A 137,100-nucleotide genomic window follows, 5' to 3' on the forward strand; every position below is an offset into this window, starting at 1 on the left:
TGAAACAAACATCAGTCATTTGAAGATCCATGTTCAGAACCTCCTGCACAGAGAAGATAGTCAAAGATGTAGGTGTGGATAAGATGGCCTGGTAGAAAGTATGTAAGACAAGAAGGATGATGACAGAGACTTGAGAAATGATTTATTTTGAGGATGTCAGAATATTAGAAAAACTAGTGAGTGACAGAGAAGAATCACTAGCATCATGCCTCTAACGGAGCCAAGGAAGAACACGATTCTTTTTAAAAAGGGACAGGCCAACAGTATCAATATAGTAAAAGAGTTAAGAAAAATAAGGACTGAAGAGGTTACTTCCTTCTCTGCCATCAGAAATGCAACCCCAAGCACTGTAGCCCACCAGTCTCCTCTGTCCATGGAATTTTCCAGGCAAGAATAGTGGAGAGGATTGCCATTTCCTACTCCAGGGGATCCGCCCAACCCAGGGATTGAATCCAAGTCTCTTGCATTTGGTGCATTAGCAGTTGAATTCTTTACCAACTGCAACACCTGAGAATGCCTTGGGAAAAGGTAATTTGAATATTAGATGAGCCTGAAGGGTACTTGACACAAGTCCCATCACATTTTAAAGGTGGAAGGAAAAGTCATGTCAGGAAGAGAATGTGAAGATACAACTGAGATAGACTCAGAATAAAAATAGAAAAAGGTCTGGAATGAAATGAAAAGAGGGCCGTGGCTGCATGAAAATCTGATTACCCAGAGAGGGGACATTTTTCCATAACCCATGTCCCAGAAGGCCTTGTTAAGTAGGATACATTGAAAACACATGTGTACTTAGTCGTTCAGTCGTGTCAGACTCTTTGGGACCACATGGACTGCAGCCTGCCAGGCTCCTCTGTCCATAGGGTTTTTCAGGGAAGAATATTGGAGTGGGTTGCCATTTACTCCTCTAGGAGATCTTCCCGACCCAGGGATTGAACCCATGTCTCCTGCATTGCAGGAAGATTCTTTACCTGCTGAGCCACTGGGGATGCCCCAAATTGAAAACACTCAATGCCTCAAACTGTGAGTCACATAAACCAAATACTCTGCAGTGGAATGCTGGGTGAAGGGCAGATTTCCTTTAAAAAAAAAAAAAATACAGATTACATCCTTCTTCTGCTCAACCACTTTCGATAGCTCTTTGCTGCCCATACAATACTTTCTAAACGTATCCTGGCAGTAAAGAGCCTTGATGAACTGGGTCCCTCTCAATATTGTTTTTCATTGTTTCTCAAAATAATTCCAGGCTGGTCTACTCACTGTCTCCCCAAAGTTCTTATCATTCTCACATCTGCACCTTTGCTGGCACTATTTCTCTTGCCTAGAATCTTCCTCCTCTCTCTTTCTTCAAGAGAAGAGGCTTAAGTCAAAGAACCTCTTCTCTAAAGTTTTTTTTTTTTTTTTTTTTACAATTCAATTCCTAAAAGATTTGTTTGGGGACTATTCACTTAGCACTTGGGCTTCCCTGGTGGTTCAGACAGTAAAGAATCTGCCCACAACGCAGGAGACCCAGGTTCAATCCCTGGGCCAGGAAGATCCCCTAGAGAAAGGAATGGCTACCCACTCCAGTATTCATGCCTGGAGAATCCCATGGACAGAGGAGTCTGGTGGGTTACAGTCCATGGGTTCTCAAAGAGTCAGACATGACTGAACAACTAACAATTTCACCCTTTCACTTAGCACTTAGAGGTTATCTGCTGTTGTTTGCTATTATACTTTCTTTAGATTATAGGCTTCTTGAAGGCAAAAAAACAATTATGCAAAAAGTACCTAGCAGAATATCATGTTTCAATTTGAGGTATTTTAAAATTGTGGTATCTAAGAGTATAGTTTGATAAGTACTGAAAAAGAGTATATACCTCTGTAAGTACCCACCCTACCAAGACAGACAGTATTTCTAACAAAGTAAGTGCTCAGTAGGCATCAGGCTCAGCTCAAGGAGGAGGAGGCAGGAACAGGAGGGTGAATCTTAGATTTGAGGCCTATCTAAAGGGATTGGATTATTCGATGTCAGATAAAGCAAAAATGACAAATACTAAAAGCAAGATGATGCAGACAAGGGGATAGAATTTTGTAAATCGGAGCAGGCTTGGGATTGTGCAATCCGACAGACAGTGGTGGAGGCAGAGACACTGGGGTGGTGATGCCAAAATCAGCTTTAGTTCTCTAGAGGGAAGAATCTGCCCTCTTAGAAATCCTAGAGAGCTGAGGGTTATAGTACATGGTGCTCTGACCTGAGTTTGAGGTGATGAGATTTCTGGGAGTTTCTTTTTAAAAATATTGACTCAAGGACTGACACACTGCTGATCTTGGCTGACTTGCATGTTCGGTTGCACTATCAGTAAAATATCCCACTCGATTTCCCAAATGCAAATTGCACTGGACTAAGAATATGTGAATAGGCCAAGAGATGGACCCTAGCAGGATACTTTTCTAACATTCTACTACATTATTATTTCTACTTTATATTGATTGTTTATTTATTTTTTTAATATTTTGGCATATATTCTTCCAAATATGTGTTGGTGGTGATATATAGATGTATGTTTATTTTCTTTTTAACAAAAAGTCATTCCGAGATCTTTGCACTTGCTGTCCTCCTTTATAGGAATGCTCTTTTGTTCCAGATCTCTCACACTAAAGCATCCTTACTTCATTCAGCTCTATCAGCCTCTTAAAATCTGCCCACATTATTCTATCTTTCTCCTCCCCATTTTATTTTTCTTCATAGTTCTTAGAGCTATCTGTGACAATATAATACATGATAACTTACGTGTTTACTTGTTTACAGTCTGTTTCCATCTCTGCAACGTCAGCTTTTATAATCTGTCATCATGTCCCTGTGACTAAAACAGCAACTGAACATCACAGAAACTCAATAAATATTTGCTGAATGAATGGGTGGATATTCATATCTTCTCATACTCTCCAGTCATTCACCTACTCCTCCAAATTAAACACCACAGAGATCATCTAGCTCGACACTCTCATTTGATAGGGGAAGAAATCTGTCAGCCAAGGAGAAGGTTATCTTGGGACTGCCTCTTGCTTTTGTTCCAGAACTCTTCAGCAAACCACGCAGCCAAATCACCTTCTTCCGTTCACACTCCACCGCACCTTGGTGGTACTGACAAGGCACAATAACTTGAGTACAGGTAACTAAAGGGTATTATGCAAAGAGCCTTCTCCTCTACCTTCTATCTCTCTGAGATCTCTCAGTTTCCTCTCTCCATCTTCTCCCTCTGCCTTTCCTTCAGCTAATCCTCAAAGTTCCACACTTCTCCACTGGTCTCTAACTATTAATAGGGTCAAGCCCATTGTCATAACATCAACTGTCATCTACTTGCATGAATCTATATTTCCAGCCCAGATTCTTCTCATCTCCAACTCACACTTCTAACTGCTTACTGGACCACTCTGTCTAGATGTCCCTGGGCATCACACACTCAATATTTACAAAGCAGATTTTATTCTCCATCAAAGGAGCTCTTCCTTCAGTGCTCCCTGTCCAATGAATGAGGTCATCTAACCTGGCAAACTCCTCACTCTCTGTTCCCCTCAAACAGTATTAGGGACATGTTGATTCTACTTCCCAAATAATTATTGCATCTATTTCACTCATTGTCACTGCTACCACTTTCATTAAACCTATCATTAGTTCTTACATAAATGAATATAACAATCTCCTATGTATCAAGGTGTAGTTCATGATGAGGCATCAGATCAATTTACTGGGTCATAACAAGCAGCTTCTTGGAAAATCTCAGTATTATTTCTGTCTATAAGCCAGAAATTAGCAGGATCAAAATTAGTAACAACACAGGGATGTTTACTGGCAGCCTTTCCTTTTTGTAAAGGTCAAAGTACTCGAAATATTTTGAATGAGCACAAAGACACGGCTAAGAGAGAAAGCCAATCCCCTGCCCCCGTACACTTAAGCCAAGTGGAGAAATGCTTTCTATGAATAGCACTTAATGGATAGCACTATCAACAGTGGCAATTCAGTTTTAATGTGATGTACCTATGCGTCATGATTGAGAAAGATATTTTGTTTCTTTGGAATATTATTCCCCACATCCATATTCATCATGCTTCCTGCCCTCAAAGGGATGAGCTCCTTAGAATAAATCCTTCATTCCTTTCTAAACATTAGCTCTAACAGCTCTCTGGGATTTGAAAATAGCAGTCAGGTACGCTTGCTTCAGGTTGGGCAGTACAATTTAGTTTCTAGTTCCAAGGTCTGGTCAGGAGCTGTATTTTTCCCACTTACTGTGAAATTTTCCCCATTGTTCACAAGTCCAGTAATCACATCTCCCTCAAATTTTCCCCTTTCCTGAAGCAACCTCTGAATTCGTATAGGAGCTGTTTTAAGCCTCTCCATACCTGCCTTGTGGCCTTGGAGGAAACACTCTTCCACTAGTCTCGGTTTCTCCCTGTCCTGTGTAAAGCCCCGCAAGCAAGCATCCCTGGGAAAGGTACTGACACCTCGCAACAGGGGGCCATCCCATAGTCTCCAGATCTACCTAGCCTGCCAGTCACGACAACAGGGCCAGTCCAGGCCTGCGGGCATGTGGGGGACAGTGCTCAGAACTCCACGGCCCAGCAAGACCACTAGGGCGAGGTCCATGACCAGATGACGCACTGAGGCCATGGAGAGAAAGGAGAGTGCCTTCCCTTTTGCAGTAGGAGGGGTCCTTGCTGTCAGGTGGCTTGTGCTTGAGATCTCATGTCAAGAACACCCCCATGACACCTCCCCAGCAAGCTGCTCAGCTCACTATAACAAGAATATTTTTAAAACATGAAATAGAGTAGAAAGTATTTGAGTGCAGCACATGCAGCACAGTTCAACTGCTGGGTATGTGGCTAGGGCGCTTTAGTCATGTCTGACTTTTGCGACGACACGGACTGTAGCCTGCCAGGCTCCTCTGTCCATGGGATTCTCCAGGCAAGAATACTGGAGTGGGTTGCCATGCCCTCCACCATGGGATCTTCCTGCCCCAGGGATCGAACTGTGTTTCTCATGTTTCCTGCATTGGCAGTCAGGTTCTTTACACTAGCGGCTCCTGGGAAGCCCAACTCTTGTGCATGGTTGTGTGTCTTCAGGGTTTACAATGCAATACTGAGGGTAATGGTCAAAACACTTGAAAGATTATATTCTAGTTTGTTACCCTGCCTTCATTTTAAACCATCTCATATTTATTTAAGTGCAACAGCAATATAGGGAATCTCTAAGTACTGCACACAAAGTCAAACGAAGCTGGGTTTGAAACCAGACCCTAATGGTGGTGTGATGGTTAGAGAGTTACTTCAACACTGACCCCTCAATCTTCTCATGTTTGAAGCAGGAATAATAACATCATGAACTCAGGGCTGTGCAGGAAGCCCCAGGCAAGACATATTAAATCATTTACCTCTAATCTTGGCAAGAATCCCAACTAACTTATTATTATCTTCCTTTTGTTAAAGAAACTGAAGCTCAGAAAAGTCAGGCTCACTCAAGGTGATGTTATTAATATGTTCCTGAGCAAGGAGTTCATTTCAGGGTTCCCCTTACTCTTTCCACTGAGTATGAATTTCTACCCATATGATACCTGAGATTCGTCATCTCGTGGCAACTTATGTCAACTCCTCAGTCAATGTAGTACTTAAGAAACATTAAGTGCATAGCACTGGGTTGAGAACTATAGGCAACGGTAGAGTAAAATGTGGTTTGTTCTCCAGGAATGTACACTTAACTTGGAAAGAGACACAGAGCAACAGCAAACTTATTGGTTTCATGAGTACCTAAAGCACGTTAAATATTTAAAAATCGTAAGAGGTGTTATCCTACAATAAATTTAAAAGACAGCTAATGAAAGAAATTCATTATTTTACACAAGCAAATGGATCTAATTTACAGATAAGGGATCTGCTTAGGTATGAATGAGTTTAAGTTGCTTATTTCAAATTTAGCAGAAGATGCCTATTTCAGAGACCTATGATTAGTAGAGTAATGTAATTTCATTGCATTTTAAAAATAAATCACATATATTTGTGATTTACCTAATTATCAGCCTTTTGTTCTAACAAATTGGCATGCTTTCCACTTGGGAGCTAATAGGAAAGAATGGCTTTTAAAATCATTCCTTAAAGCACTCTTGGGAAGCTGTTCCTCTTCAGTTCAGTTCAGTTCAGTCGCTCAGTCGTGTCCGACTCTTCGTGACCCCGTGAATCGCAGCATGCCAGGCCTCCCTGTCCATCACCAACTCTCGGTGTTCACTCAGACTCACGTCCATCGAGTCAGTGATGCCATCCAGCCATCTCATCCTCTGTCATCCCCTTCTCCTCCTGCCCCCCATCCCTCCCAGCATCAGAGTCTTTTCCAATGAGTCAACACTTCGCATGAGGTGGCCAAAGTACTGGAGTTTCAGCTTCAGCATCATTCCTTCCAAAGAAATCCCAGGGCTAATCACCTTCAGAATGAACTGGTTGGATCTCCTTGCAGTCCAAGGGACTCTCAAGAGTCTTCTCCAACACCACAGTTCAAAAGCATCAATTCTTCGGTGCTCAGCCTTCTTCATAGTCCAACTCTCACATCCATACATGACCACAGGAAAAACCATAGCCTTGACTAGCCAGACCTTTGTTGGCAAAGTAATGTCTCTGCTTTTGAATATGCTATCTAGGTTGGTCATAACTTTCCTTCCAAGCATCTTTTAATTTCATGGCTGCAGTCACCATCTGCAGTGATTTTGGAGCCCCAAAAAATAAAGTCTGACACTGTTTCCCCATCTATTTCCCATGAAGTGATGGGACCGGATGCCATGATCTTCGTTTTCTGAATGTTGAGCTTTAAGCCAACTTTTTCACTCTCCACTTTCACTTTCATCAAGAGGCTTTTGAGTTCCTCTTCACTTTCTGCCATAAGGGTGGTGTCATCTGCATATCTGAGGTTATTGATATTTCTCCTGGCAATCTTGATCCAGCTTGTGCTTCTTCCAGTCCAGCGTGTCTCATGATGTACTCTGCATATAAGTTAAATAAGCAGGGTGACAATATACAGCCTTGACGTACTCCTTTTCCTATTTGGAACCAGTCTGTTGTTCCATGTCCAGTTCTAACTGTTGCTTCCTGACCTGCATACAGATTTCTCAAGAGGCAGATCAGGTGGTCTGGTATTCCTATCTCTTTCAGGATTTTCCACAGTTTATTGTGATCCACACAGTCAAAGGCTTTGGCATAGTCAATAAAGCAGAAATAGATGTTTTTCTGGAACTCTCTTGCTTTTTCCATGATCCAGAAGATGTTGGCAATTTGATCTCTGGTTCCTCTGACTTTTCTAAAACTAGCTTGAACATCAGGAAGTTCACGATTCACGTATTGCTGAAGCCTGGCTTGGAGAATTTTGAGCATTACTTTACTAACATGTGAGATGAGTGCAACTGTGCGGTAGTTTGAACATTCTTTGGCATTCCCTTTCTTTGGGATTGAAATGAAAACTGACCTTTTCTAGTCCTGTGGCCACTGCTGAGTTTTCCAAATTTGCTGATGTATTGAGTGCAGCACTTTCACAGCATCATCTTTCAGGATTTGAAAGAGCTCAACTGGAATTCCATCACCTCCACTAGCTTTGTTCGTAGTGATGCTTTCTAAGGCCCACTTGACTTCACATTCCAGGATGTCTGGCTCTAGGTGAGTGATCACACCATCGTGATTATCTGGGTCATGAAAATCTATTTTGTACAGTTCTTCTGTGTATTCTTGCCACCTCTTCTTAATATCTTCTGCTTCTGTTAGGTCCATACCATTTCTGTCCTTTATCGAGCTCATCTTTGCATGAAATGTTCCCTTGGTATCTCTAATTTTCTTGAAGTGATCTCTAGTCTTTCCCATTCTGTTGTTTTCCTCTATTTCTTTGCATTGATTGCTGAAGAAGGCTTTCTTATCTCTTCTTGCTATTCTTTAGAACTCTGCATTCTCTTAATGAAGGTGAAAGAGGAGAGTGAAAAAGTTGGCTTGAACTCAACATTTAAAAACCCTAAGATCATGGAATCAGGTCCTATCACTTCACGGCAAAGAGAAGAGGAAAAAATGGAAGCAGTGACAGATTTTCTTTTCTTTTATGGAGCTCCAAAATCACTGTAGATCGTGACTACAGCCATGAAATTAAAAGACCCTTGCTCCTTGGAAGGAAAGCTATGACAAACCTAGGCTGTGTATTAAAAAGCAGAGACATCACTTTGCTACCAAAAGTTTTTAATAGTCAAAGTTATGGTTTTTCCAGTAGTCATGTATGATTGTGTGACCTGGACCATAAAGAAGGCTGAGCACCGAAGAATTGATGCTTTTGAACTGTGGTGTTGGAGAAGACTCTCGAGAGAACCTTGGACTGCAAGGAGATCCAACCAGCCAATCCCTAAAGGAAGTCAATCCTGAATATTCATTGGAAGGACTGTTGCTGAAACTCCAATTCTTTGGCCACCTAATGTGAAGAGCTGACTCACTGGAAAAGACCCTGAAGTGGGGAGATTGAAGGCACAAGGAGAAGGGGGCAGCAGAGGATGAGATCGTTAGAAAGCATCACTCAGTGAACATGAATCTAAGCAAACTCCAGGAGAAAGTGGAGGATAGAGGAACCAGCATACTGCAGTCCATGAGGTCGCAGAGTTGGACAGGACTTAGCGACTGAACAGCAACAACAGGAAGCTGCATACTTAGTCACTCATCAGAACAAGCCGCACCCTTCCACGCTTTGTTTACCTTTTCTGTTTTCCCTATTTATTGTTTTAAATTGATTTTCCATTTCTCTAGTGAGCACCATGTTCCAAGCAAAGCTGGGGAATTCAGTTTATATACACACTACTGACATCAGTTTTTCTATCAGGAGTTATTGAATATGAATAGGATGTACAGCAGGAAGGAAAAGAATTCAGTAGAAGTGAAGAGGCATGTGGACTTGGAGGGGATAACCCTGAACCATGCTGTTGCTCTTCTGCAGCCCATTCCAGCTGCATAGAGGAAGTGAAAGGAGCCATCAACATGCCCTGGAACCTCTGCCGTGGTTGACATAAAAGAAAGAGTCACGTAGGACCTCCTTTGAAGTACTGAAAGAAAAAACAGAAACAAACACCTGACATGAGCTATATCATTACCTTGGTTTAACTGATACTTAAAAACTGTCCGTTATCATTTTTTGAAACTAAGCTCTATCATATCTTAGCTACAACCTATGAGAAAACTCTAAGAGGAAATCCCAGGAAGAAGTGACTTTTCAATCTTCTGTCTTTCAATTTCTTTGCTTGCAAATAAAATTAGTATTAGAGGCCTTAGAACAAAATCAGTACTACTCATATCCTGTTTAGGTAAGCCAGATGACATACTCGTTTATTCAAAAACCAAAAGTTCCTTTCACTTTTATTATTTTCCACCCTAGAGTTTCAAAGAATCCTTGAACATTTCTCAAATAAATGGGAATTTTCCATGGAAGTGCATACACCCAGAGGTTGATGACAAATGGGGTTCTCTGGTTTATAAACTAAAGAGTTAAAGCTTTTAAAATGAAAAACTATAAGATCCAAGATAAAATATACAGAAGAGATCTTTAAAAACATTGTCACAGTATGAAAACTAGACAAAATATTGACAAGAAAAAGACAACTCATGCTGTAACATGTACAAAATTCCCAGCTGCCACAAATATTCCCAGACTGTCCAAGATAATAGGATTCCATTCTTGTGATGTGAGGCAGTTAACACATACAAAAGGAAACAATGACTTATGCTTAATGGAGGAACAATGGCAACATGTACACATATCATACTTGACAGGAAGATAATATGGATCAGGTTTAATCCACTGGTACTTATTATAAGGTATATGGTACTAGGCTGTATGGAACTATGAAATAAAAATCATCCTCCCCTAGGGTATGATAGTTAAACATACAAAATAATAAGCCAGGAACTAAGACATGGAAAATAGTCACCCATCCTTTCTCCAAAATAATTAAAAAGATGTAGGCTATGTGGATGGGGGCTTCCCAGGTGGCATGGTGATAAGGAATATGCCTGCCATTGCAGGAGATGCAAGGGAAGCAGATTCAATCCTTGGGCTGGGAAGATCCCCTAGAGTAGGAAATGGCAACATACTCTAGTATTCTTGCCTGGAGAATTCCATGGACAGAGGAGCCTGGCAGGCTACAGTCCATGAGGTGGCAAAGAGTCGGACACAGCTGAGTGACTGAGCACACATGTGGAACCAAAGAAAATGATTGCAATATAAAGGCACACACATTAAAAAGATCAGCATATTAATAAACTTTACAGAAATGACAATCAGATTAAACATATGTTACCTTGAAGGAAATGAAAACATTGGCTTTTCAGGTGTGCCAAAATGAGGTGACTTGACACCAGGGAAGATGCAGTCACAGAGCAGAATCCTTTGTGGTTCAGTTGAAAAATATACACTGAGTGCTTCCTATGTATATGGGTTGGTGCTGCATGTGAAAAAGTCTTTTTTAAAAAATTAAAAGATGTGATTTTGTGATATTCTTGGGTTTGTGTTTTTATATGCACAAATAGTTCTGAGGTTGGGATATAATGATATTTTTAAATGATTTTTAGTTTTAATCCCTTTTAGATGTACATAGAAGACTAAATGGTAATATGGAGCAATTGCTGAACTACTCTGGGCTAAAGGGCTTCCCTGGTGGCTCAAATGGTAAAGAATCTGCCCACAATGCAGAAGACCTGGGTTCAATCCCTGCATCGGGAATACCCTGGAGAAGGGAATGGCTACCCACTCCAGTATTCTTGCCTGGAGAATCCCATGGACAGAGAAGAATCCAATGGACAGTGGGCTGTTACGGGGTCACCACAAAGAATCAGACATGACTGAGAGACTAACACTTTCACTTTCTTTTCTAGACTAAAAGCAATTTGTGGAAGAAAAAAGTGTGGTGCTGTTTGTGTATGCATGTATAAATGAGTGTGTGTGTACACAGGGGCTTGTGTATTGAGGGGGGTAGTCTCCAGTCTAACCAAGCCTATTAGAGGAATTCAGCATATGCCCCATCTGTCTTTTTGTTCAGCACCTCATAGCAACTACTCTTCAGCTTTGTTTTCCAGATTATTTAGCCACCTAATTTGGTGAGAGGAGAGTCTTCTACCAAATGTCTTCTTTATATTCCCATAATACAGACTTGCTGGTCAACTTCACAGATCAGGTGCTTTTTGTTTATAACTTCAAAGTACAATGGCTTTGGTTAGAAGCAAAGTTTTAGTCTAAGGCACAATGAACAGTTATACTTAAAAAGTTGAACATTACTTTCACTGTCAATATTTACAATCCATATGTTATCATGTAATTTAAATACAAAGTTTTTTTATATCTAACAAGTTTGATCACATATAAAATATTATTTAATTGAACATTTTACATCTAGTTTTCCAAATAATTATGCTGAGTGAAAGAAGTCAGACAAAAGGAGCGCATGCCATATGATTGTGTTTGTATACAATTCTAGGCAATGTAATCTGTATGACAGAAAGTGGGTCAGTGTTACAGCCTGAAGAAGAGAGTGGAGAAAGGAGGAGAGGAAGGGATTACTAAGGGACACAAAGAAAGTTTTGAGGTACTAGAAATATCTGCTACTTTGACTGCAATGATGCCTTCACAAATGCATACATAGGTTAAATTAAGACTTACCAAAATTGTATACTTTAAATCTATGCAGCTACCTGAATAAAGCTTTTTTTTAAAAAATCCAATCTTGAGTGTCATGATATTCCTTTTTGCATGAACTGATAATATAGCTACTATATATTAAACATATCTGGGGATTGAGGTGAAAATTCAGAATTAGAAAGCAGGATGCAGACATATAATTGGCAGGAGGACAGGTCTTTCTGCAATGCTGTATCTGGAGGTCATGTATCTGGTGACTTATTACTTTAAGCTTTTCCAGAAACACTGAACAGTTTGCTTTCATGGCCACAGAACAAATAACTATCCAAGTCCTCACATAACACTATTTCCTACAGTCTTTTCAGTTCAGTTCAGTCACTCAGTCATGTCTCTTTGTAACCCCATGGACTGCAGCATGCCAGGCTTCCCTGTCCATCACCAACTCCCGAAGCTTGTTCAAACTCATGTCCTTTGAGTCAGTGATGCCATCCAACCATCTCATCCTGTGTCGTCCCCTTCTCCTCCTGCCTTCAGTCTTTCCCAGCATCAGGGTCTTTTCCAATGAGTTGGTTCTTCACATCAGGTAGCCAAAGTATTGGAGTTTGAGCTTCAGTATCAATACTTCCAGTGAAAATTCAGGACTGATTTCGTTTAGGATGGACTGGTTGTATCCCCTTGCAGTCTAAGAGACTCTCAAGAGTCTTCTCCAACACCACAGTTCAAAAGCAACAATTCTTCAGCTCTCAGCTTTATTTATAGTCCTACTCTCACATCCATACACGACTACTAGAAAAACCATAGCTTTGACTAGACAGACCTTTGTTGGCAAAGTAATAACTCTGCTTTTTAATATGCCATCTAGGTTGGTCATAGCTTTTCTTCCAAGGATCAAGCATCTTTCAATTTCATGGCTGCAGTCACCATCTGCAGTGATTTTGGAGCCCCCCAAAATAAAGTTTTTTCTGTTTCCATTGTTTCCCCATCTATTTGCCATGAAGTGATGGGATTGGATGCCATGATCTTAGTTTTCTGAATGTTGAGTTTTAAGCCAACTTTTTCACTTTCTTCTTTCACTTTCATCAAGAGGCTCTTTAGTTCTTCACTTTCTGCCAAAAGGGTGGTGTTATCTTCATATCTGAGGTTATTGATATTTCTCCCAGCAATCTTGATTCCAACTTGTGCTTCATTCATCTAGCCTGGCATTTCACATGATATACTCTGCATTTAAGTTAAATAAGCAGAGTGACAATATATAGCCTTGACATACTCCTTTCCTGGTTTGGAACCAGTTTGTTGTTCCATGTCCAGTTCTAACTGTTAATTCTTAACCTGCATACAGATTTCTCAGGAGGCAGGTCAGGTGGTCTGGTATTCCCATCTCTTTCAGAATTTTCCAGAGTTTGTTGTGATGAACACAAAGACTTTGGCATAGTCAATAAAGCAGAAGTAAATGCTTTTCTGAACTCTCTTGCTTTTTCGATGATCCAGTGGATGTTGTTAATTTGATCTCTGGTTCCTCTGCCTTTTCTAAAACCAGCTTGAACATCTGGAAGTTCACGGTTCACGTACTGTTTAAGTCTGGCTTGGAGAATTTTGAGCATTACTTTGCTAGCATGTGAGATGAGTGCAATTGTGCGGTAGTTTGAGCATTCTTTGGCATTGCCTTTCTTTGGGATTGGACTGAAAACTGACGTTTTCCAGTCCTGTGGCCACTGCTGACTTTTCCAAATTTGCTGATGTATTGAGTGCAGCACTTTCACAGCATCATCTTTCAGGATTTGAAATAGCTCAACTGGAATTCCATCACCTCCACTAGCTTTTTTCATAGTGATGCTTCCTAAGGCTCACTTGACTTCACATTCTAGCATGTGTGGCTCTAGGTGAGTGATTACCACATTCATCTGATTGTGGTTACCTGGATCATGAAGATCTTTTTTGTATAGTTCTTCTGTGTATTCTTGCCACCTCTGCTTAGTATCTTCTGCTTCTGTTAGGTTCATATCACTTCTGTTCTTTATTGAGCCCATCTTTGCATGAAATATTCCCTTGGTATCTCTAGCTTTCTTGAAGGGATCTCTAATCTTTCCCATTCTATTATTTTCTTCTATTTCTTTACATTGATCAATGAGGAAGTCTTTCAAGAAGTTAATATTATGTAATATTTCATAGGATTATAACTGCATGAACCATGGAGCAGATTTAGTAGTTTTTATTGATAAGGGGAGTGGAATGAAAAGCAATGATTCAAGGATAGGAAAAACAATTTGGTACCTTTATTTTACCATTACTATCTGAAAGAAGGAAGAAGTTGGGTTGTTTTTTTTTTGAAAGATATGAATTTGATATTCAAAGCACCCTTGTCATGCATTGCAAATTTCAAAACTACAAATTTACTGATGTCATTCCTGCTTAATATCCTGCTATGGCTTCCTATTGGCTGCTGCCTTTAGGAAAACTCCTTAGCATGCTTTATCAGGAGCTCAGAATCTGACCCCTGTCTACCTTTTTGACCACAGCTCATCTCTGTCTCTCAAACTACAGTCATTCTGAATGCCTTGATTTGGCAAAGCTTTTTATGTTGTCATTCAGTTTGGGCTCTCCAGGAAGTAGACTCAGGCAGGGTTTAGTGTTCAGGATGTTTATTAGGGAGTGTTCTTGAGATCAACACCCATGGAAGGGAGGGGGTGGGAGCAGGATTGAGAAATCAAGCTGTGATGCAAGCCTGACAGCCTCAGCCAACTGTGCAGGTAGCTATGAAACAGAAATGGCCCAGCAGAGTTGGTCTGCATGTGCAGGGAAAACGTGACCTTGGGCAAGGGTCACATTCTCCCTGCAACTGAAGCAATGCCTGAAGAGGTTGTCAGCACTGCCGAAGGCTGGAGAATCAAGTCCTTCCTTACAGGAGGACATTGGTATGTCCACCTCACCCTGGTATTCACCTTGTGTGAAACTCTCCTCTCTTCCAGTTTACCTAGGTAATTTTTTTCTGTTCTTCCATGCACCAGATCTCAGTGTAATTCTCATTTCTTCAGAGAGCAGTTCTCAAATTCCCAAATATGATAGGCTTCTGCCAAACGCACCACATTACTGTAGTTCCTTCTTGCAATTCTTATTATACTTGATTATGATCAGTCACTCGTTTCCATTTTCTTCTTTACAGTGGTAACTCCATGAAGACAGAGATAACTTCTGTAGTATTCACTTCTGATCCTCAATGCCTACCACAGTGTTGGCACACAATAGGTACTCAATAAATATTGACTGAATAAATGAATGAGTCCAAGGTTTAAAGAGCACTGCAAGGAGCAAGGGCCCTTACCAACACATCTGTCTTGACATATGCAAAAGATTTTCTGCCTCATGATGTCAAGACAAAGACTTTGTTTGAGCTCTATAGTCAGACTGCCCAGTCCTGCAGTCCTAGCTTAATCACATCCTAGCCATGTGATAAGTTAATTAAATTCTCTAAGTCTCAATTTATCAATAATAATAATAAGAGCAATAATAGTATATTCCCCAAATGGTTGTTGTGAGGATTCAGTGAAATAGTCTACATAGAGGATTTATCAAATCTCCTAGAATACAGTACAGCATCAGTAAAAGTTAACTATAATTATGATAATTATTATTTGGCTTTTAGCTATAAGTTCTTAACATACATTAAAAAAGAGAAAAATAAAAGGAAAAGACTTTTTTTTTATATATTTGCTTTTAAACATATACCAAAATAGCAATCTTGGAAAAATTAGAAATTGTATATAACGGGCTTCCCTCGTAGCTTAGTCTGTAAAGAATCTGCCTGCAATGCAGGAGACCCAGATTCGATTCCTGGATTGGGAAGATCCCCTGGAGAAGGAAATGACAACCCACTGCAGAATTCTTGCCTGGAGAATCAGAGGAGCCTGACAGAGGAGTCCATAGGGTCACAAGAGCTGGATACGACTTAGCAACTAAACCACCACCATATATATAATGGAGAAGAGCATTATCATCTCATTAGTTAGAGTATCCTAGGTCTATATAAATATAGTCCTAAATAAATCCTATTCCTGTCTTCTCACACAACCTAGGAATTTATGACTCAGCAGTCCTTGTAGTTCAGAAGTACTAGTGGGGGAAGGGGCAGTGGCAGAGAGAAACATGTTTTTGCCTACCTCTAAAATGCCTTTTCCTAGCTCAGGAGATTTCCACTTGAGTATGAATTGACTTTAATCAGCTCCAGAAACACGTCCTGAACAAATCCTCACATCACTTCTTCCATGCTGCTCTTACATTTTTACCCGAAAACCATCTACCTACCTGGACATTTGTTCTAATTCCTCCTCCCGCAATGTTGCTTCTACTCATAAGAGGTGAGCTTCTTGAGGCTGATCTTCATCTTTTCTATATGGCACATTCAGACACTCAATAAATGTTTGTTGAATTGGTTTGAATTAGAAGAAAAACACCAAATCTCTTCAGGCAGATATAAATGAAGAAGCAGGTTAGGTAATCTAATGTGCTTCAAAAGCATAGAACTTAATAAGCTAGAAGTCAAAAATTTTCTTTTTTATTTAAATATAACCAGCATCCATCTTTACAGAGTATTTTCTTTCATACCAGAAACCTCATCTGACCCTTTAGAGGTTAAATTTTTTCCTTGAGAAAACAATTGTTCTACCTGCTTTATTTATGGATTTCCATGGCAATTGACTGCCAGTCCCTACCTCCATCCTTCCACTGGCATCCTCCAATTCTCTCATCTTCTAAAATACACACATTTACTACTCTACTTCTGTGCCTTTATGACATTGATTTCTAGGCCTCCACTTCCTCCTTTCCTCCTTTTACTGTGTGTTATCTGTCCCTATATTCTTCTTAATGGAAACTCCTCTCCTGGGTACTATGAAATCATCTGATCTCTCTCTTCTTCTAACTCCTCCATCACATGCTTTAAAAACTCTCCATCAGAAATAGAAGTTCTGATGAATGCTAAAAGATCCAAATATGAATTCTTTATTTAATTCTGACTATAAAGATTAAAAGAACATGATATATTAAGATGGGTCAGTAACATAGTAGAAAAGATGACAAATTTAGAGAAAGTGATATACTTTTCTGGGTGCCAGACAAAAGAAGATAAGAAACTGAAACCACTGGCAGCCTCAAAAGGGTTAATAGTAAGAATTATGCTCAGGATACATATGGCGTGGTGAAATAAACAACACCATACAGGGAGTTCTAAAAGGTAGAGTTTTGACTGAAAATGCTATTTGTTAGTCAGTCTAAAAGGAAGAAAATTAATAATGAAAACAATGAATGGCTTTTCTGGAAATGTCTCATTTCTTTATGTGTCACTATACTTTAGCTTTTTTATTTTTGTTATTCTTCTTAACGGTTCTTTCCAGTTCTTGACAATCATGTAATTTAAAGAATTGATATTTGCGATTACAAGACCTTGCACGCAAGGACTCAAAGTGCTTATCTTAAAATCTTAATGAGATGCCTCTAATTATATTTTGAACTTTAAAAAAAATTGTACTGGCATTGTTTGAGCTATTATACATAACGGATAAAAAACTGATCTGAGAAATTTAGTGCTGAGAATACATGGTGACTACAATTAGTAAGAATACATTCTGAGACCTGAAAATGCTCACATAATTTAAAATTGGTTCAGTAAAGTGTCCAAAATAAATTATTCTTCCCACTTGGAAAATAGATAAAAGATGATGCTGTTACAAAAATCCTACCTAGAATATAAATCTTTATACTGTGTCTATTCATACAAGTATCTGTCTCACTGATAGATTTTGGAAAACCTCAAGGAAGGAAATATATGTTATTCATCCTCAGCACCTAGAACGGTGCTTAAAATATGGAAGATGTCTCAGGCTTCCTAAACGAAACATCTTAATTGTCAGTTTCTCTTTCTCTCACTGGGCTACTTCCAAGAGCCACAAAATGTTTACCTTGGAAGAGAAAGATCTTTAAAATCTCACCTTTCTTCACCACTCCCAATTCTGTGCTAAAGGCTGTACCGTGGAGGTCAGTGGCATTGCCCCCTCACGAGTCCCAGTACTCCTATTCTATTACAGTATCCTCCTTCACTGCCCTCAGAGATTCCTTTCTGCATAAAAAAGGGAGAAGAACCTTCAAAACAATTATACACCAAACACAATGTCAAGCATCTAAATATATTATCTCTAATACAACATGCAGCAGCAATGTATTACCTTAGTATTTCTAAGTGAGGAAATTAAGGGAGATTAAGTGAGGAAATTAAGGGAGATTAAATAATTGATCTTAGGAAACATGGCTATTACAGTACTGGAGCTGACATTTTTCTGATCCTGGTGTCTCAGAAGGTAAAGAATCTGCCTGTAGTGCAGAAGACCAGGGTTTGGTCTCTGAACTGGGACGATCCCCTGGAGAAAGGAAGGGCCACCCACTCCAGTATTCTTACCTAGAGAATTCCATGGACAGAGGAGCCTGGTGGGCTACAGTCCATGGGGTTGCCAAGATTCAGACACAACTGAGTGACTATTACTACTACTACCTTCTGACTCTAACTATCTTACTTCCTGGTCATGTCATCTTTTTGTTAAAAAATCACTACTGGAAAAATTTTTACTCCAGCTCTCACAGAGTAATACATAAACTCTTTGACTTGCTGCTGCTGCTAAGTTGCTTCAGTTGTGTTCGACTCTGTGCGACCCCATGGACTGCAGCCTACCAGGCTCCCCCGTCCATGGGATTCTCCAGGCAAGAACACTGGAGTGGGTTGCCATTTCCTTCTCCAATGCAGGAAAGTGAAAAGTGAAAGTGAAGCCACTCAGTCGTGTCTGACTTTTATAGACCCCATGGACTGCAGCCTACCAGGCTCCTCCATCCATGGGATTTTCCAGGCAAGAGTACTGGAGTGGGGTGCCATTGCCTTCTCCGTCTTTGACTTGATATACAAGGAAAAAGAAATCCTCCCTAATATATCTCCACTATCTTAAGCTTTCTTTACATATGGTGTGTTTTAAGCTTCAGATGGCCTGGACTTCTCACAGTTCCTCAGACTTCCAGGCCATCCCATGACTCTATGCCTTTGCACGTGCTTACTTTTCTGTGGAGTGATTTTTCTATTTTTCTTGTCTAGTAAGTTTTATTCAACTTTCAAGACTCAACTCATGCAAAAATCAGTTGCTCAGAGGTTTCTTTGGCTTTTCCAGGCTCGCATCACTTGGGCATATGTCCTCTCTTCTTATGAAATCACTAATCACATTCATGTGGCCTCCACCCTCATATCCTAAGGGATTGTGCTATGCTGTGCTTAGCTGCTCAGTTGTGTCTGACTCTTTGCAACCCCATGACTGTAGCCCTCCAGGCTCCTCTGTCTATGGAGATTCTTCAGGCACGAATACTGGAGTGGGTTATCCTACCCTCCTCCAGCCTAGGGGATTACGCTTCAATGTATAACAGAATACAAACATGTAGTCCATAGAGTTTTATTGAAGAAAGATGAAAGGATTAAATGCTGGTACTGAAAAACAAAATTTTCCTCCTCTCCCACCACCTCCCACCCACACTTCCTCGCAGGCTTCTTTTTTATCTCCAGAAATCAGTTTAGAAACAAGCTTATTGATGAAAGCTACCTACTTATGTGATTTTCAAAATGTGACTGCTTCAGTAGGCATTTAGTAAAACCATTAAGAAGATCTAAACAGACATTTCTCCAAAGAAGACATACAGATGGCTAACAAACACATGAAAAGATGCTCAATATTGCTCATTATTAGAGAAATGGAAATCAAAACTACAATGAGATATCACCTCACACCAGTCAGAATGGCTATCATTAAAAAGTCTACAAACAATAAATGCTGGAGAGGGTGTGGAGAAAAGGGAACTCTTGCATTGCTGGTGCGAATGTAAATTGATACAGCCACTATGGAAGATGGTATGGAAATTCCTTAAAAATATAGGAATAAAACCACCATATGACCCAGCAATCTCACTACCAGGCATATACTCAGAAGAAACCAAAACTGAAAGACACATGTACCCCAATGTTCATTGCAGCACTATTTACAATAGCTAGAACATGGAAGCAACCTAGATGTCTATCAACAGATGAATGGGTAAAGAAGCTGTGGTACATACATATATACAGTGGAATATTACTAAGCCATAAAAGGAAGCATTTAACTCAGTTCTAATGAGGTGAACAAACCTAGAGCCTATTATACAGAGTGAAGTAAGTCAGAAGGAGAAAGATAAATATCATATACTAACATATATATGGAATCTAGAAAGATGGCACTGATTAATTTATTTGCAGGGCAGCAAAGGAGAAATAGACACAGAGAACAGACTTATGGACTCGGCAGGAGGGAAAGAGGGAGAGGATGAGATGGATGGAGGAGAGATGGATGGAAACTTACAATACCATATGTAAAATAGATAGTCAATGGGAATTTGCTGTATGATTCATGGAACTATAGGGATCTGATGGGGAGGGAGATGGGAGGGAGGTTCAAGAGGGAGGGGACATATGTATACCTATGGCTGATTCTGTTGATGCTTGACAGAAAACAACAAAATTATGTAAAACAATTATCTTTCAATTAAAAATAAATAAATTAGTTTTGTTTTTTTTTTTTAAAGAAGATACAATTAGCAAAGAATGAAAACTATTAAGGGTGTCCCAGCTGGTGATAGGAGAAGGCAATGGCACCCCACTCCAGTACTCTTGCCTGGAAAATCCCATGGATGGAGGAGCCTGGTAGGCTGTAGTCCATGGGGTCGCTAAGAGTAGGACACGACTGAGCGACTTCCCTTTCACTTTTCACTTTCATGCATTGGAGAAGGAAATGGCAACCCACTCCAGTGTTCTTGCCTGGAGAATCCCAGGGACAGGGGAGCCTGGTGGGCTGCCGTCTATGGGGTCACAGAGTCAGACACGACTGAAGTGACTTAGCAGCAGCAGCAGCAGTAGCAGCAGCAGCTGGTGATAGTGGTAAAGAACCCACTGGCCAGTGCAGTAGACATGAGAGACACTGGTTTGATCCCTGGGTTGGGAAGATCCCCTGGAAGAGGGCATGGCAACCCATTTCCATATTCTTGTCTGGAGTATCCCATGGACAGAGGAGCCTGGCAGGCTACTGTCCATAGGGTCGCTAAGAATCGGACAGGACTGAAACAACTTAGCACACATGAAAGCTATTAAATCTAAATAAACAATACCAACAGCTAACATTTATTGCATAATTACCATGTTCTAAATGGAGAAGGCAATGGCAACCCACTCCAGTACTCTTGCCTGGAAAATCCCATGGGCGGAGGAGCCTAGTGGGCTTCAGTCCATGGGATCGCGAAGAGTCAGACACGACTGAGCGACTTCACTTTCACTTTTCACTTTCCTGCATTGGAGAAGGAAATGGCAACCCACTCCAGTGTTCTTGCCTGGAGAATCCCAGGGATGGGGGAGCCTCGTGGGCTGACGTCTATGGGGTCACACAGAGTCGGACATGACTGAAGTGACTTAGCAGCAGCAACCATATTCTAAAATTTGTTCTATTGCTTTCCTGAGCAAGTTCATTTAATTCCCACAACACAAATATTGTGTGTGTGTGTGCACGCACTTGCTTAGTCGCTCAGTCGTGTTCGACTCTTTGCAACTCCATGGACTGTAGCCTGTCAGGCTTCTCTGTCCTCGGGGATTCTCCAGTCAAGAATACTGGAGTGGGTTGTTGTGCCCTCCTCCATGGGATCGTCCCAACCCAGAAATAGAAACTAAATCTCCCACATTGAAGGCGAATCCTTTAAATCTGAGCCACAACGGAAGTCCAACAACCCTATTAATCGGTTATTACTATTGTGAGCCCCTTTTGAAATTGAGGAAACTGAGACACAGAAAGTTTTCCCCAAGAATATACAGTTAGTAAGTGATACAACTAGGATTTGAACCCAAGCAGTCTGGTTGCAGAGTCAGAACCTCCACACTGTATGAATAAAGAGACAGGAAAAAAGGGATGACAGAGAGATCTTTCCAGAAAGACTAAATGATCTCATTTCTGTTTTAGTTATTAGGGGAAAGATTCAAATTAGAAAGACCGTACTGCACTCAATATGCCAGCAAATTTGGAAAACTCAGCAGTGGCCACAGGACTGGAAAAGGTCAGTTTTCATTCCAATCCCAAAGAAAGGCAATGCCAAAGAATGCTCAAACTACCACACAATTGCACTCATCTCACACACTAATAAAGTAATGCTCAAAATTCTCCAGGCCAGGCTTCAGCAATACGTGAACCACGAACTTCCTGATGTTCAAGCTGGTTTTAGAAAAGGCAGAGGAACCAGAGATCAAATTGCCAACATCCGCTGGATCATGGAAAAAGCAAGAGAGTTCCAGAAAAACATCTATTTCTGCTTTATTGACTATGCCAAAGCCTTTGACTGTGTGGATCACAATGAACTGTGGAAAATTCTTCAAGAGATGGGAATACCAGACCACCTGATCTGCCTCTTGAGAAATCTGTATGCAGGTCAGGAAGCAACAGTTAGAACTGGACATGGAAAAACAGACTGGTTCCAAATAGGAAAAGGAGTACGTCAAGGCTGTATATTGTCACCCTGTTTATTTAACTTATATGCAGAATACATCATGAGAAAAGCTGGACTGGAAGAAACACAAGCTGGAATCAAGATTGCCGGGAGAAATATCAATAACCTCAGATATGCAGATGACACCACCCTTATGGCAGAAAGTGAAGAGGAACTCAAAAGCCTCTTGATGAAAGTGAAAATGGAGAGTGAAAAAGTTGGCTTAAAGCTCAACATTCAGAAAACGAAGATCATGGCATCCGGTCCCACCACTTCATGGGAAATAGATGGGGAAACAGTGGAAACAGTGTCAGACTTTATTTTTCTGGGCTCCAAAATCACTACAGATGGTGTCGTCAGCCATGAAATTAAAAGACGCTTACTCCTTGGAAGGAAAGTTATGACCAACCTAGATAGCATATTCAAAAGCAGAGACATTACTTTGCCAACAAAGGTTCGTCTAGTCAAGGCTATGGTTTTTCCTGTGGTCGTGTATGGATGTGAGAGTTGGACTGTGAAGAAGGCTGAGCACCGAAGAATTGATGCTTTTGAACTGTGGTGTTGGAGAAGACTCTTGAGAGTCCCTTGGACTGCAAGGTGATCCAACCAGTCCATTCTGAAGGAGATCAGCCCCGGGATTTCTTTGGAAGGAATGATGCTAAAGCTGAAACTCCAATACTTTGGCCACCTCATGTGAAGAGTTGACTCATTGGAAAAGCCTCTGATGCTGGGAGGGATTAGGGGCAAGAGGAGAAGGGGACGACAGAGGATGAGATGGCTGGATGGCATCACTGACTTGATGGACGTGAGTTTGAGTGAACTCCGGGAGTTGGTGATGGACAGGGAGGCCTGCTGTGCTGCGATTCATGGGGTCGCAAAGAGTCGGACACAGCTGAGCAATGATCTGATCTGATCTGATCTGATCTGATGTACAAATAACCAGTAATGCTATTTAAGACAAAATTAAGCCTTAGGAAAGTCTATTTTGTTTCTATAGATTGTGATTAAGGAGAGTGAAACTTATAGAATTAAACTGAAAAAATACAACAAACATTGATATATCAAGAAGTCTCTACAAACAGTTGAACATTATGGTACAGGATTTAGGGATATTGAAAAAAAACCTGTAAAACTATAAAATTCCTGCCCCAAAGAACAAACATTGTTATTGCAAAGAATGTGATTCTCACATGCAAAGTAGAAAACAGATAAACTCTTAAATTTTGTGGTACAGAAATAAAAGCGATTATAGAACAACAACTATATGCTAAATAATCAAGTTATTTTTAAAAGTAATTTTGAAAATTAAACTGGGAATTCCTTTTCTCAAATGCTTTGAGAATCATCCCACCAACAGGAGAAATATTGTAAAATTGCTACTACTATAAAACTCCATGGAAATTAAGCTTAAGAGACAAAGAACAAAACTGAAACACTCAGTTCTAGATTAAATTTTGATTAAAAAAAAAAAAAGCTAACAAGCTTTGTTTTAGGATATGAGTTAAATGGAATAGCATTAGGAAAACTGCCTCAGGAAGTCAGAACACAATATAAATCAGTCAAACTTTCCATACCTTTCTAGTCACAGGAAATCTTAAAATATCACTCCATTCTGCCTGTGTGTGCAGCAAAGGCAAAGTTTATAAGGTATTCAAAATACTTTCTAAGGCAGAGGTTGATTATATGTTTTATCAAATTAAAGTAATAACATATATTTAACCTTGCTTATAAATGTCATTTCAAAGGAGAGTACAAAAGAGAAATAATAAAAATAAAAGACATAAGAAATCTTACCAAAATGTAATAAAAGAAGAAAAGACATGAAAAGAAAATTAACTAAATAAAGGAAATAAATGGAGAAGGAAATGGCAACCCACACCAGTATTCTTGTCTGGAGAATTCCATGGACAGAGGAGCCTGGCAGGCTACAATCCATGGGATCGCAAAGAGCTGGACACGACTAAGTGACTAACACACACAGGAAATAAAAGAAAACAAGATTTTTCCTGGCCATTAGGTGTTAAAATGTTTCAAACTTGCTGAAATGATAATTAACTACAGATTCAGAATTAAATAGCAGATTTGCCATTATGCTGCTGGAAGTGTAGAGAACAGTGGACTTTAGGGGCCAATGGAGTAGGAGAGAGTCAGAAAAACAGGCAGCCTTGAGAATATAAGACAGAGGATATCTTGGCCAAAAATAATCTGGAACTTATATTCTGAACTTTGTGATTTCAGAGATGCTCTAGACTACTTATCTGGAGGCCACATAATTTTGTATCACTAGCTTGATTAGGAGTCTCAAAGAGCAGTGCAGGCATTAGGTCCTCAGTCTCTTGAGAAACCTTGCTAGAAAAATGCAATGTCTTTGGGAGGACCTCTAGGCCTTAATCTTATTTCTCAAGAAATAAAAGTCTTATCTTTTCATATTATTTTACATCTGAACATTCATTTTAATCATTCTTAAATTTTTTCATGTATGTGTGTATTTATAAACATCCCCTAGATAAATTGCTGTAGCTTGTTTCCAAGTTGGCAACCATCAATTTCTTCCTTCTCTGTATCTACTCCATTGAATCTGTACTGGTTTATAACAGTTTTGCCTATTAAATACAGTGAAAGTAAGGTCCATCTAGTCAAGGCTATGGTTTTTCCAGTGGTCATATATGGATGTGAGAGTTGGACTGTGAAGAAAGCTGAGCACCGAAGAATTGATGCTTTTGAACTGTGGTGTTGGAGAAGACTCTTGAGAGTCCCTTGGACTGCAAGGAGGTCCAACCAGTCCATCCTAAAGGAGATTAGTCCTGGGTGTTCATTGGAAGGACTGATGCTAAAGCTGAAATTCCAATACTTTTGCCACCTCCTGCGAAGAGTTGACTCACTGGAAAACACCCTGATACTGGGGGGGATTGGGGGCAGGAGGAGAAGGGGACGACAGAGGATGAGATGGCTGGATGGCATCACTGACTCAATGGACGTCTGAGTGAACTTCCGGAGTTGGTGATGGACAAGGAGGCCTGGCGTGCTGCGATTCATGGGGTCGCAAAGAGTCAGACACGACTGAGCTACTGAACTGAACTGAATGCTGCATGACTTCCCACGTCTAGCTCCCAGGACTTCAAGCTTTTGCTTGGGTCTCTTGGAATGCTTACTCCTTAAATTGTCATGTGGTGCAAAGCCCAAGCCAGACTTGAGAGTGGCCACGTGGGGAAAAGACAGAGAGAAAGGATCCACCAGTCACCAGCTGTTGTAGATATCTCAGCCAAGCAATGAGACATGAGTAAAGGAGCTTTCATGGGATTCCAACCTCAGCTGTCAACTGACTGCAACTCTCTAAAGGATCGCAGCTGAGAAGTGCCCAGCACTGTTAACAACCAGAGAAGTGAAATATAATAATTATTATTTTAACCTACCAGATTTTGGGGTGGTTTATTAACACAGCAATAAGATAACTGGAACATGTAATAAACACTTAAAGACAGATCTAATACTTCTTTATGCATTTATAATACTTAGTATAAAATTCAGCACCACTCTGTCCTTCTGAAATGTAACAAATTTGACATATCTATCATATATTTGGCTTCCCTGGTAGCTCAGATGGTAAAGAATCTGCCCACAATGCTGAAGACCTGGGTTTGATCCTTGGGTTGGAAAATTCTCCAGTATTCTTGTCTACAGAATTCCATGGACAAAGGAGCCTGGCAGGCTACAGTCCACAGGCTCTCAAAGAGTTGGACACAACTGAGAGACCAACATTTACTTTATTGGGGACAAAAATAAATTGCAATATTTTGTTGAAAGTTGTAAGGACTGTAAAATAGTACAATAAGAGTTATATACATGAATAGAATCCAGAAGCTTATATTAATGAAAAGTGGTTATATATTCATTTCAAAAAATAAACTTTATTTTTTAGAGCAGTTTTAGGTTCACAGGAAAACTGAGTGGCAAGTACAGAGCATACCCATGTGCCCCTTGCTCCCATATATGCATAGAACTCTTCTCTAGTCAACATCTCACATCACAGTGGTACATCTGTTACAATGGATGAGCCTGCACGGACACACCATTATCACTTAAATCCATAGTTTACATTACAATCACTTGATGTTTTACATTCTATGAGTTTGGGCAAGTATATAATGACATATGTTTATTATTAAAGTATCATACCAGATACGTATCATACATTGCCCTAAAAATTCTTTGCACTCCACCTATACATTCCTGTCTCCCCTCTGACTATTGGAAACAACTGATCTTTTTACCATCTCCATAATTTTGCCTTTTCCAGAATGTCACATAGTTGGAATGATATATAGTATGTAACTTTTTCAAATTTGCTTCTGTCACTTAGTAATATTCATTTAAGAGAATTCCATGTCTTTAAGTGGCTGGGTTATATATTCATTTTTAAAAAAAATACTCTATTTTCTTATCTCTCATTCATTCTTCAATGCTTTTAAATTTAGTTTCTATTCTTATTCCTCTATGGAACCCTGTGCTCTTAAACATATGCATGCTAAGTCACTTCAGCTGCATCCGTCTCTTTGCAAACCTATGGACCATAGCCTGTCAGGCTTCTCTGTCCATGGGATTCTCCAGGCAAGAATACTGGAGTGGGTTGCCATTGCTTTCTCTAGGGGATCTTCCTGACCCAGGGATCAAACCTACGTCTCTTATGTCTCTTGAATTGGCAGGCGGATTTTTTACCACTAGCTCTGCCTGGGAAGCCCCTTACTCTTAAAGGTCACAGAATACTTCCCAGTCACAAAATCCAGAACCCCATATTATCTTCTACCTAAAATATCTGAAACTTCCCTGGTGGTCCAGTGGTTAAAGGTTCACCTTCCCAAGCAGGAGGTGTGGGTTCAATCACTGGTCAGGTAGTTGATTCCACATGCTAACTGACCAAAAACGAAAGCATCAGATCAGATCAGCCGCTCAGTCGTGTCCGACTCTTTGCGACCCATGAATTGCAGCATGCCAGGCCTCCCTGCCCATCACCAACTCCCGGAGTTCACCCAGACTCACGGCCATTGAGTCAGCGATGCCATCCAGCCATCTCATCCTCTGTCGTCCCCTTCTCCTCTTGCCCCTAATCCCTCCCAGCATCAGAGTCTTTTCCAATGGGTCAACTCTTCACATGAGGTGGCCAAAGTACTGGAGTTTCAGCTTTAGCATCATTCCCTCCAAAGAAATCCCAGGGCTGATCTCCTTCAGAATGGACTGGTTGGATCACCTTGCAGTCTAAGGGACTCTCAAGAGTCTTCTCCAACACCACAGTTCAAAAGCATCAATTCTTCGGTGCTCAGCCTTCTTCACAGTCCAACTCTCACATCCATACATGACCACAGGAAAAACCATAGCCTTGACTAGACAAACCTTTGTTGGCAAAGTAATGTCTCTGCTTTTGAATATGCTATCTAGGTTGGTCATAACTTTCCTTCCAAGGAGTAAGCGTCTTTTAATTTCATGGCTGCAGTCACCATCTGTAGTGATTTTGGAGCCCAGAAAAATAAAGTCTGACACTGTTTCCACTGTTTCCCCATCTATTTCCCATGAAGTGATGGGACCAGATGCCATGATCTTCGTTTTCTGAATGTTGAGCTTTATGCCAACTTTTTCACTCTCCACTTTCACTTTCATCAAGAGGCTTTTGAGTTCCTCTTCACTTTCTGCCATAAGGGTGGTGTCATCTGCATATCTGAGGTTATTGATATTTCTCCCGGCAATCTTGATTCCAGCTTGTGTTTCTTCCAGTCCAGCATTTCTCATGATGTACTCTGCATATAAGTTAAATAAACAGGGTGACAATATACAGCCTTGACGAACTCCTTCCAAAGAAAGGCAATGCCAAAGAATGCTCAAACTACCACACAATTGCACTCATCTCACATGCTAGTAAAGTAATGCTCAAAATTCTCCAAGCCAGGCTTCAGCAATATGTGAACCGTGAACTTCCTGATGTTCAAGCTGGTTTTAGAAAACGCAGAGGAACCAGAGATCAAATTGCCAACATCTGCTAGACCATGGAAAAAGCAAGAGAGTTCCAGAAAAACATCTATTTCTGCTTTATTGACTATGCCAAAGCCTTTGACTGTGTGGATCACAATAAACTGTGGAAAATTCTGAAAGAGATGGGAATACCAGACCACCTGATCTACCTCTTGAGAAATTTGTATGCAGGTCAGGAAGCAACAGTTAGAACTGGACATGGAACAACAGACTGGTTCCAAACGAAAGCATAAAACAGAAGAAATATTGCAACAATATTCAATAAAGACTTTAAAAATGGTCCATGTTGGGACTTCCCTGGTGGTCCAGTGGTTAAGAATTTACCTTGCAATGCAAGGGACATGGGTTCAATCCATGATAAGGGACTAAGATCCCTTTTATATGCAATGAAGCAACTAAGCCACAGCTAGAAAGTCTGTGCACTGCAGCTAAAGATCCTGTGTCTCACAACTAAAACCCTACACAGCCTATTAAATAAGCCAATAACTTTAAAAAAAAAAAGGTCTACATAAAGAAAAAAATCTTAAATAAATAAAATGATCATCTCTCTTGCCCTTATATTCAGCCAGTTACCAAAACCTGTCCATTCTCCCTCCCTGTTCAGTTCACTTCAGTCGTTCAGTCGTCTCCAATTCTGCGACCCCATGGACTGCAGCACACCAGGCTCCCCCGTCCATCACCAACTCCCGGTGCCTACTCAAACTCAAGTCCATCCCGTCAGTGATGCCATCCAACCATAACCCTCCCTGTTACATTTTGCAATTGTCACTTCTTTCTGTTTCTTTGGTCTCTTTCCTAGTTGAGGATCTCACTAACTCTTGTTTAAATAATGGCAATAGAGTTATAGCCAATATCTCTTTTATTTAAGCCTATTTCTTTAGTCCATTTCATTCATTCCAGCTTTCTGCCTCACTGGTTAATATCTACTTCAATGTTATTTGAAATACAAATGGATATTTATTGTTTCAGGAGTAAAATGCTGGAATAATTAATGATGATTGGGAAAACTTATTTTTATACACAATTACTAATAACTTGTAAATGGATAAAAATAAACTTTTAATTGACATCAGATAAAATTTATCAGGTGAAATAAAAATATAATATATTCAATAAATTGAATATCAGGAGAGAGTGACTTAGATAATATAAAAAACAATATTATCCCTTTTTTAAGCCAAAAATATTTACAAAATTACAAATTATAATGCAAAGTAGAATTATAGATGTTCTATTATATCATAATTCTAATCATTTTAATAGTATTTGTGCAGTGACATTCCAATTTTAATGAAATTTTTGTCATTTTATTCAGTTTAGGCCATGAGTATTTTATGGAAAGGCCCTCTTTTGTATTATTCATATCTTGAGAGTTTGTTTTATAAAGCAGAATTTTAGTCTTTCAAAATTTCCTCAAAATATAGAAAAAGCTACAAACTCATGTACAATGTATATGTTATCTTTGAGCCAAAATAAAACATGTATAAAGTTGAAAGAATTAGAAAAACACTAAGTATTCAAAATACATTAAAAAAATTTTATGTTACTAAATTTGAGATTGAGTACATGGAGGTTGCAAATTTACATTAAAACCTTGCCAAAAATTGTCTTTTCTACAGTTGACAATGAAGAATATTTGAGATTCTTTTCCAAGTACAAGTCTTGGATAGAAAAATTCCTTCTAGAAAATATATCAGTGAAAATCTTGCTTTCTTATTTGTATTTCATCTTACATAAGAAGATTAATGGTAATATTAAATATGTTGTTTCAGCTTCTTGAGCCTCAGCTTTTTGGAACAAAGAATCAAGTAGTAATAATCCTGAATAGGCAGGATGATGGGTCAAAGATAAATTCAGTTGTATGTTGTATTGGGAATATAGTCAATATTTTATAACAACTTTAAATAGAATATAACCCATATAAATTTTGAATCATTATTTTGTATACATGAAACTAATATTGTGAATAAAGTATACTTCAATTAAAAAAAAAAAAGTGACCAGATCTCTGCATTTGTCCTTGACAATCCAGGTTTATGCTTGTTGTCCCAGTATAATTGTTAATGGAAATTTCCTTTCAGTATTAAAAGTTTCCTAGTTTAAATAATAAATTTTATACTCACTCTACCTAAGAGATATATTAATCAAATGAACTGTATTTTCATAGTTAGTATATTGATTTTAAAAAACCAACTATAATAAAACATTTGAATACTGAAAAAAATCAAACAGTAAAGGATGAATTCAATTGTACTTTTGCTTACTTGCTTGCTGAGAGATTTCTGGGTCTCAGTCAAGTAGTAACAGTGAATTTGACTGAACCAATACAGACAACATAGAAAGTTAGTAAAAAAAAATAATCATGCAGTAGTCATCAACACCAAAACAAACATGACTTGTCTATTTGGCATCATACTTTCCCTTGTGATCTGTGAATCTCAGAGGAGAAACTGAGAAGCATTGCTCCCAGAATTCCCCTTTCTAGATGGTTCTGGTTAGAGTCTGCCAGCTACAGGTACTTATATGACATCGGAATGGTGAGGAACAGAAGCTATTACTCTCCAAGGGCAATGACAGATAGATGTGTGGGCTGACAGTGGACATGAACTTCACAGTAGCTTCTGGATGAGTTCCTGCAAATTACCTTCTTTGGTCCCATAGACAACTGAGATAGCTAATGGTGCTTGCTGGTGAATTACTTGATTTGGTGCTCCAAGCTTACATAGCTTGTGGGAGCTTCCAGGAAACTCTTGAGAGACACAAAATCTTCCAAGAAAGTTTTCTCAAAGCCAACCACCAACTGGACCAATTTCCCTGATCTTTCTCAATCCTTCCAATGATTGTGAACGCCTCTAATTTCCATATTAAAATCCTTCATATTTAGTGTACATAGAGTGCCTTCTGTTTTTCTATATGTACTTTGTTTAATATAATGTGGAGTTTACTATGCATTGTCCACACTGTTTTGATAAGCTGTTCAAAAATTACTATGTACTGTATTAATATAATTATTAGCCAAAACCAACAAAGCATATTATCTATGAGACCTTTATAAACTATCCCATCACATACTTACACAATGTGTTAAGACAAGATGGAATAGGAACTGTAACTTTCTAAAAGAATGTTTAAACAAAACAAAGTCTTAAAAGCTTTTCATATAAAAAATATTAATAAAGCAAACCTTATAAAACTCAATATTGGCTGCTTTCAGAAAAAGAAACACATTTTGAAACCTCCTAAAGAAATAACATATCCGACACACCTTAAGAACACAAAATTTCTTAAATAATACGTGCTAAATATTATCCTTCATTCTACTGTGGATATAAACTTCCTTTTTTGGCTGTGCTGGGTCTTCCTTGCTACGTAGGGTTTTCTCTAGTTGCAGCGATGAGCAGGGACTACTTTTTGTTGTAATATGCAGGCCCCTCACTGAGATGCCTTCTCATGTTGCGGAGCACAGTCTCCAGGCATGCAGACTTCAGTAGTTGCAGCACGTGGGCTCAATAATTAAGGCTCTCAGACTCTAGAGCACAGGCTCAATAGTTGTGGCACCTGGGTTTAGTTGCTCTGCAGCATGTGGGATCTTCCTGGACCAGGGATCGAACCCAGATCTCCTGCATTGGCAGGCAGATTCATTATCATTGAACCACCAGGGAAGCCCTGATGTAAACTTAACCTTCTTGATTTTTATTGTAAAGTGCTTTCTAGACAGGCTCTAACAACCCATACTCTTGCTAGCATTGTTTGAGAATGTCTATTTCACTATATCCTTGCCGACAGTATGATCGTTTTTTTCAACTTTCTAACTAGTAAGATTGCCGTAACATTTTAAAGAAACTTGTTTCCTTTGACCTTTGCGTCACTGGTATTCGTAACATTAGTCTTATCTAGGTAATAAAACACAAATCTAAAAACTCGGAAACATGATATTATTCTTGGTTCTGTTGCAGATTTTTGAATCTGGCCAAATATTTGTTTTCAGTTAGAAAAAGAAATTTTCAAAAAGGACTGTTAGTAGTTCTCACTCTTCTTTCTCGAAATAGTAACTTTAAAAAAATAAGAACTGAGCACAGAGAAGATGGTGCTGCCAACGCATGTCTCTCCCTCATCAAGCTCGGCCACTACTCTGCTCTGTTCCTGGGCTTGACCTATGAAGCCAAGTCTACAATTACCTGAAACACTGGGCAGGAGAGGAGAGGGTAGCAGCTGAGGAGAAAGAGAAGCAGGGTGAGCTGAAACGCATTCAGAGAGAATTGGCAGAAACCCAAGAGGACTGCATATTAAAGTGATCCTGCCTTTCTCTGGAGCAGTGTGAATGAATAAAGCTTTCTGTCCTCTGTGAATGAGAGTGGATGAATGAATATGTAAATAGATAAATAAAATATAACAGAGAAAGTTGATACATTTAAATATGCTAAATCGATAGTGAATATTTGCTTAATCATTCGTTCAACATTTGTTGAGACCCACTAACATGCCAGGCAGGTGTAAGGAATCAGAGCTGACGCCAGAGACCTCACCCTCTGGTAGGGGACACAGACTAGCAATCAGGCAACATGCAGCTCTGTGTGTCTTTATCCAAAGAATTTGGACCACAAGTGTCTCAGAAACAACACTATTTGTGGATTTTTTAGGAAGGTAAGACAATACTTACATATAACCAGAAATGGCTTCTGCTGGAGCCTGGGACAGCCTCCCAATAAACAAATACAGCAACATTTCCCTAATAGAACAACATTACAATAGCCTCATGTCTGTTCACGTCAGATTTTGCTGTTAATATGTTTTGGCACCAGTTTTAAAATAAACTTTTGGCTTTCAGAGCTTTTTGGATTTTGGAGTTGTAAATAAGGGAGTGTAAACTTGAAAACGGTGTCATACATTCTAGGAGAGAGGTAAGAACGGAGTACTATGGCAATGTATGGGAATGGCACCGGACCAGACTGACAGGCTCAGGAAGATGAGTGGAGAGAAAATAGAGGTTGGTATATAAATGCCAATGAAATGCAAATGTTTTATTGTATTATTGTTCCAGGGAGATGTGAGAGAAGTTGAGGAAGAGATGATCACCTGATGATGAGCTCTGAAAGACTGCTTTGGGGTTTTCTTACTTTATTGTTGCGTTACAAACTGTTAGATACTTCTTTCTGCTGTGTTACAAAGTTAACGATGAAAATACTAATGCCTGGTCTATTCAATTTCCTTACTGGTAGAATAAAAAATATTGCAAATCTGTGAAATAGCAGTATGTCATTTAAACACTCAACTATTTCTTGCACATCTATGCTACCATACCTGTTTTTATACTTTCTCACATTGCTCTCTCTGGCCCCAGACAGGCTAGATATTACACCACCGTGCAGAAATGGTTATCTCACTCTCATGCCTGGAAACCTTTTAGAGTGCCCCACTAGGAGGTGGTGGGGAGATTCTATATTGCTCTCTCTCTCTCTCAATATATACTGTATAGGGCAGGAACGGGTCATCAATGGACATACAAACTTGGTAGGAACACAAATACAAGGAAGCTTTGTGAGGATGGCAAACTTAACGATAAAGGACAGGAGGGGCAAAAAGGCTAGATGCCAAGCTCAGGAGAGATGTGTGAAAAAACATGAGACAGACCAGTCAAGAGCTTACACTGAAGATGCCTTTTGGATTGAAATGTAAGGAAAGCAGAGCTAGAACTAGAGTCCCTTTAACATGGGCTTTAAAATATCTCAATGTGTGAAATATTTGTATGTGACAAGTCACTTCTAAAGTTCGTTTTGCTTAATATTTTTAAGATTCTGCTTTTCCAAGCTTAACTGGCACAAATTATTTGCACTATTTTTCAAGGCAGCCTTTCTTAAGTAAATGCCAATTCAGGACCTGATCAAGTTATACATTAGCTAAATTAAAAGAATCCATTGGGAATCTATTAAAAAGTAACCAGCACAGGAGATAAACCCTAAAGTTAGTCATTAGAAAAGTGAATCAGGGAAATTTGAACCAATATGATTTTACTATGTTGTCTTATCATCCTTATGGATGTAAAAACTTTTTTTTAATCCTTAAAACATATCTAATAGTTCAATAAATATACCTTTAAAATATTTAAAAGCTTTAGGACATTCCTGGGTTTGCACACTGCAATGTACTTACAAAGTGCAAAACATCAGCTGTTATTTTGCCTAGCTGGGACAAAGGGCACTGAATATTAAAACTTCAAAAATGGTCATTTGAATTGTATTACGACTATGCAAACCACATGAGCCTGACTAACCATGAAAAATGCAAAATCCTTTTCGTTTCTCGTTCCTTAACTTGAACTTTAATATGAGGGCAAGGACAGAAAGAGAGGCATCTAATGTCTCTTTCCCTTTCCTTTTCATACATCCTAAGATATGGGGGATCCTAATTCTGCTAAGGTCTCTTTAATGCCTCCCATCTCTAAATACAGTATTTACCTAACTGGCAATTTATTTCAGTGGCAGTTAAAAAGAAAAAAAACTGTCCCATAGGGAATCTAATTTTCCTGAAGTAAGATTGACATAAAGCTTTGATTGTGAGTATATTGGGGAAGTGGGGAATAAGAAGGAATTAAATTCCTTTTTGTGCAAACAGGGGACTGCACTCCCTGAAATAATCTTATTTTTAAATAGGTTTTAAAGATTAGGAAAATAAAGCTCAGAGGTGGAACTACGAGTCCACAGTGGAGACAGTTCATAGAACGCCCAGTCAAAACCAGAATTCAGACCCCTGCACAGTATGCTTTTATTCTCTCAAATGCTATTTATTCCCTTGTGCATTAAGACAAATATTTATTAAGTAGTGATTTAGTTTTATTTAGTAGTACCTATTGAATGTCAGATACTGCACAGGAGATATAGCAGTAAACAAGTCATAAAATAATCCCTCACTTTACAGACTTCATTTAGGTGGAAAAGACAGAAAATAAACAAGAGAAGTAAAATATATAATAATTTTAATGGTGGAAGTACTATGAAGAAAAATAAAGCAAGAAGGGAGCCAAGGCACAAAGCAAAGAGAAACTGTAAATTTAAATAAGTTGTTTAGAATAACTACACTGGAAAAGACATTTGAACAAAGGTTTAAAGGACATGAGACATTGGACATGTGAATATGCAATAGAAGAGCATTCTAGGAAGAGACATAAATGCAGAAACCCTCATCTGAGAGGACATCTAGCATATTCAAGGAAAAACAAGGAGGGCAGTGTGGCTGGAGCAGTGGGCAAGGCAGAGAGTACAGGAAATGAGGACATGTTGTATAGTATAGGGTTTGTCTGCCTTTCATTCTAGGTGAGGCTAGAAGTCAGTGGAACATTCTGAGCAGAAGATTGAGTGAGTGAAGTTGCTCAGTCGTGTCTGACTCTTTGCGACCCCATGGGCTGTAGCCTACCAGGCTCCTCTGTCCATGGGATTTTCCAGGCAAGAATACTGGAGTGGGTTGCCATTTTCTTTTCCAGGAGATCTTCCCGACCCAGGGATTGAACCCAGGTCTCCCACATTGTAGGCAGATGCTTTACCGTCGGAGCCACCAGGGAAGTCCATGAGCAGAAGATTGACAGGGTGTAAAGTACATTATAGTTGAATCACGTTGGTTGCTCTTAGCAGAAGTCTGGACATGCAGTGGTGGAAGAAAGAAGACTGGTTCAGAAATTTTCAACAATGATTACAGTGAAATGTGGGAGAGGCCAGAGTTACAGAAGAGAAAGTGTTGATATGTGGTTAGTTCTGGAGATATTTTGAAGGTTAAGTCAAGAGGATTTCTTGACTGTTTGGGTATGAGTGGGAGAAAGGAGGAGAGGAGTCAAGAGTAATTCCAAAGTTTGTAGCCGAGCAACTGAATGAGGGAGTTGTCATTTATTGAAATGAGGAAGGCTTTAAGAATAACAGATTGTGAAAAGACTGGGGAATTCCATTTTAAATATGCTGAGTTTGAGATAGTGTTTAAGACATCCAGGTAGAGATCAAACAGTCACTTATATCTACAAATTGGGAGTTCAGGCAGAAGGCCTGGACTGGAGATATAAATGTGGGATCAGTAGCTTATATATGATATGCAAGCTGCAAGATTGGATGAAGTTATTAGGGTAGCAATTATGGACAGAGAAAAGGTCACCCTCCCAACACAGGTAGAGGACTGAACTCTGGAGCAGTCCAATGTTTAGAGATTAGAAAAATGAGAGCTATCAGCGAAATGCAAGATTAACTATTTCAAATGCATCTTCATTACCTGAAATGAGTACTGAAAACTGGCCACTGCATTTAGCAATCTGAATGTCATTGGTCGTTTCAAGTGCAGTGTCCATGGAATGCTGGTTTGCCTGAGAGGAGTGGGTTCAGGAGTGAGGGGCAGAGGAGAGGAGTGGGAGATGGCCTGGTGTCAGTTCTTACGTACTTGCCTTGATATTTCTATGTGGTTGCTAAGTGTAAAGAATCTTTTAGGAATTATAACAATAACTGTTTACTAAATTCCTTTTATATTATAGGCTTGTGGTATGCACTTAATACATTTAAAAAAGAATAACTCCTTGCAACAAAATGTAGTTTACAAATGAACAAAGTGATGATTAAAGAGGTTAAGTAACTTTCCCAGCACAGCATGTCTGGTAGATGGCAGAGCCAGAATTTGAATTTAGGTCTGTTTCATGCCAAGTCTTCATTCTTAACCACTGTGTTGCATTGCCTTTAAATATGACAAGGCCGTGTTACATTGCCAATTAAATATTAAACAGTCCCGTAAAAGTAATTCCCTCCTGAGGTTAAATACTAGCTTGGAAGGAAGAATGCACAGAGGTAAATGAAGTTCCTCTCTCCTTGTTGGTTAAGGTTTCTTATTCTCTAGCAGGCACAATAGGGAGAACTGAATAGGGTTGTTCATCATTTCAGCTGTCAGCCAACTCCCACCCGGTCACTGTATATGAAGCCTTTTTTGACATAAAATGGTTTAATGAACCAATTTTGAAGACATGTTGTTAATTTCAAGTAACTCCCATTGGGAAAAATTGAGCCCTTTGAGAATTAACAAAAAAGGAGTACCAGGGTATGTCTATAAGTCCAATACACCAAATACTAGGAGAGTAATTTGTTTGTTTGTTTTTCTTATCTGGTTGTGTTGTCTTTTTGCATGAAAAGCAGTGATATACCTTAGCAGAGAAGTGAAGTGAAGTATTAGTTGTTCGATCATGTCCGGCTCTTTGTGACATGGACTGTAGACCACCAGGCTTCTCTGTCCATGGAATTCTCCAGGCAAAAATACTGGAGTGGTTTGCCATTTCCTTTTCCAGGGGATCTTCCCAATCCAGAGATTGAATCTGGGTCTCCAGAATTGAAGACAGATTCTTTACCTTCTGAGCCACCAGTGTAGCATAGGAGGATTTGTGGTAAAGTGTGACAGACAAATCTCCTAATACCCTGTAGGCCCACTTCCTGCCCACACTTTCCATTCAGTTTCAAGTGGTGCTTTAATTTATCCTCATACTCAGCTACTGAACCTTCTGGCTTGGGCTCCGTGGGATAAGAGGAGGGTAACATCAAACAGAGTGTTGATGGAGAATGTTGATAGCCGCATGGCTATCAAGAGAAACACAAGAGTATCAGAATTGTCTCTGTTCTGAAAGCCTGAGCTTTATAATTCTGTTACAGCTTGGCCCAGTATGAAGGAAAGAAAAGGGTTAAAGTAGCAAATAGACCTTCCTTAGGAAGTACTACAGCTTTGTATCAGCTGACTTTGTACTTTTTGTGCGTGGTATTAGGGAGGAAAAAAAACACTGCAGTTTAGTATGATAATCACATATTAAGTAAGGCAAGAAAACCAGAAGAGCTAGTGAAAATATTTGGGGGAATTCTGAAGAGGTTACAAACCAGCAAATGTTACCAGGTAAAAAAAAAACAAGGGATAGCATGATTACGTTGTTGTTCAGTCACTAAGTTTGTCTGACTTGTTTCGACAAAGTCATAAAGCACACCAAGCTCGCCTGTCCTTCCCTATCTCCTACAGTTTGCTCAAATTCATGTCCATTGAGTTCGTGATGCTATTTAACCATCTCATCTTCTGTCATCCCCTTTTCCTTTTATCTTGAGTCAACTCTTCGCATCAGGTGGCCAAAAGTATTGGAGCTTCAGTTTCAGCATCAGTCCTTCCAATGACTATTTGGGGTTTATTTACTGTAGGATTGACTAGTTTGATCTCTTTATGGGTATAGGGTAGAATTGAAACTGAGTCCCCATAAAACTGAGTTACTCTACGGAGTTTATGATTAACCTCTCCATCTAAAACATCATACTCTTTCTAGTCCCACTCCTGTGCCCCTCAGGAATGAGGAGTTATCAAAGAAAAGTGAAAGTGAAAGTCGCTCAGTAGTGTTTGACTCTTTGCGACCCCATGGACTATACTGTCCATTGAATTCTCCAGGCCAGAATACCAGAGTGGGTAGCCTTTCCCTTCTCCAGGGGATCTTCCCAACCCAAGGATCAAACCCAGGTCTCCCGAATTGCAGGCAGTTTCTTTACCAGCTGAGCCACAAGGGGGGATCAAAACTGAGAAGTGCCCTCCAGGATACAAAAATCCCTCTGTGTCCCCTGTTTCTTGTTTGTAGAAAAAGGCTTTCGTCTTCTAGGCCTTTCTTGAGTTCCAAAGAGCAGACCCAAGCAGTTACTGACAAGGGAAGTGAGGTGAGACAGAAATGAAAGAAAAGCAGTTAAGCAAGAAAAGTAATAATAATGGTTCAGCAATAAAACAGAATCCTAGTTTCTCCTCAAGGAGTATACATAAGAATCTGATGCATATCTTTGAGTAGTTCTGCAGAAACTAAGACACCCTCACCCTCCCAACACAGGTAGAGGATAGTGACCACATGCTGACCACAAGCATGTAGAACCCAGCCTAACAGGAACCAGAAAGTTGATTAAGATCCCTGAAACATCACCCTGGTACCTCACCACCAATCAATCAGAAGAAGGTCATGCATCCTCACCCTAAATGTTGCCTTTAAAAACTTTTCCCTGAAAGCCATCGGGATGTCATGTCTTCTGAACATGAACTGCCTGTTCTCCTAGCTTTAGTGTTAGTTGGTATTAGTCGTTCAGTCATGTCCAACTCTGCAACCTCATGCACTGTAGCCCACCAGGCTCCTCTGTCCATGGAATTCTCAAGGCAAGAATACTGGAGTGGGTTGCCATTTCCTTCTCCAGGGGATCTTCCAGACCCAGGGATCAAACTTGGGTCTCCTGCATTGTAGGCAGATTCTTTGCCATCTGAGCCATTAGGGAAGCCCTCTTCTCGCTTAGCGCCTTGCAAATAAATGCTGTGTTTTCCTTCAACAGGACTTGTCAGTAAATTGGTTTTGCTTTGTGACAGGCAAGCAAATTCAAGTTTGTTTCGGTAACAAAATCTACCGATCAGGCACCTACTTTTAATTTTATAGAAATAGAGACTTACAATAAAATATTTGTATTTGTAAAGCTTTATTCTTCTTTTTAAAAAAGCTATACCTGTACCAAGAAAAAAATTAAAATATAATAGTGTAAATTGTACAAAGTCTCCCTGACTGTTAGGTCTTCAATTCTTTTCCTCAAAGGCAACCAGTTTCTAGTTCCTTATATATCCTTCCATGTATATTTTATGAATATATCCATATTTATTACATATATCTTTGGAATAAAAACAACTGAGTCTTTCTTGATACTTTACTTTTTCACATTCTGTGGATTTTGGTATGGTAATCATATCCCATTCTGAAAAATAAACAGCGTGATTTTTTTCCTCTAAAAATATTAAGACAATTCATAAATATTTAAACACTTAAGTTGTCCTTTATTTTCAAAATTTTACTTCACAATTTCCCACAAAATATGCTTGACATTGTCAGAGATCAGAATTTTAAGGTCAGTATTTGCCCAGACAAAATCCTTAAATGTTTCCTGTTCAGTGTTCTTGCAATCACTGCATTTAGTATAAAATTAGAACATGGTGAGAAACCAGTGCTTATTAATTTACCACTGTTCTTTGATAGAGCCAGCTTTATGAACGCACCTGACAGAGGCCGTGTTACGTGACTTGCCTTTGATTTCTAAGTCTTTCTTTATATAGTCCTTTAATATTTTATGAATCCAAGGAACGATTCAGTACAAAACTGAAATACACAAGCTGGAAGAAGAGAAGAAAAATGAAGTCCCTGTATCCTCTGAAAATGAAGGCACAGAAATACATTGCATTTCGTTTACCCTTTCATTTCTTCACTGGGTGTCATAATATGTTTCCCTGATTTACCTGGATGCTGCAGCATATACAGAGGTGGGCAGAACATTTTTTCATGCTTCTTTTCCAGCTAGGGAACATTTGGATGACTCAGGACCTCCCCTCTGGCTAATGGTAAGTAGTCTCTCAAAATGTGTTTAGCTTTTCCACAATAATCTGGTAGCTTTTGAGGTCTTGAGAAAGGATGAAAAGGAACCTGTTAGGACTTGGGGAGAAGGAAGAGGAAACTGTGGGATATAAAGATTTGTCATACTTATAAGTTATTGATTTCACGATGTAATGTGAGAAAAGGCAAAATGCAGCTACTACAATCAGTTAAAATAACAGATGACATTTGTGCTCAGCTGAGGTGGTTCAGGAAAATGTGCACAGAGCCCTTTGACATAGGACTTCCTCTTACTCCAATGTTCTCCTGACCCTCCCCCTCTAAAACAAGACACCCACTGACCTCGTTTCCAAAATGGCTGCTTTTTAAAAAACTGAAACTGTTTTTCACTGAAAACTTTTGACTATATAGCTACATAATAAAAAGTTAGCCATCAACATACATGAAATATATACACTCAGTGAATTTAACTTAAGAAAATTTCCTAAAATATTCATGTAAATTTGGAGGGACTAGACAGACAAAATAATAGCTAATTGAATTTTTCACTTTCACCTAATTATTTTTGGTCATGCAAAGACATAGACTGAGCTTGGCTGAACACCAGTCACTCATTTTCTATAGCTACACTTAAGAATTCAACCTTCACAGCCTATGCTAGGACAAGGGAGTTCAAATCAACATTAGAAATAATGCTACAGGTGGTAGCATTTTAGCTAGAGAAAAAAAATTCCTGGGATTCTGAAAAATTGTCTATAGCAGAAAAAACGGAAAGAGATGGGACGAAATGGAGTTTATCAGATGCATAACACACAGGATGAAAAAAAGATCATGGATACAAACTGATATAAAACAACAATATGAAACTACTTATAATAAATGAAAGAGAAGGAAAGACATGGTCATACTTGAATCAAGATCTCTATTTCTTGATGTCATATATATATATATAATCAAATTCTACCCTTAAATATACAAGAGGACTAAATAATTGGTTGGCTTCTGCTTTGCTTTAAACCAAGGACAGAGTACAGCGGTCAGGGGAAAAGCTTGTAATTATCGTTTCCTTTCTTTATAGAGTACTGCTTATTGCTTTTCACTTCTCAGGATAAAAAAATACCAGATTTATGAGGGCTTTTTCCTCCTCAGCTCATCCCTGGACCCAGTTTAAGGCTTAATCATCATCCCTTCAAAGAGCACAGCATTTCAGTTCATTTCAAAGCACTGGATTGGTGCTGATGAGAATAGGACCAAAGTAAAAAAAGAGATTAGCCTTCCTGAGAAATGTCCATTGTAAGTACTGCAAGAATAGTGAACCAACCAGCCAGAATAAACTGAAGTTGCCTACTGCTGTTTACAGGAAATTATACAAAACAGTCCTAGAACAGAAGGGAATGGGGCATATGTCATCGACTTTGAAGATGGAGAAAAAGTTTCTGTATAAGGACCCTCCAAAGAAAATAAAAATTAACACATTCAAATATATTTGCTTCACAAACACACACTAACTGAGAAAAAAAAAACTAATTTGAAAATAATATGAAACCTTATTGTGGAAGTTACAGTGTTCTATTCCTTTAAAAGAGTGATAAGCTCTATGGGCTTCCCAGGGGGCTTGGTGGTTAAAAAAAAAAAAAAATACATATGCAATGCAGGAGACATGGGTTCAATCCCTGGGTCAGAAAACTATAGTCCATGGGATTGCAAAAGATTCGGACATGACTTAGTGACTAAACAACAATAAGCTTTATGCTGTGACCACGAGAGCAAAGACAATTCTTCCAAAGAATTGACCACTAAACAGTTTTTAAAAATGTGAAAATAATTACATCAGTGTATGGACTCTGGAAAATTTCTTCTCCGGTAATAAGGTCAGATAGACATTTCCTGTTTCACATTTCTAGTACACGTTGTCTTTTAAACAATAATAGTGTGAAACAATAGATTGGCCTGAGTTCAGTGCACACTAAGAAATGCCCTGGCCCTTGAAGGCTGGGATGAATCAGCCTCAAATGGCAAAGATCTCAGTGACGACAAGAAAGACAGACTGTCTGGGGTGTGGTGGCCCTAGAGAATAAGATTCAAGAAGCTGGCCCATCTAGACTTCAATCTTTTATGTTTCTTGACCATGAAGAGTGTCTATGTTTAATGTGTACATTTACAGAGACAGCATTTAAGCTTGTGTCTGCATAACTTGGCTTTTAAATAGATTTGTTTGCAGGGTAAAACTGCAATACAGAAAAAGAATGAGTTGGCAATTCCTCCTAAATTGTTAACCAAGATTGGCCATTGTTTTCACAATTCAACCTCCTGCTCTAGCAATAATCCAGTCAACAGTGAACTCTTTCCTGCTCCTTACCAAACTTTGCAACACACTGGGTTACCCTATTCACAAGTCTTACCACTACTTGGAATAGCATGAAACAGAGCCACCCAGCAGCGGACCCCTACTAAACTTCATTATTCATACACCCATTCTTCTCTGAGGCCAAACTGGGGTCCTCAATACATTTTTTATTTTTTTGTTTTTTATGCACTTGCATGCTCATTCAATTGTGTACGACTCTCTGGGATCCCATGGACTGTAGCCCACCAGACTCCTCTATCCATGGAATTCTCCAGGCAAGAATACAAGAGTGGGTAGCCATTCCCTTCTCCAGGGGATCTTCCTGACCCAGGGATTGACACTGAGTCCCCTGCATTGCTGGAAGATTCTTTACCATCTGAGCCACCAGGGAAGACCCGAGAATATTTAAACCAGTCATTTCCAGATCTCTCTCTTTTCCAATCTTCTGCTACTCAGTTATGGAAAGTAGATAAAGAGAATATCCTAAAATAAAACAAACGATTTTAGAAGGGTTAACAATGTGACCAGCATACAGAGTTAGGAGGGGCAGAATCTGAGCTGAGAAGTTACACAGAAGAAGAAATGACAATGGGGGAAAAGGTAACTAAGAGGAGGTTGCCTTTCATCCGCTACCAGAGAATGACAGGAATGAGAAAGCTGGACGTCCTCCTTGACTAAGACTTCTCCTTCACTCTGTACATGCAACTCATTATCAAGCCATCCTCATTTTTTACTACAAGGGATAAAATACCTGCTGTTTTTTCCCCAAAAAAGAATAAAGTTTTATTCACTTATAAAACAATAGTATTTATTTTTAAATTTAAAAACGATATAAAAAGAGAAAAAAACTAAAAATCATCTCCTACCGTACTACCTAGAAATAAGCACTGTTTTAATATTTTGTGGAACAGCCTTATAGATATATCTATGTATACATACATGCACATTCCTAAACACACATACAGACAATTTTATAGAAAGTGAGGCATGTTATACAAGGAGTTGAGAAACATTCTGTTTTTACTTAACAGATCACAGAAGTCTTTCTATTTCAATAAACATAGATATACACAATATTTTTTTCATATTTTAATGGTTGTATAATTTCCATTGATAGGAATATGTCATAATGTATTCAACGAATCGTTCGCTGAAGGAAATACTTTCTTTCCATTTTAACAGGTAAGACAGCACTGATACTAATACCTGTACATGTGGTATATGTGTGGTTGCTTCAGTTGTATCCAACTCTTTTGCGATCCCATGGACTGAAGCCCACCAGGCTCCTCTGTCCATGAGATTCTCCAGGCAAGAATACTGGAGTGGGTTGCCATTTCCTCCTCCAGGGGATCTTCTCCACCCAGGGATCAAATCTGCATCTCCTTTGTCTCCTTCATTGCAGGTGAATTCTTTACCACTGAGCCACTGGGGAAGCCCAACCTTGCACATGCGTATGTGCTATTATGAGAATTTCTTCACTAATCTGGTAATGAAAAATAGTTCTTGTCTTTTTATTTCCACTTTTTGATCGTTAGTGAAGTTTTAACATTTTGTAGGGCAATTATATTCTTTGATAAATTGCTGCATCCATTTTTTCTATTAGAAAGTTTTTTATCTTATTGAGTCATAAGACCACTTTGACTATTAGGAATATCAACCCTCTTATCTTTCATATCATTCAGGTGTCACAAATGTTTTCCCCAGTTTGCTCCTTGCTTCACAATTTTATTATGTTTTTACTGAAGCATTTAATTTTTACATAGTAAAATTGTTTCTTGGTTCAGTCCTGCTAAATTAATTTCCTACAATTCCTACCAGCACTAACCTAAATCAGATGGCTTATCATCTTTTACCCAGATAACTGTAAAAACCTGGATTGGTCTCTCTGATCTGCCACTGGGAATCTACACTAACAGAGGTGTCAGAGAGTTCTTTTTAAAATGAAAATCTGTTCAGGTCATTCTGTCTAAGACTGTTCAGTGGTGTATGTCTCAGTGGTGTACGGCTCTTCTAGGAGTCAATAAAATAACAACTAACTATGGCAAATATTCCTGGAGCATTATTTATCTGTGAAGATTTTTGAAGAAAGAAAGCACATTAATCTTATTTTAGGAGAAACATGGGAGACTTCCCTGGTGGAAGCGGATAACAATTTGCCTGTTAATGCAGGAGACATGGGTTCGATTCCTGGTCCAGGAAGATCCCACATGCCACAGACCAACTGAGCCCACGTGCCACAACTGCTGAGTCAGAGTGCTACAACTACTGAAACCCATGCACCTAGAGCCTGTGCTCTGCAACAAGAGAAGCCACCACAACTAGAGAGGGCCCCCGCTGCTTGCAGCCAAAGAAAGCCAGAGTGCTGAAATGAAGATCCAGCACAGCCAAAAACTAATTAATTAATTAATTAAAAAGAAAAACACAAATATATTATGGAGCTGCTGCTGCTAAGTGGCTTCAGTTGTGTCCGACTCTGTGCGACCCCATAGACGGCAGCCCACCAGGCTCCCCTGTCCCTGGGATTCTCCAGGCAAAAATACTGGAGTGGGTTGCCATTTCCTTCTCCAATGCATGAAAGTGAAAAGTGAAAGTGAAGTCGCTCAGTCGTGTCCGACTCCTAGCAACCCCATGGACTGCAGCCTACAAGGCTCCTCCGTCTACGGGATTTTCCAGGCAAGAGTACCGGAGTGGGTTGCCATTGCAGCAGGACGCAAATGCAAATGAATTTTTAAGATAAGAAAGAAGGTTTCAAATACATATCAGTATTTAGGAGGAAACGTTTAAAAGGCAATGGCTATAGAGGATAACTCTTTGGTGTTTTTACATGTGCATCAGGGAGTGTCTTGCATTCATCAAAATTCACTGGCCTTCCCCTTGTTGACATAGATTTACCAGCCTTCCTTGAAGTTAGGTGTGATGATGAGATTGAATTCTGGCCCATGGAGGTGGAAGACATTAGGGTGATGATACAATGTATTGCCCAAATCAGGACACTATCGAGAGTGCAAGAGGACACTATTAATTGCTGTCCTAGGAATTCAGGCATAAACTGGGGCATGTGATCACCATGGGGAGAAGTGAAGTGCATCACCCCAAGGTGAGCCCAGGCCTAACTCACTCGTCTCTTCTCCAGTCTGTTGACAGATGAGGCAGATGCTGGAGGAAGCCTAAGTGCCCTGGATAGAGCCATGGCTTTCACTAAACTGATCTGAGAGTGAGAACACCACTTCCAACATTTCAAACCATTGTAGTGACATCAGTTCTTGTCCTGACTAGCACAATGTGGAATTCAAAGCTTTCTATTCGGCCTTCCTCTAGCTTTCAGCCGTGCCTTTCATCATTCTCTAGCTTGAATTTAAGCTCTAGCGAACTGAACTGCTTGCTCACATGTTTTAAGTATCTGTTTATGTGTCAATCTCTCCCACTAATCAGGGAGCTCCTTGATAGCAAAACTTAGTCTTAATTATCTTTGTAGCAAGTCACAACCTGGCACATAAGACATTTCATGAATATCTGTGGAGTGAAGAAATATTTACCCATGTAAGGAGTAAATTTTTCAGCAGTGGCTATTTCTTTATACTATCATGTGTTCACATGGAAGATCTTTTATATCTGCAAAGACGTGTTATTCAAATACAAGATTTTGAAAAATGAATTAAATACTTTTGTAGCCCTAAAACATGAATAAAAAAATATTCTTCCTCTTAGCCGTCAATGTGCCTTTATCTCTGCTTTCTCCCTGCACCCCACGCACTGCTTATAAACACACACACAGTCGTATTTGTTCATTTCCTGGGGGAATTTTTGACTTAACTAACAATAGTAGAAGTTCGAAGGAAAATAAAGAATTACAATTTTAAGTTCAGATCCTAATGTTGGCCAATAATCCCTGCATGAGGTGCTTTTGCTCAGCAGGGGGATTTATCTCTCCTGCTACCCAAGATGATTAAGAGTTGACTTACAATTGATGATGATGTACACTAGAGCATGTTATCAACTCAAGAAAGGGGCTTTGCCTGCATGATTTAATTAACATTAATGGTAGTTAAGCTGCACACACAGAGCATAATGTCCTCTTTGCTCTAAGAAAAGGAGGGGCTTTCACCACCTACATTATGAAATATTGATGAATTCATGTATGCTGACATCCATCTAAAAATGGAATTGTTCAATCTGTCACTCCTTCCCCCTATTCACCTACAAAAACATAATGGCAGTCCTGAGATAAACAAAAGGAGTGATGAGGGGGTGCAAATGAGGAAGGAGAATGAGTCAGGAAGGAAAAACACTGCAAATGAAATATGTCAGACTATAACCACAGACACACAACATCCACAAACAATCACACATACACACACACACACAAACACCCACTCTACTAATTAATGCAGCTTTGCTTTCATGCCAGATATTGGGGAAACATTAATTAGAGAGAAATCTCATTAATCCATTTCCCAGTTCATTAATTATGCATCAATGCCAAGTTTGTGTTGGCCTGACATAAGACAATCCTGTTCCAACAAAGATCTGATGCTGCACATTGCATAACAGTTACGGGGCTTTCCTAATTCCATGGGCTGGGACTCGGGACCTACTCAATTCACATGTTATATGTATTTGTGTCCTCTGATAAGTATTTTGTGATTATGAAATGTTCTTTAAGCTCACTACAATTGTTTCTTAGCTAACACTTCATCCATCTCTGGCATAAACACATCAGGAATTCTATTCAGATGACAAAAAAGGGACACAACATTGCAAATGTAGTTAATGCCACCGAATTGTGCACTTAAAAATGGTTAAAGTGGTAAATGTAATGTGATACAGATTTTGTCACAATAAAATTTTTAAGTAAAAGAAACTATCTATAGATTTTTGAAGAAGTTATTCTAGGAAGTCTATGGATGTAAAGAAAAAAAAAGTTGACAAGTTCTCAGTTTCAAAAGACCTCACAATGTGCTTCCTTGTATTCAGAGAAAATGTTTTGAGATGAATTTCAGAACCCAGACAAACTCAAATGTGCGAAGATTTGAGGAAAGCAAGGATGTTTCGTGGTCTTATCAACAAATATTAATTGAGCATCTGTAAAATTCTTAGCATTGTACCAGTTGATTTGGCGCTGTTTTTGTTGTTTAGTCACTACGTCGTGTCTAACTCTTTTGCAACCCCATGGACTGTAGTGCCCCAGGGTCCTCTGTCCATGGGATTTCCCAGGCAAGACTGCTGAGCAGGCTGCCATTTCCTTCTCCAGGGGATCTTCCTGACCCAGGGATCAAACCTGGGTCCCCTGCACTGGCAAAGGATTCCTATCCACAGTACAACCAGGGAAGTCTTATCTTCTTTATTTACCGAACAGGTTTATTTACTTAAATTCTCTTCTTCATTGTATATCTGATAGGGAACATATTGGTCCCATCAGCCTTCCACTGAGCGATTGACTGGGATCAGCCCAGCCTGCAAGAGAGCAAGGAAAAAGATAGGAGTGCCTCTTGCCTAACACTATATAATGTGTGGAATATGAGGGAAATCATTAAAGGCTATCTAAGGAGAGACTGCTGAGAGAAGTAAGTACCTGTCAGTGTCCAAATGCCCATCAAGGAAGGGTCTCAGTGGGTTAATGAACTCTTTGCTGGGAAACCAAGTGGTTAGAGAACAAGATGCAGCAGTAGGGTCAAATGGGTGGGCTGCATTTTTGTATGTTTCTTAATATTCCTGCTCTGTCAGCAGACCCAGTTGACTTGATAAAGAGACCAGAGGGTTGGGACTGATGAGGTTCAAATATCCTCCATATGGAACAACTAATATTTATGCAGCTTTCTATACATTTGTTAAGATGGTTCTCGGGAAGAAGTTTCACATGTGTCATTTCAACTGAACCTTGAATCAAGGAGATATGAATAGTATTCACAATTTACAGATGAAGATGAGACTTGAATAATTGGCTTCCACCATAGAAACACTCATATGGGGCTTGACCTTCACTCCCGGAGTCACGTAGAAGTAAGGTCATTTCTCCAACTGGAAGAGCCAGTCTTTGGGTACGTAGTCTGCTGACCACCTCCTGACTGGCTGGTCAGAGAAGCAGCAGTAACAGGAGCTGCACTCAGGATGAGGAAGATGATGGATCCTGGAGGTCTTGGTGAACTTTTTGAGATCTCAGTTTCTCACTTAAGAGGTCCTAGAATAAAAGCAGTGGGAAATAATGGTCAAGTATAAATCCTCATTAAGTTTTTCCCTGATAAATTTCCAAATTATTTTCCAACAAAATACAAAGCAATTTAGGGCATATGACTCAGAAGCAATGAAAAGACGTCAAGTAAATTTTCAATTAAAAAACAAAAAGCCCTCTTTGCAGAGCTATCTACTTAGGTATGTGCCTCAGATTTCTTAGGAAATGTGTCTCTAAAAATAAAATCTAGAAATTGTATTGATGCTCAACCTATTGGTGACTTATAGCAGAGATGTTTGGACCTCATGTTCACAGGAAATTTTTAAAATTTTAAAGTTCAATTTATATAAATATTTTTGTTGAAATATTAATAAGAGATATTTCAGTTCAGTTCAGTTCAGTCACTCAGTCATGTCTGACTCTTTGCGACCCCATGAATCGCAACACACCAGGCCTCCCTGTCCATCACCAACTCCTGGAGTTCACTCAAAATCACGTCCATCGAGTCAGTGATGCCATCCAGCCATCTCATCCTCTGTTGTCCCCTTCTCCTTCTGCCCCTTATCCCTCCCAGCATCAGAGTCTTTTCCAATGAGTCAACACTTTGCATGAGGTGGCCAAAGTACTGGAGTTTCAGCTTTAGCATCATTCCTTCCAAAGAACACCCAGGACTGATCTCCTTTAGAATGGACTGGTTGGATCTCCTTGCAGTCCAAGGGACTCTCAAGAGTCTTCTCCAACACCACAGTTCAAAAGCATCAATTCTTCGGCTCTCAGCTTTCTTCACAGTCCAACTCTCACATCCATACATGACTACTGGAAAAACCATAGCCTTGCATAAACATATATTAGAATAACATCTTATGGATGAGCTGGAATGGAAACATAAGTTTAAGGGAAAAAATGATGTAAATACTTATAAAGAAAGCATAAATACTTTTTAAATGGATGGTAGGGATATTAAATTGCTATGGTATTTAGATCACATTAATTTATATTAAAAAGGAATACAACATTTTAATTTTTAAGTAAAATATTTCCCTGAGAGAAATTATATCCTCTGTAACTATCTGAACTTACAATAAAAATTTTCAGCTGTAACAATGTGCAAGAGTGACACATGCTTTTGCAAAATTCTTCTGGGCTGCCTAAATGGGAAAAGAATCTGAAAAATAGATACATGTGTGTATATATATATATATATATATATATATATATAACTGAATCACTTTGTTGTACACCTGAAACTACCACAACATTGTTAAATCAACTCCACTCCAATATAAAATAAAAAGTTAAAAAAATTCTATTAGGCTGCATGTGAATAGGAAAGTTTAAGGACCATTATGCTACAGGAACACAGCATTTGTCTACTATTTGTATTGAAAAAGCAGTTATTTCTAAAATCTTCTGTAGAAGGCAGAAAATCATATCCTGAGAGTACAGCATCATAGCAATGTATCACTAAAGCAAACATAATCTTCTGAAATAACTATTTGTGTCTCAGCCAACACCTCCTACTATTGGCTGCCTACTTCTTCTACAAGTACATCTTAAAACCTATTTGCCAGCTCATCATGCATATCAGGGAAGAAATAAGAATTTGGGAAGCTGCTGTAACATAATAATATTAAACCACACTGTGATAAGTGATAATTCTCTTACATAATTAAAGGCACATGCATACACATGATCACATAAACCTTGATCCAATCCAGCATAACACATGTGGCTGACATGTAGGATTACATTAGTTTTCCAGGAGTTGCTCCCAAGGACTAATCAGGAAGTTGGTTACCCTCATGGAACGTCATATACCTAAATAAAATAGGCCAACATTGTACACAGGAACAACAACGCATAAAACAGGAAATGATCATCTCTTTGCATGTTTTAATTTATCTTCAGGGCAAAGTGACAGTAAACCATTAAAGTTAAACTGGAATTAACTTTTAATAAAAATCCAGGGAAAAAAGTAGTTAAAACAAGTTTGCTGGAGCTATTAGAACACAGAGTTCTGCTACAAAATTGTTCAGAAAAAGCTTTACAATCTAAACACACTGAAACTCCCTAGTGTAAAACACTCTTAGCTAAATTATGGGAAAAGCCAATGTTGTATCAGCACCAAACAATCACCCAGCATCAGAATGAAAAGAAGGAAATGTTGTTCTGAATAGCTTGCCAAGGCTAAAGAAAAGTAGAACAGTTGCTGAAGACGGGTTGTACAGACCAAAAGGACGCATTTTAATTTGTGTTGCCACTTAAATTTTGAAATAGGTCATTATCTTCAAATTTTGGGTAAATATACTGCATCAGAGTGAAAGAGAGAGAAAAAGAGAGAGGGAGGAAGAGAGGAAAAAGGGCTTGACAACAAACAGTGAAAAATGCATTTTAATTTTTAGATTTCTCTCAATTGATATATCCTATAACTCATTATAGGAGTATGCAGGCTGTGTTTTCCCCGTTTAACTTTTGCTGAGAGATAAAGATTAGGTTAAGTTTACAAACAGTAGATCTGGGCATCCCTATAGTAAACAAGTGATTAACAATATCTTTTATATAGTCTTTAGAAAACCATTTTAATGTTTGTTTTCAACAACTTGACTGCTTGAGTATCTAGTGAAATATTTTTAAGCAAAATCACTTGACAATTTATCATAACACAGTGGTTCCTAACCTTTTTTGAATACAATAATATTCAAGCTTATCATAAGGGAAAATTTCAAAAGCCACCAAGTTAAAAAGAAGGCTAGACTAAATCTCTATGTATTCATCATGCGGCTTCAACAACGCTCAACTCATGACCAATCTTGTTTCATCTGTAACACACCTACTTGTTCCACCCATATTATTTTTGAAGCAGATCCAAATTATGAGATGATTTACTTTTGTTTCTAGAGTAAAATGTTTGAGGGCCCTCTCCTGTCACATTTCAGTTCTTGCATTTTTTTTTTAATTTTATTTTATTTTTAAACTTTACAATATTGTATTGGTAGTTCTTGCATTTTTAATAATACTCAATTAAGAAAATCTACAGGTCCATCTGGATTATTGCCCACCCACTTCTGCGGCTTTGCCCTGATTCTGTGCCACCCTCCCCATCACAAGGTTCTGTGGTCCGTGGCGGGGAAGCTCCTGGAATAATGAAAATAACTGGTAACATCACTTAGAAATATGCTTATTCATTAATGCCTTCACATATACTCACAACACAAACACTGCTCGTGCAGCTTTATTTCTCAGGAATATACTTGTCACTACGAGTTTATAAGTAGATTAAGAAAGATAGAATTAACAGGACTTTTTTCTCCTCTTTATCCACCAAAATGAGCATTTCTCTGCTAACAGAACAAAGAGCTAACACAGGCCACTGTTTTCTTAAGCGTTGTTACTCCCTAACAGCTGTTTAGGGGCTTTTATGACCTTGACGTTACCTTTGGGAAAAACTCCCGATCTTTGTGGGCTGCAAATCTTTGCGCAATACAGCTTGAGAGCTGGCTGTGCTTGTTGGCAGTCTCCTGGAAAAGCTAAGAATAAATGAGAGAAGGCTGTGTTCACACACTTGGAAATGACAATAGCGCACTGGAGGCCTTGGTACACCCGCACATTAATTTCCTTTATATAAAAGGCCAATATCCAATGCTATTAGTCAGTACTTCTCTCACATATGAAATCACTTTTGTAGGAAGAAAGAAAAAGAAAGCTTCTTTTTTTCTCTACATAAAAGGGATAATTTCCTTAGTTTCCTCAGTAAGGAGCTCTAAAAAAAATCTTTCCTGATTTCTGCTCAGTGCATACATGTAATACTGATTAATGCTAATAGGGTTCACGTATTTAAAAAAGAGTGCACTCAATCTCATGATTATAAATACCATTCAGAAAGTGTGTGACTGGAATTTATTGGTATGAATTTAATTCAGGTCAGTTTTAAACTCCTAAACTTTTACGTTTAAATGAACAGAATTATCTCCATTAAATCATACTTGACATTGATTGTAGTTATATAAAGAGAAAAGTTATAGCAGTGTTACAGTTATACTTTATTAGTGAAAAGCAATCATTTCCACTTGAATTTTCTTTCTAGTTTCATGGAATATCCTGTTTGGTAACTATGAATTTCTGACAAAATACATCATCACTTGAAGATTCCAATTTTGGCTTTATTTTTCTAAACATGTCCATTGTGGAGCTGAGCAAATAGTATATATAAGATAATGAAATCTTACTTACATAGTAGAATGTTTTTCTAAAACATATTTCAAACATGAAATAAGACAATCTAGCTTTCAGCCAGGGAAATTATTATCTGGTGCATATGTATCGTACTAATTAGATTATGCCCAAATCCTGGTAATTTGCATAATTGTATTTAATTTGCCAGAGGGGTCAAATTATAGCTTTGGACCTCTTCTAAGAGGTAATGCTGCTTAGTCAGCAAAAGCCTAACACATTCTAAAGAAACTGAAATGCATTTGTAACTTTAGAATAATAAGATGTAGTGTTTTCAGAGGTCCAATTTGAATAGAAATCCCCCAAGAAGTGCAAGTAGTTACATATATATAATCATGAAATATGGTTAAACATTGTTTAGAAGTTCTTGTATTTCATCCCTTTCAGTTTAGTGTCCATTCCTTAAATGTATTTTCTGGTCATTTAACTAGCGTATCATCAAAACATAAAAGGTTCAATGGTTAAGAATCTGCCTGCAATGCAGGAGACGTGTGCAAGAGACACAGATTTGACCGGAAAGATCTCCTGGAGAAGGAAATGCCAATCCACTCCAATATTCTTGCCTGGAAAATCCCATGGACAAAGTAGCCTGGTGGGCTTCAGTCCATGTGGTCACAAAGAGTCAGACATGACTTAGTGACTACATTACAAAAACAGAACCAATTTAAATTTATCAAACTGGAATCTTAGAGGTGGGGGTTCTGGAGGTAGGGTGAGGCAGAACCTGAGAATTGTTTTAAAAGTTCCCCAGAGGACCTTTTTTAAAAGCAGTTTCATCAAGATATAATTTACCTATCATAGAATTCACCTACTTAAAGAATACATTTCAGTGGTTTTTAGCGTATTCACAGATAGCTGTGACCATCATCACTGTCAACCTTAGACCACTTTTATCATATCTAAGGAAACTCTTTAGCTATTTTCTGACTGTCCTGCCATCCACACCATTCCTGACTCTATACACTTTCCTGTTCTGGACTTTCATACAATTTGTGATCTTGTATGACTGGTTTCTTTCACTTAACATTGTGTTTTCAAGGTCCAACCAAATTGTTGCATGTATTAGTACTTCATTCCTTTTTATGGCCAAACAGTATTTCATTGTATGGATATATCACATTTTGTTTATGGACATTTGGGTTCTTAGAAGATTTAATCACTAGCCATATTTGTTAACTAATGATCAAGAGTTGATCTCAAGACAATTTCAAGCTCTCACAAAGCAAGGACGGAAGAGAAGCATGGCTGGAAAGACAAGGCTTAGGATGGAATTGGCTCTGCACTTACTAGTCATATGACCTGGGCACTGTCTTTAATTCTCTCCATTTTATTTTCTTCACTTGTAAAATAGGAAAAATGATTTCTCCTTCTTAGAACTCTCAAGAGGATACATGAGACAATCTGAGTAAAACTCTTAAAATTGCCTGGCACACAGGAATTTTACACACGACAGCTATTATTTGTATTTACCCTGTCGAATGAATATATATCAGTTATTTATATACAGAGTTATATAAATAGTTGCACAGGTATTTCCATCTAGAAAGTAATTATTATAAGTAAAATAAACTTCTCCAAGTTATAAGAAAGTGAAAGAACAGATTGAATGATGCAATTTCTTCACTTTTTAAAATTAAAGTAAAGTTACACTAAAAGTCCACACTGTCATTTGAAAAAAAAAAATAGTTGCTTCTATCTAAGAATACAAATCAGATTTTTATTGTTTCATTACATTTTCAAAGCCCACATATTTTGAATACTATGTGAAATTTCTACCCATATAAAGTGCAGGTATTATATATATATGTGTGTGTGAGTACATACAAACACATGTGAATGTACATATAATTATATCAAATAGTTAACACTGAACTCTTGATATATGCCAGGCAATGTACTTTATATTCATTAATATAAAGTATTACATTATGACTCAACCCTTCCAACAACCTTACATGATCAGCTAAGGAAATCAAAGCATCAGGTAGTCAAGAATCTTGTTCTTGATCATAAAACAAGTGAGCAGCAGAGACCAAGTTGTTAACCAGAACTCTTGTAATAGTTTTTCCTCCATGCGTTTGTACATAAGATAATGGAATAGATCTTGTTCCTCAACCACAGACTGATGTTTATTACAGCTTGAAGCAGGCTTTAATAGGTATTAGGTAAACCCTCTTAATCTATAGATGAAAAGACAGAAAGCAAGGCCTTGAAGTGTCTAGTCCAATATGGTTAGTTCTAGTCTCTTGTTCTCCAGTCTAGTTTCTTTCTACAACCTCATGCTGTCCAAGTACCAAGGTTCCATTTTTGTTTTAAAAGGCAATGTAATAGGAAAATGCCAAGCACGTGTCTGCCTTAAGAGTCCTTACCTTATTCTCCCTCTGGAATACTACCCATACTTAAGGTTCAACTCATATGTAACCTCTTCTGTGACAATTTCTCCCTAGTTATTCTGTCGTTACTCTGGAGGGTCCTTATATTATTTTTACCTAGTACAGGGCTAGCTCAATGCATATTTACTGAATGTAAGCAAATGTGATGGGACACTAAAATGAAATAACTGGGGTCAATATTGAGGTTGCTGCTGCTGCTAAGTCACTTCAGTCGTGTCCGACTCTGTGCGACCCCATAGACAGCAGCCCACCAGGCTCCCCCGTCCCTGGGATTCTCCAGGTAAGAACACTGGAGTGGGTTGCCATTTCCTTCTCCAATGCATGAAAGTGAAAAGTGAAAGTGAAGTTGCTCTGTCACGTCCAACTATTAGTGACCCCATGGACTGCATCCTACCAGGCTCCTCCGTCCATGGGATTTTCCAGGCAAGAGTACTGGAGTGGGGTGCCATTGCCTTCTCCGAATATTGAGGTTAGAAGTGGATTATAAAAAGCTTGGAATGCTATGTTAAAATTTTTAACTGAAAATTTTGAAAGCTGGAGGTGCGATAATATTTATTTTTCAGCAAAATAGATCATTGTAGTACAGTGATTCTTAACAGAAGGTGCTGGGTATAGTTCAGGTTAGTAGTTAGAAATGTTGAATTTGAGTTCAAATAACAGCTCTATCACTATCCATTTAATAACTATCCATGCTAATAAAGTGTAACAAATATGATTTTAACTAAATGGCCTATCATTTCAAGAGCAGGTTTAGATTTTCTTCTATAAAGGATTTTTTTTGAAACAACATTTGCTGTAACAAAATCTGAACTATAATATTCATTCAGTTCCATACTGAATATCCAGCATCAGATTATAATTGCCTTGTTTAATACAGTTGATATTCCATATGGAATTCTTTCTGCTTTTTATAAATATTCCATCATGGATTAGATCTTTGCTTAAGCTTATTATCTGATCACAGTTTCCATTATAATTTGTCTGTGTCTGGTCCCACAGGACTGCTATGCCCAGCTTTTCTTTGCTTGTTATCAGATGAAGATGAACAGTGCAGAACTGTGAATAAATTGTATAATTGGATAAAGTCATCTTGCCTGCCTCCAGGCTGCTGTGTCCCCTTCTGAAGACCCACATTGCCTTTCTGCTCTCCAACTCTCCTCCTCCATCAAAACAAAAAAGAGTGTGATATCCTCATTTATATTTCAGGTATTTGTGTGTAAGCTCCTTATCTCTAATTGTGGAATGAAAGGATTTATCAACAGTTTAAAATTTTGTTTTTCTTTCAGAGTTAGTGGAAGGGAAATTCTAGATTAAATGCTAACCCTGAAGGCAAAACAATTTTCGTCATATTAAGGTGCTGTATGTGTTAGGGGAGGGTGAAGCTGTGGTGAGAGAGGTTTGTCTAGAAAAATATGATCAGAAAGAAAATCTCTGCTGCTGCTGCTGCTAAGTTGCTTCAGTCATGTCCGACTCTGTGCAACCCCATAGACGGCAGCCCACCAAGCTCCCCCGTACCTGGGATTCTCCAGGCAAGAACACTGGAGTGGGTTGCCATTTCCCTCTCCAATGCATGAAAGTGAAAAAATAAAATGAAGTCGCTCAGTCGTGTCTGACTCCTAGTGACCCCATGGACTGCAGCCCACCAGGCTCCTCTGTCCATGGGATCTTCCAGGCAAGAGTACTGGAGTGGGGTACCATCGCCTTCTCCGTCTTTTAAGCCTATGGTGATGTAATTCATCAGAGCACAAAAAATGGAAGAAGCAGCCAGTGACTCTGAGCATGTGGCTGGTTACCTGGCTACAAGGTGATAGATAACCAAAGTGGAGGGTCAGGATTCTTAGTTATGCAATAAGTTGGCTCCAGACAGCAGAACCATGTGAGGCACAGAGTAGATATACTATAGAAGCTTTTGAGAAATAACTGAAGGTCTAGAACACAGGACAGGCAAGATCAATGGAATCCAAGGGGATATATAAGCTGTGTTTTGTGTTTTTTCTATTTTATAAAGATTGTAAGCTCATTTTTCCCTGGTAGCTCAGCTGGTAAAGAATCTACCCGTAATGCAGGAGACTGCAGTACAATTCCTGGGTCAAGAAGATCCCCTGGAGAAAGGATAGGCTACTCAGTCCAGTATTCGTGGACTTCCCTGGTGGCTTAGACAGTAAAGAATCTGCCTGCAAGGCAGAAGACATGGGTTCAATCCCTGGGTTGGGAAGATCCCCCGGAGGTGGGCATGGCAACCCACTCCAGTATTCTTGCCTGGATAATCCCCATGGACAGAGAAGCCTGGCAGGCTACAATTCATGGGGTCCCAAAGAGTCAGACATGACTGAGTGACTAAGCACAGCACAAGTTCATTTAGGGAAGGACTATGTATTTTCACCTTTGGGTCCTTTATAACTATAACTATATCTTAGACGAGTTTGACCTCCAGGTGTACTATGATTTCAAAGTCAGCTTGTAGAAGAAGGGCAAGAAGCAGGATTGAGCAAGGTGGGAAAACCATTCAGCACTTCAAATTGGCGTTTATGAAGGAGCATGTTGAACTGGAGCTCAGTCAAAGACAAAGTTAATGGGGCCTAATTTGCCTGGAATATGATAGCAATGGGAATATTAAAAATCAAGTCGCTTCACTGGCAGGGAGTGATATGTAGCATCCCATCCAGAGGCTGATGACATAGGAGACAAGATCCAATTCCCAGGAATAGATAACAGGCTGTCAGAGATCCAGCCAACTGGACTGGTTTCAAAACAGGTTTCAGTTCCAGGCAGGGAACTGGAATAAAAATATGGGAGACCAAAGCAAAAAGAACTCTTAACTGGGCTGTATAAACACAGCAGGAATTTTACAGATAGACAAAATTACATTTGTATTAATAATAATGGTTTGTAGTCAATACATATCACATATTCTTGCAGGAGAAGATGAATGCATGTCCTTCTACTCTGCCATCTTGGAACAGAACTTACTGTCTCATAACTACTTCTCTAAATTATATTACTTAATTTTCTCAACAACTCTCCTAGATAGATACTTTTATTATTTCTGTTTCATAGATAAGGAAATCAAGAATCAGGAACATTAAATAACTAGCCCTTGGTCACACAGCTAATGAACAGGGGATTGGATCTAACTAACACAGCCTGTTCAAGAGCATATACATTCAACCACCATTGAAAGTATTAAATGAAAGAAGGCTTACAAAGCTCTTAGCAGGGTTCCAGTTACATAGTAAGGAGTCAATGAAGATTATCAATTATCATTGCTCTTGTTAATAGTATAGTAATAAAGGTGGCTCAGAAGTAAAGAATCCGCCTGTCAAAGCAGGAGGTGCAAGAGATGTGGGTTCTATCCCTGGGTCGGGAAGATCCCCTAGACTAGGGAATGGCAACTTGTTCCAGTATTCTTGACTGGAAAATTCCACAGACAGAGGAGCCTAGCAGGCTACAGTCCATGGAGCTGCAAAGAGCTGGACATGACTGAGCAACTGAGCACACAAACAGAACACAGTAATAGAAGCAGTAGCAGTAGCGGTCCCTGCAGCAGCAGTAACACGTACATGGAATTTGGAGTCAGCTGTTAAGGCCTATGGGCTTCTCACATGGCTCAGTGGGTCAAGAATCCACCTGCAGTGCAGGAGACGCAGGAGAAATGGGTTTGATTCCTGGGTTGGGAAGATCCCCTGGAGAAGGAAATGGCAACCCACTCCAGTATTCTTGCCTTGAGAATCCCAAGGACAGTGGAGCCTGGCAGGCTACAGACCACAGGGTTACAAAGAGTCAGACATGACTGGAGTGAATGAGTGCACATGCATTAAGACCTATTGACTGTTTTGTTCCACAGGAGAGGACTGATGAGATGGGCACTGTTCTAGGGCACAGGGGCTGAGAATCACGTGTGAAGGATAAGAAGATACAGGGACATACAATGCAGAACCTTGCACTTTTAACAAAAGTAATTGAGAAGTAACACAGAATAGGAGTTCAAAGCATGGACTTGTTCTGTTGTTAATTAGTAGTGAGACCTTAGGGGAGTTACTCAACAGATGTGAGTTTCAAACAACTCACAACTGTGCCCAGCAGAGTGCCCAGCATATAGTAATCATTCAGTAAATGCTTGTAGAATTAACTCACTGCTAAATTTCCATTCCTTTCCACTAAAAGAACAAACAAACCAAAAACCATCCCCGTATATATCTGCTGTTAAACTTCTAAAATAATAAGGCAAAACCATCCCACTGAGTGTAGCTTTTATAACAGATATAATTTGTCACCACATCCGCTTAGTATTTCAGGAGCCTCCCTAATCTATGCTCAAAAACTGTAGCACAACCAATGAAAACTGGGTGATGTGCTATTCATTCCTGTCATCCTGATGCTATGTTGCTATAGCAGGTATTCCTGTTATTCACTTATCTGAAGCTATTTTGACTTGACAAGGAGAAAACCTTTTGAAGAATATCTTATTCCTCCCCTCCCCCTCAAAGCAGGTCAGTTTTAAAGCACTTCTCATTTTAACTATGATGTAATTAAATATGAAAATATTTATTAAAAGGAACAGGTCATCTCTTTTCTTGGGTACTCTTTCACTGTGAATTTGAATTTCATTTCCTGGGACTCAAAACAAAATAATGCTGTAATTCATGGGGGATTGAGACTGAAGGAGAGAGGAAGGCGGCAGGGTTGGGGGAAGGGGAGAACATTACTGCCACCTCTGGCTCATTTCTCTAGAAACAGAAAGTGTGGAGGAAACTTGACACTTGCTTGCCAAATGTTCACAGAGAGAGTCTGACTTTTGTTTTTACTTCCATGACCTTTAATGGCTCTCAGTGCAGCCAGACCAACTTTGCATATATATTGACACTATGGAAACCACATAGATAAGCAGTTTGGGGTTTGCATGCTGTATTTACTTTGGCACTTAACAATGATACACATATTTTCACGTTAGAGCTCCCAAGGTCTTTGTTCTAATTTTGAGTTGCTTTTCTCTTTTATTCAGCTTTTAGATTGCTTCATAATGACTGCAAAAATGCATGTATTTTTAAACTTTTTCTTTTTTTGCTAAATATAGTTCTGTTTTGTCTTGGAGTGCATTGTTTGCTTTAAGAGAAGTAGGAAGGGTCTTGTTCAAGCTGGGAAACACACACTCTGGAGGAATACAAGTAGAGGAGTGAAGAAGGCATCCTTGCAGTCACCGAGAGGACAGAGCCAGGAGCAGGATGTCCACAGCTGTGCATGCACGCGCTAAGTCGCTTCAGTCCTCTCGGACTCTTTGCGACCCGATGGATGGTAGCCCACCAGGCTCATCTGTCCTTGGGATTCTCCAGGCAAGAATACTGGAGTGGGTTGCCGTGCCCGCCTCCAGGGGATCTTCTCGACCCGGGGATCAAACCTGTGTCTCTTGCATCTTCTGTACTGGCAGGTGTGTCTTTCTCACTAGTGCCACCCAGTTTTCTATTTCTTTGCACCCAGGAGTTTCAGAGCGCACTCTGACATCTCTAATTGTCTCTCAGAACCATCCCCTTATACCCTTCTGGCAGGAGACCACTCTCTTCAGTTAGTTCTCACACCCTGTATTGTTAAGGAAAAAGTCTATACTTCTGGAAGGCTAAAGAAAGATGTATCAAGAAGGATGGTTTTTAAAAATCTGATAAATATATTCTAATTTTACATGGCTTCTATGGGACTGAATGTTTGTGTTCCCTCAAATTGATAAAATTCATGTATGTTGAAATCTAAATTCGCACTGTGGTAGTATTTGGAGATGGGGCTTTGGGAAGGTAATCAGGTCGTGAGGTGGAGCCCTTATGAATGGGATTAGTGTCTTTTATAAAAAGAAAGACAGATGATGTTTCAGCCATGTGGCCATACAGCAAGAAGGCCACCATCTACAGGCCTGAAAATAGGACTTCAACAGACACTGAATTTGCTGCCACCTTAATCTTAAACATCCTAGTTTCCAGAACTGTGAGAAATAAATATCTTTTGTCTAAACCAATCATCCTGTGATATTTTTGTTATAGCAGCCTGAGCTGATACAACAGTACTAAAATACGTACAACAATATTTAACCATTTAACTGTTTTTAAGTGTATGGTTCAGCAGTATTAAGTACATTCATATTATTATGCAACCATTACCATTATACATCTTCAGAGCTTTTTCATTATCTTAAATGGAAACTCTATACCCATTAAAAAATAGCTTCCCAGCCCACAGGCACCATTCTAGTCTCTGTCTGAATTGAACTATTCCAGATACCTCATATAAGTAGAATCATATAATTTGTCCTTTTGTGTCTGGCTTATCTCACTTATCATAATGTCTTCAACACTGTTCTGTATGCCAGAATTTCACTCCCTTTTAAGTCTGAGTAATATTCCATTGAGACCATCTGTTCATCTGTCAATAGACATTAGGTTGTTTCCACTTTTTGGCTATTGTGAGTAATACTCCATCAACATGGGTGTACAAATATTTGTTCTAGTCTCTGCTTTCAATTCTTTTGTATATGCACTTAGAAGTGGAATTGCTGGGTCATAGGGTAAGTCTCTGTTTAATTTTTTGAGGAACTGCCATAAAGTTTCCATAGTTGTGTTTCATGTGTCTAATACTGTACAATGGTTCCAGTTTCTCTTCATCTTTGCCAACACTTGGTTTTTTTTTTTTTTTTTTTTTTGGTGATAGCTACTATCTAAAATAACAAGTGTTATTGTGTGAAGGGTGTGATCATATTGTTATCTTTTAATTTTTCATAAACTACAGTTTTGGCTTAAATTTCTAGATGTTTTTTAAAAAAAGATTTGGAACTCACTATGACAGTTTAATAACAAGAAATAATAGTTTTATTTGACTGTCAATATGGTGTCATCTTACTTTAGTGAGTATCTAAAGAACTCTTAGTTAAATAAGGTGAATAAGAAAACTAAGCTTATAGACACACTTTAGTAAAATGCACAGGACATCGTGCCTAATTGGATTAGGTATTCAGAAACAGCAAGAACAGAGTCTTCTCCATGTTTCTGATACGGACAATTGATAGATGGCAGTGCTATTTACCAAGATATGGACAATAGGGTATTATAATAAAATATTATTATATTATTTTATTATAAAAATTTTAAAAATTGCCAACAAAGGTTCATCTAGTCAAGGCTATGGTTTTTCCTGTGGTTATGTACGGATGTGAGGGTTGGACTGTGAAGAAGGCTGAGTGCCGAAGAATTGATGCTTTTGAACTGTGGTGTTGGAGAAGACTCTTGAGAGTCCCTTGGACTGCAAGGAGATCCAACCAGTCCATTCTGAAGGAGATCAGCCCTGGGATTTCTTTGGAAGGAATGATGCTAAAGCTGAAACTCCAGTAGTTTGGCCACCTCATGCGAAGAGTTGACTCATTGGAAAAGCCTCTGATGCTGGGAGGGATTGGGGGCAGGAGGAGAAGTGGGAAGACAGAGGATGAGATGGCTGGATGGCATCACTGACTCGATGGACGTGAGTCTGAGCGAACTTTGGGAGTTGGTGATGGACAGGAAGGCCTGGCGTGCTGCAATTCATGGGGTTGCAAAGAGTCAGACACGACTGAGTGACTGATCTGATCTGATCTGATAATAAAATATGCTGCACATCCAAGTAGACATGTTCAGTGGAAATGCTGGGTTATATGCAACTGAGTTCAGCAAACAGGAAAAAGTTGAAGAAAAGAGAATTTTGGAGTTTTCAGCTTATGGTGATGGCATCAGCCTGAAGACAATCAACAGAGAAGGGACCACAAAGAACTGATCAGCAGATACACCAGTAGTTGAGCGTAGGCAGAGGAAGAGTAAGAAGGAATGATTATAGTTACAAGAATGATTATGCAAAGAAAGATTTTGGCCCAAACTGAAGACAAAGCTGAAGACAGATAAGATTAAAAAAATAATGAAAGCTGCCCTCTGGATTCAGTACTTAAGCAACCCCAGGTAATGTTTATAGAGCAGTTTCATAGAGATACATTGGGGAAAGGAGTGAACAAAGCAAATAGAGCACAGGCTTTCATGAAGCTTGGGGTGAGGAGAAGGAGAAATGCAAGGCGGCAGCTTGAGAAACACACTTTGTTTTTTTATGCTGAGATAGAGTTGAGTCTGGTTATAGGTTAAAGGTAAAGAGCTAAAAGAGAGGAAAAGGTTAGAGGTACAGGACAGAAAAGAGGCAGCAGATGGATCCAGGTCCCAGAGGAGATGGGAGAGAATGAGATCCAGAGCACAAGTGGCTGGATTAGAATCAAGGTTTGTAACAGAGAAAAGAGGCAAGGTTATAGCCCATGCAGTTGTGTTTGTAGAAGGTAGGGAGGGGGAGAGCAGGAACTAAGAGCATTCATGCTTGATATAGTCTTTGTGAAATAGGAAGTAAAGTCATCTACTGAGAAAACGTGCTATTTTAGAAAATCAATATGGTATACACTGAAAAAAATGAGTTAAAAGTATAAACAGGAAGCTAACAAAATAGTTTAGATATGAATTTATATGGGACTTAAGTAGGGTGACGGCAATATGATTGGAAAAGAGAGGTGGACATCATGGCTTTTTTTCTCATATTCTTAAAATGAGAAGCATTGCTTCTTGTCTGACTAAAATTCCAATAGACAATGTCCATACCATGAGAATTGCCACATGACACCAATATTTTAAAACATCTAAAATAAAAGCAGTAAGATCCTTGACATCTACCTTGGTGATAAATTTTTTAAAAATCTGACTCAAAAGCAAGGCAACAAAAGCAAAACTAAATAAGTGGGATTATATCAAACTAAGCAGCTTCTGCACAGCAAAGAAAACTATCAACAAAATGAAAAGGCTACTGAATGGGAGAAAATATATGCAAAGCATATATCTGATAAGGAGTTAGTAGTCAAAAGATATAAAGCATACAATTCAATAGCAAAGAAACAACCCATTTAAAAAAATGGACAATCTGAATAGACATTGTTCCAAAGCAGACACAGATAGTCAACAGGTACCTGAAAAAAACGCTCAGTACCAGTAATCAGCAGGAAAACGCAAATCAAAACCACAGTGAGATATCACCTTACACTTGTTAGACTGGCTCTTATTAAAAAAGATAAGAAGTCAAAAGTGTTGGAGAGGATGTAGAGAGAAAGAAACCCTTATACACTATTGGTAGGAAAGTAAATTGGTGCAGCTACTACAGAAAACGGTATGAACGGTATGAAGGTTCCTCAAAAAATTTAAAACATAACCACCGTATGATCCAGAAATTTCAGTTCTGGGTCTTTATCTGAAGAAAACAAAGTGAAAATATTAAGTCAAAAATAATGCCATGTTCACTACAGCATTATTTATAATAGACAAGATAAGATAATAATCTAAATTTCCATCAATGGATAAATGGATAAAGAAAATGTGGGATAAAATGTATACACACACAGAGACAATAGAACATAATTCAGCTATTAAAGGAAGGAAATTCTGCCATTTGTGACAACATAAATCGACCTTGAGCATATTATGCTAAGTGAAATAAGTTATCAAAGAGAAATTCTATTTGATATCACTTACATGTAGACCAAGCCAAACCAACCAAACAAAAAAACCAAGCTCATAGATGCAGACAGCAGATGATTAGTGGTTGCCAGAGGCAGTGGGTAGCAATGGGAAAAATGGGTGAAGAGGGTCAAAAGTTATAAATTTCCAATTACATAATAAATAAGTCATGGGGATATAGTGCTACATGGTGACTATATTGTTGCATGATGACTGTATTGCATATTTGAAAGTTGCTAAGACAGTAGATCATAAAAGTCCTCATCACAAGATTTTAAAAAAATTGTAACAATGTATGGTAATGGGTGTTAACTATACTTATTGTTGTGGTCATTTCATAATATATGCATTATATGCACAATATATGCATTCAATATATATCATCATACTGTTCCCCTGAAACTAATACAATGTTATCTGTCAATTATAACTCAATAAAAACAAAGGTTTAAAAAAGAACAAATGCAACTAGCCAATAAACTTAAGAAAAAATGTTCAGTATAATTTTACATATATATAAATATGCACATATGTATATAGAACATCTAGAACTAGAACAAAACATCTTTGGAGCAACAAGATTCTCTAAAGACAAGTTTTTTTAAATTGCAGAGATGAATATCAATATTAATTTGCCCTTCCCATTTCAATCTTTGAGCGATCCATTGTAACACCTTCTCTGTCACACATACACATTCCTTTTTTTTTTTTTTTTGATTCCAGTAACACTTTATTTATGGACACTGAAATTTGAATTTGATATCATTTTCAGGTGTCACAAAATATTCTTACTCTTTAATTTTCGACTATTTAAAACGTAAAACCATTCTTAGCTCACAGGCAGTACAAAAGCAGGCAGTGGGCTGGATGTGACCTGCAGGCCAACACCTGCTCTAGGGTCTCCTCCGAGTCCTCAGAGTTGATCTCTGCATCCTCTGTACCCAGGTGGTGATGAAGGATCTTGTAGGAGATTTTAGGGGCCAGTTGTGCTCCCACACCACCCTTCCCCCATTTCCTTGACCAGAATTAGTTACAGGCCCTACTGGGATATAAGAGGTCTAGAAAGTACAGCCTCCTATATGCCCAAGAAGAAAATGAAATGGTGTGGGGAAGAAACGGCAACATATTTGCCATCAAATAATTTTTCTATATTTTCCATTCTTCTTGCCTTTCTTTAAAATATTTCTCACTTTCCTTTTCCCTTCCCCAGCCAGATGGTTCATCATTTCATACTGTTTCAGTATGACCTTTCTTTAAATATTTCTTCAAATATTTCTTCTTTATCTTGAAGCTTTTCTTGACTCATCTAACCAAAAATAATATCTTTCCTTTGAAGCACCAAAGAACTTCTCTCATCATTTACCTTACCTAACATGGTGAATACTTGTGAACTTTTCTTCTTCCCATCGCTAGGTTATAAGATCCTTGAGGGTTGTGTTAGTGTTAGTCGCTCAGTTGTGTCCAACTCTTTGCGACCCCATGGACTGCAGGCCACCAGGCTCCTCTGTCCATGGAATTCTCTAGGCAAGAATACTGGAATGGGTGACCATATCCTTCTCCAAGGGATCTTCCCAACCCAGGGATTGAACCCTGGTCTCCTGCATTGCAGGCAGATTCTTTAACATCTGAACCATCACGGAAGCCCTGAGGGTTGGTACTACACCGATTTTGAATTACAGTTTTCTTGAAATGAAACTCATATGTGATGAAATTGACCCATTTAAAGAGTACAATTCAACATAAAATGGTGCAGCTGCTGTGAAAAACAGTATGGCAGTTCCTTCAAAAATTAAAAATAAAATTATCATACAATCCAACAATTCCACTTCTGGGCATATCCAAAAGAACTGAAAGCAAGAACTCAAACAGATATTTGTCCACTCATGTACATAGCAGAATTATTCCCAATAGTGGCATAATGGCAACCCAAATGTCCATTGACAGATGAATGGATAAACAAAATGTGCTACATATATATATATATATATATTCAAAGGGATAATATTCAGCCTTAAAAGGTGGGGAATTCTGACACACACTACATGAATAAACCTGAGGCTTATTAAGTGAAATGAGCTAGTCACAAAAGGACAAATACTATTTGATTCCACTTACATGAGGTATCTAGAGTACTCACAATTATAGAGTATAGAATGATGATTGCCAGGGAGAGAAATGGGGAGTTCTGGTTTAATGAGCACAGTTTCAGTTACAGGATGGGAAGAGTTCTAGAGATAGATGGTGCGAGATGGTGCTGGTTACACAGCTTTGTGAATGTGTTTAATGCCACTGAACTGTACATATAAAAATGGTTATGATGTTAAGTTTTATGGTATATGTATCTTATCACAAAACGTTTTTAAAATACATAGTAACAATGTCACCAAAAAAGGAGCACACTTAAGTTGTTTTTAGATATTTGTAAAGTTGTCCAACCATTGCCACAATTTTATTTTACTTTTTTAGACTTAAAAAAAATTTTTTTTTTTAGTTTTTTGGCTGTGCCCCATGGCCTGTGGGATCTTAGTTCCCCAACCAGGGATTGAACCCATGCCCCCTGCATCGGAAGTGTGCAGTCTTAACCACTGGATTGCCTCAGAAGTATGCCACAAACAATTTTAGAACCTTTTCATCACCCTAAAAAGAAAACCTGTACCCATTAGCAGTCATTCCTCATTGCCCTTCCTCCCAGCTCCTGGCAACTACTAATCAATTTTCTGTCTCTATTGATTTCCCTATTGTGAACATTTCATACAAATGGAATCATATAACATGTAACTTTTTGTGTCCAGCTTTAACTTAGCATAATGTTTTTTAAGGCCCATCCACACTATCGGATGTATCATTTACTTTTACAGCTGAGTGATTTTTCCGAAGGAGAGAGATATTGTCCATGCATGCTCAGTCGTATCCAATTTTTTTGGACCCTATGGACTGTAGCCCTCCAGGCTCCTCTGTCCATGGGATTCTCCAGGCAAGAATACTGCAGTGGGTTGTCATGCCCTTCTCCATGGGCGTCTTCCTGACCTAGGGGTCCAACCTGTGTCTCCTGCCTTTGCAGGTGGATTCTTTACCACTGAAACCACCTGAGTAGCCCCAGAAAGAGATGCTGCTGCTGCTAAGTCGCTTCAGTCGTGTCTGACTCTGTGAGACCCCATAGACAGCAGCCCACCAGGCTCCTCTGTCCCTGGGATTCTCCAGGCAAGAACACTGGAGTGGGTTGCCGTTTCCTTCTCCACATACACATTCTTATATGTGTACATATATGTATCAGATCAGATCAGTCGCTCAGTTGTGTCCAACTCTTTGCGACCCCATGAATCGCAGCACGCCAGGCCTCCCTACCCATCACCAACTCCCGGAGTTCACTCAGACTCACGGCCATTGAGTCAGTGATGCCATCCAGCCATCTCATCCTCTGTTGTCCCCTTCTCCTCCTGCCCCCAATCCCTCCCAGCATCAGAGTCTTTTCCAATGAGTCAACTCTTCGCATGAGGTAGCCAAATTACTGGAGTTTCAGCTTTAGCATCATTCCTTCCAAAGAAATCCCAGGGCTGAGCTCCTTCAGAATGGACTGGTTGGATCTCCTTCCAGTCCAAGGGACTCTCAAGAGTCTTCTCCAACACCACAGTTCAAAAGCATCAATTCTTCGGTGCTCAGACTTTTTCACAGTCCAACTCTTACATCCATACATGACCACAGGAAAAACCATAGCTTTGACTAGCCAGACCTTTGTTGGCAAAGTAATGTCTCTGCTTTTGAATATGCTATCTAGGTTGGTCATAACTTTCCTTCCAAGGAGTAAGCGTCTTTTAATTTCATGGCTGCAGTCACCATCTGTAGTGATTTTGAAGCCCAGAAAAATAAAGTCTGACACTGTTTCCACTGTTTCCCCATCTATTTCCCATGAAGTGGTGGGACCGGATGCCATGATCTTCGTTTTCTGAATGTTGAGCTTTATGCCAACTTTTTCACTCTCCACTTTCACTTTCATCAAGAGGCTTTTGAGTTCCTCTTCACTTTCTGCCATAAGGGTGGTGTCATCTGCATATCTGAGGTTATTGATATTTCTCCCGGCAATCTTGATTCCAGCTTGTGTTTCTTCCAGTCCAGCGTTTCTCATGATGTACTCTGCATATAAGTTAAATAAACAGGGTGACAATATACAGCCTTGACGAACTCCTTTTCCTATTTGGAACCAGTCTGTTGTTCCATGTCCAGTTCTAACTGTTGCTTCCTGACCTGCATACAAATTTCTCAAGAGGCAGATCAGGTGTTCTGGTATTCCCATCTCTTTCAGAATTTTCCACAGTTCATTGTGATCCACACAGTCAAAGGCTTTGACATAGTCAATAAAGCAGAAATAGATGTTTGTATAGAGTAGAACAATTGATTTAAGAGAAACTAGGGTAAATCACTTCAGATGGTGATTGCAGCCAGGAAATTAAAGGATTCTTATTCCTTGGAAGGAAAGTTATGACCAACCTAGATAGCATATTCAAAAGCAGAGACATTACTTTGCCAACAAAGGTCCGTCTAGTCAAGGATATGGTTTTTCCAGTAATCATGTATGGATATGAGAGTTGGACTGTGAAGAAAGCTGAGAGCCGAAGAATTGATGCTTTTGAACTGTGGTGTTGGAGAAGACTCTTGAGAGTCCCTTGGACTGCAAAGAGGTCCAACCAGTCCATCCTAAAGGAGATCAGTCCTGGGTGTTCATTGGAAGGACTGATGTTGAAGCTGAAACTCCAATATTTTGGCCACCTCATGTGAAGAGTTGACTCATTGGAAAAGACCCTGATGCTGGGAAAGATGGAAGCAGGAGGAGAAGGGGGACGACAGAGGATGAGATGGCAAGATGGCATCACTGACTCGATGGACGTGGCTTTGGGTGGGCTCCGGGAATTGGTGATGGACAGGGAGGCCTAGCATGCTGCTATTCATGGGGTCACAAAGAGTCAGACACGACTAGCGACTGAACTGAACTGAGGGTAAAGACAAAAAGGAGCCTGACCAAAACCCCTATGTAAACTAGAAATAAAGATTGCAATAATGGATGATTTGCTTTTTAAAAAATTGTGGTAAAATAGAGGAACTAATAGAGGAACTACAGTCCATGGGGTCGAAAAGAGTTAGACATGACTTAGTGACTAAATAACGATGATACATAATGTAAAGTTTATCATTTTAAGATACACAGTTTAGTGGCAGTAAGTATATTCACATTAATTGTGCAACCATCACCATTACCTATCTCAGAACTTTTTCATCATCTTGTATATATAAATATGTATATATATATGTGTGTGTGTGTGTGTATAGGCTATTGTGAACAATGCTGCTAAGAACTAAGTGTAAAAAAAAAAAAAAAAGAACTAAGTGTACAAATATTTGTTCTAATGCTTACTTTCAATTCTTTGGGATATATCTCTAAAATTGGAATTAATGAATCATGATAATTCTATGTTTAATTTTTTGAGGAACCACTATATATTTGTACCATATTATATTCCCACCGTCAATGCATAGGGTTTCAATTTCTCTACATTTTTGCCAACACCCATTATTTTCTACTCGTTTGTTTTAGTAATAACTATCCTAATGGGTGTGAAGTGGTATCTTATATATATTTTAATTTATTTCACTAATGACTAGTGATGTTGAGCATATTTTCATGTGCTTATTGGCCATTTATGCATTATCTTTGTTATTGTTGTTTGGTTGCTATCTTTGGGAAAATGTCTATTAAAATCCTTTTCCCATTTTAAAATTGGCTTGTTTGTTGTTCTTGTTGTTGGTTGTAGGAGTCATAGAAGTTCTTTATGTATTCTGTATATTAATCCCTTAATCAGACACATGATTTGCAAATACTTTCTCTCAGTCTGTGGGTTACTTTTTCAATCTTTGTGTATGTGTGTGTGTGTATATGACTATGCCGACTCTTTTGCAACCCCACAGACTGTAGCCCGCAAGGAGCTCTCTGTCCATGGATTTTTCCAGGCAAGAATACTGGAGTGGGTTGCCAGTTCCTCCTCCAGGGGATCTTCCAGACCCAAGGATCAAATCTGTGTCTCTTATGTATTGACACTCAGGTTCTTTACCACTAGCACCACCTGAAAAGTGTTGCTAATTTTTTATATTTTGATTTTTTGGCACTGAGGCATGTGAGATCTTAGCTCTCCAACCAGGGATCAAACCACACTCCCTGCACTGGAAGATGAAGTCATAACCACTGGACTTCCAGGGAGGTCCCCATGATAGTTTGCTTTATGCTTTACAGGCATACCACACAGGACATGAACCATGCTCCTTCTCACCACAGCACCAAAAACTGGGTTTCCAGCCTCTCTAGAAAAAAGTAAGAGATCTAGTACACCTGGACTCATGTTCTCATGTGTCCAGAGTCAGAACACTTGTTTTAACTTACTGCTTCCAAACCTTTTAAGTAGAGGCTCAATTAAAAAATGGTAACATTTGAATAGTACACTGGAGTCAGCAGAAGAAGCTGCTTGAATGAGGCAATGAACTCAGGTTCATTAGTACCCCAAAGGCTGTTGTGATCAATATCTGGTCACATTGGTAACCCATTCTGGTGAGCTATGAACTGCTGAGATGTTTCTAAGCAAAAGAGTGAAAGTATCAGTGCTGTATTTAGAAAGATAACTATAGCAGCAGTGTAGAGAGCAGGCAGGAGGCAATCAGATCAGTTAGAAGTTTTCCTAGATGAGTATAGGGAAATGGCTATAAAGGCTGGTCATGTGGCACTGCTAAGGACAGAGAAGAAGGTATTCCAGAGACTTTTAAAGATAGAACCGAAAGGCCTAGTGCCAGTGATAACTTCAGACTTCCCTTACAGCAGGAACTTAATGACAGAGGTAAAGTCTTATTGGTAAAAAAAATACCTGAAGCTCATGTTGTCTTAAAATCTCAAATGTAAACATGATAAAAAATCAGTTAAGTCTTCTATTAACTTAGATGCTTCCAAAGATTTTAGCCCCATGAAAGGCAAATTGATAAACAGTAGTATTGTTTAAAAATATTGTTCCAAGCTTATTAAATCGCCTGATAAATAGATTTTCATTTCAGATGTTTGATGTCTTAAGTATCTTTATAAGCACTGGCTTATAAATATAAGGGTTATTTTCCCCCTCCCTTCTTCATCACATTTTAGCCTTATCTGATCTAAAAGGGTGGGGTTCATGATCCACAGTAACCACAAAGCCACCTGAGAGGCAGCAGTATGGTGTATGCAAGTCATTTAAGCACGTTGTAGTAAGTATAAGTAAGTAGGTTATGTCCAGTGCTCTTGTAATTGACACTGTGAACATTAACAATCTAATTAAAATACGTTCACCATCTTCTCCTGCATTATAATTTTTACTTCGCACCATGGAGGTAGCATAGGTGTGATTTTTTTTTTTTCTAAATGAAACTGTTGAGGGGATTTCCTACTTCTTTCCTTCTTTCTTCTCTAAAACATAAGTTTAGAGATTTTTTTTTTTTCTATAAATGATTACATGGGTACTTTGAATTTTACATAAATTTTTTTTTTCCTATTGAAATCAAAATATGGTCAGATTCCCTTGAACTCTGGCAGTTAGGAACTCAGGAGACCTTCAAAGGAGAAGACTGCAGCTCAGGAAAGGAAGGACTGACCGCAAGGCTCTACTACCCTGCCCTTCAGGGTTATCTGTTGCAGGCGGCTGCTGTCAGTTTTGAGCATAATTCACTTGAAGACAACAAAAAAAACACACTGGAGTCAGACGCAGAACATGCCAACCAAGAGAATGAGTTTGATCTATTGCATGTCTCACTAGGAGTATGAAAAAAAAAAAAGGCAGGAAAATAGAGTGGTTTCAGAGAGATTCCCACTCCGCTTCACTGCAGGAAGAAAGCCTGCACCTCAGAGACCCAGAGGGGAGAGCAGCACTGGATGGATACTCCCTGCAGAGTGCCGCCACACACAGAGAAGCAAATTTGCATAAATACACAGCACTTCCTCCTCTTGTGAAAGCTGCTGGGAAGAAGTGCTTCTATGCCAGGCCCATTGTGGTTGGCCTACTGTGTGATTGAAGAATCAAAGAAGAGAAAGTTCTCCAAACAGAAGAAAGTATGATGGTATGCTTCCCCCAGCCAAGGTCAGTGTCCAGACCAGATATAATCATAGTCCAGAAGCACATGTCCTGTCAGAGAAGGTCTGGAAATTCAATTGCCTTTAAAAATCTAATATTGATCTAATTATCACCTTCACTCCCAGATTTTCCAAATTTGCCAACATTATGCTTTTTTGTTAAAGTATCCAAACTCAGTCCTAAAAAAATTTCACCAGGCCCCAGAATGGGATTGATTTCCATTGAAAACCCTTGGTGTTGATGATAAAATAAATTTCCCATACAGATTCTCTCAGAGGCAGTGAGATGTTAGATGTACATTTTAAACAGGGAGTATATAACTAGTAATGCTACAAACTGTCAAGGTATCATACACAAATCATAAGTTCTCTACAAGAGGAACTCAAGCTCAGCTTCTTCCTGATTTTCTGGCCTATTTATAGCATGACCTAAAAACAGATCTGACATCATAACCAGAATTGTGGTGCTGGAGAAGACTCTTGTGAGTCCCTTGGACAGCAAGGAGATCAAACCAGTCAATCCTAAAGGAAATCAACCCTGATTATTCATTGAAGGACTGACGCTAAAGCTGAAGCTTCAGTACTTTTACCACCTGATGTGAAGAGCTGACTCACTGGAAAAGACCTTGATGCTGGAAAAGATTGAGGGTAAGAGGAGAAGGGAACAACAGAGGATGAGATGGTTGGATGCTATCGGCAACTCAAGACATGAGTTTGAGCAAACTCCAGGAGATACTGAAGGACAGGGAAGCCTGGCATGCAGCAGTCCATGGGGTTGCAAAGAGTTGGATACAACTTAGCAACTGAACAACAATAACAGTGTAAATAAAGATCTGATTTCTTTTTAAACAGATACAATTTAATGTCTTTAAATTGTACCTCTTTAAATTCATATTAGACCTTTATGTATTAAAATATTGAAGACAATATTATAAGTGTACTTTTATTATAAAAATAAGACATAGAATTATAGTATGTGACATGCAAACTGACTGATACATTTTTCCTGACTAATCAAGAATTATTTATTGTACATTTTACTCAGAAAATCAATATAGTTTCCTTTTCTTTTTGTTAGGGGAAGCACACTGATTGAAACTGCCCACCCTAGCCAGGCACCATAGTAATCATTTGCATGAGTTGTTATGACAGGAGATCCTGACAAGGAATACGGAACTAATAAGCCACCACCAACTGGAAGAGTTCGGGAAAGGTCGAAAGGAGACACCACATTTCCGTCCACTTCCCAGAATCCCTCTCGCTAACATCCATCTTGGCTAGCGATGCGTGTGCCACCAGGAAAGACTCTGAATTAGACTGATTGGCCAAAGACCACCCGGAAACTAATCCCATCACCATAAAACCCGAGACCGCGAGCCAAGCGGCAGAGCTGTTCTCCTGGGTTCCCTTACCCTACTGCTCTCCACCAGGGTGCCCTTCCCAATAAAATCTCTTGCTTGGTCAGCACCTGTCTCCTCGGACAATTCTTTTCCGAGTGTTAGACAAGAGCCCAGTTTCGGGCCCTGGAAGGGGTCCCCCTTCCTGCAACATTTTGATATGTCAAATATAATCTTAAGATCAGATCAGATCAGTCGCTCAGTCATGTCCGACTCTTTGCGACCCCATGAATCGCAGCACGCCAGGCCTCCCTGTCCATCACCAACTCCCAGAGCTCACTGAGACTCATGTCCATCGAGTCAGTGATGCCATCCAGCCATCTCATCCTCTGTTGTCCCCTTCTCCTCTTGCCCCCAATCCCTCCCAGCATCAGAGGCTTTTCCAATGAGTCAACTCTTCGCATGAGGTGGCCAAACTACTGGAGTTTCAGCTTTAGCATCATTCCTTCCAAAGAAATCCCAGGGCTGAGCTCCTTCAGAATGGACTGGTTGGATCTCCTTCCAGTCCAAGGGACTCTCAAGAGTCTTCTCCAACACCACAGTTCAAAAGCAGCAATTCTTTGGTGCTCAGCCTTCTTCACAGTCCAACTCTCACATCCATACATGACCACAGGAAAAACCATAGCCTTGACCAGACGAACCTTTGTTGACAAAGTAATGTCTCTGCTTTTGAATATGCTATCTAGGTTGGTCATAACTTTCCTTCCAAGGAGTAAGCGTCTTTTAATTTCATGGCTGCAGTCACCATCTGTAGTGATTTTGAAGCCCAGAAAAATAAAGTCTGACACTGTTTCCACTGTTTCCCCATCTATTTCCCATGAAGTGGTGGGACCGGATGCCATGATCTTCGTTTTCTGAATGTTGAGCTTTAAGCCAACTTTTTCACTCTCCACTTTTACTTTTATCAAGAGGCTTTTTAGTTAACCTTGGTTAAAATTATCATGTATGAGGTAACTCAATAGTGTATAAGTGTAGAGGGAGTTAGGGAAGAGATGAGCAAAAATGGAATCTGAAATATTAGTGTAAATTGAGATAATGCTGATATTTTGACTGCAAATAAATCCAAAATTTTCATTTCAGCTAATTAATCTTAGCTGTCAATCTTCTTTCTCATAAAGCTAAATTCATAGTTAAAAACATAAACAGAAATACATTAAGTTTTGGTAGAAACTTTAAAAACTTGAATCATGTGTTTTTTACCAGTATATTTAGGAAATAAATTGTTCTGATTGAATGAGTTTTCTAGTTTGATGAGAAAACAAAAGCTTTTTTGCTTTGATCTCTGTAGTGGAAAACTTAGCTTAAACAAACAAGTTTACTATTTTCCTTTACCAGAAAGAATATGACAAACACAAGCAAATGATTCAGGACCATTGAATGCTGAGGGTTTTACTATTTCCCTTTATTAATTCACTTACTTGACAAATATTTACTGAACTTCAACAACGTGCCAGGCACTGTTCTGGGCAAAAGTTCTATTTTATGGTCTTTATATATACTCTAGAAGTATAAATTGGAGAAGGCAATGGCACTCCACTCCAGTACTCTTGCCTGGAAAATCCCATGGATGGAGGAGCCTTGTAGGCTGCAGTCCATGGGGTCGCTGAGTGTCGGACACGACTGAGCGACTTCACTTTCAGTTTTCACTTTCATGCATTGGAGAAGGAAATGGCAACCCACTCCAGTGTTCTTGCCTGGAGAATCCCAGGGACAGGGGAGCCTGGTGGGCTTCTGTCTATGGGGTCGCACAGAGTCGGACATGACTGAAGCGAGTTAGCAGCAGCAGCAGCAGAAGTATAAATAACAGGGTTCAATGTGCAGAAATTCCAACTTATCCCTTGGAATGTACTCTTAAAAATTTGTATTAGCTTGTTTTTGGTAATATGGTGACTTTGCCTAAAAGTTTACAATGTCTTTCTTCTGCATACTTTTAAAATAAAGCCTACATAATTGAAGTTCTGGTTCACATTTTTACTGCAGCTCAAGGTAATCTGTAAAGAAATCACTACAATGTTATGGGAACTGGCGATTGTTTACTTGTGTGTGACTGTCAGAATTCCATTGTGGAACCAGCAGTCTTCACTGTCCACATAAAAAGGCCATCTCCAGATAGAAAGCACAGTCAGTGTGACATAGAAACAGTACAGCTTCAGGAGCCAGACAAACGTGGTCATTTGATGAGGAGGTGAGCTCCTCCCTTTAGCTTTAGTGTACCACACTGAAAAATAAACCTAACGTTATTTGAAGATTAGAGAAGATAATTCATTCAACAAATATTCATCACCTGTTTTAGCCTGAGTGCCCTGGAGAATCACTATAGGGTCTTACAAAGAATGAATGAGCATAAGGTAAGATTGGAATGAGCGAAATCAGTTAGGGATCTGTTATAATTCAGAAATAAGTGCAGCTTTCATTGAAGGAGAGGTGGTGAGGAGAAAGAGAATTAAATGGATTTTAGCCTTAATAGGAAATTAAGAAAGTGGTATCAACAGGAGCGGGTGAGAAGCTGCATGTGGATGGTGAGAGTGTAAGGTATAAAGGAATATTTGGATCTCTTATTTGGGTATCTGAACAGATGGTGGTGCCATTAACTGGGAGAGAAAATGTTGGAAAAGCAGCAGATTTTGTGGGAAAGATAACAAATTCTATTCTAGACAGGTAGAGTCTTCTGAGACACCCATAGGACCCCCAAGTAATAATTTACAATATGTGGTTAGAAATACACATCTGGAGATGATGCAGGGGAACACAATACAGGCTAGAAGGTCAGTGATCGGTGGCTGCTACTGAACAGACCTCCCAGCTGGCAGTGAACATCTCTGTTTCCCTCACTGGTCTAGAAGCATCCATAGCTCAGGGACCATTAAGCATCTTACAGTACAGGCAATTCATCAACTGGAAATTTTTCACAACTACTAGCGCTACCTGAAGAACTTGTCTAGATTCTGTCTCAGCCTCTTAGCTGTGGAAAAGCAGTTCAAGAAGAGTCTTGCTATTGCTTCCCTTTCAGTGATCTATTTATCAGTTTTCCACTGTGGCTTCTTATAACTTTCTTTTTTTGAAAATTTATTTATTTATCTATTTGGTTGTAGTGGGTCTTCCCTGCTGCACTCGGGCTCTCTCTAGTCGCAGTGAGCAAGGGCTACTCTTCATTGTGGTGCATGGGCTTCTTACTGATGTGACTTCTCTTGTTGCAGAGCATGGGCTCTAGGCATTGGCTTAGTAGCTGTTGCTCCACAGCATGTGGATCTTCCTGGACCAGGGACTGAACCAGTTTCTCTTGCATTGCAAGGTGGATTCTTAACCACTGGACCACCAGGGAAGCCCAGAGCTTTGAACTTTTGAATCTATATTTCAAGATGTGCTTTAAGTATGTGTGTAAACTCTATCATTTTGATTTTCCATACAGCTATTGAGTGTAATGGGTTTCCCCGGTGGCTCAGCTGGTAAAGAAAGCACCTGCAATGCAGGAGACCTGGGTTCAATCCCTGGGTTGGGAAGATCCCCTAAAGAAGGGAACAGCTACCCACTCCAGTATTCTGGCCTGGAGAATTCCATGGACTGTATATTCCATGGGGTCGCAAAGAGTCGGACACAACTGAGCGATTTTCACTATTGAGTATAACATGTTGAGGTCACAGGGTAGCTAGGGAGGAGTATTATAACTAGAGAAAACACAAGCAGCTGTGAGTCAAAACATGCTCAGTGCATTGAAGACCCACCTGGAGTGATGCAACAGTGGTATGAGATGACCTGGGAAGACAAGCAGGAGGCAGATCATGCAGCGAATGTGCAAAGATCCTGTGGTAAGAACAGGAATCACTTGTCTGATTCTGGTCACTTGTCTGAGAACCGGAATATCAGAAATTCATAAAGAGATGAAGCTGTAGAAATATTTCGGCAGAAAGGTTTGGCTCAGGAAGGGCTTTACAGCCACATGGGGAATCCAGACTTTAGGCTGACGCCATGGTAAATTACTGAAAGATTATTAGAAAGATCATTTTAGTTGTCATGTGGAGAACAGACTGGACAAAGCAAGTGGGGGCAGCCAGGAAGGAGGCTGTTGTGAAATGCCAGGTGAGCTATAACGGTGGCTGAATTGATGCCAGGAAAGCATGGAAAGAAAAAAAAGTGGATACATCCAGTATCCGTATCTGGTGAATAGCTGGATGTGGGGTGTCAGGAAAGTAAGGCTGTCATGAGGCATCAGTAAAGCATGCCTGCCCCCCACCCAGGTTTCTCAGTGGGGGCAGCAAATGGTGGCACCTTCTACTCTGTCCCGTTTTCTTCTACAGAGCTTTTCTCCACCTATAGTTGCCATGCTCTATTTTTCTTTGCAGTGGTGATCGTTAAAATATTTATCTGTCACTGGTTGGTTGATAATAGGTTCATACCAAAGAAAAAGCAGTTCTGCTAGGCTGCTACTTCTTCCACTGATGCAAGAAGTTTTACCCTAATGAGTCAGTGACAACTTGAAGCCTGGAAGAAAGTGAGGGAACAGCAGCTGCTCCCAAACCCACAGGGATCAGCCTGGGACCTCCTCCATGATGATGGTCACTGCATTGTCTCATTCTCAGGGAACTAGCACCAAGGGGACTAAACTTCACGCAATTTAAGTTCCCTACTGTTTCTGCCAAAGTATATAGAGTCACAATTTCTTTAAAGTGACTATTAAAGTATTTTTCTTTCACCATACAGCTGTAAAATTCTACAAACTGAGTTGCCATATAGAAATACTCGTTCTCACCAATTCTGTGATTTGATTATTTGAAACTCTAAGAATTTCTAATTCCGCAGACACTGACCACTACCCTGAGCCACAGCTTTCTGTTTAACAGGTATTTTAAAAGCTATTGTGGCTTACCACATCACCTTGAGGGGGTTTTCTATACTGAAGCCTATCATCTGATATGTTCAGAACTACCTTTTTTAAAAAATAGTTTTAAATTCAGTCATCCTGAAGCTCTTGCTTTTAGTTTGTTGCTGATTCTGTTTCAGACAGGATGTATTTCATCTGAAAAGAAAAAGCAGTTAAGAAATTTCCAGTTTATTTCTCTGAAACCATTGTAAGAAGTGATAAAGATTCATCACTTTTTTCTAAGAACGCAGGATAGTTTTTAGTAAATGCTCTAAAGAAAATGTGCTGTATGTCAGAGAGTGTTTTGCCTATGTTCTCCTCTAGGAGTTTTATAGTTTCTGGTCTTACGTTTAGATCTTTAATCCATTTTGAGTTTATTTTTGTGTATGGTGTTAGAAAGTGGTCCAGTTTCATTCTTTTACAAGTGGTTGACCAGATTTCCCAGCACCACTTGTTAAAGAGATTGTCTTTAATCCATTGTATATTCTTGCCTCCTTTGTCGAAGATAAGGTGTCCATATGTGCGTGGATTTATCTCTGGGCTTTCTATTTTATTCCATTGATCAATATTTCTGTCTTTGTGCCAGTACCATACTGTCTTGATAACTGTGGCTTTGTAGTAGAGCCTGAAGTCAGGTAGGTTGATTCCTTCAGTTCCATTCTTCTTTCTCAAGATCGCTTTGGCTATTCGAGGTTTTTTGTATTTCCATACAAATTGTGAAATTATTTGTTCTAGCTCTGTGAAGAATACTGTTGGTAGCTTGATAGGGATTGCGTTGAATCTATAAATTGCTTTGGGTAGTATACTCATTTTCACTATATTGATTCTTCCAATCCATGAACATGGTATATTTCTCCATCTATTAGTGTCCTCTTTGATTTCTTTCACCAGTGTTTTATAGTTTTCTATATATAGGTCTTTAGTTTCTTTAGGTAGATATATTCCTAAGTATTTTATTCTTTCCGTTGCAATGGTGAATGGAATTGTTTCCTTAATTTCTCTTTCTGTTTTCTCATTATTAGTGTATAGGAATGCAAGGGATTTCTGTGTGTTGATTTTATATCCTGCAACTTTACTATAGTCATTGATTATTTCTAGTAATTTTCTGGTGGACTCTTTAGGGTTTTCTATGTAGAGCATCGTGTCATCTGCAAATAGTGAGAGTTTTACTTCTTCTTTTCCAATTTGGATTCCTTTTATTTCTTTTTCTGCTCTGATTGCTGTGGCCAAAACTTCCAAAACTATGTTGAATAGTAATGGTGAAAGTGGGCACCCTTGTCTTGTTCCTGACTTTAGAGGAAATGCTTTCAATACACACTGAGGAAACCAGAAGGGAAAGAGACACGTGTACCCCAATGTTCATCGCAGCACTGTTTATAATAGCCAAGACATGGAAGCAACCTAGATGTCCATCAGCAGATGAATGGATAAGAAAGCTGTGGTACATATACACAATGGAGTATTACTCAGCCATTAAAAAGAATACATTTGAATCAGTTCTAATGAGGTGGATGAAACTGGAGCCTATTATACAGAGTGAAGTAAGCCAGAAGGAAAAACATAAATACAGTATACTAACGCATATATATGGAATTTAGAAAGATGGTAACAATAACCCGGTGTACGAGACAGCAAAAGAGACACTGATGTATAGAACAGTCTTATGGACTCTGTGGGAGAGGGAGAGGGTGGGAAGATGTGGGAGAATGGCAATGAAACATGTAAAATATCATGTAGGAAATGAGTTGCCAGTCCAGGTTCGATGCATGTTGCTGGATGCTTGGGGCTGGTGCACTGGGACGGCCCAGAGGGATGGTATGGGGAGGGAGGAGGGAGGAGGGTTCGGGATGGGGAACACATGTATACCTGTGGCGGATTCATTTTGATATTTGGCAAAACTAATACAATTATGTAAAATTTAAAAATAAAATAAAATTAGAAAAAAAATAAAGAAAATGTGCATAATTTTAAGAAAATACAATATTTTAGACTCTATTCACTAACAACTGATGGTATTTGATAACTTTTGGTCACCAAAAGGAAGGAAAGCACTGGGTTGGGGGGAGGGTACTTCATATGAGCCAAGAGGTAGAAACAAGTTACGAAATTAGGCAAATCTTCCTTGCACAAAAGCATTTTAAGGAATACAAAATAAACGTTTTTAAGGAGACAACCTAGTTGGAATGCAGCCTTTTGTTTGTTTATTCAGTTGTGAATAAAATGAAAAACTCATTTACATTCAACATGCTGTGTATTTTATTTATTGATTGATGTCTAGGAAGAATGATATTAGTGATGTTGAAACAAGAAAAAGTTTTTCTTCTGTGCATCTCATGCCTCCCATTTTAAATAGTTTCCATGATGGAAATACTACACGTTCCATACTCCCATTTCTCTGATAGACTCAGTCAATATGTAACAGGTGAGCCTTGCCATGATTAATACCTTTAGTACTTTAAGCATTTTCTCTACATGATAGTACTTGGAATGTTTGGTGGGTTTGTTTTTTTTTTTTTCATTTTGAGAACATAAAGCAAAACTCTGATGTATTGATACTTCCACTGACGGCAAATATTTTGTTTTCAAAATCCTTTTACTTTTTCTCTGAGTTACATTGGAATAGAAAATTTTTATACTTGCTAAAGTAACACAGAGTTATTTTAAAAATCAAAAAATCAATCTCTTTATTTGGCAAAGAAATATTTCTAAGCATACAATAACTAGGACTCAGTTTAAATATATTATGTTATTTGTATTTTCTATGTCACTTGGCTTTGTCTCCAGAGGATTTGACATTAGAAAATTCCATGAACCCTTCAAGTATCTTATTATAAAGAAATAACTGATAATCAAGACGATTTCCTCCATTTCAGCTTTTATCATTAGCGTATGTTAAAGTGGGCTTCCCTTGTGGCTCAGCAGTCAAGAATCTGCCTGCCAATGCAGGAGACACAGGAGACAGTTCAGTTCCTGGGTTGGGAAGATCCCCTGGGGAAAGAAATGGCAACTGACTCCAATATTCTTTCCAGGAAAATCCCATGGATAGAGGAGTCTGGTGGGCTACAGTTCATGGGGTCACAAAGAGTCAGAAATGACTGAGCATGCACAAACATATTAATAATTATCCTTCTTAATATTGTATTTCCTTTATAACTTTTGATTTTGGTAATGCATAGCAGAGACTAGATATCTGTCTTCCTGTTAGAAAAACTGAAAATGGGCTCTCTTGCATTGAAAAGTAGGTTGAAACTGGTGACCTTTCCTAACATTATGCAATAACAAACAGATTTTAAGGTTTTTCATGTTTTATTTTCCTGACATTGCTCTGAAGTAGAAGAGCAAATACACTTCCTCTCATCTCATACCTGAAGAAAAAAGCTGTAACTTTCCCCCAAGTCATGTTCCCTGTAGATCTGATATTTAAACCTTTGTCTTTTGACTCTCTCTCCTTACAGAATAACCAAAGTAGCTTATAAACAACTTGTCTTTCTATTATTAGAAACTTCTTAGATGACCTCTTCCTTCCTAAACTCTTGGGATTTTTTTTTTCCCCCACTAGTAATGCTATTTCTAAAATAATGCTGTTAGAGGTATGAAGTTGAGCTAATCACCTGACTATAGATGAACCATCGAAGCAACCCAGTGGAAAAATATAAAAGATAGAATTTAATCTTCAACTTAAAATCTTATGGTTAACCATGCAAGTAAAAGATTTATCACATTTATTTGTGATCATTGAATTAAATCCTCATGACAGTTAACATCATACAGCCTTTTGATAAAACAGCATTTACATTTTAGAGTGCTTGACCACAAATTTGAAATGGAAACATGTGAAAAAGGGTCACATGTTTCCAGGATCAAATGAGTAGTAAGGGCCTCAAAACACATTCTAAGATGCTAGTTAAATGTGGTTTGGGCATGATTTTACAAATATGAACTATTTGAGAAACTGTAAGTTCTTTGTAATCAAATGCATTATCTTTCAAAATGTAAACATTATAATAACAAAACAGCAGTGCTATTCTAAGCAGAACATTCCTTTTTAGGAATTAAGTTGTTTTACTATCCCAGAGATATATCTGGAACAGGGTCTAGTTCACAATAACCGCTCAATAAATATTTGTTGAATGGGTAAATAAATGAGTCTCAAGTTCTGGCGAGAAGCATGGAATGCACCATAGATTTGAGGATCGCAGCTAAAATGGACAGAGCTGAATTCACGCCAGATGGATGAAAGAAGAGTCTGTAGTCTCAGAGGTTCTCAAGAATGCACACAGATAAGAAGTATAAGTTTCCATAGGAAGAGATTTAGTTATTATTTTGATTATATCGTGTCATCTGTAATTGGAGATCAGTAAGATAATCAGAACAAAAGAAATATATAAAAACAATAACTGTCAGACACAAAAGATAACTTAGAAAATGCAAATGAAATTGTGTTATTGATGATAGTAGACATATATAAATAAACAGAAAGAAATTTCACAAAAATATATAGGATTTACACACAAAAATGATAAAGCTCCACTTAAAGACATAAAAGAAAATTTGAATAACAGAGCACTAACCCCAAATTAGATGATAAACCTTGCAATCAACATTCTAATGGCCCACTATGCACGTATTCAGTTCAGTTCAGTTCAGTCCAGTCGCTCAGTCGTGTCTGACTCTTTGCGACCCCATGAATCGCAGCACGCCAGGCCTCCCTGTCCATCACCAACTCCCAGAATTCACTCAGACTCACGGCCTCGAGTCAGTGATGCCATCCAGCCATCTCAGCCTCTGTTGTCCCCTTCTCCCCCTGCCCCCAATCCCTCCCAGCATCAGAGTCTTTTCCAATGAGTCAACTCTTCTCATGAGGTGGCCAAAGTACTGGAGTTTCAGCTTTAGCATCATTCCTTCCAAAGAAATCCCAGGGCTGAGCTCCTTCAGAATGGACTGGTTGGATCTCCTTGCAGTCCAAGGGACTCTCAAGAGTCTTCTCCAACACCACACTTCAGAAGCATCAATTCTTCTGCACTCAGCTTTCTTCACAGTCCAACTCTCACATCCATACATGACCACAGGAAAAACCATAGCCTTGACTAGACGGACCTTTGTTGGCAAAATAATGTCTCTGCTTTTGAATATGCTATCTAGGTTGGTCATAACTTTCCTTCCAAGGAGTAAGCGTCTTTTAATTTCATGGCTGCAATCACCATCTGCAGTGATTTTGGAGCCCCCAAAAATGAAGTCTGACACTGTTGCCACTGTTTCCCCATCTATTTCCCATGAAGTGATGGGACCAGAGGCCATGATCTTCATTTTCTGAATGTCAAGTTTTAAGCCAACTTTTTCACTCTCCTCTTTCACCTTCATCAAAAGGCTCTTTAGTGCCTCTTCACTTTCTGCCATAAGGGTGGTGTCATCTGCATATCTGAGGTTATTGATATTTCTCCTGGCAATCTTGATTTCAGCTTGTGCTTCTTCCAGTCCAGTGTTTCTCATGATGTACTCTGCATATAAGTTAAATAAACAGGGTGACAATATACAGCCTTGACGTACTCCTTTTCCTATTTGGAACCAGTCCGTTGTTCCATGTCCAGTTCTAACTGTTGCTTCCTGACCTGCATACAGATTTCTCAAGAGGCAGGTCAGGTGGTCTGGTATTCCCATCTCTTTCAGAATTTTCCACAGTTTATTGTGATCCACACAGTCAAAGGCTTTGGCATAGTCAATAAAGCAGAAATAGATGTTTTTCTGGAACTCTCTTGCTTTTTCCATGATCCAGCAGATGTTGGCAATTTGATCTCTGGTTCCTCTGCCTTTTCTAAAACCAGCTTGAACATCTGGAAGTTCATGGTTCATGTATTGCTGAAGCCTGGCTTGGAGAATTTTGAGCATTACTTTACTAGCATGTGAGATGAGTGCAATTGTGCGGTAGTTTGAGCATTCTTTGGTGCCTATTAGGACAGTCCAAATCCACAGCACCAACACCACCAAATGCTGGTGAGGATACAGAACGACAGAAACTCTCATTTATTGCTGGTGCAAGACAGTATATTCACGTTGAAAGATAGTTTGACAGTTTCTTACTAAACTAAATAAATTCTTACAATATGATCCAGCAATTGAGCTCCTTGGTATTTACCCAAAGGAGTTGAAAAGTTATATCCACACAGAAACCTGCACATAGATGTTTATGGCAGCTTTACCCATAATTGTTAAGACCTGGAAACAACCAAGATGTCCTTCAGGAGGTGATGGATAAAGAAACTGTGGTACATCAAACAATGGAATATTATTCAGCATTAAAAGGAAATGAGCTAATAAGCTTTGAAAAGCTATGGAGGAAGTTTAAATGTATATGTCCAAGTGAAAGAAGTCAGTCTATAACGATTACATACTATATTATTTCAATAGTATGATATTCTAGAAAAAGTAAAAATATAGCGATTAGTGGTTATTAATGGTTTTCAGGGGTTGGGGGAGGGATATGAACAGGCAGAGCACAGAACATTTTTAGGGCAGTGAAACTGTACTGTATGATATAATGGTGAATACATGTCATATATATGATCTCATTTTGGTCAAAAATATGTATGCATATATATGTTTTGAGAAGAGATGGAAGTGATCCTCTCTGAGCAGTGGGATTACAGATGAGCAGGAAAGGGTACTTATACTTCCACATTCCACACTGTGTGAACTATATTTACAACTTAAAACATAACTAAAATGACCTTGGGAATGTTATCTACATAATCATGACAACCCCATATGACATAGGTGCTAGACAGAGTAACAAACTATAAAGTCCTAAAAGATTGGTAACACAGGCAAAGCCAGACCTAAAAATTCAGACTCTGAGCCTAGGTTTTTCCATTCCCCAGTTCACAATAACAAAAAAGATAAAGTTTAGGGAACACAGTCCAGTGCTGCTGCTGCTGGTAATACTAGTGATCGTCACTCGGGATGGCCTATCACAGGCCAAGTGCTGCGCCAGACGCTTTACATACTTTATCTAATTTAATCCTCACAATCCTTTCAGGCTTCACAAATGAGGAAACTCAAGTCAAGAGAATGTAAGTATTTTGCCCAAAGTCACAGTGTTAGTAAGTGCCAGAGCCAGAATTAACATTGAAGTTTAATCGGACTCCAAGTTCTTTTCCTCACAACAGCTAAACTGCCTCTAAATAAAATAGAAATAGAAGAAAATATTAATTTAAAAAAAAAACACATCTTGAAAGAAAATTTGATCTCTAATAGTTAAAAATGTAGTATATCTTAATGAATAACATTTAATTTTAACTGTCGTAAGCATAGCAAACTCTTCTCTGTCGTATAATTCACCTATAGCTCTTCATGTTTATACTTAAGCTTCACAGTGACTCTTTTCAGTAACCTGGCCTGTAGGCCAATGTATCAAATAAAGATGGAAAAGCAACATACAATCACTTTTGTATCAGTAAAGGGCTCTCAACTGGAGAAAAAAAAAAAAAGAATTATCCTTCCCTGCAAGCATGTGAAAAGATTACATATTTGCACTCTTCATTCCTCCATAAGAGCTAATCCAAGCTTCCTTACTGCCAAGCTTCTGAACATTTACATAAATGATAGGTTTGTTATCACTTATTACCGGATTCAGTGGATCACATGCAAAATGTGCAAAGACACGATTAAAAATCTTTGATCTTTTAATCAAAAGACTAAGCAATATTAATTCATTTTGGCAAGTGTGATACAGATAGATTGTAATACTATCTTGCATTTGAGATTATCACACTACAATAATTTCTTCATTAATGAAGGTTGGCTGCTTTGTGATTTCACTGTGGCTCTAGGCAATAATATCCTTTCTAGATCATTGGCTAAATTTGGTGTGACTTTATTTTATAAAATAATCATATCCTTTATAAAAAATAAAATTTGCCTTCATGGCATTTGATTCTGTAAAGTTCTTAGGCAGAAATATCACTGCGAACTGTGTAAACGAGGAGAGTGAAAAAATCTTCAAATTGAATAAGAAATAAGCTTCAAATTCAAAAGCTCACTGTATTTCTGTTGGTATTAATTTTGTGAAGCAAGAAAGGAAAAAGCCTTTCAAATCTTATTACTGCCCCATTCAATAATGGGGATAGATTTATAATAAATAATTATAACACAAAGAAGGATTCACATTAATGTTGCAACAAAGAAGAAGTGCCATGCTAATTATTCCTAGAAGGATCCTAGCAGACTTCATGAAAAACATATCAGTCAGTTCAGTCACTCAGTCGTATCTGACTCTTTGAGACTCCATGGAATGCAAGCACACCCAGCTTCCCTGTCCATCTCCAACTCCCAAAGCTTGTTCAAACTCATGTCCATGGAGTCGGTGATGCCCTCCAACCATCTCATCCTCTATCATCCCCTTCTCTTCCTGCCTTCAATCTTTTCCAGCATCAGGGTCTTTTCCAGTGAGTCAGTTCTTCACATCAGGTGGCCAAAGTATTGGAGTTTCAGCTTCAGCATCAGTCCTTCCAATGAATATTCAGGATTGATTTCCTTTAGGATGGACTGGTTTGATCTCCTTGTAGTCCAAGAGACTCTTGAGAGCCTTCTCCAACACCACAGTTCAAAAACATCAGTTCTTTGGCACTCAGCTTTCTTTACAGTCCAACTCTAACATCCATACATGACTACTGGAAAAACCAGAACTCTAACTAGATGGACCTTTGTTGGCAAAGTAAAGTTTCTGCTTATTAATATTCTGTCTAGGTTGGTCATAGTCTTTCTTCCAAGGAACAAGTGTCTTTTAATTTCATGACTGCAGTCACCAACTACAGTGATTTTGGAGCCCCCCAAAATAAAGTCTGTAACTGTTTCCATTGTTTCCTCATCTATTTGCCATGAAATAATGGGACCAGATGCCATGATCTTAGTTTTCTGAATGCTGAATTTTAAGCCAACTTTTTCACTCTCCTCTTTCACTTTCATCAAGAGGCTCTTTAGTGCTTCTTTGCTTTCTGCCATAAGGGTGGTGTCATCTGCATATCTGAGGTTATTGATATTTCTCCTGGAAATCTTGATTCCAGCTTGTGCTTCATCCAGTCTGGCATTTCGCATGATATACTTTGCATATAAGTTAAATAAGCAGGGTGACAATACAACCTTGACATACTCCTTTCCATATTTAGAACCAGTCCATTGTTCCATATCTGGTTCTAACTGTTGCTTCTTGACCTGCATACAGATTTCTCAGGAGGCAGGTCAGATGGTCTGGTATTCCCATTTCTTGAAGAATTTTCCACAGTTTGTTGTGGTCTACATAGTCAAAGGCTTTTTTTCTAAGGAAAAGACATAATTTGAATTAATCTCTGGTGAATGGGCAGAATCAGGAAGTGGAGGGGAAAGGAGAGATGTGGAGTAGGATGGAAAAAGCATAGAGTCTTGAATGCTCATCTAAATGGTGAATCTTTACTCTGTGATAAATATAAAGCTACTGGATTTTGAGCTCAAAAGTAATATGATTCAGAGTTATGAGGAGTACTCTGATGGAACTGTGAAGGGTACACAAGATTAAAGGAAGAATATGGTGGCAAAACCAGTGGTGAAGTTACTTCAGTGATTGGTTTATTTGTCTGTCTGCTGAGTTGTCACAAGCATCTCCAGGCTAGGCGCCATGTTTTCCATAATGTCATACTCCCTGGGTCACACATATTTAACAGGTGCTGCTGAATGCATGTGGGAAAGGGGATGGGTTCCTGTACTATGCAAATGGCTGTGGGAAAGCAAAGAGATGAAACAGACACAATATAACTGAGGAGGTGACATTGTAAAGAGATGTTATCTAGTTGGATGTAGATGCTGAGGAAGACAAAGAAATAAAATCCTTACATAATTTACCCTGATAAAAATTTACTGAGTACTTACTATGTGCCCTAGTGTGATAGATATTAAATATATAAATGTAAATTAATATCTTGTCCCTACTATCAAAGACTAGGGGTGACATAAGGTGAATAGATAAACAATATATACAAATAAAATAATATGCAATATTTTACAAAATAATGTGTAAACAAAGTTTACAAATTACAAAGAAATGTAATTGTGTCTGGGGAGAATGAGGGAAGACTCCATTGAGCAAATGGTGGTGGTGGTTGAGCAGGACTTTGAAGAACAAATAGGAGTTTTCAAGGTAAAGAGGTGCAGAGCCTATCTCACACAGAGGAATTAAACTTTTTAAGTATGTGGAGGTCTCAAAAAACTTCTCCCCCCGTGTGTGTTTGTATGTGTATATATGTGTGTGAGTATTTTGCAAAAGCAGATTGCAACAGGGAACTTGGAACTAATGGGAAATGAGATTGGAGAGGTGGACAGGGGATAAAAATCTCTGCATTGTAAGCTAAAGAGCATGAACTTTATTCTGTGTGTAGATGGGAGTCAGTTAAGCTATTAAGCTGTGTGTCAGCTGGTAGATTTACCCATCAGAAAAGAGAAGATGGGAAGCATGTTGATGAAAGCTTGGTGAATGGATTGGCAGGAGGGAAGAGAAGGTGGGTAGGTGTGAAGAGAGAACGGTAATGGCAGAGTCTGTTGGATGAAAGCAGGTTGGATGAAAGATTGTGAAGTCTAAGATAGTGATGAGAGAAGGCTAGGTAGAATGAAATAAAGAGATATTGAGGTAATACCATTGGACAAATTCAGTGACATGGGATGTGAAACAACCAACTCTGAGGCAGAGCTGTGCCACTAAATGAAGAGTCCATTTGGGGTATGCCGCACCTGAAGCATCTCTGGCATACCCAGGGGGATGTTTCTGTAAACAGTGAAATTTATGTCTGTGATTTAGGGGTAATATCAGTGTTAGTGCTCAAGTTACACACTCAGAAGGAGGATGACACTACTGGCCAAAGTATGGAATACAATGTAGAAATACACAATTAACAATTGTAATTGTTAATACAATTTTTTGTTAAATACAACAGTTGTTAATACAACAATTATAATTTTTTGTTGTTGCATTTAATTAGCTGGTAGAATAACTGTGTGGATATGTCCCTATGGAGTTCAGAAGTATGATACTTCCATACTGTGAAATATTTTGAAGCCTTTTAAAGGATTAGATAGCTCCATATGTATCAATTGGGCTCCCTGGCAGCTCAGATGGTAAAGAATCTGCTTGCAATGTGGGAGACCTGAGTTCGATCCCTGGGTTGGGAAGATCTCCTGGAGGAGGTCATGGCAATCCACTCCTGGAGAATCCTCATGGACAGAGGAGCCTGGTGGGCTACAGTCCATAGAGCTGCAAAGAGTCAGACATGACTGAGCAACTAAGCACAGCACACATGCATCAATTAGGAAAGATATTCATGATTTGTTGTAAAGAAAAAAATGCAAGTTGTAGAACAATATTTAATATGATTCAACTTCCATAACAAAATAGACATGAAAATACATATATGTATGAATATATTATAGACAGAAAAGTAACACACATATAGACATATATAAATATACAGAAAAAAATGTATGGGGGAAGACAACTAATATTTTACTGAATAGTCCATTGCGTTCTTTGTATTGTTATAATGCACATTTATCACTTACAAGTTTTTTTCAGGGTTTAAAAAAAAAAGCTGTGAAAAAAATAAGATTGTCAATTGATCATGTAGAGGAAGGAAAGAAGAGTGTCAAAGGCAGGAACTTGAGAAATGCTCTAAGCACAAATATAATTTGAGAGTCAGAGAGAAAGGGGGAAAAGAGGACTGAAAGATACTTGAGGTTTAATAGTCCAGGGAAGAGTGCTTAACTAGGTGATGTTGAAGACTTCAGAAAAACGTGGATAGAATGATGACCTGAAAGTGGCAAATGGGGTTGGGAGACTGGCAAGTTTTGATTAAGCAGCGTTTTGAGAGCAGGGTCAGATTGCATTTGGTGAAGCATGAGATTAAAATGAGGACATAGAGGTAGCAGTGCAGTGAGTTACCAAGGAGAGCATCTCAGGCAAAGGGAAACTAGAGCGTGCTTGTCATCCACAGCGGGAGAGGCAGTAACTGCCAGTTCATCATACATAATTAAATTTCTTTTAGAAAGGAAGTAATACTGTATACACTTGCATATTTGAGGACGGAACAAAGTATGCTTTTCTTTACCTTGATTATACCGAATCACATTTAAGTGCTTTTACAACTATTTTTTCAATTCCCAACATTGCCATTTTTCAGACAAAAACAGGAACCGGAAAGAAATGGCTGGCAATCTGTCTGTGGTCTGACGCATGCTGCTGGCCCAGACAGCTAGAGTATATGTTGTCTTGATTCTCGTGAAATGCAGTCTTCTAATGTTGGATCAAACAACTTTAATCGTTCAAAGTGACAGTAAGTGTTAGAATAAACCACAACATCTGAACCGTTGGCAGTGATATAACTCCACCCAAAGGTCGGTTCTAAGACACACTTATGAACACTGCTATTGCATGTACTGTAAATTTATTTGGTAAGAGGTTATTTTTCTGCAAGTTGTTCACATCTTGACTACATATATCCAGACACGCACACATGAGAACAATCAAAACAGCTATATATATATATATATATATATATATATTTGGTAATTCATGTGGGGATCATGCAAGACAAATTTTAGCTCTTAGACAGTTTCCTTCCTCATAATCCATCAGAAACCTATCAACACTGTCATTAATTTAACAGTTTAAATGTTGACAGCTTTAAAAAGGGGAAACCTATGGGGTATACCTCCTATGACAGATGGTAAAGTAGAAAAACAAAAAATGCATTCTAAATCTATGCACAATTTTTAAATTATCTGTGAAACAAAATTTAGATTATTTGCCATTTGGGATTATGCATAGTGCTGGTAGAAGATTGACTATATTTAATACAAAGGTATCCTATCAAATTTCCTCCCTAAAAAAAATCATGTACCTCATGACCTTGGATTACAAGACTGTAGAATGTACAAGCTGCTGCCATAGCAGCATTTGGTATACATTTAACTATGAGAAAATGACCCTCCCCCAAATAAAAATTGTTTAAAATTCCTGATGAACATTTTCCATAGTAGTCTCACATATGGTTGGAGTTTATAATTGCATAAAGAAATAAAATTGGAAAAGATAGAGTGGGCAGGTTATGGAAAGCATTGCATGAAATATTTATTATTTCAGGGTTTAGTCAGGTACTGCTTACCAAGTTTAAGATTGCAGACCTCCTCTCCTCTGCTGCTATTGAACCTCTTTTTTGTTTGTTTGTTTGGTCTCTGCCAAGCAACACATAGGATCGTCATTTCTGGAACAGGGATTGAACTTGTGCCCCCTGCATTGGAAGCACAGAGTTTGTTTTTTTTTTTTTTTTTTTTTGATGTGGAATATTTTTAGTCTTTATTGAATTTGTTACAATATTGCTTCTGTTTTTATGTTTTGGCTTTTTTGGCCATGAAGCATGTGGGATCCTAGTTCCCCTACCAGGGATTGAAACTGTACCCCCTGCATTGGAAGGCAAAATCTTAACCACTGGACCGCCAGGGAGGTCCCTGTGATTATTTATATAGGCACGTTTGTTTTATTATTTATAATTATCATTCATGGCACTGTCTCTTACTCCCAGATTATAGGCAATCTGAAGAGCAGGGAAAATATCTTTGTTCTCATATCATTTTATCCCAGAGCCTAACATAGTGATTGAGTTCAGTAAGTGCTCAAAGGAATAAATGAACAGAAGAATGTGAGAGTGTGTGAATACAAGTGATAAGTATACACAAGACTATGATAAGTGGCTTTAAAACAAAGGCATGCTTCTAGATAAAATTGGCCAAGTTGCACTCTGGACTCTGTCCCATGACCCTCTTTTTTTTTTTTTTCCCTTGAAATTAAACTGATACTCATTTTGGCATTGCCTAAAATGTCCTTATCTTTAGTCCCAAAAGCAATGTGGATCACGAGGGCCGGCACTGAGGCATGGTCCAGGGGTCAAAGGATCATGCAATGGTGTAATCTCTTGGAAAAGCATGGAGGAGATAGAATAAGTTCTGTAAGGGCAAACACTGAGATTCGGAACTGAACCAAGACCATTGCTAAGACTTTAAGACAAGTTGCAATCTAGAAATGGGAGCTAAAGGCAGTTTGCATCCTAGATAAATGCAATAAGGTAACAAGAATTACGGAGGGCAAGAAAGAAGAGGGCCCAGTACTTGAGGTGTGATGAGGGCTGCTTTCCAGAAGTTCTTCCCCTTGGGCATAGCTACATGACTGGGGTAACAGGCATAACAGGGTCAGGATGAATGTGTACTTTATCAACTTCTAGAGTTTCCTACGGGCCTCATTTTCATCCAGGGGTTTCATTCAGTGAGGCATGCTCCATTCATTTACTAAAGAAACGTGTTTTGCTGCCTATGGTATGCTGCTGCTGCTGTTGCGTTAGTCGTGTCCGACTCTGCGCGACCCCATAGACGGCAGCCCACCAGGCTCCCCGGTCCCTGGGATTCTCCAGGCGAGAACACTGGAGTGGGTTGAAAGTGAAGTCGCTCAGTCGTGTCCGACTCTTAGCGACCCCATGGACTGCAGCCTACCAGGCTCCTCCGTCCATGGGATTTTCCAGGCAAGAGTTACTGGAGTGGGGTGCCATTGTATACCAGACACTAAATGAATGTGGTGAGAAAACACAACTGTGAATGAACCACAGTCCCTGCTCCCAATCTGAAAGGAGAAACAGACTCATGAACAAATAATGAGAGTAAGCAAGCAGTCTAGAGAAGTATGTACAAGTGTTATGGAGTTCAGAGGAAATGCTTGAGTTTAGTTGGGGATAGTGATGGCTGGCATGGGAAGATCTTCAGGAAAAGTTCAATGAAACAAAGTCTGGAAGGTTGGAGTAGAAGTTTAGCAGTCAAACTAAGAAAACAAGAGTAATAGAAGTAGGTAGAAAAATTAACAAATTAAAAATCAGCACCATAAAAATCCGAGGCACATGAAAAATCAGGATATACTGAGATCAGGTTGTTAGGTGAGACGGGAAGAAGCAATGGGATACATGGCTGGAACTGTAACCATGGCCTCAACCAGAAAGCCTGGGGGACCTAGAAAAATTAATGAAAACTGGAAGATAAGTTCAGTGGTGAGAAATGCAGATGTCATGAATTTAAACCAAGACACTGGTAAGAGGGGATGAAGAGGTCATTAGATTTGAAAAGCAGTTTGGAGGAAGACTGGACAGAATTTGGTAACACGACTGCATGCTGGGGTGAAGTATGGGATAGTCATATTTGAGTCCAGGGTTTTTGGTTTGGGAAAACAGGAGATGTAGCAAGTGCGGAAGAGATGAGTCTGGTTTTAGACATGCCGAGTTAAGAGTTCAAATTCATTACGTCCAAAATTAAACTCACGGATATGGAAAACCATATGAAGAGGCCATTGGTAGTTGAAAATATGATTGTATCATGACCTGAATGAAACACCTCTCTCTACTTCTGCCAAGATCAAGGATGCATTCCCGGCTTTTTATTCTGAGAAGCGCATGTCACCCACAACTTACTCACAATGTTCATTATATATTTTGCTATTCAATGAGAGTACACAGGGTTTTTTTTTTTCTTCTTGTTTAATGCCTATGTTAAAATAAGAGAGTCTGGTTAGAGGAAGAATGAAGTCCCTTCTAATGTTCTAATCTCTGTGTTTGGATAAAGTCTATGTCTTTAACAAAATTCTACAATCCCAAAATAAAAAAAGATGAAAACACACACTTTTGGTTTTTCCTACGCAAATATAAAAGACATTCTTGGTTTTGTCTTCCCAGCATTTACATCTCCAGTTTCCTTCTGGGAAATTAACTGTGTGCAGTTTAAATGTCAGAACTGAGACTTTGGCAACCTGGCACATGAACGAGGTTAATCCAATGCATTATCATGGTATTCTGTATTTCATGAGAAATGTAAGGACAGGGGTCAAGGGCAGTATTGAGGTGGCACCCTGATCAGCCCACCCAGTGATAAAGCACTGGCTGTGGGTCTGCTCCTGGCTTTTCAACTCTAGTGGCCTTTTGGTTTCTGTCCATTTACAAGCTTCCCATTCTCTAGTCTTCTATTCGTCCTGTGAGCCTGACGTCCTCTCAATAAATCCCCTTTGCTTCAACTAGTCAGTTAATTTCTGCCACTTTGGATAAGAAATCAAACTGAACATCAGATTAAATGAAGTCACTCAACCAAAAACAAAATACTAGATATATTTCCTAACTAATTGAAATAACGGTTACTACTAACACCATTGAATCTAATCCAGAATCAGAAAAAACCTCACAGTGACTTTTTATGAAAAGACAACTTAGACACATTCCTTACTATCTGTCTGGTTATCCTTACAGTAAGTTGAACATAGGCAGGATTTTTTTCTGGAAACATCTAAATTGGTTGAGGAGTAATTTCAGTAGTATTTTTTTTTTAACTTAGTTTTAAATTGTAAAGATTTAATTATTTTCTGCAGATAAGTATCTGAATAGGAAAGATATATTATTCTTATTGCTTTGGTAGCGTGTACTGAGGGCTTATTGTGGCAAAGCAATGTGCTAGATGTTGAAAGAGTATTCTTTTTCATTATTTTATATTTTAAAGAATCGAGCACATTAATGCTTCCATAGTAAGTTCCTGTCCTTGTGGAGCTTATATTCTAATGAGAGAGACAGGGGAAAAACAATGAAAACCATAACAGTAAGTCATAGTGTGTACTATGAAGTACACAGACTAGCAGCTGAGACGGTGACCTACAATGAGACGTACCTTACATACGGTAGCCAGAGACAGCTGCCCCAAGGATAGGGTCGATGTGCCAAGACCTAGAGGATGAGAAGGGGCTGCCATTACACACAGTGGAAAAGCTCATCCTGGTGTCATTAATTACAAACTGTGGGGATTTGGGCAATTTATTTAACCTCTCTGTATCTTTGTTTCCTCATCTGTAAAATATGGAACACGATAGTACCTATTCCATACTGCTGTTGTGAGGATTAAATGCATGCATATAGAAGGCGCCTAGAACAGTCTCTAGTATGTAGCGAGTGCAAAACAAATGCCAGTTATTTCTACTGTCCCAAAAAAGAAGGGCTGGCATATGCAAAAACTTGAGGCAAGAAAGATCTTTACAGATTAGTTAAACTGAAATAAAACTAGTGAAATAAGGTAGCATCATGACTCAATGGACCTGAACTTGAGTAAACTCTGGAAGATAGTGGAGAACAGGGAAGCCTGACGTGATGCAGTTCACGGGGTCGTAAAGAGTCAACACAACCGAGCGACTGAACAACAACAACAAAGATTAACATGGCTAGAGCAGAGAGGGCGAAGAGGTGAGTGCCCAAGCTGAGGCTGGAAACACAGCCTGGATCAGATCAGGCCGAGCCTGGTGGCTCAGAGTAAAGAGTCTGGGTTTTTTTCTTAATGAAAAGGGAAGCCACTGAAGAATTTAAGCAGGAGATTGATGTTATTTAAGTTTTAAAATGATCCCTTCAACTGTAGTATGGAGAATAGATTGAAGGGCGACAGGAGTTAAGGTGGGACATGATGGTGGCCAGGCTTAGGTGGAATGAGTGGAAAAGAAGAGAGCAGTTGCAAGATATACTTTGGAGGCACTTGGCAGTATTTGTAAATTAACTGAATCTAAGTGGGGGAGGGAGAAAAAAGGGAGAAGGCCAAGGCCGGGCTGCCACATACAGTTGTACAGCATGTTTACTGAGTGTGTGAGCTGACAAGGGCACATGGGAGCTGACATCCAACACTTAGTTCACAAAATCCTGTCCCCTGGCATGTACACTTGCAAAGAGTGCCTTTTTCTGATTTCTGCAAAGGCAAGACACAGGCTGGAAGCAGTCTCACCCTTTAATTCTGGCTTGGTGTTAGATAAAAGATACTACCACTGACAGAAATGAGGGATTCATTTTCTGTATCAGTTATAAGATTCTTCAGATTTCCATATTTTTTCTCTTTCTTTAGTTTTAGTAAATTATGTTTTCCTAGGCATTTGTCCATTCCATCTAAATTTTCAAATTTATTGACAAAGTTGTTCATAATAACAATGATAAGGATAATGATATCTTCTTACTATCCCTTTAAAACCTGCATTTGTGTCTTCTCTCTTTCTTGGTCAGTCTATTCAAAGGCTTATATCAGAGAATCAGCTTTGGGGAGTGACTGTTAATGGTACAGGGTTTCTTTCTGGGGTGATGAAAGTGTTCTGAAATTAAATACTAGTGAGGATGTACAACTGTGAATATACTAAAAACCACTGAATTGTATCCTAAAAAGATAAATTTTATGCATTTGAACTATATATTCACTTATATATATATGTATTATGTTTTGTGTGCATATATATGTATACACACAAAATAACACAACCATTATAACCTGTATAAGTACCAGTGAAGTTTATAATACTTGACTACATCAAGACTTCCAGTAAAATTATTTGTCTTAGTTTTTATACACTATAATGTTCTTCTGGGGCTTCCCATTCTTTTCATCATATAGTTTTTGACAAATTAACCATCGTTAGTATTGTCAGGAAGGTAAGATTCATTAATATATGATTTCTTTAAATCCTTCAAATTTTAAATAATGACCAGTAGTTTCCAGAGAATTCTGGTACATGTTTTATTCATAGAGACCAAATGAATCTAAGAAAAGTAGGTCACAGAACACAATCTAATTCAAACTTGGCACTAAATGATGCAATGTTTTTTCTTCACATAATCATGATGTTCTAATCATTCTATGATTCTGACCTTTAAGTCAGTGGGTAGTCTATTATTACTTAGTAGCTGCTGAATCCACAGTCAACATTTTGGAGCTAAAGAATGCCCATCTTCTTTCAAAATCATTTGGCTTACAAAAAGCTGAGCCCAGCTAAAAACTTTTGCCAAGGTTTAGTTATTTCATGCATATGAACTAAATAACAAACAGAATACAATTAGCAGAGGGTAAAAAAAATAGAGACTAGACTTCTTTTCTAACATATTAAAAACATTAAATATATTAAAACATTTTTTAAAAATTACCTTCAAGCATATTATAATCTCAAGAAACTATAAATCATATTTTTTCTACTTCTCAAATGTTATACTTTCTTTTTTCTATAGATAGTAGGCCAAAATAAAATTTTAGTCAAGTTAGAAATTTTAAAAATTCAAATAACAGAGTATCTGTTCTATCTACAGGCTACCAATAAGAGAGATCTTTTGCTTCTCAAAGATATATAATGCATACATTTAAAATGTAAAATGGTAATCAGAGATTGGCTCAACATCATAAATCAACTATACTTCAATTTAAAAAAATTTTTTTAAATTTTTGAAAGGAAAGGGGAAAGTTAGCTATGCTTCTAATTTAATACATTTTGCAAAAGTGAGTGTGTCCTTTTTTAAAATTTTTTGTAAGAATAAAGTAAAACATAGTTTTCTTTCTAACAGGAGCATTTATATTAACAATATTCATTTATATTAACAATAGATTATTTAAGGGCTTCCCCAAAGGCCCAGTGGTAAAGAATCCACCTGCAATGCAGGAGACACAGGAGACACAGGTTTGATTCTTGGGCCAGGAAGGTCCCACGGAAAAGGAAATGGCAGACCACTCCAGCATTCTTGCCCAGAAAATCCCATGGACAGATGAGCCTAGAGAGCTACAGTCCAGGGGGTTGCGAAACAATAGAACATAACTGAGCAACTAAACGACAACAGAGTATTTAAGTAATTTTTAGATATTGTCAGCTTTCCTAAGATATTTATCACCTTTCCATCACATCCAAAGTTTCTATCTTAACAAAAGAACCCCAGAAATACAATATATCAAGAGGTCGTTAGAGGTGTACATAAGAACTTTTAAGAAAGAAAGGTGATTTGAAGTCTTAACTTTTAATTAATGTAATTTTCCCTTTACTTAGGAATATAGTTTCTATATAGTGATTTATTTGGTATAGTAATAAATTGCCTCTTTGGAAAGCTAGATACACAACTCTAAGATGGTCTTCAAAGACTACAATTTTTTTTTTAGGTTAGTTGATGTATAGTTGATATAAGTTTCTGTGGTACAACATGATGATTAATAATTTTTAAAGGTTGTACTCCATTTATAGTTATTATAAAATATTGGCTATATACCCTGTGTAGTATAATATATCCTTGTAGCTTATTTATGTCATACACAGTAATTCAGAGTTCAGACTATAAGGTTCCCAACAATGAGCATTTTAACCTTCTGTCTATGAAAATGAAAATCAGTTCAGTTCAGTCGCTCAGTTGTGTCTGACTCTTTGTGACACCAGGCCTCCCTGTCTATCACCAACTCCCACAGTTTACTCAAACTCATGTCCATTGAGTCGGTGATGCCATCCAACCATCTCATCCTCTGTCATCCCCTTCTTCTCCTGCCTTCAGTCTTTCCCAGCATCAGAGTCTTTTCAAAGGAGTCAGTTCTTCACATCAGGTGGCCAAAGTACTGGAGTTTCAGCTTCAATATCAGTCCTTCCAATGAATATTCAGGACTGATTTCCTTTAGGATGGACTGGTTAGACCTCCTTGCAGACCAAGGGACTCTCAAGAGTCTTTTCCAACACCACAGTTCAAAAGCATCAGTTCTTTGGTGCTCAGCTTTCTTTATAGTCCAACTCTCACATCCATACATGACCACAGGAAAAACCAAAGCCTTGACTAGATGGACCTTTGTTGGTAAAGTAATGTTTCTGCTTTTTAATATGTTGTCTAGGTTGGTCATAACTTCTCTTCCAAGGAGCAAGCATCTTTTAATTTCATGGCTGCAGTCACCATCTGCAGTGATTTTGGAGCCCCCAAAAATAAAGTCTGACACTGTTTCCCCTGTTTTCCCATCTATTTGCCATGAAGTGATGGGACCAGATGCCATGATTTTAGTTTTCTGAATGTTGAACTTTAAGCCAACTTTTTCACTCTCCTCTTTCACTTTCATCAAGAGGCTTTTTAGTTCCTCTTCACTTTCTGCCATAAAGGTGGTGTCATCTGCATATCTGAGGTGATTGATATTTCTCCCGGCAATCTTGATTCCTGCTTGTGCTTCTTCCAGCCCAGCATTTCTCATGATGTATAATTAAGTGCAAATATGCATGACTTAAAATGCAGGTGGGTTTTGAGGAATGGAAACTCAAAATGGCAAATACAATTCTAGATTCAGTAGTCCATGTTCTTTAAATAATCTTTGCTGTGAGATGTTAAAATATTGTGAGAAAATGGAAGTGTGAAAAGATGGTTTATTAGATATTCATTCTTAAGCTTCAAGGCACATATGCCTTCATGCATTCAAACGATGAACAAAAAAAAAAAATAAAACTTTTAAATCACACCCAAAAGATAATCCTTCTGACTTAGACAGATGATTTATATCTGCTTTACTAAAATTTCCTACAAATCAATAAGGAAACATACAAATCAATAGACTAATGGGATTGGGGTATAAACAGGTAATTCACCAAAGAAGTACAAAAATAAAATACACATATAAAAGGATGCTGAACTTCACCAGTTAAAACATGTAAATTAAAATACATATGATATTTTTCTAATCAGACTAGAAAAATTTTAAAGGTTGATATCAACTGTTAGACAAGTGTGAGATATGGTAAAATAAGCTTTAAAGTTTTGATGAAAGTATAAGTTTGTGCAAATTTTTGAAAAATGAATTTTCCTTATTAAAATCTGAAAAGTACAGTTCCTGTTACCTAGTAATCCCACTTCTAGGAATCCAACCTATAGATATGATTTCATGAGAATGTAAAAATAAAATAGAATGTGGTTATTACAACAGTGTTAGTAACAGCAAAAATTTAAAACAGCTTATATACCTCCTGAAAAGTGAATGGTTCAATGAAGGGGTAGACATGAAACCAGGCTTCCCTGGTAGCTCAGACGGTAAGAATCTGCCTGCAGTGCAGGAGACCTGGGTTTGCTCCCTGGGTTGGGAAGATCCCCTGGAGCAGGGAATGGCAAGTCACTCTGATATTCTTGCCTGGAGAATTCCATGGACAGAGGAGCCTGGTGGGCTACAGTCCATGGGGTCACAGAGTCTTGACGTAACTGAGCACACACACAGAGACATAAAACCAGCACAACCATGTAAAAGGCACTGATAGGATTTCCAATGTACTGGCAGTGTTCTTTTTCTCCAGCTGAGTAGTGGATGTCTGGATGCTCACTATGCATATATGTATTTACATATGTAATTGTACATGTCTTTAAATGCTTCTGAATTTTAACCAAAAAATGGAAAGGAAAGGACGAAGGTAAATCTATACGGATTAATATAGTAAGATGTATGTGATATATTAATGAAAAAAACATAAGAGACCATAAAGCCTATTACAAATGGCATAATCCTTATTTTATGGGAAAAAAAAGTATCATATATGCATGCATATGGACATATCACATGCTTATATAAAAACCATGGAGAATATGTAACAAACCTCTGGAGAATGGGATTATAAGGATAATTTTGGGGGGAACAGTGTGGCATTGGAGAGATTTCATATCTTTTCTAAAACAGAATTTTGATGGTATATATATATATATATATATATATGGTATATACACATGTGTACATATAGATATGTATATATACACATACTTATGTATATATTTACTTCTATAGGTTTCAGCTGACAAATAAAATCTTGCCCAAGACAGTTTAGCAAGCAAAACAAGAGATCAAATTTGAATGCATTCCAGTAAATATTTATACAGCTATAGAAAGTGAACTATATAGTAAAAATTGTCCCATATGCTTGGTGAGGAATAGTTTATAGAAAAGTTTAAGGCACTGTGATTAAAACTATGTTTCTCACATTGTAGTTAGACAAATGAAATCATTTTATCAACTACAGCTGATCTATTTTTATATAAAATTTATAGCAAAGAATCTGAATTCAACTGTTTTAGAAATGTTGTTCTTGTTCAGTTGCCAAGTCATGTCCAGCTCTTTGCGATCATGTGGAATATAACACGCCAGGCTTCCCTGTCCTTCACCATCCCCCGGAGTTTGCCCAAGTTCATGTCCATTGAATCGGTGATGCCATCCAACCATCTCATCCTTTGTCACCCCCTCCTATAATATATTAAAAAATTTTCCCAAATAGTAATTAAAAGAAAATACTTATTTAATTATACTTAAGTTCTAAGCATGATTCTAAGTGTTTTTATGTATTAATTCAATTATTACAACCAATTATTATAATTATATATAGTTTATAGATGAGATACAGAGAAGTTAAATCATTTGACAAAGGTCACATAGCTTGTATCAGAACCAGGATTTAAACTCAGGCATTTTGATTCTCATTTTCCACCATTCTATACTGTCTCTTAAAGAATTTTATCTAAAACCTAATATTCATTATTAAATGATATATTGCAGCACTGAAGTATGTTTTGTGTCTACCTCCATGAGATACATGAAAACATTTTGAAAAATATAGAACATTATAAAATGCAAAATATTAAGATTGTATGTATGTACACTGATGTATAGAACAGTCTTATGGACTCTGTGGGAGAGGGAGAGGGTGGGAAGATTTGGGAGAATGACATTGAAACACATAAAATATCATGTAAGAAACGAGATGCCATCCAGGTTCGATGCACAATACTGGATGCTTGGGGCTAGTGCACTGGGACAACCCAGAGGGATGGTATGGGGAGGGAGGAGGGAGGAGGGTCCAGGATGGGGAACACATGTATACCTGTGGCAGATTCATTTTGATATTTGGCAAAACTAATACAATTACATAAAGTTTAAAAATAAAATAAAATTAAAAAAAATAATAAAAACAAAAAATAATAAAAAAACAGCAAAAAAAATTTTTTTCATTAACATTAAAACAACTTTTTAAAAACTGTGGTATGGCCATGTCTTGGGATACCATAAAGCAATGAACATGAATAAATTCCTGGTACATACATTAATAAACAGAAGAACCTCAAAAACAGTGGTGAGCAAAAGTAACAAATCACAAAAATACAAAAAAATAAAATAAAATAAAATAAAATGCAAAATATTAAGATTGTAAAGCTTTAGTTATTATCTCCCTCTCCATAATTCAAAGATTCTTATTCTTTGGATCTACAGTAGATTATATGGAATGTTATGCTTGTCAAGACAAAATTTGCTTTTGAAGGACATAGTATATAATTTTGAGATACTGATCATAACTTTCTTATTTACTTCACAGTAATATGAATTACTTCACAGACTAATATGAATTGCCCCAACAATTGTGTTTATACATTCCAGTGCCAAGGAACTATAGAGCTTGTTAAGTCATAGTTTATCTATCGAAATTTATTCTGTGTGAATAGATAAAAGTTTCAGAGTAAATGATACTGTACAGTATTTTTTTTCCAACAAATTAAAATTCACTTTAGAGGATGGAAAGCATTTTTTTTAAATTCTGGAGAATAATTACAACATTGCATATAAGGAAGAATTAAAATGAGTGTCATAAGATACATGAGGTATATAACAGTTCAGAGAAGGTAGAAACTGTTGGATTATGAAATAATTACAGGAGTTTTTATGCCTAATTAAGTTGGGTCTGCAAGGCAGGGAAAGAATCAAGAGTTCATAAAAGAGGATAATTTACTTTTGGTTCTTAACAAATTAAATATAATTATGACTTTATTTTGCCTACTTTCTTAGAACTGTTGAAAATCACTGTAATTCTGGAGGTACATTTCAGAAAAAATCTAGTAGTGAAAAGGTTGCTGGTTTTTTCAAACTATTCATGTGATAATGTTTTTCTAACATTATCACATGAATAGTTCTTCCATTTTTTTAATCCAAGTCAATTAAATGATGAAAATCCCTTCTTTTGTAATTCTTTTAGCATTAATTACTAGAATTTAATTACCGTTTCTCTGATTTTAGTTAGACAAGCCCAAACAAACATATAGACCAATTGACTGCTAGTTATTACATGTATGTTTTACTAATGAAAAATGTAGGGGTCACTGATTGGCCAAGGTTATCTGGTAACATTCAGGACTTCAAACTTTCATTTCAAAGCTTTGCCATACTTAGGTTATCATAGCTTGGAAATATGAAAGTGAAAACACTAGGAATCTGAACTCTCAAATCAATAGTGGGAGGTAGCAAAAGACAGGGGGCCTACAATGAGTTACATCTCCCAGTCCTCTGAAAAGCAAATGTAATTTATACCAGGAAAAGTCATTTAAGTAAAATGTTACATGCTGTAAGAGAGGAAAAGGAAGTTGTCTAAGAATTGGCTGTTAAAGAACATTCAGTTAGAGGCAACTCTAATGATGGAACTGCCAGGAAGTGGTTTAAAATATTTCCTTTAAAAAAAGATAGTACAGCAACTAGTTTTATTATCCTTAATAAGTTCCCTGGGCCTTATTTATATTTACCCAGAAATCTGTGAGTGCTTACATTTACAGATATTCTTAAAAGAGCTCCCATCCTTCCTATTACATGGTGGGAAAAGAGTGGGTGTTATGTCGTATTGTGGGTAGGAAAGGGTAGGACAGCACAAGAGGTAGGTTTTGGTGCCAACAGACTGAGAACTTGTCCCAGAATTAATGCCTGGAAGGAATCCAAACTCGCAGTAATCAACATTCAGTCCGTATTCCACACAAGCAAAAAGGAACAAACCATGCAATAAGAAAATCAGACAAACTAAAAAAGAAACTATTAGAGACCCCCCAAAATGGTTTCTTTTTAAAATGCATTGGAGAAGTGGTCAAGGTCATATTATTTTAAAACATAGATTATCCTTCTGATGAGCTAAGGCTACAGCAAAAGCAGTATGGAGCAGTTACCTAATCAATTACATAGGAAGTGGAGCAAAATATTGTTCACTAAGGTTGTGTCAGGAAACTGAATAATACTGAAATTTAAGTTCACTGGGGCATGAACCCAAATGCAAACTACACACTAAAAAAATTAGCTTGAACTAACTATGAAGCTGCAATCAGCAACTGGGTTTTTTAATGCATGTGGATTTTTCAGTTAGACTCATATTGCTTTGGTCAATGAAAGGATTCCTTGATTTTTTTTTGAAGAATTGGAAATGATACATCATTACCCATTAGCTAGGTCAAGAGTATAGGTAATTGGTACTACTGTTTTCTTGAACCAAGAGAGTGTTTTAGATCAGATATATTCTTTATTTTCTCTTTCTTCCAATATCTCCTTCTTCCCAAAGGGAGAGAGAAGCAGTACTTTACTAATACACAAAAATCTTTTCTGATGCTCATGCTCTCCTCTCAGTTGTGCAGATATGGATGTGAAAAGGACATCCTATAGTCTGCAATGAAAATGAAAAAGATTATTTATCAAACTTGGTTAATAAAATGCAAAATAATATACTTTATGATGAGGCTTGACAAGATTGATAAACAATATGATAAAAAGCATAAAGAACTAAAACCCAGGAAACTAGTCCACTCTCTAGTCCTGTTACCTTGTACAGATGATGCTTTCTGGGGTTCAGTTTTATCATCTATGCACCTACTCTATGAGTGGTTTTGAGGGATTAGATGAGATTAATATCTTGAAACAAATAACAGAGCTGTATACAAAGACATGCTATTACTGACCTTGTGTTCTATTTTATTATTTGTCAATTAGCATATAAATGCAGTCTCTTATGAAGCACAATGGACCTGGAATCTTAATTGAAACTTTTCTAGCCCTTATTTTTTTCTTAATAAATAAGCAGCAGTGTCACATATAGTTCCTTTGGTGAAATGCTTTTGGTGGGGGCTCTTTATATATGTCAAATAACAAGTCATAAAATTGGGAATTTCTTGGAAATTCCAGATTCAGCATCTGGATTAGCTTAGATTAGCGTTGGGAGTAAATGACAGAAACAATAGCTTAATAAAGAGAGAAATTTGTTTTTGCCTCATAGAAAATTCCAGGAAGTGGTTCATGACTGGCACTATGACCCATATTGCCAAGAACTCATTCATCTTGATATTCTGAACTGCGGGGCTTCAACCTCCTGGTCTAAGATGGCAGCATCACATTCCAGTGGAGCAAACAGGGGAAGGCTCAGGGGATAAGAGTAAAGGGGCCTGCATCTTGCTCTCTTTTGAAGAATGCTCATGAAAACTGCCACAAGAGGAACTTCCCTGGGGGTGCAGTGGATAAAGCATCTGCCTGCCAACCCAGGGGACATGGGTTCCATCTCTGCTCCAGGAAAATTCTACATGTCGCAGCCTGTGTGCTCCACCTGCTGGGCTTGTGCTCTAAAGCCAGAAAGCCAAAACTATTGAGCCTGCATGCTGCAACTACTAAAGCCCATGCACTTAAGAGACTGTGCTCGGCAACAAGTCACTGCAATGAGAAGCCTGTGCACTGCAACCAGAGAGTTAGTTAACCCCTGCTCTCTGCAACTAGAGAAGGCCTGTGTGCAGCAACGAAGACCCAGTGCAGCCATTAATTAATTAATTAATCAATTAAAAAACTGCCAAAAAACACTTCCATTTGTATGCTGCTGGCCACGCCTGCTTGCAAGCTGGAAATAAAATGTCCATTGCAAATGGTCACAAATCTGACCTTCTACAACTCTGGGAACAACTATTGGGGGATAACTATCAGTCTCTGCCATTTATCATTTAATTTATATAACTATTTTAGTTTAGAAACTTTTTCTTCTTGAATGAGTAAAGAGACTGGACCAAGAAATATGTCAGAAAAGTGAAATAAAGCTGCTTTGTGAATGTTTATTATTGTCTTTTTAATTCTGAAGAGTAGAAAGCTCCAATGGGGGCTTCCCAGGTGGCTCTAGTGGTAAAGAACCTGCTTGCAATGCAGGAGAGGAAAGAGAGGCAGGTCCGATCTCTCAGTCCAGAAGATCCCCTGGAGGAGGGCACGGCAACCCACTCCAGTATTCTTGCCTGGAGAACCCCATGGACAGAGGAGCCTGGCAGGCTACAGTCCATAGGTCACAAAGAGTTGAACAGGACTACAGTGACTTAGCACACACACACAGCCTCCAATGACTTTAGTGGTTTAAAATGCTGATTAGGTTTATCATTGTGTAATTATTATTCCTATACTTCTGAATATCTAAAATGCTTATTTCTCTGTCTGCACATTGACCTACAACATACTAAACAAAGCTGAAACTAATGTAAGCATAAATAAGAAGAAAACAAAAATTCTCAAAACATTTGCAAGAACCACGAAGGGGAGGCAGCATGAAATATGGCAAGAGCACAGGTTTTGTAAAGAGAGTCCTGGGACAGAAGCCCACCGTCCACCCATTCATGCATTCACTCATAGCATCTATAGACATTATGTGTGTATGTTTCAGATACTGTGTGTTACTCACGGGATGCACAACTTGCTTAGGGAGACAGGAAAAAACTTACAATTTTATAAATAATAATTCAAATTAAAACTGCAATAAGTAATTCAAAGTAAGAGTACAGGGTTCTATGAATATCTAAACACAAGATCTAGCAATTACACAGAATGAGGGAAATTTATATTTACTATTTGAAAGATCTTTTACACTTGAAAGTTTAGATACATTACATGAAAAAAAAGAAATTGCAAAATAGGGTGCACAGTATAATTCAATTTCATTTATAGAGTTGCCCCTCAAAATTGTAAAAATATTATTACTGTTTTTGTGACAATATTATGCATGTATAAATCCACAGAAAAAAATTGTAGGAATTACTTTGAACTATCAACAGAAGTCATCTCTGATATTTTTGTTAAATATTTTTCTAAGGATTGAATTGTTTGCAACCAGCAAATGTATTTCATTTTTGCTCAGAAAAAATTCTTTAAATGCATTTAAAATATAAGTTTAGGAATATAAAATTAACTGCAACATGAGTCTGATGCCTGGACACTGACCTACATCTAGTAAATGTTCAGTTCAGTTCAGTTCAGTCGCTCAGTCGTGTCCGACTCTTTGCAGCTCCCAAGGACTGCAGCACACCAGGCCTCCCTGTCCATTACCAGCTCCCAGAGTTTACTCAAACTCATGTCCATTGAGTCGGTGATGCCATCCAACCATCTCATCCTCTGTCATCCCCTTCTTCTCCTGCCTTCAGTCTTTCCCAGCATCAGGGTCTTTTCAAAGGAATCAGTTCTTCACATCAGGTGGCTAAAGTACTGGAGTTTCAGCTTCAATATCAGTCCTTCTGATGAATATTCAGGACTGATTTCCTTTAGGATGGACTGGTTAGATCTCCTTGCAGACCAAGGGACTCTCAAGAGTCTTTTCCAACACCACAATTCAAAAGCATCAGTTCTTTGGTGCTCAGCTTTCTTTATAGTCCAACTCTCACATCCATACATGACTACTGGAAAAACCATAGGCTTGACTAGATGGACCTTTGTTGGTAAAGTAATGTTTCTGCTTTTTAACATGTTGTCTAGGTTGGTCATAACTTCTCTTCCAAGGAGAAGCGTCTTTTAATTTCATGATGCAATCACCATCTGCAGTGATTTTGGAGCCCCAAAAAATAAAGTTTGCCACTGTTTTCCTATCTATTTGCCATGAAGTGATGGGACCAGATGCCATGATTTTAGTTTTCTGAATGTTGAGCTTTAAGCCAACTTTTTTACCCTCCTCTTTCACTTTCATCAAGAGGCTCTTTAGTTCTTCTTCCCTTTCTGCCATAAGGGTGGTGTCACCTGTATATCCAAGGTTATTGATATTTCTCCCAGCAATCTTGATTCCAGTTTGTGCTTTATTCAGGCCACTGTTTCTCATGATGTATTCTGCATATAAGTTAAATAAGCAGGGTGACAATATACAGCCTTGACATACTCCTTTCCTGATTTGGAACCAGTCTGTTGTTCCATGTCCAGTTCTAACTGTTGCTTCTTGACCTGCATACAGATTTCTCAGGAGGCAGGTCAGGTGGTCTGGTATTCCCATCTCTTGAAGAATTCTTCACAGTTTGTGGTGATCCACACAGTCAAAGGCTTTGGCATAGTCAAGAAAGCAGAAATAGATGTTTTTCTGGAACTCTCTTGCTTTTTCCATGATCCAGCGGATGTTGGCAATTTGATCTCTGGTTCCTCTGCCTTTTCTAAAACCAGCTTGAACATCTGGAAGTTCATGGTTCACGTATTGCTGAAGCCTGGCTTGGAGAATTTTGAGCACTACTTTACTAGCGTGTGAAATGAATGCAATTGTGCGGTAGTTTGAGCATTCTTTGGCATTGCCTTTCTTTGGGATTGGAATGAAAACATGTTTTCCAGTCCTGTGGCCACTGCTGAGTTTTCCAAATTTGCTGGCATATTGAGTGCAGCACTTTCACAGCATCATTTTTTAGGATTTGAAATAGCTCAATTGGAATTCCATCACATCCACTAGCTTTTGTTCATGGTGATGCTTCCTAAGGCCCATTTGACTTCGCATTCTAGGATGTCTGGCTCTAGATGAATGAACATACCATTGTGATTATCTGGGTCATGAAGATCCTTTTTATATAGTTCTTCTTTTTATATAGTGTATTCTTGCTACCTCTTCTTAATATCTTCTGCTTCTGTTAGATCCATACTATTTCTGTCCTTTATTGAGGTCATCTTTGCATGAAGTGTTCCCTTGCAGTGTTTTGTTAAGTACTCACTGTGTGTTTATTTTGTGAGAGCCAAAATCATCTCTACTTTAATTCCTTCAGTATTCCTATAAACTAAGGGAAATCAGAACTTACTTTCATTGCTTTGTAAATGGAAAAATATAGTTATCTTTAATGTTGGATACCAAATCTTGAGTTTTTACTATGAAAGAAATAATTAACATATTTTAAAATGGGTTTCCCTGGTGGCTCAGGTGGTAAAGAATCCACCTGCAATGCAGGAGACCTGGGTTCAATCCCTGGGTTGGGAAGATCCCTTGTAGAAGGGAATACTGCACTGCTGTTTAATCACTAAGTCATGTTCGACTCTTTTGTGACCCCATTTGGCTGTAGCCCACCAGGCTCCTCTGAATATTTTACTTATTTATTCTTTTGTTTGTTAATGTTTTTCTATTAGGTCTTCCCAGGTGGTTCAGTGGTAAAGAAACCGCCTGCCAATGCAGGAGATGTGGGTTTGATCCTGAAATGGCAACCCACTGCAGTATTCTTGCCTGGGAATTCCCATGGACAAAGCAGTTGCAAGAGTCAGACTTGATTTAGTGACTAAATAGCAGCACAACATTCTTCCAATTAAAAAGGGTTGCCATTCCCTTCTCCAAGAGATCTTCCCAACCCAGGGATTGAACCCAGGTCTCCTGCATTGCAGGTGGATTCTTTATGGTCTGAGCCACCAGGGAAGCCCCAGATAGAAAATGAAAAGGACAGAGACCCTGCCTTCAAAACACTTTTGATTTAGTGATAGAGACAGATACATAAATAATTTTCTAAGTATACTACTAGAAAAGTAAGATAACCACAGGCAAATTTTAGATGTAAGCATAACTCTAACATGCCAGTGCATGCAAATTCTTCTAGAGAGTGTCACAGAATTATACACTTTATTATGAGGGAAACCAAGGGCAAAAAGCATCAATGGCTTTCTCTGTGGCAAAAACACAAAAATACAGAAAAATAAATTTGAGCTGAGAAGACAAGAGGAGAAAGACAGATTTTGCTCAAATAGCTATCATACTTATAAAGCTTCATGGCTTTTGTGTAAAATGTCACTTTCTAGTCTTTATGTAATGATCCTTAATTGTGAAACAGTTTAGCTGCTGACAATGTAAAACCATCGCAGAAAAAGTCCTTCTCCTATCTCAAAAAAGTTCTGCTTTTCTCTTTTTTGTCAGTTTTTCTAGTGGTGACCGTGGTAATAAAAGAAAGCCTTAGATCCATAGTGATAAGATGGAGTGGTTTTCTGTCTTGGCAGTCAGTATGGGCATTTATATTGAGAGCTCACTAATAAGCATTTTCATTATCAGTGTAATGAAATGCCTTCATAATGGTTTTGCAGACAGAATCAGCTCTCACTGAGACATGCACTCATTCATCCAACGAACACTCTCTATCACCTACAATATGCCAAATCATTATTGGGCTCTGAGCTCTAAGAAATAAGGAAGCCAAAGTCCATGCCCTTGAATTCACATAGAGACTCATTGTATAGGGAACAAATTTCCTAAACTCTGGCATTCCGTGGTGAATAGAATCAACCATACTGTTAACCACATGGTCTTCATTTCTCCATTCATTTAATAAACGTGCATTGAACTCCTTCTAAGTAGCAAGAACTGTGCTAAACACAAAACAGCAGTTAAAAGCAGCCATGGCCTCTCTTCTAAAAGAGTACATAGTCGGGCTGGGGCAGACTGAGGAAGCAATTGTTAGTTTCCTAAACAATTTCCACTATCCCTTCTTTTTCTCTGAAAGAAAACTGATTCTTGCATGGGGAGCAGTATGTCCCGCTTCACATAATGGGTCATGATTAGTTTAAACCTGTGATTCCCAAACTGTATGCCCAGTTTCCAAGGACACTGGAGTAAACTCACTGGGGGCCATAGCATATTTTCATTTTCAAGGGGAACACAGTGGAGCTCAGTATCTGTTGGAGAGCACACACTACTAGCTTAAGGTGCAGTTTTCACACCTGTAGACTCTGCCATATCACTGGAAAACTGGATTTTCAGTGGTTGCCGACTGAGAAAGTGTGGCGTGAAATGCATGTAGAATGAGAAATGGCAATGACCAGTGTGATTCCAGTGTTTGAGAAGTTATGGAGAACCCAATACAGAATTCTCATTAATAACACATGGCTATTATTGTTCTTTCAATTTATGTGCATAATTTATTCAAATGGCTACTAAGTTGTAAATGGAATTATTCTGTATTTCTTGGGGCTTCCCTGATAGCTCAGTTGGTAAAAAATCCGCCTGCAATGCAGAGACCCTGGTTCAATTCCTGGGGTGGGAAATATGCTGGAAAAGGGTTAGGTTACCCACCCCCATATTCTTAGGCTTCTCTGGTGGCTCAGCTGGTAAAGAATCTGCCTGCAATCCAGGATACCTGGATTTGATCTCTGGGTTGGGAAGATTCCCCGGAGAAGGGAAAGGCTACCCACTCCAGTATTCTGGCCTGCAGAATTCCACGGACTGAAGTCCATAGGGTCGCAAAGAGTCAGACACGACTGAATGACTTTCACTTGGCACCATGAAAATATTTACTGAGATCCCAAGGGAGCTGTGAACCAAGAAACTTTGGGAGCCTTTGGTCAAAGCCAATCATGTAAAACCTGTTTCCTGTTTCTTCAGCTTCCTTGTCTCTAGAGGTGACCATATGACCCAATTTCGGCCTAAACAGAAATTTACTGGGCGGTAAAGGAGGAATGAAGGTGCTCAGAGAACATTTACTTTGCTGATAACAGGGGACAATGACTAAGATTGTCAGTTGTCCTTCAAAAGTCCAATTCCTTTAATAGTAAAATCTTACAAGTTTCAGCCACAGACCACATGCTCCAGTATATTTTCCAGCTACATATGACCCAATTGACTAAACTGTGGCTAAAGGTACATGAGGAGAAGTGATACATGAAAATTCTGGATCATACCCTACAAAGGAATGAGTGCACCTTCTAGTTCTGTTCCCTTCGTGGGTCACAGCCTTGTCCTGGTGAAGGGGCTTGCATCAATCAATGAAGCCACGAGCCATGCTGTGCAGGGCCAGCCAAGACGGAAAGGTCCTAGTGGAGAGGTCTGACAAAACGTGAACCACTTGAAGAGGCAATGGCAAACAACTCCAGTATTCTTGCCACCAGAATCCCATGACCAGTATGAAAAGGCAAAAAGTTATGATACTGGAAGATGAGCCCCTCATGTAGGAAGGTGTCCAATATGCTCTGGGGGAAAAGCAGAGGGCAATTACTATATATAGTATGCTAGTACAGTAAAATCTCTTTGATATGAACACATCCTATTGATTCAAAATAATAACTGGATAAATTCTCATTATTATAATGCATAAACCATATTTCTTTGGATAATAAGCAAGATTTAGTTAGTGAGTCAACTTGAGATTCTTAACCTGTACTGCTTAGGACTAGACTCCAGCTCGTGGTAGGTTAAGGTGCGGGTCACATGATTCTTGGACTATGACTAGGAGGAGCAAAGAGGCAGAGCTTTAGGCTTTGCTCCATGAATGAGTCTCTCTTAACTGAGGTAGAAATATGAATAAGTGGCATAAAGACAAAAGAATACTTAAGAACAGACATGAATCAGCTAATGTCTCAGTTTCCCCTGTCCCACGGTTCATGTTACATCCATCTGGCTATTCGAACTGGCCTTTTCTCAGTTCTTAAATATGCCATGCTCATTCCTACTTCATGGCTTTTGCATGTGCTGTTTGCTCTGCCTAGAACACTGTCATGTCCCCAAATTTCTTCCATCCCCTCCCACTCTGCCTAGCTACATCTTCATTTTCCAGATCTCTTTCTGCACCTCCCCTCAGAGAACCCATACCTGACCCTTAGCTTAAGTTATACTCTTTTAAACATGCTGCACAGAGTCTTGTAAAACCCATGACACTTGAAAAAAGTTATCAAGTTTTCTTTTATGTTAGATTAAAATCCCCATTAAGGTGTGTTCCAATTCTGTCCCAAGTCATTGTTAAAGTCCAAGGACTTTTCTCATTTGATACATATTAGATATTTGATAAATATTTGTTCCATGAATGAATAAACAAAAGGAGAAAGAAAACCTGTACCTTCAGTTGAAATGCTCATTTAAGGATTTATGGTGGAGAAAGCCTTTCAGACAGGCTCTGAAAATGGACACAATAGTGAGACGCAGTGGGAATAGTTCATGGTGAGGTTAGGAGATAAAAAAGCTTGAGGGTGGTCGGCGAGGAGTGGACAGTTCAGTTTGGCCATAGAATATGGACCATATGCTGCTGCTGCTGCTAAGTCGCTTCAGTCGTGTCCGACTCTGTGCGACCCCATAGATGGCAGCCCACTAGGCTCCCCCGTCCCTGGGATTCTCCAGGCAAGAACAATGGAGTGGGTTGCCATTTCCTTCTCCAATGCATAAAAGTGAAAAGTCAAAGTGAAGTCGCTCAGTCGTGTCCAACTCTTAGCGACCCCATGGACTGAAGCTTACCAAGCTCCTCTGTCCATGGGATTTTCTAGGCAAGGGTACTGGAGTGGGGTGCCATTGCCTTCTCCATATAGAGAGTAGGAAAAGATTAGGTTGGAAAGGAAGGTCAACATAATATGGTGGGAAAGGCCTGTCTTGAAAATATTTAATTTTGTATTTATCATGAGAAAAATGAACAAACTGTGTACATAGGCTAAATGAAAGGGGAAAGAAGATGCATGGAGGAAACCTGTCCACAAACCAAGTGATGGTCCAGGAAACAACTAATAATAATAAAAATAGAACAGCTGACAGCAGAACTTTAATGGGAAAAAAAAGGCAGTGAGAAAAAGAATTACGTGTTTAACACGTGTACATCCATGGTGGATTCATGTTGATGTATGGCAAAACCAATACAATATTGTAAAGTAATTAGCCTCCAATTAAAATAAATAAATTCATATTTTAAAAAAAGAATTATATGTTTAATGTGGATTCTGTGGAATAAGACTGATGTGTTTAGCTAAAATATCTAGGGGGAGACAAGAAAGAGAGATAAGCTGGTGTGCTTCCTGAGATTTCTGTAAGAGTAACTGGGACAATGGTGAAGCCAGGAAAGTCAGAATAATCTGGTTTTAGAGATGGCGAAGGCAATGGCACTCCACTCCAGTACTCTTGCCTGGAAAATCCCATGGATGGAGGAGCTTGGTGGGCTGCAGTCCATGGGGTCGCTAAGAGTCGGACACGACTGAAGAGACTTAGCAGCAGCAGCAGCAGCTGCAGCAGAGATGGTGAAAGAGGGGAATGATGTAACACACTGAACTGTAACAAATGTAACAATATTGAGCTGGATTTTTTTTTTTTTTACTTTACAATATTGTATTGGTTTTGCCATACATCAACATGCATGCGCCATGGGTGTACACGTGTTCCCCATCCTGAACCCCCCTCCCACTTCCCTTCCCATAACATCCCTCTGGGTCATCCCAGTGCATCAGCCCCAAGCTTCCTGTATCCTGCATCAAACCTGGACTGGTGATTCATTTCTTATATGATATTATACATGTTTTAATGCCATTCTCCCAAATCATCCCTCGCCTCCCTCTCCCACAGAGTCCAAAAGTCTGTTCTTTATATCTGTGTCTCTTTTGCTGTCACATACAGGGTTGTCGTTACCATCTTTCTAAATTCCATATATATGCGTTAGTATACTGTATTGGTGTTTTTCTTTCTGGCTTACTTCATTCTGTATAATCGGCTCCAGTTTCATCCACCTCATTAGAACTGATTCAAATGTATTCTTTTTAATGACTGAGTAATACTCCATTGTGTATATGTACCACAGCTTTCTTATCCATTCATCTGCTGATGGACATCTAGGTTGCTTCCATGTCCTAGCTATTATAAACAGTGCTGCGATGAACATTGGGGTACACGTGTCTCTTTCAATTCCGGTTTCCTTGGTGGTTTGTATGCCCAGCAGTGGGATTGCTGGGTCGTATGGCAGTTCTATTTCCAATTTTTTAAGGAATCTCCACGCTGTTCTCCATAGTGGCTGTACTAGTTTGCATTCCCGCCAACAGTGTAAGACAGTTCTCGTTTCTCCACATCCTCTCCAGCATTTATTGCTTGTAGACTTTTGGATCGCAGCCATTCTGACTGGCGTGAAATGGTACTTCATTGTGGTTTTTGATTTTTTTAAAAAAACTCACCTTGAACACTGTAGATCGTGGTTGAAGATTAATGTAGAACTTCTGCTCTGATGAGTTTATCATTACATTTCTGATAATTCCTAGTCTGTTTTTCACATGCTTTTGTACCAGAGGGGTGCTTCAAGCCGTAAGATAAACATAGTGTGCTTTTTTGGGGAAATAACTGTGCAGAAAATTTGAGGCAATAACCACCAACCAACTTAATCCCTTTGCCCAACTTAAAAATACTTTTTACCTTAAAACAGACAGAAATGTGTTAGAAGAGAAGGCAAGAATCACTTGGATTTTTTTAAAAACGAATTTTATTTGTTCATTTTTTGGCTGTGCTGCGTCATTGCTGCATAGGCTTTTCTCTAGTTGTAGCAAGCGGGGCCTACTCTTCAGTGGCAGTGCACGGACTTATTGTGGTGGCTTCTTTGTTGTAGGGCACAGGCTCTAGGGTGCTCAGGTTTCAGTAGTTGCTGTGTGTGGGCTCAGAAGTTGTGGTTCCAGGGCTCTAATAGGTTGTGGCACACAGGCTTAGTTGCTCTGTGACCTGGGGGATCCCAGGACTGGGGATCAGACCCATATCCCCTGCATTGGTAGGCAGATTCTTTACCACTGAGCCATCAGGGAAGCCCAGGATTCACTTGGATTTTTAAATGACTCTCTCAAATTCAAAGAAATATCATGCTTGGCAAACTGCTTTATCTTCCCATCCCTCATTTCGAGTTTATTTTGCTAAGTGACTTGTCTAAATAGTTTTTCATATCTGTTACAGCTAGTAAGTGGCATAGCAAGAATTTTAAACCAGATCTCTCTGGAGTGTGCACTCTGAACACTACTTCCCTTCAATGGTATTTGAGTTTTAACATTTAATATCACTCACCACGTAAATGACAACATAATGCCAAATACTGACAGCTAGCAATTTTTCAGTATGCATTAGCAGGGTCTCCAAGAATGCAATCAGAGCAAGTGATTTTTCACAGGGCTTGGGAGACATGGAAAATGGGATCATCAAAAGGACTAGTGTGCTATTTCCTAGCTCAGTTTCAGTTCAGTTCAGTCGCTCAGTAGTGTCTGACCCCATGAACTGCAGCACGCCAGGCCTCCCTGTCCATCACCAACTCCTGGAGCTTACCCAAACTCATGTCCATTGAGTCGGTGATGCCATCCAACCATCTCATTCTCTGTCGTCCCCCTCTCCTCCTGCCTTCAATGTTTCCCAGCTCAGTGACCATTAATTTACATGGGTATGTTACACATTCTTTGAAGGCTCAAACCATCCTTCAAACTTTTAAAACATAAAGCTGATATCATTTTCCTGTTCAAACTCTTGAAATCACAGCTTAGAAAGTCCTTCACAGTCTAGTTCCAAGGACTTCTCTGGTGGTCCTGTGATCGGGCATCTGCAGAGCATGGGCTCTAGACTTCAAAGGTTAACAAAGGTTAGTCAGATTAAAGTGAGGAGACTGGGTTGGGAGGGAAGCATTTCAGGCAAGAACAGGCAAAAGCAACATCATGTGGAAGAAAGAGCGAGGCCCACCAAGGAGAGTTCACTGAGGGGAGGATGATGAGAGAGGCTGACAAGGCGGGTAGGCAAAAGCCAGAAGCTGGAAAGTCACGTGGAATGTGGGCCTTCCCTTCATGGGCAATGGGAAGTCCACAAAGGGTACTGAGCAAGGAATGACATGCTTAGATCAGACTTAGCTTCAGATAGTTCACTCTAGAGTCACTTGGAAATGGTATTAACAGGCACCACTCCATGACTGCTATTTCCAGATGTATTATCTTCCACTGACTTTTACAGGTAAATGTGGAAACTGATGAATGGATTTACTTGACAAAATTGTAGTTTGAATTCTTATCAGATTTTAAAACACAGTAATTAAAAATACAAAAGCTTTCCCCTGAAAGCCTTAGGGTGCATGTTAGTGTGTTTTGTTTTGTTTTTTATAAACTTTAATAACTATAATAAGCAAATTACTTTGAAGCACTCCATTTTTAAGATGTTGCTCAATACATAAAATGTGATATTATACCATTACCAAACTGCTTTATAATATTTTTTAAAAAGTCCTTATTTGAATACACAAATATGATCAATGAATACAGAATTACATAATCACCAAGAGAAGTTACTAGAGTTTTCATAACGGTCTTTTGGTTTTTCCTCTGCTGATATTGGTGCCAAAGAAATTAGGTTATAACTATTGTTTCTCTTTGTGGCTGAAGAAACATTTCCAAGTACAGAATGAATGGAGTTCATTCAGAGGCCTTGCAAATGGGCTGTGGCCCCTTATTATGCATAATGGGCCCCAGAGAGGAGATTTAGAACAAAACCAACTTTTCTTTTTTAACCCATTGACAAGGTCCTCACATTTTAAAGGAGCTCTACACCCCGGATTTACTTAAGTTTATCTGTCCTTTTATCCTTCTACAGAAGGATAGAAATTAAGGATCCTCGACAGTCTTCCCCTCAGAAAAGGCAGCTGATTCTTAAAAATTTATTTATTCGTTTAATTTTTGTTTGTGCTGGGTCTTCACTGTTGCACCTGGGCTTTCTCTAGTTGTGGCGTGCAGGGGCTATTTTAGTTATGTGTGGGCTTATCTTGTTGCGAGAAGCATGGGCTCTCAGCATGCAGGCTCAATAACTGTACATGGGCTTAGTTTCCCAGAGGCATGTGGAATCTTCCTGGACCAGGGATTGAACCTATGTCCCCTCCATTGGCAGGTGGATTCTTATCCACTGCACCACCAGGGAGGTCCTGAGTTTTTTTTTTAATAACAGGGTAAACTGCATGTTATTTAAAACTTTAATTACAGAGGACGTAAGTTTTTCCAATAGCCTAAGCCTGACACAATGACATGAAATAACATTTGAGAAGAAAATAAAGAGAGCTTGGTGGAGTAGGCAGGTCCCTGTAAATAGAAAAAAGGTGAAAAAGTGTTGGTTGCATCTTTCAGTAAACCTAATTTATTTTTGTTACTGTTGTTCCTGAATACATCAGGGCTTCATGCACTTTTCTTTGAATTCTTAAAAGATGAGAGAAGACACTACAAGTTGGGAAAAGAAATTGTAACCCACTTCCTCCACACCCTCTTGACACTTACTGTCAATCCTTCCTGTGGTCTTTGCTTATATAGTATTCTGTCTCATTATGACTGGACGGTGAAGAGTCAAATAACTGTCATCAACAATGTAGTATCAAACTGAAGGTCCCATATTTTTGTTAAACTTACCCATTTTGTCAACTTGGTCCATTCTTATCGCTTGTTCAACCACATAAAAATCTCCTAAAGGTACCAAAGTTCACAGCTGGCAAATTAGCAGAGAAGTAAAGGAGTTGGACATGACGGCAACTAAACAACAACCACAACAAAAAAAAAACCTGTCATCTAATGCAATGGCTTCAGACAAAGTCAAAGGATTTTAATCTGAGAGGAAAGGAATTTCAAATTTCTGACCTACGAGTTCAATATTTAAAGGTTCTCTCGTATTTTTTTTTTTTAGCAAGGGAATTAATTTATTCCTAGATTGGCCAGAGATGGATCTATCTTTGTCTCAAAGTAGCTTACAGGTTGGACTGCAAAGGACACACAGAAACCCAGTGAAAAGAGAGTAGTGTGGTAGAAAGGAGGTGGGTTCTTGGCATATGCTTGCCCATCAGCCTGCACTTCTGAGCGAGCATTCAGGGGCTGGCTGAGATGCCTGCCTCCTCCACTTCACTGGCCAGCCGGGGACAAGCAGTGCTCCCTCGAACTGTGTCCTTTTGAAGTACTTGATAGAAACTCTTCTTAATGGAGATATCAAAGATTAAAGAACAATTCTGAAACTGAGTCATTTTGGAAGAATAAAGAAAGAAAGAAAACCATCTAAGTCAAGTGAAACCACCTCTGACAGAGCACCGATAGAGGACAGCTCCTTTTTTCCCAGGAACTCTTGAAGGGCTAAAGCTGCAGCGGGATAATTGCTAATTAACCCCTTCCTGTTTTCATTAAGTAAATATCTGTTAAACTTGTCACATATCCAGAGTTGTAGTTTTATTATATAAATATGGTGTAATGACCATACATGTACTCTAAGAATTTTATTACATAACAATATTATATACTTACAGTAGAAATAATGGTAGTCTACCTCATCAGGTTGTGGAAAGGATGAGATGAGATAATAAGCATAAAGTGCTCATAGCCATATTCCTCTTGCATCATGATTGCAATATGGTCACTACTATAATTATTGCTCTAATAGAAGCTGTTCATGTAAAGCTTTATTTCTTTGTGCAGCTACAAATATGTTTTCACGGAGATACCAGAGGCTAAATAATAACTGAGATTTGAGTAAGATCTGGAAAAAAGGATATAATTTTGATCCAGAGGTATTTATAAGACTTCGAACCACCCCAAGACTTGGATTTCTTCTTGTTGCTGTTGTTCAGTCGCTCAGTCGTGTCCGACTATTTGTGACCCCATGGACAGCAGCACAAGAAATCTAAAGCAAGAAAGCAAGAGAATTGTAGGTGTCTTAATTCCTGAAGTTTGTGAAGAGATTTTCAATTTTGAGAATTTAGGCTTTGACAATGAATTAGGAAATTTGAATCCTGGCTCCATGACTTAATCTCTCTGTTCCTGAGTTTTCTTGTGCATAAAATGGAACCAATAGTTCTACCTATCTACACCTCAGGGTTGTGTTGTTGTGAACAATTTTTGCAGACCCTCTGCTCTTCAGCACAATTACCCATGCGTTAAGATTTCCATGGCCTTCCCTGGTGGCCCAGTGGTTAAGAATCTGCCTGCCAACTCACAGGACATGGGTTCAATCCTTGGTCCAGGAAGATTCCACATGCTACGGGACAACTAAGCCCACGCACCACAACAACTGAAGCCCGCAAGCTATGCAGCCCATGCTCTGCAGCAAGAGAAGACACCACAGCGAGCGCCCACACACCGCAACTAGAAAGCAGCCCGGGTCGCCACAGCTAGAGAAAGACCACACACAGCAACGAAGACGCAGCACAGTCTAAATAAATAAAGTTTAAAAAAAGGAATTCCTTAGTACCCACCTGTTGGAGAGATAGCTTCCTTAATCTTTCCTAACTCCGTCATTCCCTCTTTATTTGCAAAGATCTAGGCTGACTCCTTCCATAGTCACAACATCCAAGATGCCCATGCACCTTATTTCAGTTCCTGCGGAACCTACAATGAACACCTATATGTACCCTGTTTTTCCCTTTAGAGTCAAAATGAAAAAGGAGAAAACAGAAGTGGTGGTTTCTATATAGTTATTAGCAGCTAAACAACAACAACCAAAAATAACTTAGATACAAAAATATTTTTTAAAAGTTACTAAAAAAAGTAACAGGTTCTGGCTTCTGGAACAAAGGAAGGAAGCAAAGTTATAATAATTGATTATATTCTACAAGGAGTAGAAATACCTTGGTCAAAAGTAAAGAAATTTGGTTGGGTCACTCCCTTTCCTGGTGGCTCAGAAGGTAAAGAATCTGCTTGAAATGTGGGAGACCTGGGCTCCATCTCTGGGTTGGGAAGATCCCCTGGAGAAGGGAATGGCTACCCACTCCAGTATTCTGGCCTGGAGAATTTCATGGACTGTATAGTTCATGGAGTCACAAAGAATCAGACATGACTGAGTGACTTTTACTCACTCACTCCCTAGAAAATGACAAGAAAACTGAGGTTCATAAAAGTTAAATGAAGAAGTAAGGATTCAAAACCAAGAAAACAAAAACAAAACACAAACAAACAAAAAGTCAGATGAGAGTGCCACTTAGCTATGTGATGGAATTCTTGCTCACTATGCCCACCTTGAAGCAAGGGAAGGGGGGTATATTACAATATCCGAAACTGGAAATACAAATATATTTTCTGAGTAAAGTTGTTAAATAGAATGATTTTTTTTTACATAATGAGATTAATAGGATTTTGTAAGTGATCTAAAAATGCATACAATAATAATAACTGCCATTAAATTAAATGACAATGTGCTTAGTCACTCAGTCACGTCCAACTCTTTGTGACCCCATGGACTTCCTCTCTGTCCATGGAATTCTTTAGGCAAGAATATTGAAGTGGGTACCCTTTCCCTTCTGCAGGGGATTTCCCCAACCCAGAGACTGAACTCAGGTTTCCCACATTGTAGGAGAATTCTTTACCATGTGAGCCACCAGGGAAGCCCAAATGCCAATGTAGTAGATGTTTTTCTGAAACTGCCATCCAAGATTCATTCTCTTTTCTTCTAATAATAAACCTATACTTTTTCTCTAGGGAACAATGTTCCCTGTGCCTTTTGTCCTCATGTTTTGGATGGAACGGAAATCATCCCAGATTTTGGAGGTAGGTATGTGATCTAGGTTGGACTTACTTAAAATAATTGTTTGGGGGGCTGGAAACATGCAAATATGAATTTAATCAAGGTAAGGCCAAGACTTTGTGGATTTTTCTGAGAGGAGCTGACCCTTTTTTCCTGTTAAATTGGAAATCAGTAAGATGTTAATATCACAGTAATCCAAGTCTATGCCCCAACCAGTAACGCTGAAGAAGCTGAAGTTGAACGGTTCTATGAAGACCTACAAGACCTTTTACAACTAACACCCCAAAAAAGATGTCCTTTTCATTATAGGGGACTGGAATGCAAAAGTAGGAAGTCAAGAAACACCTGGAGTAACAGGCAAATTTGGCCTTGGAATACGGAATGAAGCAGGGCAAAGACTAATAGAGTTTTGCCAAGAAAATGCTCTGGTCATAACAAACACCCTCTTCCAACAACACAAAAGAAGACTCTATACATGGACATCACCAGATGGTCAACACCAAAAACAGATTGATTATATGCTTTGCAGCCAGAGATGGAAAAGCTCTATACAGTCAGCAAAAACAAGACCAGGAGCTGACTGTGGTTCAGACCATGAACTCCTTATTGCCAAATTCAGACTTAAATTGAAGAAAGTAGGGAAAACCACTTGACCATTCAGGTATGACCTAAATCAAATCCCTTATGATTATACAGTGGAAGTGAGAAATAGATTTAAGGGCCTAGATCTGATAGATAGAGTGCCTGATGAACTATGGAATAAGGTTCGTGACATTGTACAGGAGACAGGGATCAAGACCATTCCCATAGAAAAGAAATGCAAAAAAGCAAAATGGCTGTCTGGGGAGGCCTTACAAATAGCTGTGAAAAGAAGAAAAGCAAGGAGAAAAGGAAAGATATAAGGATCTGAATGGAGAGTTCCAAAGTATAGCAAGAAGAGATAAGAAAGCCTTCTTCAGCGATCAATGCAAAGAAATAGAGGAAAACAACAGAATGGGAAAGACTAGGGATCTCTTCAAGAAAATCAGAGATACCAAAGGAACATTTCATGCAAAGATGAGCTTGATAAAGGACAGAAATGGTATGGACCTAACAGAAGCAGAAGATATTAAGAAGAGATGGCAAGAATACACAGAAGAACTGTACAAAAAAGATCTTCACGACCCAGATAATCACGATGGTGTGATCACTGACCTAGAGCCAGACATCCTGGAATGTGAAATCAAGTGGGCCTTAGAAAGCATCACTAAGAACAAAGCTAGTGGAGGTGATGGAATTCCAGTTGAACTATTTCAAATCCTGCAAGATGATGCTGTCAAAGTGCTGCGCTCAATATGCTGGCAAATTTGGAAAACTCAGCAGTGGCCACAAGACTGGAAAAAGTCAGTTTTCATTCCAAACCCAAAGAAAGGCAATGCCAAAGAATGCTCAAACTACCGCACAATTGCACTCATCTCACATGCTAGTAAAGTAATGCTCAAAATTCTCCAAGCCAGGCTTCAGCAATATGTGAACCGTGAACCTTCTGATGTTCAAGCTGGTTTTAGAAAAGGCAGAGGAACCAGAGATCAAATTGCCAACATCCGCTGGATCATAGAAAAAGCAAGAGAGTTCCAGAAAAACATCTATTTCTGCTTTATTGACTATGCCAAAGCCTTTGACTGTGTGGATCACAATAAACTGTGGAAAATTCTGAAAGAGATGGGAATACCAGACCACCTGATCTGCCTCTTGAGAAATTTGTATGCAGGTCAGGAAGCAACAGTTAGAACTGGACATGGAACAACAGACTGGTTCCAAATAGGAAAAGGAGTTCGTCAAGGCTGTATATTGTCACCCTGTTTATTTAACTTATATGCAGAGTACATCATGAGAAACGCTGGACTGGAAGAAAGACAAACTGGAATCAAGATTGCTGGGAGAAATATCAATAACCTCAGATATGCAGATGACACCACCCTTATGGCAGAAAGTGAAGAGGAACTCAAAAGCCTCTTGATGAAAGTGAAAGTGGAGAGTGAAAAAGTTGGCTTAAAGCTCAACATTCAGAAAACGAAGATCATGGCATCTGGTCCCACCACTTCATGGGAAATAGATGGGGAAAAAGTAGAAACAGTGTCAGACTTTATTTTTCTGGGCTCCAAAATCACTACAGATGGTGACTGCAGCCATGAAATTAAAAGACGCTTACTTCTTGGAAGGAAAGTTATGACCAACCTAGATAGCATATTCAAAAGCAGAGACATTACTTTGCCAACAAAGGTTCGTCTAGTCAAGGCTATGGTTTTTCCTGCGGTCATGTATGGATGTGAGAGTTGGACTGTGAAGAAGGCTGAGCACCGAAGAATTGATGCTTTTGAACTGTGGTGTTGGAGAAGACTCTTGAGAGTCCCTTGGACTGGAAGGAGATCCAACCAGTCCATTCTGAAGATCAGCCCTGGGATTTCTTTGGAAGGAATGATGCTAAAGCTGAAACTCCAGTACTTTGGCCACCTCATGCGAAGAGTTGACTCATTGGAAAAGCCTCTGATGCTGGGAGGGATTGGGGGCAGGAGGAGAAGGGGTCGACAGAGGATGAGATGGCTGGATGGCATCACTGACTCGATGGACGTGAGTCTGAGTGAACTCCAGGAGTTGGTGATGGACAGGGAGGCCTGGCATGCTGCGATTCATGGGGTCTCAAAGAGTCAGACACGACTGAGCGACTGATCTGATCTGATCTGATCTGAAGATGTTAATATAGAGGTTTGTAAGAGTCAGCATTAAGAACTTCTTTCAAAATAAAGCAAATATCAAGAAAAGCAGTTGAAGAAATGCATCAAAATCAAACCTTAGAGTACTGTTTGAACCCTTAATATTAATTAATTTTTAAAAATTTTAGCCAGTTTTCTTTTGCTTCCCTCTCTTTCCCCTTCCTTCTTCTTTTTTTTTTTTTCCCCTTCCTTCTTTCCTTTGCTTCCTATATGCCGGCAACTGAGAATGTTAATATAATCTGTTTTATGTTAGCCTGTATATACACTTTTTCTTTAACCCACACAACAAGCTTATAGTTGGGCATAATTATTCTCATCTTCTGATCATGACTGAGGAATTCCATGGTCATGCACCTAATAAGCCACAAAGCTATAATTCAACTTCAAGTCAGTCTGATTCCAAAGCAGATGGTCTTCACTATATTCGCTGCTCTCAGAGAACAGGGCTCCTAAGGCACCAAGCCTTGAGGTTTCAGCAGCTCATATGTACTTATAATTTAAGGGCCGTGTCTGTATGACAGACGTGATGTGACAATAACACACTTGCTCTGGCCTGTGATGTGAAAATTGATTTGCTTTTGAAAATGTACTGATTCCTTGACCAGGCCTCAGTTTTTAAAATCTATTATATTGAAATATAGTAGATTTACAATGTTGTGTTAGTTTCTGGTGTATATATAGCTGCTTCTTAGAATATTACTGAAATGATTATCAAGGACAAGTCATTTATAAAATGTATTTTTTAATAATTTTTTAATTATAACTTTCTTTGGCTGTGTTGGGACTTAGTTGTGGTACATGAGATCTTTGGACCATGCAGGATACTTAGTGGCTGGTGTATGGATTCTCTAGTTGTGACACTAGGGCTTGGTAGCAGTTGTGGTTAGTGGACTTAGCTGCTCTGAGGCATGTGGAATCTGAGTTCCCTGACCAGGGATTGAACCTGTGTCCCTTGTATTGCAAGGCAAATTCTTAACCACTGGACCACAGAGAAGTCCCTAAAATGTATTTCTTTAAAGCAAATTGTATTTTCTACTTATAGCCTAAAAATCAGGTGTATGTCCAAGAGAAATTTTTCATATTCATTCATCCTACAACAGACATTTAGAGATGTTTAGACATTTACAGCATATCAGGCAAGAAGCAAACAAGCAATGGAGTATCTGAACTGGGTTGCTTAGAACAAAAATTTGCCTAAAGTGGTTATACCCATTTTGGGATATATGTGTTATATCCTGTGTGGCAATGTACTACTTTGCTGTATTTGTGAAATTTCAAAGGAAGTAATTTTTTCAAAGGGTAAGAGTCTGAGAGACAGTACTGAATAAACCTCCTGTGTCTCAGTTTCCTCAACAGTAAAATGATGATAATAATGGTTTTATTATTGATATTAGTTTGGTCATGCCGCATGTGGAATCTTAGTTCCCTGACCAGGAACTGAACCACTGCCCCCTGAAGTTGGAAGGGCAGAATCTTAACAACTGGACTACCAGGGAAGTCCTAGCAATACTGTTATTAGTAAGACACCACCTCCTCCTACGTTTCTCAATTAAATGAACTTCTGACTTGAAACTTAACTATTTAGTTAAGTTTGAGTATTTATTGATTAGATTTCCAAAGGATTTGATTCAATTTTCTCTTCTCTCTCACGCCCTTTCTTTCATGCACATAAAAATATGCTACATAATTTATCTCCCCCCCAAAAAAAACAAGTTATAATACATGCCCAGCATTGAAATATGTTAATTGTATTTTATCAAGGAACAAAAGATCATTGCTATACATGGTGAACAAAGAAATAGATCAATAGTTTTCATTACAAAAATACATTGTTTTAAAAATACCTCTCTTCTCAGATTTTCTGTCAATGTTAATGTAGCCTTGTGGCTTAAATAAGTTTTACAAAACAAAAGCCAGGTATCTTGAATCATTTAAAGTATGGTGACTTCAGAACAGCGATAGTATTATTGTTTAAATAACGTTATGTCACTTGCACATATTCTGTCTTTCTATCTATTTAGGGAGAAACTACGCTAAGACAGGAGAAGGCAATGGCACCCACTCCAGTACTCTTGCCTGGAAAATCCCATGGGAGGAGCTTCTAGGCTACAGTCCATGGGGTCGCTAACAGTCTGACATGACTGAGCGGCTTCACTTTCACTTTTCACTTTCATGCATTGGAGAAGGAAATGGCAACCCACTCCAGTGATCCTGCCTGGAGGATCCCAGAGATGGGGGAGCCTCGTGGGCTGCCGTCTATGGGGTCGCACAGAGTCGGACACGACTGAAGTGACTTAGCAGCAGGCTAAGACAATAGGGATATCTTTCAAATAAATGAAATTAGAGAAATGTTCCTTTATTCCTCTCACCATAATAGATTAGAATGGACCATTGGAATCTATTTCAAACAAATCAAAAGTCTCTAGTATATTTGTATTGAAAAGACCAAAATGTTTAAGTTGTCATCTCAGAACAGCAGATAGATTTGAAAACAAACACATTAATTTTCTAGCTTTATTGAGTTAGGTTAAATTTAGTTTAAGTGTTAGTCACTCAGTTGTGTCCAACTCTTTGTGACCCCATGAACTGTAGCCAGCCAGGCTCCTCTGTCCATGGAATTCTCCAGGCAAGAATACTGGAGTGCATAGCCATTCCCTTCTCCATGGGATGATATCCAGGTCTCCTACATTGGAGACAGATTCATTACCACCTGAGCTACCAGGGAAGCTCTCTTTAAGCTTTCAGTCAGTCAGTCAGTTCAATTGCTCAGTCACGTCCGACTCTTTGCAACGCCATGAACCGCAGCACACCAGGCCTCCTTGTCCATCACCAACTTCCGGAGTTTACCCAAACTCATGTCCATTGAGCCGGTGATGCTATCCAACCATCTCATCCTCTGTCGTCCACTTCTCCTCCTGCCCTCAATCCTTCTCACCATCAGGGTCTTTTCAAATGAGTCATCTCTCTCTTCACATCAGGTGGCTGAAGTATTGGAGTTTCAGCCTCAACATCAGTCCTTCCAATGAACACCCAGGACTGATCTCTTTTATGATGGACTGGTTGGATCTCCTTGCAGTCCAAGAGACTCTCAAGAGTCTTCTCCAACACCACAGTTCAAAAGCATCAATTCTTCAGCGCTCAGCTTTCTTTATAGTACAACTCTCACATCCATCCATGACCACTGGAAAAATCATAACCTTGACTAGATGGACATTTGTTGACCAAGTAATGTCTCTGCTTTCTAATATGCTAAGTTGGTCAAAACTTACCTCCCAAGGAGTAAGCGTCTTTTAATTTCATGGCTGCAGTCACCATCTGCAGTGATTTTGGAGCCCAGAAAAATAAAGTCTGACACTGTTTCCACTGTTTCCCCATCTATTTGCCATGACGTGATGGGACCAGATGCCATGATCTTCGTTTTCTGAATGTTGAATTTTAAGCCAACTTTTTCACCCTCCTCTTTCACTTTCATCAAGAGGCTCTTTAGTTCTTCTTTACTTTCTGCCATAAGGGTGGTATCATCTGCATATCTGAGGTTATTGATATTTCTCCCGGCAATCTTGATTCCAGCTTGTGCTTCATCCAGCCCAGTATTTCTCATGATGTATTCTGCATATAAGTTAAATAAGCAGGGTGACAATATACAGCCTTGATGTACTCCTTTTCTTATTTGGAACCTGTCTGTTGATCAGTTCAAACTGTTGATTCCTGATCTGCATATAGGTTTCTCAAGAGGCAGGTCAGGTGGTCTGGTTTTCCCATCTCTTTCAGAATTTTCCACAGTTTATTGTGATCCACACAGTCAAAGGCTTTGGCATAGTCAATAAAGCAGAAATGGATGTTCTTCTGGAACTCTCTTGCTTTTTCAATGATCCAGTGGATGTTGGCAATTTGATCTCTGGTTCCTCTGCCTTTTCTAAAACCAGCTTGAACATCTGGAACTTCACAGTTCATGTAATGCTGAAGCCTGGCTTGGAGAATTTTGAGTGTTACTTTACTAGCATGTGAGAAGAGTGCAATTGTGCAGTAGTTTGAGCATTCTTTGGCATTGCCTTTCTTTGGGATTGGAATGAAAACTGACCTTTTCCAGTCCTGTGGCCACTACTGAGTTTTCCAAATTTGCTGACATATTGAATGCAGCACTTTCACAGCATCATCTTTTAGGATTTGAAATAGCTCAACTGGAATTCCATCACCTCCACTAGCTTTGTTCATAGTGATGCTTCCTAAGGCCCACTTGACTTCACATTCCAGGATGACTGGCTCTAGCCTAGTGATCACACCATCGTGATTATCTGGGTCGTGAAGATCTTTTTGGACAGTTCTGCATATTCTTGCCACCTCTTCTTAATATCTTCTGCTTCTGTTAGGTCCATACCATTTCTGTCCTTTATTGAGCCTATCTCTGCATGAAATGTTCCCTTGGTATTTCTAATTTTCTTGAAGAGATCTCTAGTCTTTCCCATTCTATTGTTTTCCTCTATTTCTTTGCATTGATCGCTGAGGAAAGCTTTCTTATCTCTCCTTGCTACTCTTTGGAACTCTACATACAAATGGGAATATTTTTCCTTTTCTCCTTTGCTTTTCACTTCTCTTCTTTTCACAGCTATTTGTAAGGCTTCCTTAGACAGCCATTTTGCTTTTTTGCATTTCTTTTTCTTGGGGATGGTCTTGATCCCTGTCTCCTGTACAATGCCATGAACCTCCGTCCATAGTTCATCAGGCACTCTGTCTATCATATCTAGTCCCTTAAATCTATTTCTCACTTCCACTGTATAATCATAAGGGATTTGATTTAGGTCATACCTGAATGGTCTAGCAGTTTCCTCCACTTTCTCCAATTTAAGTCTGAATTTGGCAAAGGAGTTCATGCTCTGAACCACAGTCAGCTCCTGGTCTTGTTTTTGCTGACTGTATAGAGCTTCTCCATCTTTGGCTGCAAAGAATATAATCAATCTAATTTTGGTGTTGACCATCTGGTGATGTCCATGTGTAGAGTCTTCTCATGTGTTGTTGGAAGAGGGTGTTTGCTATGACCATGGCATTCTCTTGGCAAAACTCTATTAGCTTTTGGCCTGCTTCATTCCATACTCCAAAGCCAAATTTGCCTGTTACTCCAGGTGTTTCTTGACTTCCTACTTTTGCATTCCAGTCCTCTATAATGAAAAGGACATCTTTTTGGGGTGTTAGTTCTAGAAGGTGTTGTAGATCTTCACAGAACCATTCAGCTTCAGCTTCTTCAGTGTTACTGGTTGGGGTATAGACTTGGATTACTGTGATATTGAATGGTTTGCCTTGGAAACGAACAGAGATCATTCTGTTGTTTTTGAGATTGCACCCGAGTACTGCATTTCGGACTCTTTTGTTGACCATGATGGCTACACCATTTCTTCTAAGGGATTCCTGCCCACAGTAGTAGATACAATGGTCATCTGAGTTAAATTCACCCATTCCAGTCCATTTGAGTTCGCTGATTCCTAGAATGTTGACATTCACTCTTGCCATCTCCTGTTTGACCACTTCCAATCTGCCTTGATTCATGGACCTAACATTCCAGGTTCCTATACAATATTGCTCTTTACAGCATCGGACCTTGCTTCTATCACCAGTCACATCCACAGCTGGGTATTGTTTTTGCTTTGGCTCCATCCCTTCATTCTTTCTGGAGTTATTTCTCCACTGATCTCCAGTAGTATATTGGGCAACTACTGACCTGGGGAGTTCCTCTTTCAGTATCCTATCATTTTGCCTTTTCATACTGGTCATTGGGTTCTCAAGGCAAGAATACTGAAGTGGTTTTCCATTCCCTCCTCCAGTGGACCACATTCTGTCAGACCTCTCCACCATGACCCGCCCATCTTGGGTGGCCCCACACTGCATGGCTTAGTTTCATCAAGTTAGACAAGGCTCTGGTCCGTGTAATTAGGTTGAATAATTTTCTGTGATTATGGTTTCAGTGTGTCTGCCCTCTGATGCCCTCTTACAACACCTACTGTCTTACTTGGGTCCCATGTCCAAGAAGCAGTGGCTGCGTGGGCGCAGGAGGGCTGAGAGGAGCTACTCCACGTTCAAGATCAGGAGGGGCGGCCGGTGAGGAGATACCCCTCGTCCTAGGTAAGGAACAGCAGCTGCGCTTTGCTGGAACAGCCGTGAAGAGATACCCCACGTCCAAGGTAAGAGAAAATAATGCTAGATTTATAAAATAAAAATCTCCATAAAAAGACTTTAGTGATAAGAGAAATATTAAAAGTAAAAACAACTATTCATCCTTGATGTTTCTTTACTAGTAACATATGCTGCTTCTGCTGCTGCTGCTAAGTCACGCTTCAGTGGTGTCCGATTCTGTGCGACCCCATAGATGGCAGCCCACTAGGCTCCTCCATCCCTGGGATTCTGCAGGCAAGAACACTGGAGTGGCTTGCCATTTCCTTCTCCAATGCATGAAAGTGAAAAGTGAAAGTGAAGTCTCTCAGTCATGTCCGACTCTTAGCGACCCCATGGACTGCAGCCTACCAGGCTCTCCATGGGATTTTCCAGGCAAGAGTACTGGAGTGGGTCGCCAGTGTCTTCTCCACCTAGTGACATATAGACAACCATAAAATTCAGATTCTTAATATAAATTTATGAACTAGAGGTGAATCACTTAGGCATATACAAATTGCTAGATAAATGCCAGGAAGATGTTATAATGCTAGAGAGTAGTTCTTTATATCACTGTTTCACTATTTTAACTATATTTAACTATATTATTCTAACATCTTATCAGCTCAAATGCAATACTAAGTATTATGTTGCATGTCACTCTATACTTGATGTTAAATTAATCATAATGATTAATTATAGTATTTGGCATCATTTGTTATTTTTTTCAACATAATTAAAATTCATACAATTTTCACACAATAGTAGGATACAAATTCAAGTTCCCATAGACCATAAACTAGGAGACACTGGATCATATCCAGGGACATAAAACAAGGTGCAAAAATGTTCATGATCTAAAGGTATTGAAATCATACAGAGTCTGTTCTCTTATTACTTTGGGATTATGTCAGAAATCAATATTATCAAAAGATATTTGAAAATAACACATATTTTCAAATGCAATGTGACATTGACCAAGAGAGATATTTGATTTAACCATTAAAAACCTCAATAAAGTTATAAGACTGAAAAAATACAGAGGGTGATTGCAGAGAAGAAAGCACTTAAATGAGGAATTAATATCAAAATGAGAAACTAATATCAAAGATAGTTTTAAAAATCCCATGTATATGGAAATTAAATGTCCACTTTAAATTATGGCTGTATCTAAGAAGCTGTAATAAGGAAAATTAGAAAGTATTTGTAACAGAATAAAAATGAAAAGAAAAGTTACCAGAATTTGTTGCATGCAGCTGAAGCTGCTCAATGTGTAGTCTTGAGTAAGATATGAAAACAGATAATGGACAATAGCATAAAGTTTTGTGAAATTTGACAAAATTTGTACTTTAGTTAGTAATAGTATATCACATGTTAATTTCCTGTTTGTTTTTTTTACAACATAATATTTCTTTATATTCTCAGAATTGGTTTATAAATTCCAAGCCTCATTCAAAATTTTTTAATCACTAAGATAATAAATTTTCTAGATTTTAGCAGTAATACTAGATGCCAAAATATATGGAAATATATCAAAGTTTGGAGAGAATATAAATTAGAAATCTACCATTCTATTCATACTAAGTCAAACAAGTGAAATCAAAAGGTCATACATTTTTTAGCTAGGTAAAAATTAATAAATTTTCTAAAATATGCATATTGTATTACATATACTATTTATATATATGTATTCAAAAGCCTTTCTAATACACTTGATAAAGACTTGAGAAAGAACAACAATGACAATAACAACAAAAAAGAGACGGAGAAATTGGAAAACATAAACTAAATGCAGATACTTTTTAAGGTTTTTATGGACTTGATGAGCTGAACACTCAGTTTAGCTTCAGTGACACAATTATAAGATTTTTTAATCACACAATTATTCTTTCAAAATTGAATGTGTCTGTACAAATGTCCAGTGTAGACAGCTGTCTAAACAATAAGAATTCTATGTATCAAGACAGGTGCTGTCATTACCCTGCAAATCCATAACACAAGTGTTCATTTATAAAAGATTTGAAAGAAAAAGACTAAACATAAAAAATAAATAATTAAATATCTTGGTAGGAAAATAGAGCAATGAATTTCAATTTATCACATGCACAAAAAACTTTAATATATAGTCTGAAGAAAATTATAGACCTTTGTCCACTGCTGTGGAAGTATTTTGATACCACATAATAATACCTGATTTGAGAAATTTATTTCAGCTAACTAAGAAGTTCAGGACACTGCTTCACAGTGTTACTAAGAATTACTTGGTACATTTACAAAACCTGAAGAATCAACCTAATTTACAAATTTTGAGACAAGAGCTACTTCAGGGCAAGAACAAACTTACTTATCATGGTTTTGCCAGTATCTCTCTGAGGCTACTGAATGTATTCGGCTCTGAATGCATGAAGGAGCATGCCTGACTGAAGACCTACCCTACTGGAAGAAAACTTGTAGCGTGGTCAGCTTACACTGTCCCATTGGCTTAAAATCAATGGGCAGGTGATCAAAAGCAGTTCTCAATTAGGGGTGATATGCCCCCCACAGTAAATTTGACAGTACCTGCAGTCATTTTGGGGTGTCACAACTGACAAGGGTGCTGTCATCGAGGAGGTAAAAGCTTGGGATACTGCCAAACATCCCATAATGCCCAGGTCGGCTCCACCCAACAGAAATCTGTCTGGCCCAAAATGTCAATACTGCTAAGTTAAGAAATCCCTAATATTCAGAAGTTAACTGAATATTAATGACAGCATTAGACAGTCATCCAGAGCCAAATCCACCAAACCCTACCTTGTTTAAATAAAAATGTTTCATTATAGAGTTGAGTACTCATTTTCCAAAAAGGAAAAGCTACTGAAATGGAAATGTGGAAGTAAAATGAAAAGCCTTCCATGTTCTCTTAGCTAATGGACAATATTTCACACATCTTTGTATTTATCATCAAATGTGTTATTTAGGAACTGTGGTTAAACATAAGTTACAATGGAATGCAAACACAGACATTTCATCTCTCCTAAAAAATACACACTCATTATTGTCATGAGAATACGGAAACAGGAAAGGTAAAGATGTTCATGGATATAGTTAACATCTCTTGAGTGCTTTCAATCTGTCAAGGACTACATTAAGTGCTTTCCCTGGGTTTTCATGTAAATGGTTAAGTTCTATCAATTTCAGAAATTAAGTGTTCCAGTAAGAACACTATTAGCTCATTTACTTAAAGTTGTATTGTAATTTATCTTCTACATATTTCTTTCCTCCTCTAGACTGTGAGATCTTCTGGAGGACACAGTCCCTTTTCTTATTCATCGTTTTATCCCCAAGGGCCTAGCACCTTATCACAAAATAGTGCATTCATTAGAGGTTTGTTACATGAATAAAGGTATCACTATTCAGTAAATCTTTCTCTTCATGGACTAATATTTACAAAATACTCTTATATATATGTTTGTCTATCAAATACCACTGTGAGAAAGTTAGATAAAAAGTTTCTGCCCTCTGAGTTTCTGTATTATAGGGAATAAGGGAGAAGAGAAAAAAGAGTCATTTTCCTTCCTTCTAAATGTCACAATAAAAAATAATATATAAATTATTATTGTAACCAAGAAATACTGATAATTGTATAGGTCTGCCCAAACTGGATGGAGAGTATATGCTTTCAGAGTATGGACTGGGTGAGTAAACACAAAATGTAACACCTTCCAATTTTTTCAACATAAACTATTTCTGTGTTTCTTAGATGAGAAAAAAAGGCCTGTGGAATGGTCTCTGGTCACTTTGAGCTAGTCTCCAACAGCAGATCCTTCTGTTTGCTACCCAGTGAATGGAAAGACCCCAAGATGGGCTGCCAGAGAGCTGCAACACATGCAAAGCACTTGCAGTCCCTCTTGTTTTCTTATTTTTCCTGTTTTCATTGGCAGAATTTTTTCCCTGCCCAAAGCAGAGCTGCAAATGAAAGCAGCTGCCCAAAGTGGAAGAAGTTCAAAGACTAGGGAAGAAAGAGAAATGAGGTGGGGTCAAATGAGGAAAGCAACTGAGGACAACAAGAAGACTCTTGGCAGCTCTGCCTGGTACAAAAGTCTAAAACAGAAAACATACCAGGGGACAGATGGACGGGCGGCAGCCATGGGCAAAGTGATGCACCCATAGGCTTTCAAGTGACAACTGAGCATCACACTTTTACACGGACTCACAAGCTCTTAATGCTCCCAGGGTGAGAAGTATTTCTAAATGCTTTTCTCTGAACTTCTGGTGGTTACTCTTTGGGTATCTGTCATATATTCATTCATGTTTCTGAATCATGCCACAGATGAAAATCTATTTGAAATCATGGTATGAATTTCTTCTTTCGTTTTATAACTTAAAAGTCTTCAAGGAAATATAGGTATGGTTATTTTGGAATCTAAATTCAATTCAATTTAGAAAATTGAATATATATCCTAGCTTTTTTTTTTTTTAGCTATGAGGTTTAGTGCTTTTTTAGATATTAAAATTTAATCTTGAAATTTTTATAATAAGATTATCATTAAAATATTGTAATTACTTTCTTTTGAGGAATAACTTAAAGAAATAAAACAAATACAACTTTTAGGGCATTTCAGAATGTATTTTTTTAATGGATTTAAAGAATATATAAATATTTCACTATACTTTAAGACTTTTAGCAGACTTTTATGCAAATTATTTTTATATACTTACAATTCAATGCCAAATATATATGAATTACAGCATGCTGGAATTTCAAAACAGATTGGAAAAATCCGTAAGAGTGGACAGATTCTCAGAAACAACTTATTTGAATATATTTGCAAGTTCACATATCTACGTTGTTAGCACAAAAACTATTCTAAAAGAATATATTTACAAGTAAGAACAACTATGAAATAAGACCTACAATTATTTAATCTATGTAGAAATTTCAGGAACGTAACTGTAGAATAGCAGACACTTTTTACAGACTAACTGCCAAATCTAGAAGCCTTTTCTTTCAGTCAACACTTTCCCACCATCGTGAGAACCATTTCTCATTAACAACCAAATTGTTTTCAGATGCTGTGCTATAAGGGGTTTCCTTAGAAACCGTTTGGTAAAAGACTGTGGCTTTCTTCCATAGAAATCTCAGCAGTGAAAAGGCAGATTTTCTGGCATAAATCAAACCCAATTTCTAGGGTTCACTAAACCCTTTCTCCTCAAAATAATGTTTTGTGACTTGATCTTAGCAGTTTATAGCACATGCAGGAGAGCTGTTGTGAGCCAGTTTTAAATGAATTTTATTCTACTTCTTTTGTCATTCAATAGAAATCACTCCCAGGGCTTGTTATACCTTGATGAAGGTTTGACCGCACAACTAATGAATAAAATAGTACATTTTACTGTATGGAAAATTCTGATTTTTTTTCCCCACTA

The 137,100-nt window shown here is 38.7% G+C and overlaps 1 long non-coding RNA gene and 1 pseudogene across 1 annotated transcript; one reads left to right on the forward strand and one right to left on the reverse strand.

Moving 5' to 3' along the window:
- The first annotated feature begins 32,345 nt into the window (after window positions 1-32,345).
- On the forward strand, window positions 32,346-32,556 carry LOC113890486 (annotated as a pseudogene).
- A 15,663-nt stretch (window positions 32,557-48,219) lies between these two features.
- On the reverse strand, window positions 48,220-121,377 carry LOC113889553. The gene is made up of 4 exons (XR_003510286.1): window positions 120,589-121,377; window positions 119,713-119,832; window positions 96,463-96,518; window positions 48,220-49,165 (listed from the first exon to the last, which is right to left on the reverse strand). It is a non-coding gene; the product is annotated as an uncharacterized LOC113889553 (long non-coding RNA).
- Between the last annotated feature and the right edge of the window lie 15,723 nt (window positions 121,378-137,100).

This window comes from Bos indicus x Bos taurus, chromosome 3, assembly GCF_003369695.1.
Source record: "Bos indicus x Bos taurus breed Angus x Brahman F1 hybrid chromosome 3, Bos_hybrid_MaternalHap_v2.0, whole genome shotgun sequence".
NCBI lineage: Eukaryota > Metazoa > Chordata > Mammalia > Artiodactyla > Bovidae > Bos > Bos indicus x Bos taurus.